The 144,179-nt window shown below is 30.6% G+C and overlaps 2 protein-coding genes across 3 annotated transcripts; both read left to right on the top strand.

Annotated features, from left to right (window-relative positions):
• Positions 1–545: 545 nt before the first annotated feature.
• LOC129976567 (uncharacterized) lies at positions 546–36,283 on the top strand. The gene is made up of 10 exons (XM_056090198.1): positions 546–697; positions 11,302–11,430; positions 15,052–15,174; positions 17,159–18,296; positions 22,540–22,805; positions 24,433–24,608; positions 25,378–25,567; positions 28,212–28,383; positions 33,460–33,611; positions 36,020–36,283. The coding sequence occupies exons 1-10, from the start codon at positions 634–636 to the stop codon at positions 36,085–36,087; spliced, it is 2,478 nt and encodes an 825-aa protein (XP_055946173.1). The 5' UTR covers positions 546–633; the 3' UTR covers positions 36,088–36,283.
• Positions 36,284–53,338: 17,055 nt separating this feature from the next.
• Positions 53,339–75,062, top strand: LOC129976295 (methyltransferase-like protein 25B). 2 transcript variants are annotated; one of them, XM_056089788.1, is made up of 11 exons: positions 53,339–53,795; positions 54,787–54,852; positions 58,101–58,334; positions 60,176–60,278; positions 60,961–61,092; positions 61,901–62,032; positions 64,568–64,762; positions 67,713–67,811; positions 69,263–69,345; positions 70,333–70,484; positions 75,017–75,062. In XM_056089788.1, exons 1-11 carry the CDS (start codon positions 53,634–53,636, stop codon positions 75,045–75,047), a joined length of 1,389 nt encoding a protein of 462 aa, XP_055945763.1. In that variant the 5' UTR covers positions 53,339–53,633; the 3' UTR covers positions 75,048–75,062. The 2 variants fall into 2 exon arrangements, with proteins under 2 accessions (XP_055945763.1, XP_055945762.1); XM_056089787.1 differs by lacking the exon at positions 75,017–75,062 and adding an exon at positions 74,477–74,890 and having other exon boundaries at positions 53,340–53,795.
• Positions 75,063–144,179: the final 69,117 nt, after the last annotated feature.

Raw genomic sequence — 144,179 nt, forward strand, 5'->3', positions numbered from 1 at the left:
CAGAAAGTACAGACCGACAGACGGTCAACCCTTATTTGAATCTGGTTCAAAATATGATAGATATCAACGTTATAGGTTTTAAATCTGTGTACCGAATTTTATCCATCGAGCTATCTCTTCGTTTTGTAGTTATCGTGTTAACATGTATTCGAGCAGCCAGACGGACTTCCTTTGAATGAATTTTGCACGAAATTTGATAGAAGTAAATAAATTTGGTGTTAACACCGTATACCACATTTCATCCATCTAGCTCAAAGAGTGTTCGAGTTATTGTCATAGACGCACAGATATTTTCCGAAAATGAATTTTTTTTTTCAAGCTTAGAGGGATCCTCAAACGTGTAGATTCGTCAAAATCTCGAATTCGAATACAATACTTTCTCTGTACTTCATAAACAAAAAAGTAAAAAGATGAGATAACTTTTTTTTTTTTGCCTTGTTTTCGAAAAGTTTTCCAATAAGCGATAAGACATCTAGAGACTTTAAGAAAAAAAAATGAACTCTGCTAATCAGTAGCAATTAATCTGCGCAGAGAACCGACGCGGTAAGGAAAGAAACGTGAACGCTTAAGGAAAGAAACGTGAACACATTTCATTTCACAAACGTTAACACAGTTCGGAGTGGTCAGTGAAAGATGCCCTCGATAGTGCTGAGGGGTGCGTTCTTTCTCTTTCTGCTCACCATCGCAACCGCAGAGGGTAAGTGTCAAGCTCATACTTTTAAATCCACACAATGTCAAGGGCAACAGTATCTGTAAAATATGTCATTTAAGGTATACGGCTTAGTTTGGAGACCAATTTTTTTACAAAATTATATATAAGAAAAATATTATCCTACCAGATAGTTGAAATGGCGTCAAAAGGTCTTGATTAGAAAAATATATACATATATTACCAATAGATTTTGCAAAGACTTGATTAGTAATGAAATTTCAGCAAAAGTTTCGATGTTAAGAAAAACAGCATAAGTAAATAAAGGAAATATTTCATTTCTATTTTACTCATATTAGTATGTGATAGACCACAAAATAAAAATTATTTTAATAAATAAATATTTAGCTTTTCATTTTTTATAAATATTTTTTAATTTTTTAATAAATATTTTTAAATATTTTAGTAGATAATTGGAAGCTCGTTTAAGATTTTTTTCTGTCAAAATTTATATGTATTTTGAACAGAAAGTGTCTGTAAAACATGACTAAATGGTTATTATAACTGCAAAATATTATACTCTCAACGGTTTTTGATACATGCATATCAAATTTAATGAAATTTTATTGATTTGCTTTTGAAATCTCACATTTTTCCATGAAATAATCTTAGCAAAGTATTTATTTTTCAGAAAATGTATAATTTATTTAAAATATGTTCTTGTACATCAGTTTATCTAGAAGCAATGCCAAATTTTTTCATTGTCTGAATTAAGCAAATGGAGGTTGACTAGGTAGAGAGTTGATATAAATATTCTGGATATTATTTTAGAAGTGTTTTACGGTAAAAAAGAAAGCAAATCATTCATTTCCGGTTGAAAATCTAACTATTGTTTATTATTGAAACTGCTGTGCTATAATTCTATCTTATATAGATTAAAAAAATAATTTTACAGTCTACAAAGTTTAGGTTACAAACACACACACACACACACACACACACACACACACACACACACACACACACACACACACACACACACACACACACACACACACACACACACACACACACACACACACACACACACACACACACACACACACACACACACATATATAAATAATGGAAATTTTTTAGGTAAATTCATCTTTATGACCTACTTACCTTTAAGATAATAATGAAGTTTCTTATCTGTTTAATGCAAATATATTTTTTCTCTTAAACTGGCAGTTGTAACAGCCGTTTATGTTTTTGCTTTATCTATAGAGATGAAACTTTAAAAAATTGTATTTATGAAAAAAATATTATATGCAGAATGAAAATTCGAAAAATTATGAATTTAATTTTTTACTCCCTCAATTATGAAATACACAAATTTAGTTTTATTAACGCCCCGTTTTAAAGCCACACTAGATGTATTTTGGGACAGACCTCGTAACTTTGAATCGCTTTTAGATGACAAGGACGATACCTGAGCTGGCAACCCCCTCTCCAAACTCCCACATCACACCACACTAGCGGGTACGAAATACACAAAGAAAAAGGTATAGTAAACATCGAATAACTGACCTTGATATTTTAATTAATTTCCACTATTTAAACCTTCCTGAGTGTGCAAGTACTCGGATTCTTTGCTTGCGAATAAAACTTGTACATTATAGATGTTAAATCTGTGCACCGATTTTATACATCAAGCTTTCTTCATTTTGTAGATGTCGAGTTAACTTATATGTGAACGGGGCAGATAGACTTCCCCTGAAGAGATTTTTCTCAAAATTTGATAGAAATCTGCAAATTCGGTGTAAAGACTACGCACCAAATTTCATCCATCCAGCTCAAAGCGTTTCTTAATTATTTTCGTCACAGACAGATAGACATTTTTGAAAAGTGTGGTTTTCGAACACAGAGAGGTTCAAAACGTGGCGATTCGTCAAAATCTCGAATTCGAATTGTTTGGCAATGAGAATACTTTCGCTGTATTTCATATACGAGAAAATAAGAATCAAATCAATCTCACGGATCATAAAACAAACATTTTTAAAAAAACATTTATTTTAATGTTATATTTAAAATAGTAATGGAAACTAAAACAACTGGCACTCCAATCCTTATTCCGTGAATTTTTATTTCATGTGAAGATTTATGGGGTATAAGTAAATTATCAATGACTGCCTGGCTCAATCCTCCTTTTGAAACAAAATTAAAAAAAAAAAAACATTACATTACATAACTGTAATTCTCTATGGGGAAATGACGACAGAATCTCCCATACCTAACCACTTTACTGATTTGTCGAATTTTTATTTTATTTGAAAGCCCGTAATATTCAGATACATTATCGGTGGTTGTTTGCCTTCCATTTTCTAATTACAACGCGACATTAAATCGTGACATAGTTCTTAACAGCTGGGCCGCTTTCGCCAATTTAATTCGCTGTTTAATTTCACTTTTATTTAGCTTGCATCTTCTTCTTTCAAGCATAATTTAAAATAGTTTTTTAATTCGATACAATTTATCAAAGCTTGCTATTACTAAATTAATGTTTTTAATACCAATGATGAACAATGGGTCACCGTAGACTGTTAGTGACTATTGACATTACGTTTAATGGCATAGATCGACATAAAATAATTAGAAACCAACAGTATAGGATAATACATTCGAGTTGTCTGTTTATATGAACACATAACAATATGATCACTCATAAATGGAAAAATCTTTCCTAAATAAAAGTTGATATATATTCTTAAGAGAAAACTGAAGATCTTTACCAAATTACTGATTGAATCGGTCGGGAACTTAATTTAGTTTTATTAACGTCTCGTTTTAAAGCGACTCTAGGGTTATTTTTGGACGTACTTCTTAATTTTGAACCGCTGTCAGATGACGAGGATGACACCTGAACTGGCATCCCCTCTACAAACTTCCGCACCAGCGGGAGGACGTTTGGCCTCGACGAATTTAATGCACCAGATCCGCTTACACGACTGTTTCTCGGTGGAATCGGGTCTCAAACCTGAAGCCCTCCGGCTCCGCAACCGAGACCTAACCACTAGGCCAACTCGGTCCGACGCTGCGCAAAACATTGCATATTCTCTGAGTAATTCAAAAACTCGAGGGGAGAACACTTCCACTGTATTGGAGCAAGATTAAGCTAAGCAAAACTTTATTACCTAATATCAAGGAATAAGACTTTAACAACGAAATGTTTACTTAAAAAAATCCAACTATTCAGATACAACCCCCTTCCCGCCATTCATTTAACATATATCATATCGAGACAATTTGAAGTAGGATTTCTTTAAATATATCTGAAGACAAATATTGAGGCATCTATCTATCGATCGCATTAAGCATTTGAAAGATCAAGCACTCGTATTCTTTGTAAAATCAACGATTGCCATTCCAGTATTAACACTTCAGAACATGCACTCAGCTTTTGGAATATCAAAATGAAGGTGGTGTTATTTCGAAACCAATCTTTTGACAATTATTATTATTATTATTTACTCTTAGAACCAAAAAAAAAAGGCATTTTAAAACAATCTATTGCTATAACTTCCTTTTAAACAAGAAAAAAAAAGTGAATACAGAAGTATTTAAATTTACATAAGTAATTATTAATACGACTTATCCCCGACACACCCTGCGGTAGTTCATTTCACATATAACAGTCCTCCCGCTAGTAAGGTGTGCAGGTTTAGAAAGGGGGATGCCAGCTCAGGTGACGTCGTCGACATCTGAACGCGGCTCAAATTTACAAGTTCCGTTCGAAAAATAGCCCTAGTGTTGCTTTAAAACGGGACGTTAATATAAATAAATGAAACTAAACTTCACGTATAATAAGCTGAAGACTCCTGTTGAGAATGCTTTGGATGTTAGCGAAACTGATTACCTCTTGGATCTCGTACGTGAGACAAGGATAGTTGCGATGAGCAGTTTTAACGGAAGCAAACTAACATCATTCTGTTTTGCTTTCATTCTGTATAGAATTCAAATTATTTCTCTCTTCGCAGTTTAGTAGGAATTTAAACCTTTTACAATTGGTCCAATTGTTTCAAATTATGTTTAAATATTTTTTTCGTACATACAAATTGTGTTTTTGCTGTCATTTTAGATACAAACGCAATTTTTGTAAAGAATAAAGAACATCTCAGCTTTTCCATTCACTTTCCTGCATTCATTTCCTTTATACACATTTATATTTTAAAAAATTCAATGAAATAATTATATTTTTCTCCAGAAAGTAATTGAAATAACTGAATAATTTATATTTTTTGGTCATAGCCACATCATAAATGAATTTGTAAACTAGCAAACCTATGAATCTCAACAATCCAATTAAAATTAAATTCTCCTTTCTTTTCCTGTATTTGCTCTTTCCTACATCAAAATTGCATTGAGGTGAAAGTAATGACTACAAGTTTGGAGAAATTTCGAGGTTATTTATTGAAAGAGAAATGATGGGTTAAAAAAGTTGCGTGTGAGGGTTCGAGGTTTAATCTATACTAATAATATGTGTGTGTGCGTGTGTTGACGCTCTACAGACTAAGTCGTCTGAACTACAGCCAAACCAAATTTAATATATATGTACCAAATTTGGTACATATATACCTCGGAGAATGGAAATGTGAACCTAGGAGCGATTTTTTTGAAATTTTAATTAATTAAAAAATTCAACGAAGATTTGAAGTTTTTTTAGCTATAACTTCCGATATTATTGTCGCAAAATAATAAATTTTAAAATGTTTCAAAATTTAAAGAAACTGTTTTTTTTTAATGATACCAATCAATAGTCACGGGGATTTTTGATGAATTTTGGCAATTTTTTCAAAAATATCATTTTGAGTAATAATAAAATGAGCTGCATTTACTTTAATTCTTAATTTATTTCTTAACTAATTAATGGAACTGCAAATTATTATTGAAAATTCCCGGATGAGAGCAAACAATCTCCATTTAATCAGAGCATAGAATAAAAGAAATCACGATGTTAGAAACAAACATTAAACAAAGTTTAATCAATCATAAACATCGCCAGATTGCCATGACTTCCCAGTGGAAACTGATATTCATATGCTTCAAAACTATTCTCTTTCAAAAATAGTGTTTACATTATTTTAAAATTTAAAAAAAAATGTAATAATAATAATTTTATCTCCTTACATTTTTTTAAATTTTAAATATTTTATTCATTTACTTTAGCTTCCTAATATCTCTTGATGAAATTCAAACTATTCCAGTAAAATACTCAATTAAGTGCCAATATTATAATTAATATTTTTTAAAAAATGCCTTCTTTCGACATTATTCCTGAAGTAGGATTTCCACTTCTGCTTTTATTTCGTAGTTTATACATTTTTAAGCTGGTGTCCTGGCATAGGGGTAGCACGTCTTCCTCGTGATATGGGCGTCCTGGGTTCAAATCCCGGTTCGGGCATGGTTGTTCTTCATCTGTTCTTTCTGTGAGATGTGTGAATGTGCCCCCATGTAAAAAGGGTTTTTGCAAGCGAATGTGATGTGTGAGTAGCTAAGACGTACTCTTGTGCCTTGTTAGCGCTACTAAAACAAGAGACGCTCCCTTGGCTTAAAATCGCTTGTCCATGGTAAGTGCCATTATAAACAACAACAATACACTTTCAATTCACACCTCAATAATTTGTGGTTAACTCATTCAATTAAATTCATCATATCAAATAACATGGTGAATTTTAAAAAAAAAATACATATATTCCGTATTAATCCATGTTTTAATACCTAAAATTTCAATAATCTGGCCGAGCAAGAGGGTCACCAAAGGCGGCTAGTTTTCATTATATCAACAATGAGTACGCTTCACAGATTTCTTGGAAAAGAAATAAAGCAAAAAAATTGAGTTAAAGGGAAACTGAAAAGAGTTCCCAATCGAAGTTCCCAGAAATCGATTTTCTTCGGATGTCATTAAAGGGAGAAAAAAGCGGATGTTCGTTTCAGCGCCGAAGGTCGAAGATCGTAATCTCTCGTTTCATTGATAATCATTGAAAAATCGGGATGTAAACAGGGCCTACTTTGTGCAAATTTTGTTTTCTTTTTCTACAGATAAGATGAAGAGCACTCGAGGAAGAACCCATTAAGTGAAAGTGATAATAAAAAACTGCTGTGTGTGCAAGAAAAGACTCACATATCGCTACTCTGTTTAAATATTTGAAAATTTATTTTGCTAGATAGTATGGTATCTTAACAAATTTTGGGTAAGCTTCTCCGACAAAGCAATGATCAGGCTCTGGAGTGTTTCTCAAAATTTCTATAAAATTATAATTTTCTTTTTAATGGTGGTAGAAGTGCCTTCTAGTATACTTATTTTTATGGGTTCATTTTTAATATTGCAGATTATGGAGATCTCTCTATCATATGACTCCAAAATTACTTAACCATTTCAAGATTTCATCAAGGAAAAAGAATTAAAACATGCAATTACGGAACAAGAAGTAGATTTTTTTTTTTTTAGGTTATAGGCATAAACTCTTTATATGCTAACAAGTATAACACCAGGTTTACAAACTTAAATAAATACTCAATCGGAAGTAGAAAAGACGTTTCAAATGGAAAAATAGGCACAAATGCAAATAAAAAAAAGAAAGAAAGAAGAATATACACAAATGGAAAGGGAGAAAAAATGGTTCACATTCAAACAGAACACCTTCAGTCATTTAGATTATACAATGGGAAAGGTTGGGGAACTTGATCAAGATAAGATATTCACTGTACAAAAAAATAAAGCATACAATTATATATGTAAAACGTATGTAAGAAAACATGCAGAAATACAGTTTAAATAATACTGGAGAAAATAATATTAATATATGTACAAAATGATGCAAAGGATGATTGCTTCAGAACAAAGGCAGAGAAAAGAGAAAGTCATGGTATATTGTTGTTTAGTGGACAATTCATAAATGCGCGTCTTTTGGAAGTGAATTAAATACATTCAAATAGCAAGTTCGTGGTAAAAAAAATAGATATTGAGCGCTGTTTTTTTTTAAATTTTCGTTTGCAACAAAGAATTTTTATATAGATATCTTTAGTTATGTAAAACACATGCGAAGGTGGCCGATTCTTTGTCATGTTCTATGCATCCATTGTGGATATTCGACAAAACCGTTGCCCAGGGGAAAAAAAAAAGAGCTTGTTTGGATGTTGTATTAGAACTAAAAAATTGTGACATGCTTATTATATTTATCATATAAATTATTTCGGAGAAAAGGCAATTATTTTACAGAAGGTTTTAATGAAAACAAGAGTCGCAAAACACGAATAAAGTACTGAATCTAGACGCAACGCAAAACCTTTATTTTGAAAAGAAATTCTTTGGGGGGGGATTTATTCAAATGCATACAAAAGAAATACTGGTACAATGTTTGGAATTTTATTGTTCATGCAATAAAATTTCATTTTACATTTCGGGTTTAGTACTTCAAGTACTGCTTAACAATGGAAATTATTTAGGAATTTCAGATTTAAGTGTAGGATAGGATAAGTTTTTAAACAGAAAAAGACATGGAAAAACATAGAAAAAGAAGAAAATTTCACATGGAAGAAAATGAAACTCTAAGCTAAATAAGTTATTGCCCAAAGTAAAACGCATTAAATTTTTAGACATTATATAAAAATATTCCTCTCGGCAACTTGGAAGGCAAAAGTAGATTCCTTTTCGTCTAAGTTATTATTTTCCAATTCCTTTCAATCCTTACACAAAAACCAAGGGGAACGGCCTTCCCGAAACCTTTTCGCATACCTTCCTATTAACTCCCCCCCCCCCCACACATAAAATTGCATTGTATTGGAACGCCATTGCAGAATAGTTACAAAATACAAATCCTCGGCATGGATTTAGCATTTTTACTGAATCTATTTTGAGAGTATATGTTTTGGACGCATTTTTTTCAGACCGATACGCATTAAAATTTTACATGGAACTACAATGGTAATTAAAAGACAGCATAACAACAAATTTCATTGATTTAAGTTTTTTTTTGTCTTGAATCGAAATTTTAATTAAGCATATATCGTTTTTCATTACACCAATACTAGCCAAATGAATCAAAACTTTAAAGCAAAAATCTATTTTTGCTAAATTTTTCATTTGTTCCTCCATGCAAATATTGAAAAATTGAAATTCGAAACTCCCAGAACTGCATAGCCCACCTATAGTGTGAAATGTGATGTTTTTGTAGCTTTGGCCATGCTGTAAGGTAATTGGGAATTTTATAGTGATGGCCATGTAGTTGTAGTCAACGTAATTTGGGCACCAGCTTGAAATGTCTTTTTTCCTTTGATGTATTGTAAATCAGTTCTTTCCAACGGTGTGGAAAGTACAAAATTTCTGAAACTATACCATTTCTGTTGATTATTCAGATGGAGTGATGTGCCGCCTGAAGAATCTTTGTTACTGTCAGGCATCGAATACTACGAAATGGTTCCTTTTTCTTTGAAATCAAATCATAATCGCAGAAGCTCAAATCTGAATATAGAAATTCTGCGAGAGAGTCAGCAGAGTTTGTACAGTTCCAAGCATTTACGATCAAACAAATTGTACGCAATTGCATCGAAAGACTAAAAATATTTTTAGCTAATACAAATGTTACATTGCTTGTATGCTTGGTCTTATTAAAGCTCCGTCTGCCGTATATGTTTCTTGAAATCAGTTATAGTTGGCTACAAAGCAAATTATTTATAAAAAAATCTAAAGTTGTATTTTTGATATTACAGACGGATTTTGTAAATCTTAGCTTGAAAGGAGCGAAATTTGGTCTTGGATTTTTTCCTCCAAATTTCTGCGATTCAATGAGGACAATTGAAATGACACAATTTTAAAATCAGTCGTATGTACACCATGTTTATTAATCTGAATTTATCACTTGGTCTTTCAGACCCCAAAGGAAGTAATGTCTTTAGGACAAGCTTTTTAACTAAAGAGTATTTTGACAGAATTCATAAAACAATGATTTTGGAACAAGTTTCCTTGATGTTGGCCAAACTTTCATTATAGAATGCATAGTCATTTAGAACGTATGTGTTAAAGCAATATTTTTTTTAAAAATTTCAATTCATGAAATGAAATAGTAATATAAGCTGTTTATTGTTGTTATACTTTTCAATAAGCTATTATGGCTTTTTTTATATCTCTTTTGAAGTAAATGGACTTTGGCATAAGATCAGCGATATTGTCATTTTCATTTCAATACAGCTTCATCGCAAGAAATGGTGCAAGTTATTGCTTAGTTTAGAGAATATAAATTTATAACGCAAGTAAAGCGTAAACTCGAACTATGTATCCCCGCAATCCCCTTTCAAGATCGACGATTTATAATTGGCATAAAAGATCCAGGACTATGCATTGATTCTCCTACCTTTTCCTAGAACGAAGTAGAAATCTTTTACCAATACGTTATGTAGCAGGCAAAGGAAGAGATGCCCATTGAATATGCTTTCCTTATAAACAAAAGAATTCATACATGCTTTATTGACATAAACGAACTTAAAATGTACATATTTATTGTTTTATTTCAACGTTTTCTAAGAATTCTAAAGATAAAAATTCATTTCCCTAATATATGATATACAGAGCATGAAATACAATAAATCAGCTAACAGATTTTCATCTTTTATCTGAAACTTCCACCGTGAAAACAAGCATAAAATCAAAAAAGCATTTGACTTTAGAAATCATACAACATGGAAGCTTCTACAATATTAATTTGTGAAATAATAATTAGTTAATAGCACAAGACAGATCAATGTCGCCCCACAGATCAAGGAAATCCATCCAGGGATCTTTAAAGCAGTCGAATAATTCGATTTTATGAGATTGAAAAAGGATATAGAAAGTTGAAAGCTTCAATAATAATTTTGGTGAAAATCTATCAAATCTGTGGATTCGATTGCCTAGTATTTGAAATATAACAGTAATGAAGTTGAATTATTATTTAAATTTACAGGTTAGTTAATAGCCTTCGAAAACTAGCTGGTTGATCAAAAATATTGCTTACATAATATTTTCAGAAACTATAGCGGAATAATGTCAAAAGTCTTCTTAATTTTTAATTAATCAAAATTTTAAAAGGGTGCACATTCCACCTTTCAAATATTTTGAGCTAATTCGGTTCGTTTTAAATCAAACGGTCTGCTTTGTAAAGCACCACACAGACACACGGTCTCCGGTTTATTATTAGTAGAAATGTAAATGATAAATGGAATCTTTCATCTGTAGTTTTCAACCACGTGAGAGTACCAAGCAATTTAATATTTGCTAAAACAGCGAAATGGCTTAAAATTAAAAAAAAAAAAAATGAAAACGATTGTTGAAAGTTATGCAAAAAATATTTTTAAAATTATCAATATTCAGGGAAAATTTAAACGATAACTAAATGGATAACATTCAAGATAGATTGTTTTCGTATTTTAAAATCCCATTAAAATCGGACAAATAAGAAGTGTAAACATCACAGTTGGTAGCTCTAGATCAAACGGTATGGGCCGCCTGCAGAAGGCAATAAATACACGCACGCATTTTCTGTTGTTGGTAAAATGAATGGCATTAAGTCAAAATTGTTTAACGCTGCTAATATCAGGGTTTATCTCAAATGATTGCATGATTACTGATTTTTCAGGTACATGCAAGGGTGATTCTCTTCCTTGTGACGATGGTCAGTGCGTCCGTAAGGAAGACTGGTGTGACGGCAAAGAAGCTTGCGAAGATGGGAGTGATGAAGCTTACTGCGAAGAAAGAGCTTGGTGGGGTAAGTGGTCTGTCATAACAGCTTGTAATATCTTGATCCAGAACGATCAAATAAGAGAGTAGCGGAACAGAGCAATTCTTTTATTTACATCCTTGTATATGAACACAAAGACAACATGTTCTCATCTAGGTTAATATGATTCACAAAATTCGCACAACAGTTGAAAGTTTAATCATGTAATAGTTCCTCGATCAAATCGGAGAATAAATCACCAAAAAAAGCTAACAGGCTATTAGCTCAAAACGGCTATTCCAGGGGCCGATTCCAGAAACCCACCCATCTTTATCGGGTGCATCTGAAAACAGAAACCCGAATCAAACGGAGCTTCTCACAAAATCAGGAACATCTTCTTCGGACACCGATGTCTCTCCGAATTCTCTTTCGACGCCCCTCACTGCTCTCCTCTTTCAACAAATCAAAACATACATTTTATTTCAGTCAGATCACCCCCTCTGATTTTCTCATTGGTGAACTTGAGTTTTCTATCACCCAATAGCTGCTCAGCAATCTTCCTCAATGGTCTCCAGTCGATCGTGGGAATGTCTATTAAAGAATCATCTTCCCGAACACATGTTAATTATAATCCATTCACAGATAACACCGGCTGAAGTCCAACTATGTTCGACACTTAAGGACAATTGTTGCTGGTGATTGATATTTTTTTGAAGATTTGAGGAGTCTCTTCATAAGGGAAAAAAGTTTAACGTCTGGATGTTTTGATATTCTTTTCACTTGTAGACATAATGGATCTATTTAAAACGAAGAGATACACATATGTAGTCCTTTATCTGGATACAACAATTCCCCAGATACAATGACTCTATTAGTGAAAAGGATTCGCGTCAGGCGGTCCGTAGGCACTTAACTATTTGTGGGAAAACGGTTGACGTTACATCTGGCCGGAATGCCAATTACCATGTGAGGTAGACGGGGAAACATTACACGGTTATGTTTGCTAAAAATACGACCATAATACTTCACAAGATTTCGCTTGTGATTATCAAAAAATATCTGATAGTTGAAGGGAAATGCTTCAAAAGTTCCTATTATTTCTATTTTCAATTATACTGTACATTTGAATACAATTCTATTGAAATGATGGAAGTAAATGGAAATTATTTTATATTTAATTTATTATATAATTTAAGCAATGTTATAATATTATTTATAATTAACCACTTTAGTCTCCTGTTAATCGGTGAACCAGAAGAATGCTTACCAAATATTTTGGCGGATAAATTTGTTAGAGTTTAACTGAAATATTGTAATGTTGTAAAAATTGTCATGTATTCCGTGATCAATAATTTAATAGTAAATGGTTTTGATAAAAGTATTTCACTCATAGCATAATCTCTCATGAACTTCAGCTTTATATCATGATTATTCCTAATTAAGTTCAACAGATGAGGTCTGTTGGTAAAACTTAATCAAATTTTTGGGAACGTAGAAAAGAAAGTAAATATTATGCTTTAAACCTGGTATTTGGTAAATTTAGTAGTACAGATTGAACCTTACTCTTAAAAAGAACTCGAGTCTCGCTAATTTAATAAAAATTAATAATAAGCTGGAAAGAACTGGCTGGTCTTAAAATCAATCAACTAAGAACTGCGTGATATCAGACGAGTCTATTTTGACATGTTAGACGGAAAGGAGAAAAACTTGAATAAATGTTTGCCAGATCTAGCGGCGTTTCATTCCTTCATGATATCAAATTCGCCTTGAAAACTCTATAAAGAAATACAGAAAAAATACGCTTAGTTCAAAATAGTCGTATTTATCGCAAACTTATTATTCCTTCATAACTGGTCCTCTACATTACGAATGTGTGTGTTTAAATATAAAGTAGCTATTGCAAGATATGAATTTTTTCTTTGTTATTATTATTATTTCATAATTTCAATACCTTTATAAAATAAATATATATTTTAAATATTAAAAAAATATTTAACTGAGAAGTGATTCCTTATTTACCTTCTTTATCACCTACTCCGTTTCTGCTCCCTCTCCCTACCTTGTCTTTCACTCGAATAACAGTGACCACTGTTAGTAATTGTAGCTTTTATTATAATTTGATGCGAAAATTGTTTTGGTCGTTTATTTTGGAGTTGAATTAGTAAAGAAAGGCTTCTCATTCGGACTACTTAAATATTTTTCGAGACACAGAAATAACTGTAATGAGCAAAAATATATTTTTGTGCTTTATTTGTCTTAAAAAACAATATAAGTAATTTTTAAAAAGCATATTTTAAAGTAAAAAAATGGCATAAAAATGGTATGCAAGTCCAACCACCAATCTTTAAAAAGCAGAATTAAAACAAGGGTATTTTTTTATTGTAAAATCTAATCAGTATCCGGTATATAAACTCAAGAAAAACGTTTCATGCAGTGCATGATTTCTTCTTCATTTGTTTCTTCACTTTTGATACAAACTGCGTAGTCTTATTTTATTTTCCTTTTTAAAAAATACTTTATTATTTAATGTCTTATTATTAACTTATTTTAGTGATAACATCTGATTTTTATAGCTGATCTCAAGATAATAGTCTTATTTGTTTAAAGAATCCAATGCATGTATGGTCGATTCATATCAACTCTTGGACAAAAATAATACACACACACACCAAAAAAAATCATTTAAAATATTTTAAAGCTAATTTAATAAAACTCTCTATAGTTTAGCCAAACAAGGTTATGCTCTGATGATATTCATGAAAAAATGTAACAGTCATTGAACACTCTCAAGGTTTACTACTGCTTTAACAGGGAAGAACATTCTCAAGGAACTTTTGTGGGAAGCAGACCAGCTTGCAATTTATCAAACAGAGACTTTCGCAAATTTGAAACTATACATCATTCTGTTTTAAGAATTTTCTCAGAGGTATTTCGAACCTCGCAGGTGAATAATCTTTATGTTCTCTATCACCAGTTACCACTAAGTTTACGATGTCAAAATTTACCTGCCCAGTACTATCTTCGAGCACTGTCTGTTCTGAAGCATCTTTTGTTTTCTGTGACATTTCCGGTTAGTCTTGACCATTTCACATTCTTCCATTCTCTGAGAAACTACTTTATTATAATTCTGAACTCCATGATAAAGTGATTCAGACCACTGATCTCTTTTCCTTTCCTTCCTGGGATATACTTAATTTCTCATTTTTAAATTCCTTCTCTGGTTTGGAGAAGCAAAACGCTGCTCCAATTGTCCGCCAGAAATTGTTTAGTTCTCATTGCTATAAGTATCCAGATTACTTAAAAATTTTTACAGATGGTTCGTAGAGGGTCATATTGGTTACGGTATTGTTTTTGACGCCGATACACTCAGTCACCGTCTAGATACTTCTCTTTCTGTTTTATCTGCTGAATTAGTCTTTCTTTTTCTCTTCAGAAAATCTTACGCTCTTCTGAACGTAAATTTTGTATTTATACTGACAATATGAGTTTTTCAGTATGAAATATTTTCTATTTTCATAATCATATTCATCCAGTTTTATTGTATTTTCTCTCTCTCTGCCTCTCTACAAGGAAGAACATATTTAGTTTTAAAGAAAAAATTTTGAAACCATTTTTAACAAAAAATTTAATAAATATTCACAATCAAATTCACTCAATCTATTTTTTCAGGCAAAAGTCCAAACAAGTGCGATAAGAAGATTCATTTCAGATGTGATGATGGACTTTGCTGGCCTTTAGCCGCTCATTGTAATGGAAACGCTGACTGCAAAGATGCTTCAGATGAAAAAAATTGTAAGTTTTTTTTGTCCAACGTTTTTCTTTGAAAATATCCTCAGGAATATAAATGCAGCAAATCTCAAATTTTTCTCAAATCTTAACTTTTGGCGAGAAATATAACATGGATTGAGACAGCAGCTATAGATAAACTGAAGTATGAATGCTTAATTGTTCACAGAAGAATAACAAAATATTATTAACGGCTGAAAATTATTAAAAATTAATCAGACTAGATCACTTTTTTTTTTTTTTTTTTTTTTGCGGAAAACGATTTTAGAATAATATTTACAATATGAATACTTACAGAACAGCTTATTAGAACCTTGAATTCTAAAATATATATTTTGAAAAACTAGGCCTAAAATGTTCTTTATTATTGTTAAAATGAATTTATTTTCCTTTTGCTTAAAGATACTGTAACAAAAATATAACATCCCTCAGTTTCAATATTTTATTATCAAAGTTACAATCCTTGCAAGTATAAAATTAATCATTTAAAAACAGGGAGATTATAATTTAAGTGATCCAGACTTAAGTAAACACCATTTTGTTTGACATATTTTGTTGAAACATTTTATATTCATTATTTGGATGATGAAAAAAAGAAATCTGCAATAAAATTGCATAATTGTTTGTACTAGGTGAAAAGGTGGCGTATAAAGAATAAAAAAATTGACAAGAATAGGATAAAATAGAAAAAGAAATTTCAATAATTTAAAAGTGCATGCGCATAAAAAGTGTTTATTACGTAATAAACCAAAAATATAAATGTCTGGAAACAGCAACTTAGCTTTAATATTGACAAACAGTGATAAATGTCATTAAATAGGTAAAAAAGATTTTTAATATTTAGACAGAAAAGAGAATTTGCTACAAAATCATCTTTAAAATTTGATTAAAAATGAGAAAATAATCTGTATTATTCCCTACTGGGGAGTGTAGAAATGTAAAAGCTTTTTAATAGCCTATTTAATCCTTATAACCTTCTAATGAACGTGTGTGCTGAATTTTATTTGAATCTTACGAAGGGTGGGGAATTATATACGAAATAAATAGATAAGCACACAGTCAAACATTCTATTTTATTCTCTATAGATAGAACATCGTCGAAATTTTCTCTTTTACTGAAGTTTAATAATTTACTTTGTTAAATGCATATTTTCTGCTAATTTCTTACTGCAAAATCGTATTTATGCATTAAAAATTGCCATTGGTTGTTCGAAAGCAGCAAATAGCTCTATTCTGAACTATTTTGAGGTTCATCAATAATGCAAGCTGGTGAAGAAAATGTCTTAGTACCGTTTTAAAATAATTTATAAAACTTATCTCTCTCTCAATAATTTGTAATCAGTAATTAAAACAAAAGAGTCAATAAGAAAAAGAAACGAATTTAGCTTTAATTCTTTATAGTGGAACTGGGAAATCTGTTGACATCCCTCCCCATCTGCTATACATGTGCGACAACATGTATATTAAAGAAAAGAGATTGGTTTCATCCTTCATAATGTTTATGCATAAAATAATGCGTTTCAAAGAAACTGCAAAAATGCAAAATTTGAAGAATAGTTTTAAGTTATTACCATCGAATATGGATTTTTAAGCAAGAGTCGGTTTCCGTTAAGAAATTTGCTTACATAAAAATGAATAAACGCATATTTCAGTATACACATTTTAAGTAAATAACATGAAAATTGAACGTAAATAACATGAAAATTTATTAAAAAGTTATAAAAAATTTTTGATCATTAGCATGGTTGTTTGTAAGGATGCTTATTGGCATTTAATTACTATTAATGCTTATTCAGAATGTATTCACTTTTATATAATTGTACACCAAAGACGTTCAACTAGTCAATCTGTGTAAAAAAGAAGCATTCATTTCCAAATTTTATATGGAGGAACTAAAATTTCAATACAAGTTCTAGTGTATTGTGTAAGAAAATGACTATAAAACTGTACGGAAAGCGTCAATTTTTCTTTTTTTTTTTTTCCCCTATAGGTGATTCAAAAGCAAAAGTGCCAGATGAGTCAGATAAAAAAATAGAAGACTCAGACGAAATAGAAGAAAATTCGGAAGAAAAAAAGGATAAAAGTGAAGAAGAAAAATCGAAAGATATTTCCGGAGAAGAAAAAAAGGATAAAAGTGAAGAAGAAAAATCGGAAGATATTTCTGAAGAAGAAAAAGAGGAATCAAAAGAAAGCTCCGAAGAAATTGGAAGTGATAAAGTCACCAGAACTACCGAAAATCCTTCCACAACACCAACGCCAGGCGGTTATAATGATTATGAAGAATATGAGGATGTTACAACAGAAGCTGCTCTTCAAAAAACTACAATTGCAGATGTTCCACCACCACGACCATTTTACGAAATACCTTCGATAGAAGAATTGCCATTAGAAGTAAGCCCTGAGGTTCCTTTTTGGTCCCCAACAACTGAAATGGATTTCTACGCAAAAAAAATGGGACAAAACGAAGTGAAGCAGCAATACACTACACGAATAAACGCATTTTCTACTAGCACGTTTCGACCACCACCAGCGAGAACTATAGCCCAATACCCAACTAGGCCATATAGAAACCAACATCCATCAAACAGAAAACCCGCAGTACCTTACACAGGCCCAACAAAAGCATACACTCCACGCCCTTACCGATACATCGGTAAACAAAACTCAGGTCAGGCACCTCCACTTTACAGAGGGCGATACCCAGTCTCTCATTCGTCCAACAATCATCGTCTTCCCCACCATTCACCTGACTATAACTACATTTCATCCCAACTTGGAACCAACTATCATCAACAGTATCCAAATTTTAATAATAACAATGGCAGATCGGATTGGCGAAATGGAGTCACTCGCCCTCAGAGGGTGTACGGAAGGCAGCTGAGAGCTCCGGCTCAATTTTATTTCAAGAAAAATTATAATGAGATCTATGGAAGAGCAAATTATGAATCTGTAAGAAGAGGGGCAGAATGGATTCGCAGCATTCAGAATGCCACCGGCGGTTGGGGCAAAGAGACTCCGAGAGCCCTCGTCGCACTGTCGCTTGTCAATAACAGTTTCTTAGCTGGAAGCCACGAAAAGGATTTGATGCAAAAGTACTTTCAAGTTTATTTGGGAGTGAATTTGTTAAGGTAAATCCTCGATGTGCTCTTTTTCTATTTTCTCATACACGAAGTATACAAAAAGATAAAATTGCAAAACATAACCAATTCCGCTTCGAACTCCTTTAATTCAATAAACAAATAAATGAAATAACTAAGAAACACAGTTTTAAGAATCAGATGTGTCTGTCTCTGAACGAGATAGCTAAAAAAATAAACGAGTTTGATCGAAAAAATTTGATATATTCCTTAATGTGAAATGAGTGGATTTTTATCAAGTTGTCACCGAGATTAAAAATATTGTAATTTGCTTATAACTTTAAATATTCAAAGAAAGGCATTAAATAGATAATTCTTTTATATGCAAAAAAAAAAAAAAAATTATAGAAAACGATGAAATTTTTGTCGTAAGCAATATGATGAGAAAAAGTGAAACGTCTCACTTCAAAGCAAAATATTATTTAAAATACAATTATAACGGAGAGTTTTATAAAAACATGATTAGATTAAATAGTTTTATACATGTTATATAAAAATAAATTTACTATCAAAGTTTTTCCAAGATGGCTTTCGAGTGAAATACAAAAACGCAGCAAAGAAACAATTTCTTCTTGCACATTATGCAACATAGTTGGTATTGAGGATTTATATGGCATAATAATAAAATGTATCAAATGTGTTCGAAATTCTCTCTCTCATAATATTTTAAGTAATCCCTAATTGTATAATCTAACGGAACTAAATCGGGAGATTGTGTAGATCACTCATAAGGAGAATAGTATTAAAAAGATGTTATTTTCGAATACATTGGCCAGGAAATAATTGGGGAAAGATTAGTCTACTGGAGCATTATCATGCTGAAATCATATTCTGAAATAAAGGCAACAGCGAAAGATACTTTTCCAAATGATCAGATAATCATTTAAACAAAATTTTTTATCAAAACTCACTGTACAATAGAAGAAAATTCGAACATCAGGTAATTATTTAATCATATGTTACGAGGATTTTCTCTTCCGCACCAAAAATAATAATTTCTTAGAATTTCAACACATGAAGATTTCTTCAATAAAAAATTAAAAAAAATCGCTTTTATATTTGTCTGTTTACATCTGTAATATTCTTACACCTAATTCACAGTATTTTGAAATGAATATACTTAATTTTAATCAGTTAAATATAATTTTGGTGCGCTGTATACATCATTGATGCAATAGCCTTTTCTTCAAATTCCAGATTTTGCCGTTAATTATTTTATTTTTACTTCATTTTAAGTATATGGAATACTAAAACATAAAAGTTTTTAATTGCTTAAATTATTTCTAAAAATAGATAAAATGATATTCAATAAATTTGTAATAGGATAAAACACTCTTATTTTCTTGTGATGTAACAGTGTGGCCATCCCATTAAATGCATCCCAATAAATTTACTTAGCATTTATTTTATTTTAGTTCATAAAAAGTCATTGATATGTGCTAAGAAATGTCAAGAAATTGTTTTAGTTTGCCTGTCATAAAATGGTTAATATATTTACCAACTAAGATCATTTTACTCTTAATACTAATGGAATGGTCTGAATTACTGTATGAACTAATAGTAAAATGCTGATGTTTTCTAATTTCACAAAATCAGTTTATCATAATAAAATCCTTAAAAAATTCTTGGGGATACCTCTCTAATTATAGCGCACAAAGTGTTTAATAAAATGATAAGGCATATTAAATAATTTCTAAGTAAATAATTAAATATTGTCTTTTCTAAGCAGTAACTACTTTATCATGTCAGGTTATAGAAATAAATTTAAACCTAATAAAATCGGCATAGTTTCAATTGGCACATCCTTCCTAAAAATAATCTTGAAACCCCAGAATTAAACTGCTCCAATTATTTGAAATAATAATATCCAATGCTTTTTTTTTTTTTTGTAGAATTGTTTTTATTTCGAGCAAGCCAGTGATTCGGCTGTTGCATTCAATCTATAGAAGATTTAAACCTCAACCCCCTTATTAACTGCTACACAAAAATATACGGATAAAAAATAATTTGTGTGTTAATTCAGTGTAATTTCAGTTCAGTTCCTTTGATCTCTATTTCATTTACTTGCAAAAGATAACCGCCAGTAAAGAGCAAAAATTAATTAAATATTGAGGCAGTCATTCTGTCCTGAAATCTAATTTTATATCTTCTGAGTGGGAAAAAAAAACCCCATTCATTTTGTTTAAAGAAAGCAAAATTTATGTTAAATTAAAATTGTCTGATCAGGAAATAAATTCAAAATTTAACTAGCTGCGATATTATAATGGTCGTTAAAACTTGTGCTTCATAAAAATTAGATCTAAAAATAAAAATTAATTTAATATACGGTCACTAAAAAGTGGACGTTGCAAATCGACTGTGGGGAATTTTACGATTTGTTTGAATATTTCGAAAACTATTCGAAACTTTCACATGAATGAAAATGTGTGAACTTTCGAAAACTATGCGCACAGTTTTTTGGATTACGACATCTTAATATATAAACTTTGCTCCCATGCAGAAATTTTGCTATGTTCGATTTTCTCACATTAATATTTAAAAATTCTTTAAAAAAATATCAAATTTGCGTTGTTTGTGCATTATTTCATGACTTTATGAAATATGATAATTTAAATTAGGTGGGTGAAAGAAAATTTTGAGAAATACGTAATAATTTCCAAGATATCACCGAACGTTGATTAGATTCATTTAACACTGGAAGCCCCATTTTTCAAAACCTATTACTCTCGAAATTATCGTCAGAATTAAATAAAAAATTACTGAGAAATTAATTTCATTACTAGAAATCGATTCCGTAAAAAAGTGATAGCCGTATCGAAAAAGTTTGGAGATAGTTTTCAACTAACGATGTTAATTAACTCGATTAATCAGTTTGACTATCTCAACAAACCTGTCCCGTCGAGTCATTTCCATTGACATCAAATTTGTGAAGATGTGACTATAAATAAAAAAAGAATACTACCTATAAAGAATATTCCTACTAATTAATATCACTCTAGCAAAAAAAAAAAAAAAAAAAAAAAGCTGTCCTTTTTTTAAAGCCAAAAAATCAAAATTAGTGTATATCAAAAATTTGAATGATCAAAGAAGAAATTCTTGATGACATTCATTGGAAACAATTTATTTGGAAAAAATTTTGGAAGACAGCTCTGATTGCTGAAAGTAGGTCAAACTTGTTCTATTTTTAAATTTCTTGTTCAAGTTCAAGTTTCTCTATAAGTTGAATGTTTTAAATAGTGTAAAAAAAAAAAAAAATACGGTTGATGCCGTTTTTTCAGTTACAAAAGTGACAGTAAGGTTGACATAAATTCTGAATTTAGTTAATTAGATAGAGTAGTAGCCATCCTGGTAAATAAGCTTGTTGTTATTATGTCCTCTCTTTAATTTTTTAGCCAAGGAGTAAGGATTAAAAGGAAGGAATATCCCGTAAAATCACTTGATGCTTGCTTTTTTGATAAATTTGTTACATAATATAAAGAGAGAATTTTTGATAATATGTTATACTATCTTCAAAGACAATTCATTCAAAGTGCAAGTTTGACTCCGTGACCTTTTTGTGAGGGAATCCACCTTTTCATTCCAAGAAATATTTGAATGCCTTGGAGTCCAAACTAATATGACTTTTAGCTTAATTTTACTCTAATTAGAATTTTCTTCGCTATTCTATAAATAATTTCTGGTGATTTGAAAGACAAACTTTTTAATGCTTAATGGGCAGAGAAATTGCCTGTTACACGTTCAGATATGAACGTTTCATGGAATTCAAGGGAGAGGGACGAAGGAACAAATGACCCTGAGAGTAAGATTTAAAGAATCACATTTTTTGTTGCAGTTTATTAGTACCATCTCAAAAGAGTTTAAGGGAGTCAGTCGGATAGTAAAGGCTTTCCAGTAGCAATAAAGGCATTGCCAAGAAAGCAGATGAAAGCGATGATTGAAACGAACAATGAAAGAGAGAAGTTTGTACTTTCATATATCTGTAAAAGACGTTTGAAAAAAGTCTCCAGAGTAACATGCATTATATTTCGTAACGAATTTACCAAATCAATCATATTTACATAAAATTAAAAAAAAATCAAGCATAGGCTGACTTGAACGTATAATAATCTCTAACCTGGCATCTATAGTACAAATGATTTATTTGTGATGCTTTTTTAATATTTGTTTGTTATTAATATTAGTTTTATAAAATGAGTCTGCAGAAAATTTAAGTGCAATTTTAAAATTGTTTTAGAGATGAGCCCGTGAGCTTGAATCGCTTAGCTATGCTGACGAATGCTTTAATAGCTACTTGTCTCGACCCGCGGGATTTTCATGGCTGGGATCTCACTGAACTCATTCGCAACTCCATGCTGAAATTGCACCGGGCTTCCAGGCCACCTGTCATCAATCCCCTTGTTTACCTGTCCCTGTGCTTGGCTGATAGAAACCTCACCAATTACGAAGTGCACCACCTTATGACCTATCTGGTGGCCACGAGAAATGATGAAACCACTCGAGGTAAGACAACATTACATATCAAGTTGTCAAACATTTACATTATTTGATATGTCAACATTTACTTATCATATTGAACAAGCGGAGCATGTTCAAGTAACAGTAGTTTTGCACAATATTTTTATAATTATGTTTATTATTGTAACTTTTCTGTCTGACACAGCGTAACTAGTCAAAAACCAGGAGATTTGAATTTTTAATTTTGGAAAAGTATGCCAGCTTCTATTGGTCACAGCGACCTTACAATATATCAATATTATTTGCGGCAAAAGTCTCACCTAAGTTCTAGGATTAGTGGTTTAGCTAACCCTCCTGAAAATTTTCGATGGAAAATGAGGCTTCGTGAGATTTTCTCTGCTAGAAAATGTTTCTGTCTACCAGTTTTGAATGATATGGGTTAGCTAGTTTGAGAAAACAGCTCGCAATTTTTCCATTGAAGTTCTTGAAGCAGACGACCGACAACCCACTCGGTCAGTGACAAGACATTTTTACAAAACTATTTAGTGTCTTACAAATACGGAGCAATATTCTGTTCTATTTCTGAGTGAAGTGTTTGATGATTTATCTGCAGTATCTAAGCTTACGTAATAAGATCTCATATAGAAAAGTTATTGAGAGAATTTCATAGTCTTCATAACGGGGATTTCACTAATGTAAAAATAAAGAGCAATTCTGAAGTTTAGGACAGGATATATGTGACAAAGTTCAGCCATTGTATTTTCTAGGACATCGGCAATTCAATTTAAATCAATATGATAACGATAATGTTTATGAATTTTTTTAGACACTTGATATCAAAGTTCTGCTAGTATCAAATGTAGAATATTGAATCGTAGCTGAAGGTGTTCATTGACATTCTTCATTTGCCCACCGACCCTTTTCAGCGCGATGCAAAGATACCTGAAGCCCGCCTGAAAATCGCATGCGTTCCTTATCAATGTATATTCACGTACTAATTGAAATTTAAGAAATACTAATTGAAATTTTACAAAAACAACAAATGAGTTTTTATGATTAACTAAAAATGTGTATGATAGCACAGAAATTTTTTTAAAGTTTGAATTAACTCCCAATCTATTTATTAATAATTCGTTAACAAGATAATGCATTTACAATTAGAATTAAATGCGTAATGACAAATAATACTTATTACAAAAAAATAAAATCTTCGTGATTTTACTTTTAGGAATATTTGAGTCTCAAGAATTTCTGATGGACAAGCACCCACCTTCATTGCTGTGATGTCCTTAGGTGATTACGTAAACATAAAACTTACCCTGGTCCTTTTTATAGACTAGTTACTTTCGCAATATAGCATTTTATAATTGGAAGTACTCTCAGTAATTCAAAACATAGTATGTTCTTTCAACCGAATATAATTCGAAAAGTCTGATTCAATACTCAGGTTTTTAAAAGTTCCGCAATAAGGAGAAAAAGTTTGTTACTAAGATGCATCCCTTAACAAATAAATGAAAATAGTCATGGTGAAATCCGTCTGATTTCAGTTAGTCAGCTTAATGAATCAAATAATGAATCCAGCATTCTCTGAAGGTACATTTTAATATTATCATCCCGATATAGCAAATTTCAGTTTTTATTTATCTTTTTACCCGCTTCTTTTTTTTTGCAGACATGATGTATCTAGCACTGCAGGCCTTCGCTTGTCATATGCAGAAGGAAAGCTATAACGTAGCTCACTATTATTCTTTACAGAAAATGGTTTGGAATGCCACCTCGAAAATTCTCCAAAGAATGAAGGAGGATGGCAGTTTTGGTAGTGTTTACAGTACTGCTATTGCTGCACAGGTAAAATCACCTCCCACACCTTACAGCTAATTCGTTTCAGTCCTTCAAAAATGTTAATTAGGAAACAGAGATTTGTCGAAATGATTTATAAAAGCATATCAAAAAGTTCTTCTTTTATATTTATAGAGCTTCAACAAAGATCTGCACAGGCTTTTGTTTGCAGTGATAGTGATACGCAAGAGAAGTTAAGTTATGTTGTTATAATAAAATCGGGAGTTATTCACATTGGGATGATCACATTTTTATTACAGTCAGAGAACACACTAATCATGTTTTCGTGGTGAGTCCACCGACGGATCAAATAACCTCTGACGTCATCTGGTGCACTACTTAATCATGACTGCGGATCTTAATCGTTGCCAGTCGTGAAGATGTTCATGATGAAGAAAAAAGTGGGAGGGGGAGGGTCTCTGATTGATAATGATTTTTTTACTGAATTTGAACAAAAGATTCACCACTGCTATACTGCCAATGTATTTTACTCATATTTCCCGTATACATCTCCATCGTCGTAGACGACTTCTTTCCACGACAAGGGCATACTGAAGCCCGTATCCTATTAAAATAAGTGCTTCAACAATGGTGTCGACTATGTTGAAAAATTGCCCAGGCATTGCATTTCATTATTCAATCAAAGTGTTTTTCTAATTCCTTAACGGAACTTAGTTCCTGGATATAAGTAGAGACAGAATTATTGCAGCCAAATCTTAATTTTTCGTCATTAAATTATAAATTACAAGACACCTGACAGAAAAACCTGTTTTTCTAGGCCTTGATGTCCGTCAACGATACAGTGCAGTGGAACCCGGAACAGACCTTTCGATTCTTGAAGAGCCAGCAGCAGAGGAATGGATCATTCGGCGACTTTCTGGCCACCTACCATGTTCTGCCGGCTCTCAGTGGAAGGAGTCTGCTGCACCTGAGGAATACAGAATGTAACCCACCGAGGGTAGACAGAGGTAAGAAAGGGACAGACATACAAAGTAGCATACAAATATTATATGACATTAATTAATATTCGCAATATTTTATAACATTGTGAAATATTGATTAATCTAATATATAAAATTCTCGTGTCACAGTTTTCGTTGCCATACTCCTCCGTAACGGCTTGACCGATTTTGATGAAATTTTTTGTGCTTATCCAGTATCTATGAGAATCGGCCAACATCTATTTTTCATCCCCCTAAATGTTAGGGGTAGTCCATTATTAATTAAAAACTAACTTTCCCGCCAAAAAAATCTTTCATTTTTCCCAACGCCAACTTTTCCGCCAAAAAAATCTTCCATTTTCTCCATCGCCAAATAAGTAAGGCATCAGTTGTTTTTTTCTCCCAACAGTAATTAGGCTAGGGTTAACATTTTTCGACGGATTATTTCAAACGATTCTGTTTATTTTCTTAATGTTTTATGCATTTAAAATTAAACATTGTTAATTAATCCATGTTTCACATTCATTCTGAAGTACTTTTGAATTAAAATAACACAGAATAAAGGAAATTAAAAATGTCTAATCTGCATAGCGTTACCCCAACTGGCGTAGAAAAATTTACGCATTTGCGTTGACGTAACTGGCGAAGAAAATCCACGCATGCGCATTGTTCTGATTGTTGGCATGACAACCAACGGACGATTTAAATTATTTTTAGGTTAGTTGCATGCTTTTGTAAGTAAAATGTATTTATGTTAGTTATATATTTTTTGTATATGCTTATAGTTTTAAGTACATCGTTTTTTAAGTAGATTTTTTTAAACCTGTTTTCGACCGATTATTTTAAACGATTCATTTTATTTTCTTAGTGTTTGATGCATTTAAAATTAAACATTGTTAATGAATCGATCTGTTCATGATGAATCTGAGAAATTTTTGTTGACAAATTCTTGAGATATTACATAAATTAAGAAAGATATTCTTTAGTGACCATAAAGTTTAAACGCGCAGTGACTCTATTATCAGTAATCATATTATTAAAAAAAATGCTTTGTTTCAGTAAAAAATATTATATTAATTGCAGATTAATCATTTACACTGTAATTTAAAGCATAATTTCTACGAGGGGTAACAGAAAATTAGAGAGATATATATCACGCAATAACTGAAGGCCTTTATAATATTATGAGTGAATTATATGACTATCAAAATTTGAAGTTTTAAAATATTTTGCTGAAGAATCTATTAAAGTTGGAATTGCGTAAAATGTTTAATGGCACGACCGAAGTTTTATCCCCTGCTTGGCGAAATTTTTAAAAATCGCAAACAACGGCCTTGCGAAATGTTCAAAAGCAAAGAAGCAGATGTTCAATTATAGTGCATAATAAAGATTGCCAGCTTTGGTGCGTTATCGCAACTTGGCGAAGAAGGGGGTTAAACTCCGGTTAAACCTATTTAATTATTAAAATTTAAACGAACATTAAGATTGGCGAACCGGCTGGTCGCCAAAGGCGGCTAGTATTATATAATATCATACAATATTGTGCAATCGTACAATAAGTGCTCCGTCAGCGTATTTTCAGACAGATTTAGAGATTATTTTTTCATGGCTCTCAGCAAAGGATGCGCCAGATTACAATGCTTTTCATCTGTTATGAGAGAGTTTTAAGTATTCCATTGTCTATAAAGAAGATAACGAATAGCTCTTTAAAATAGAGGCCAAAAACCATTAAACCATTCTTTTTTATTGTTTCCTTCTTAAGAAACAAAAAACTCTCAAAAGTCGGTATAAAAAATATTTTCCATTTCTTTAAGTGTATGTCTAGATGATTAAAAATTAGCGTGAATTATTTACTAAATAAAATCACCAGAAAAAATAATTTGCTGTGCAAAAGATCGATTATATATTTTTTTCTTTCCTTTTATTAAGTATTATTAGCTTTTGGGCGGCTCCATACAATCTAGGATTTCGATATCAGAGCTCAAGCTGAGAAAAACATCCAAACTTTCTATCTTTGCTATATTTTTTTAAATTATATTCTAAGCTGTAAGTTTTACAAAAAAATTTATCATAATTCTAAATTAATATAATTTTCTGTGGTTTGAAAATAAAGGCAGTTCTGTATTTTAAAAATGATTGAGGTACAAACTTTTTTTTAAAAAAATCCCGAATTTCTTAAAAAATTGCGATAATTGGGATTTTTTGAAGGTTTCTCTTGATTATCTTTTAAATAAGATTTTTGAAACAAATCGCAGTCGGGGGGAAAAATTTTAAAGGTTAATCGTAACAATTTTAAGTTTTTTATTATTAATGTATAATAGACTCTTTATGCAGCCAGTATTCAAGAATAACAATTGTTCAAGTTATTGGTCAGAGAAATTATTTACACGAATATAATCGTGGTACATTCTTTTTTCCCAAGTGACTTTCATTATCGTTATAATTTTAAATATATACGCTATGAAACAAAAAAAGCATATAAAAATATCCTCGCAAAATGTACTGATTAAAACAAAAATTAAAATTTAAAGCGTTATTATTAAATATATATCATAATATATGGTATTTACATTTTTTAAAATCTTTTTAATGGACCATGACAAACTTCTTAAATTCGGGAAATCATTGCATGCACTTTTCAAAAGTTGTTCATAGATCTCACTTCTTTCAGAGCTAAGCCCACAAGAAATCCTTGAGTATCCGGGACCCAAATCCTACATTCGCTACTCTCTCCACATGGGAAGCCCACTAGCTACCGGCTACACAGTACAAGTCCTAGTACCAAACGGCATCAGCTTCTTCGACGTCATGCGGGTCGCTGCGTATGAAAACAACCAATTTAAGTAAGTGACAGCAAGCGAACTCTTTGATAATTGTTATAACCAGGGGAACATGAGGAAGGATAAGCTCCAATCTATTTTATAAAATTATGAATGTAAAGCCAAACTTCGTCGTTTCCTAGTTTTTATGAAGTGTAAAAAATTCAGCTTCTTTTCTAGAATCAATGAGTTTATGTTATCGTGAAGAAAAATGTTGTACATTGAAATATTTGCTATCAAATACTACGCAAATATATTGCATCAAATAACTATATTATGTATATTTGTTATGTATAACCGTCATCGTAAGAAACACGATGATGGATCAATCACCCCCAGGCTTTGTGGCGATCATCTGGTAGCTTGGAAACAAAATGGAATATCCTAGAATCTCCAGGAGTATCGGTGACAGGACCAATAGGAAGCTAATTATGTCGATTCTTAGGGAGCTTTCTGTGCAATGTCCCGGAAGCTATAAAGACATGTAGACCGAGTTGGTGATATGAAGTCTGTCAGAGTGGAGTCAGTTGGGTCATTCCAGCGAAGCACAAGTATTGAATGGATTTCAAGAGATAAGTGAATTGGAAACTGAGGTGTACGCCGAGTCTTGATGTGAAGTCCTGAAGCAGCATCGAGTCGTGTGCTGAGTATCCAGTCGTATAGTAGCGAGTCGGCATTTGAGTACCGCTAAAGCGAGGAGATAATGGAGAATAGCAAACATTTGGAGGGATGCCAATGGTTGCACGAACTCTCATTTCCAGCTGAGTTCTGTCTGGCCACTTTGTGCGGTGTTGTGGTTTAATATCGATCAACTACTTGTGGGCTGCTGTTTATTGTAAATGCTGCTGTTTATTGCTTGTGTGCGTCTCAGCTATGTGTTGTCGTCTCTGTGTTTGCGTCTTCGTATTAATAAACATCGTTATTTGTTATTGAGGCCTGTTGATAGGGTCACCATACACCCTCTATATCCAATCCATTGAGCTTAAGTAAGATTGTGGAAAATTTTCCTTAACAATATATTATATATATTATCATCACTTTGCACGCGCAGACCATTTACATTATCGGGATAGCAAAGTGAGAGTTAACAATGTAAAAATTATTTAGAATTGGAATTTGTTTATCCAATAATAGGTAGTTATTCCGATCGTATGTTTTGCATATTTCTGAAAATTTTCAGCATTTTTCCGCATCGGAGAAGTATAGTTCTTACATCATTGTAAAGCCCAAAGTATTCTCTTCGTAATAAATGGAATTTGAAATTGAGCGGAAGTACTTTTGATCTTTAAGTTTTTATTGTTATCCTTTCTTTTTTTTTAAAATGTCAGGGATTTTATTTACTATTATAATTTTTGACCACGTAAAGGAAAAGGAAATTTTGAATCATATCTTCAAAGAAACTGCATTCCTTTGATGAATCTTCAGCTTCGAAAAAAAAATGCAAACCAAATCATCCGAAACCTAAGAGCAGTATAGAAAGGATCGGACACCTGCTGAAAAGAAAGTAGGTTACAGACAACGAAGGGCAGATCGGGCTGAAATAATATGCAGTGAAGAAATCTAGGTATTAAGATAACAGTGAAGGGCGAAATAATATACAAATTCAGACTGAAAGAAGAGAGGAAATCTTGAACATTGAATGATATGCAAAGGTGTATGAGGACATACTGTTATAATTCCAATGTTGTTTCATGAATCTAAAAGCATTCAAATATAGGAATCATGACAAATATTTATCAAATTTACGGTTCGAAAAGGTGTATTGAAGAATCGCCTGACATGTGCCGCAGTAACAGGAAAAGAGTAGTTGCATCTGCTTCTAAAATCTCATGAATTGTAAAAAATCTATTTACAGAAAAAATTAGAAAATCTGAATTCACCAAGAAGGAATTTACAGGAGATTTACATTTGTTGAGGAAAATAAATAGCAATATTTGTAAAAAAAGAAATGGAAGGCATGTAGAAAAAAATTGATTTCCGAGTATTATCGCTTTATTAATAAGTATAAAATAAAAAGGTACTTTTCGGTTTGTCGGACGCAAGCAAAATATCGTCAAATAATTTGGACTTCCACCACAAAAGCATCGCTAAAACCTGTGCCAACCTGCGAGCAAACCTAACACTACAACTTTTTCATTGGAGCAGGCCTAGATTATTTGGCGACTTTTCGCTTGTGCCGGGGTAACTAAAAACCAACCAATAAAACTAAACTTTCTGGCAATAACAATTTCTTATATTTTACCTTTTCATTTTACAGAGCTCTATCTAATTATACTGTAGAAATGCCATTTAAAAAAAAATAGCTGAGAGCAGTTTTTAAATGCAAGCAGACTAAAACACTATTAAATTTTATTTCTATACTGAGTTGCTTGCTGTATGAATTTCATATGATATTGCACCTGAAATTCATTCATACTTTTAGCAAACAGGAAACTTTCACAATGATATTGCAACGAATCTGTATTCCCAGGACGGTTACTTCCATCGTAGGAAAGACCGTTTACGATCAGCTGTATTGGGTGCTCATCAGATGCTGGATCAGTGATCCCCCGGTCTTGGTAACAAACTTGGCAAACATTTGGCGACTCGGCGACGAATTTAGGAACAAAATGGATGATACTATAATCCTCAAGAATTTTGGTGATAGAGCTAATATGAGCTGAGATGATTGTTCGAGAACGTTCTCTGCCCTACTCCGGAAGCTATAAAAAACCGGCAGTCCAAATCGGAAGTCAGCCGTCGGGAGGTTTAGAGTCGCACAGCGAGTCAACGTCAAATTAGTTGGATCAGCAGAGAGAGGTGTTCAGTGGAGCTCAAGCGATTGATGAATTGAGCTGTTTACAGAATCCTGATCCTGGAGTTAATTGTAGGAGAGCATCAAGTCATGTGTAGAGTAGCCAGTCATGTAGTAATGAGTCGGCAATTGGACACAGCTAAAGAGAGGGAGACAGTGGGAAATTGGAGGCGTTTGGAGAGACTGTAGAGAGTAGCTACGTAGATTCCCTCCTCCTGCTGAATTCTGTCTGTCCGCTTTTTGTGTTGTGGTTGTTATTAGCTATTAGATGCGGGTTGTTGTTTGTTCTAAGTGTGCTGCTGTGTGTTTCTTGTGTACGTCTCGGCTGTGTATTTGTTGACTGTGTATTCGTGTCTATGTGTTAATAGATATCGTTGTTTGCTGTTGAGGCCTGTTGATTGTTTTTCCCCATACATCCACTACAAGCGAACCCGTTGATTTTAAGGGCTTAATGGAGGATGTTCCGTAACAATATGATGCAGAAGCTGTAGAATATTGCATCCTTTTACAACGTATCTTAATTCAGAAATGGACTTTGAAGTCCTGATAGTGGTGAGAAATTACAAATATCACTGGAAAACGTCATCAAGACATTAAATAGGTTTCCAGCGATAGTTTGAAGAGACACTGAAGAATGGAATTAAAGAAGGGGGGGGGATTTTGAAATTGCTTATTGCAAATAGGTGATTCAGTATCAAATTACGAAATTCTGGGAACCTCAGAGAATGGAAGACCCAGGCTCCTCTTTCATTTTTCCATAACTTCCTAAGTCAGATAAATTTGTATTGATTTTTATTTAATCTCTACATAACAAATTTTGACACACAGAAATGATGAAATGTTAATTTGCGAAGAACGTTCAAGAGATTGGGTTTCAATATATTGCATATTTTATATATATATATATATATATATATTAAAAGCAGTTTTTATTAAAGATCATAGCAAAAAGAAAGGCGAAACTTTTTAAAAACCTGAATTTTACTTCATTATAAGATTAGACTGTTTTTTTTTTAATTATTAAGTAATGTACTTTTTAAGAATTACAAAAAAATGCACTATAAAATTTGAAAGAGATAATTAATTAGGAATCTTGTTACATCAATATTTTCAAAATTTAGACAATTCTTGATTTTAATTCGATTACACTGTATCATAAATTCAATAAGAGTCGAAATTTAATTAATCCGAAAATATTGCAAAAAATCTGGATAATGATGACAGAACTACTGAAAATTAAAACTCCTCAGTCACTCCGATGAAATAACAAATTCGGCATAAAATGTCTTGATTTCTGCCTCAAGCAATGGAGCAGTTCAATACTCATATGGAATTGATTAAACGCTGGTTCATCGGGATTACGCTTTTATAGGCCAGGATACCCTGGTTGGTAGAGCGTCGGATTCGAGTGCCTTAGGTTGCGAGTTCAAACCCCACCGGCTAAAGATTCCCAGCGTGCTTGGTGGCTGACGTGCGTTAAATCTGTCGTGGTCACAAAGTCCTCCATGTCGAGAGTAATACCAGGTGGTACTGGATCAGGGGTGATCGTTCTCTGATTCAGGTCTAAATTACGACCTGTGTTTGAGTGAATGAAATGCGTGAATGGAGTCCGCCCCGTAAAAAGGGTTGTGACGTGTGTGTAACTAAGTCGTTCTCTTGGCCCTAGATGGCGCTCCCCCTAGGCCTAAATCCGCTGTCTTTGAACAGCGGGCTTACCTATGGCAAGTGCCATAAGAAACAACGCTTTTATATCTACTTAACAGGAAATAAATTTAGGAATAACTGAATAAAAATTATCTTTGGACCATTTGGTCCCACCCACTGCGCCTTTCTTTTAAGACGTCCGTGCAGGTGCAATGATCGAGTGGAATTCCGCGATTACTATTCATCTAGAGTGAGCTACGCAGCCTAAAGTAAAAATGACAGAGCGATTTGCGTTATGCATGGTATAAATATAACACGAATCATGTTCCCTTCAAAAGGCAGTCAGCATGCTAAACTTCGAATGATTAACATTCTTCGGTCGCAAAAAATATCCCTAATTTTAAATCATTTGACTTGGTAATGATGATCTTATCAATGCATCATTGATTAAATCAGGAATTTTTCAGTGACTTTTTTTCTTTCAATTTTTGAAACCTGTATGAATTTTAATAACAAAATTATAATTGGTAAAAAATTTTTTTTAAAAATTCGCCATTTATTTTGAAATTGAAGATTATCAGTTTACAGCCGAAATCTCTTCGATGCCAGTCAGTTTTAACAATTTTCATTATTTATCTAATAGATTTTTTTTTCTCTTTCAGGTTTTCTTACGAAGAAGTCAATGGGAAGATAAATGTTTTTTCTATCTCAGATCTTCCTAATGACCCAGAAGAAGGCCTGGCATGGCGGCTGTACGTTAGAGCTCCTTCGGATACCGGAAACATACCAAACATTCAACAACTTTATACAGGAGGTAAGAGTAAAATACAACTAGCGACAGTCGTAAGCAATTTACAAAAAAATATCTGAAAATCGTAAACCGTTGGTTTGATTTGCTTTCGTCATTTCATTTTGGGGCGATTTAAAGACTTTTTTAACAAGAGTTTCATTATCTTGAACCATCATAAGATGGCTAAGACACCTCGGATAGCATTTTCTTAGATTTCATGTATAAAGGGCACCCGGCCAGCTTATATGGTCTGCTGTATGTCATATTCAGCGTCACGTTTTTTAACTTCCAACTCCATGTTTCTTGTCCGTTTCACAATTGCTTACTTTGAATTTTAACCGCACATTTTTCATAATAATTCCACAATTTCTTTTTTGTTGCTATAAAACGAGATCATCTCTCTTGTTGGAACATTTTAAGAGTTGCTATTTTTAAAATTCCATTCCCTCTATCCCCTTGAACCTCGACTTAAATATAATAGTTTTAAACTGGTATGTACATTTAGTTTAAACTTTATTTTGAAATGATACGATCACCACGGAGTTGATTCCGTAACAATCAATAGAAATTTATATACATTCTGCATATATGCATTAGGTGCTTGCATGTATTTTCAGCGACATATGTTGGTAATCATAATTTTTACTGTATATTTATTAATAATTTATTATCGGTATAAATGACAGTGGTTTGGGGTTTTAACAAATTACTATTAATTTATTGCTATTATTTTGAAAGTTTTCCATTTAAATATTATTATGTGTATAAAGACCCCTTCACTGAACGCTTCAAATTGCATTTTCGACATTCATTGATTTTTTTTGTTTGTTTGATTTGAAGGAATCTGCTGCCGTAGCCCATCAGACACTTTTAGAAAAAGATCAGGTGACGTCCTCGTCATCTGGTTTTCAAAATTACGAAGTCCATCCCAAAATAGCCTAAGTGTTGCTTTAAAACGGGATGTTAATATAAAAACTAAATTTTTTCTAGATACTGCATTTCACGCTTGATTTTATAAACCTCATGGTATTCAGAATCAAACAATTACTCAGTTTTTGTCGTTTAATAATAATAAAGTTCAGGTATCGAATGAATAAATATTTCAGATTTTTTTAAAACTCTAATCTCTTAAGAAGAAGAAAAAATTACTTCTACTGAATATGTTTGAGCGACGATTATGTTTTCTCCCACGTACCGCTTGCAATAAAAATTGATATGTATGAGCAAGAAAAAAATACTAAAGTTTGCTTGGACCATTTCGAATTGGACAAGGTATTTAATATACACACTACATAAAATTATTTTATTTTGATCATCATATTTCACTTTTTATCGATGGTTAGCAGGGCATCTTATCTTATCCATTGCCCTATAGTATAAGGGATGTCATTATTAAAATGGGCACGTAAAATTTGCTACATTGATTCTATGTTTTCTGAGTTTATCACAATTTTTAATGAAAAATAATAAAGAATTGTGAAGAAGTAAAAATGCTATGGAACTTGTAACCACGCAAAAAATGATTTTGTAATGTTACGCTTAAATGTTACATGCAAATGTGACTAATCTGGTGAATGTGCGTAATTACCGGTGGTTATACACAATCACTTCTGAGTGAATATGATAAATGTTGAATATTTAACAAATTTACAGGTAAGTTTAAAATTTTAACAAATCCCCTACTCAAAATGGGGAATGTAATAAATTCAGATTATTTTGTGGAGTAACCGGGTCTTCATTCCCTCCCCCCAAAAAATCCAAATAACACTAAATTTAATTATTAGTGTTAATTTGATATTATTATTAATAATAGTTATTATTAAATTATTATTAATTCGTACTTTATATTAATTAATTTTAATTCTTCATTATTAAATTATTATTAATAATAATAATTATTATTATTAATTTGCTCGGTAATTATTCGATTATATTAATTTCGAGTTGGGGATTTTTTAAACAAACCAGTAAATGTGAAAAAATATTTATCGCATTCATCATTTATTGGTGATTATGTAAAATTACCGGCACTTTTACATAATCAATTTATTATATTTGCCGTAACATACAACTAAGATGTTCTTATAGAGCCAATGCATGAATATTCTTCTATTTTAGTCTTGTAATATGCCGTTAAAATCAATCACACTTACAATTAGAAATGGTGAAAGGTTGATCTTGCAAAATCATATTCTGAAATTCACTGATTTGCAAAATTGCGAAATGTTATTCAGAAAGCAAGTCATTTTTTAAATTTACTCTTTGTTCTTTAATTATTTTATTAATTAGGTATATATTCGTTGGATCAATGGAGCTCAAATAACTACGATCCTATTTTGTACGATTCAAATGATACGTGAAATTACTTTAATCCAGAGAGTTAAAATTTATTGCACAGTTTAATTAACAAGTTTATTTCTTTTTACTTGCAGATATAAGAGAATTCCACCCAACGCCTGATCAGCACGTTATATTTTGGTATCATCCACTTGGCTTTTGAGGTGATTTTTCTGATGATAACCGACATCGGATAACAGCGCCCAAAATATTGGGGGTTTGAGTTGCACTGAAATTTGGCCTTCGCTGTCCAAAGGCTGACTTCCGAAATTTGTATATCTATTTTGAACTACGTCACTACTAATGAAGATAATCTTGTAAAATTACCACAGAATAAAGTGAATGAGTTGTTGTGTTCAGTCATGTAATTTATTCGATCCCTTTCGAAATTTGCGCAACAGAAACCTAACAGTTGCACGACTGAGCGATTCATTAGCCATCTCACTGGCCAATTATCTCCCTTTAATCTACCGGCAAGCGAGAAAGATTCAAAATTATATTGGAATGAATATGCTGCTTGTTTGCCACTTCAGCCTACATTAATACTGCTTGATTAAATAAAAAAAAAAAGTGGACAGTGGACAACTTTGAAATAAGCAAAAATGGATGAAACCAAGAAATTATCATTCTTTTATTCCATCACCAAAACATTTATTTATATTGAATTAAAATAAAATTATAAAATGTATTGTCCAATAGAAGGAAAATTTGAAAGACTCAGAGGAATTAAATATATATTTCATTACTTTTTTAAAAAAATTAGTGTCCAATTAGATTTAAATATCTTGAAATATTCAGGGTGTCTTAATTTTTGAAGAAATTGAAATGGATTAAAATTAAACTGGGGGGCGTTTTAAGTTTCGAGTTATTTTCGATAGTCAAAAATAAATTTTATTTCAGAAAAACATAAAATTTTTACGAAAATTCAGTTTATGGGCATAAAAATATTTTTAAAAATAAACTAGAAATGACTTTTAATGTTAATAACAAAATCATACCTAATTTGGTTCCAAAATACCAGGATAATAAGCAAAAAAATACAAAATTAAAAAATTAAATCACCTGGATTATTTTGAAATTTTTAAATCTCATATATTTTTAATTTTTTAAAGTTATTATATTTTGTTATATTATGTTTAAAGTTATTATATTTTGTTTTAAAGAGTTTTTCAAGGATATTTGACGCATATGTATAAAAATTTCATAGAGCCCATTGTCTCCTTAAATCTAATCTCATACTGAATTATTATATCCTTCCGCCCTCTTTTATTATAGCTTTTGTTCCAGAGGCAAAATAGAATCCCCTCCCCCGACAAAAAAGACGAGCAACATTTAAAAAATTTAGCTTCAAAATAACTCACACCAATCAATTTCTTATTTAAATTGTCGAAAATAGGGAACATTTCCCTAACGAAGTATTTCTGCACTGTTCCTGAGCACATATCCTGTGCTCTTGTTTGAAAAAAAATAGATTCTACGCAAGAAAAAAATCAGGAAACAGTTTTCTTGACTAGTCATCCATTCATTCACTTCGAGCCACTCCTTATTTTTTATACAGTTTTCAATAAGCTATTTCATTTCGCGGTTACGAATATTTCTTAAAGACAATGAAAATTATTTTCTTCATAAACTACTAATTTCAAAAGAAACTTGCTGGCTTTCGCATGATCCTTCAAATAAATTTACTCTGCTTTTCCTCGCGAGCTACTAATGGTCCACACTCCACCAGAACATCTACTTTTCTTGACTGCCAAGCAAACAAGAAATCTTTTCTGCATAACTTTCAAGACAACGAGAATGGGGTTAGAAATGGGAACTAATCCCGACATAAATCTATACTTATAATAAAGCTCAATGTGTGTGTGTGTTGGCGCTCTACAGGCCAGGTCATTTGACATACAGCTATCAAATTTGGTACATGTATACCTTAGAGGTCGGGAATGTGCACCTGGGGTCCCTTTTTTGAAATTTTAATTAGAATTTTAATTATTAATTAAAAACTAACTTTCCCGCCAAAAAAATCTTCCATTTTCCCCACCGCCAACTTTTCCGCCAAAATAATCTTCCATTTTCCCCACCTCCAAATGAGTAAGGCTTTTTCTCCCAACAGTAATGAGGCTAGGGTTAATATTTTTCGGCGGATTATTTCAAACGATTCTGTTTATTTTCTTAATGTTTGATGCATTTAAAATTAAACATTGTTAATTAATCCATGTTTCAGATTCATTCTGAAGTACTTTTGAATTAAAATAACACAGAATAAAGGAAATTAAAAATGTATAATCTGGATAGCGTTACCCCAACTGGCGTAGAAAAATTCACGCATGCGCATTGTTCTGATTGTTGTCATGACAACCACTATCAACGTATGATTTAAATTATTTTTAGGTTAGTTGCATGCTTTTGTAAGTAAATTGTATTTATGTTAGTTATATATTTTTTGTATATGCTTATAGTTTTAAGTACACCGTTTTTTAAGTAGATTTTTTTAACCTGTTTTCAATGATCTAAATTATTTTTAGGTTAGTTGCATGCTTTTGTAATTAAATTGTATTTATGTTAGTTATATATTTCTTTGTATATGCTTATAGTTTTAAGTCCATCGTTTTTTAAGTACTTTTTTTAAACCTGTTTTAGACCGATTATTTTAAATGATTCATTTTATTTTCTTAGTGTTTGATGCATTTAAAATTAAACATTGTTAATGAATCGATCTGTTCATGATGAATCTGAGAAATTTTGTTGACAAATTCTTGAGATATTACATAAATTAAGAAAGATATTCTTTAGTGCCCATAAAGTTTAAACGCTCAGTGACTCTGTTATCAGTAATCATATTATTAAAAAAAATGCTTTGTTTCAGTAAAAAATATTATTATATTAATTGCAGATTAATCATTTACACTTTAACTTAAAGCATAAATTCTACGAGGGGTAACAGAAAATTAGAGAGATACATATCACGTTATGACTGAAGGCCTTTATAATATTATGAATGAATTATATGACTATCAAAATTTGAAGTTTTAAAATATTTTCCTGAAGAATCTATTAAAGTTGAAATTGCATAAAATATTTAATTATTAAAATTTTAACGAACATTACGATTGGCGAACCGGCTGGTCGCCAAAGGCGGCTAGTTAAAAATAAATAAGATTTAATAAGTAATGAATTAAATAAGATTTGTGTTAAGTGATTAATAATTAAATAATGATAAATAATTTTTGTAACAATCAACTATTTATATGCTGTCTAGGTGATAAGAATTTTATAACAGAACGGCGAGCATTAAGGCAAAATAACGAATCAATAGCGTGATATTAAATGAAATGTCCCACACTGATATTGGAAAGAAATTTTCACATATCATTATAACAAAATGAGCTTAGGATTATAGCAAAATAAATAATTGAAAAAAGTAAAAATAATTTTTTTTGTTGTTGTTGTTAAACTGGACCATTAAAAGATATTTTACACTAATTGAAATAAATTCATACTAGTTATTTAATTAGACGTTATATGAAAAGAAACGAAGACGTTTAAATAAAACAAATAAAATGTTAAAATTTTTGAATATCAATTTTGGATTGTTCACCAAAGTATAATAATTCAATTATAGTTAAAAATTTGTTTATTTGTTAAAGAATATTTTTAGAAGAATATTTTTTCAATAAATTTCGATATGTAAATAGTGTTTGCTAGCGTTTCTATTTTTCATCTAATCAAGCTAAAACTATTTTCAGTTCTTTAACTAAAAAAGAATATAGTGAACAACATCAAAAGCACATGTATACATTGCACATGTTGCAGACTCATGGAAATCTCTAACTTTCCAATATGACATTCCGCCTCTGAGAATTGAATGCATTGCAGTATAATCTAGAAAACAGGTAGTTGTGTATTACTAACCATATGTCATTTAACGAATAATAAATAGTTAAGAAAGAACTGATTACTAAGCGATCTTTGCCAAAATCTTTTTTTTTTCTTTTTGACGATTAAAAAAAAATCAACATTCATTACTGAACAAGATTTTTGTGAGGTGAGGAACACTTGTATTATATATATAGTTGTAGCAGTTACATTACTCTATCTTCTATTTCGGATAATAGATGGCGATGCCTGATTAAGTACGCATTCCATAATGCATTGCGATTGTAAATAATAAGATGAGATGCTGTTCTGTAAGTGATGGGCGAGCGTTAATGTCTTGTCTTTCGTGTTTTGTGTGAAATGTGATCATTAAAGAAATGTTCCCGAAAACATGCGTCCTGTTGCTTCCACTGCACGGATCATAATGCTCTTCATTCCGCCACATATTTTAATAACTGTGTTGCTTTTGTCTGTTAAGTGAAAGTTATACTATTGCTGACAATGACTGAATATCTTATAAAATGTATTAGATAAAATACAACGGAATACACAATACAATCATAAGAATTCAAAACATATTGTTACAGTTACAGGGAAGACAAGCTGGCGTCTCATAATATGATTTGCTTCTAAGACTGCTCTTGCTTATAGCATGACAATTACTATTGCAGTAAGCTTGAAACTGTTCCAGATGAGAAATTATATTTGTTAAAAATAAATAAATAAAACTGTCGTCCATTTCAATAATCGATAACTATAATGAATGGTTAGTTTTCATCATAAACTAATATGAAATTATTTCGATGCTGTTTTTATTTGCCAAGACGTGGAACCAAATCGAATGTGGAATTAAAAAAAAAAGAATGGAATCCATTGTAAGATTTTTAAAAAAATGCTGTGATATTGTGTTGTTTGAATTTTATGTTAACTCAAGCTGTAAGTATTATAAATAAAAAACATTTTTTTGCATGGAGGAGGATGCTTGGAGGAGAGGGGTATTGTGTGTGTGTGGGGGGGGGGGAGGGTGATCAAAAATTAGAAGACAAAGTATGGGTTACAAGAGGGGAGAAAGATATAAAACTTGTGCTTTAGAATCGGAAAATGTATGAAGAATTGATTACAAAGTTACATCTTTAGAAACCTTAAGCAAGCTAATTAAAAGTGTATAAAAGCTATTAATATGACTCTTAAAAAGAGTGGTTCGCAGGAATTGTACTTGACATAGAAATGAGACAAGAGAGAGAGATACATCCTATTGTTATGACATAAAAATTTTTAAAAATATATATTTTTAAATTCTTTAATAACCTATAGTATCTTAATGCTAAAACAATAAAAAGTTAGGGAAACGAATACTCTTTTTGAACAAATTATGCCAACCACTCGTTAAATATAAAATTTCAGCAGTTTTTAAAGAGAAATTAAACAACTATTGAAACAAATTATTTAAATTTTCTAGTAAATATTAAAAAAACAAAAGCAAATAAAGAATTATTTTTTATTCCATTACAAAAAATTTTTATTTGTTTGAAATTTTTTTCTATTTCTCTAATAACAGAACGTTTCATTCTTGTTAACGACAAAAAAAGAAATACTATAAAAAGGTAAAACAATAAAACTTATTTTCATTAGAATCAGGGCTCCTAAATATTTATTTTATGATTCAATTTTAAGGTAATACGAAAGAAAAAAATGAAACAATTTATTTCATAGATAAAAATGATTTCATAGATAATTTCATATTGATTTGTAAATCTAATTTCGTGGATTCCACTTCTGAAAATTGTCGGGGTGATGGCCAAGCAATAACAAGTTCGAGTTGGTTATATTTGAGAATTTAATGAGTGGTAATGCAGTTACGTTAATGATGATGCTTAAATTATGATGAATAAACTGAAGATGACAAATTTACAGGATGAGACTACAATAATCAGGTTCAGAGCTAACACAAAAGTTCGTCTTTTGAACAACACGTTGTAATAATTCGTCTTCGTCGCCCCGTCTCGGCGTCAACTGAAAGAAACTCTCGTTCCCTCTTCTAGAGTACTGTAGATTAAAAGAGTAAAATTCTCCATTTTGATAAATTAAAATATGATAAATTCAAATTTAACAACAAAAACTACTTTTTAATTAGCATGATAAATTTGAAATGGTTCAAATCAACATTATTACTTTCTGATATATAGGAAGTAAGAAAAAAGTATTACAATTGTCAAAAAATTCTAACTCCAATATATCCGAATTATTATGAATATCCCCATTTTAGAATTCCTCGGGTTCAAAAACACATTGTTTATATTATGTCTGTTTGTCTTTTCGTCTTAAAGATAACTCAAAAACGCTTTGAGCTAAACTGATGGAATTTGGTACGCGTCTTAACACCAAATTTGTAGATTCCACTCAAAGTGTGAGAAAAATCAGTTCAGATGAAGTCTACCTGTCCGATTGTTCGAATATGAATTAACAGGAAAAGTGCAAAACAACGAGTTATTGCATAAAATACATAGATTTAATAACTAAATTGTAAATTTCTATCAAATTTGGAACCAAATTCATCAAGGGTTTGACTGTCCGTCGCTTTATAGTTTAAGAAGCAACTAAACGCAAAAACGCAGTGATTTAAATATATCAAATTTGGTATAAGATTTTGTGGTTACAATTGCAATTCTGTCTCAAATTTTGGTTTCAATTGATTGGAAACAATGTGATAAAAATACAAACTCCAAAATCGAGTGATTTATTCGCTAAAAAATCTCCAACAATCACGCGATAGATTCAGTAAAAATGCTAGATTCGCGCCAAATATTTCGTAACTATTGTTCGCCCACGCCATACATGGGATTCGTGGAATTTTTCTAGCTCTAAAAGGTGAGGGAAATGACATCTTTTTTAGAGAGTATGCGAAATCGTTTTGAGAAGACCACTCCGACAGATTTACGCATGGAAACAAATAAGAAAAGATTAACATTTTCTATCAGTAAATGAACAATCTTCAAGCAGACAATGTTGATTACTTGAAGAAGTATTGCCCTTAAATAAAAGTGTTTTGCACTTTAATATCTTTGAAATGCTACTTTCTATTATCTAATTAGATATTGATGAAAATGATGTAGGTTTTTATTATTTCCATTGATCTTCTATTATATCCATGATATAATTCTAACTAGAATAAAAAAGATTTTTATATATACTAAATTGGGGAATTTAAAGAAAAATGCCTCCTAAAATTATTCTTTTCTAAATTTGAGATCCAGATTGTGAAGCATCATTTTCTTAAACATTATCAGTATTTCTTAAAAACTTATCCGATTTTTTTTTTCATTTTTGTAAGAAAAACCATCTTTATTTTCTAGAAGAATGCTTAATGTATGGAGGGACTAATTGTCTCTCACTAATGAACAAACTTCTCAAGTGTTTCTTAATTGATCTCCAGAATGAAAGCGCCTGTCATACAAATTGATGTGGAAAAGGCGTATATATACCGACAGCTCCCAACAGAAATTGAATAAATTGGATGCTATAAAAATAAAAAAGATGCAATTCAGAGCAATATTCAATTGGATCAACATTAATCCTGAATATATAACCTCAAAGCAGAAGTGGATAGTAATAGCGAACACTTTCATTGGTTCAGAAAATGTACTTGTAAATGCATTCATCACTTCCACAGGAAGACTCGCTTCCAACAATGGCTCCTTACAATCGCTTTCAGATGATGCAAAACTAGATATATATAAATAGAGAAATTCATATTTATGTAGAGCACTCCCTCAATATTCCTTTGGATGGCGCAAGTTTTCCATTAGATTTCGTTCTGCAACTCTCCTCTATTAACACAGAAAAATTGTCAAACCTCCTGAGTACATCTACTATTACTGAGTAATATTTGAATCATGGTATCTGACATTGCAGGATTTTTATTTATCAGAAAATTCTATTTTGTTTAAAAACAAACTAAAATTTTAATTTTATTGATCTAAATCATTTAACTTGTCTTTTAGAAATACTTTTGCCGTTTTAAACAACAAAATTGGTTATTATTAACAAGAATTAATATTTTAAACCAAGTGACATTATTTTTAAAAAGTCGCCAAGTTCGCCAGTTTAAAGATTTTCCACTGTTATGGTAACCTTTCTGTTCTTCAAAATGACGTCAGTGGTCTCTGATTGGTTAATAAAGTGAAAATGACAACAGAATGCGGCAATTTAAAAAAAAGTGTGGAAAGTTAACAATTTAATTGCCTGCAAATACAAAACTTGTTGCAGCGTTTCTTAGTTATGAAGTTAAATTTTTTTTCATCTGTTGCAATGCGTTTAAAATAAAATCCATATATTGGTACACTTTTCTCAGGGCATTTAAGTGGTGGGGTTTATTTTAAAATGCAATTTTTTTAAAAAAAGTGTGAAATTCAATGAACGCTGAATAAATAAAAAATGGAATAAATATAAATTTCATTTTCAGACTTTGCGCAGAATAAGTAAACTTTGATATTTGTTAGAAAACTAACTTATTGAATTTAAAACAATATCAAGTTAATTATACAGAATCATCTCGCTTACTTTAAAAAAAAATAAAATAATTACTTCTTAATTATTAAGAAAGAATATTTAGTAAAAATATTTGATCATTTCTTAATAGGAAATGCCAACACGAGATTACGTAGTGTTATTGTTCTAGAACGATCAAATAAGAGAGTAACGTAACAAAACAATTCTTTTATTTACATCCTTATATATGTACAAAAAACTTGTTCTCATATAGTTTAATATTATTTACAAATATCACACAACAGTTGAAAGTTTAATCATGAAATAGTTCCTCGATCAAATCGGAGAATAAGTCACAAAAAAAAATAACAGGCTGTTAGCTCAAAACGGCTATTCCAGCGCCACAAATCCACCGACACCGAACTATATCAGGTGAAACCTAACATAGAAATCCGAATCACACGGAGCTTCTCAAAAAATCTGGAACAACTTCTCCGGACACCGACGTCTCTTGAATTTCAATTCGAAGCCTCTCGCTGCTCTCTTCTCTTTGAAAAAAAATACCACATTTTATTTCCATTGATATCCACCTCAGGGTTTCCCATTGGTGAACTTTTCCTGCTCACCAAGGGAAAATAATGGAATGGAATAATCCTGCTCACCAATTCAACAATAGCTGTTCAGCAATGCTTCCTCAATGGTCTCAACTAGATCGAGAGAGTGTCTGATAAGAATCCATCTTTGTGGTCGATCCCTCTGGAACACATGTTAATTATAATACATTCACAGCAAACATCGGCTGAAGTGCACCTGGGTTTGACACTTAATGACAACGGTTGCTGTTAATTGATCGTTTCTTGATGACTTGTGAAGTATCTTCATAAGAGAAAAAAGTTTAGTATCTTGATGTTTTGACGTTCTTTTCCCTTGAAGACGTGATGGATCTATTTGAAACGACGGGACCCCAGCTCTGTTCCCATACCTGGATAGCAACAAATGACCAGACACAATGACTTTCGTAGTGAAAAGGATCCACATCTGGCTGTCCAATTCACTTAACTATGTGTGGGGAAACGAGTGACGTTACATCTGGTTGGAATGCCAATTACCATGTGAGGAAAAGAGGGGAAACATTGCAATAGCGATTAAATCCAGAATTTAATTAGAAAAATCTGATGACGTAAATCGCCTCTTAATAAATGTTAAGAAAGTTTTTTAAAAGATTGTGAAAGTTTTAGAAAATATTGCATTGTAATTAAATTGTTACCATTAAAAAGATCGTTTCGAATTTAAAAATGATGCAAAAATTATCCTCTCACAATAATTTAAGAATTATCTCGGGATAATCCGGCATCACGTAATTAATTAAGTAAAATTTAAAAAATTCCTTCTGATGTACACATTTTTCTACTATACATTTCACTGCTAATTATCTTTGCTAATTATGTTTGTCAAGTTCGAAATCAGGCATAATATGAACAATAAATTTTGATATATATTTTTAGATATTTTTTATATATTACTAAACTTGTTGCATAATTTGGTACGTTCATAACATTTTATGTAGTTAACATAGGTTCGGTTGTGAAATTCTATAAATCCGGCAATTTTTTCCTTTAATATCTCCCGAATCACTGAGGGTCTACTATAAATTTTTGAATGAATGATATTTTAAGATTGCTTAAACTGATAGTCTTATAATTTTGAAAATTTATTATGCTTTTTATTTCCAAGTCAATGATCAAGATTAATTTATAAGAATACAAATTATTATATATTTTCTGTAGGGCTGCAGAGCTGCTTAATGCTCGAAAATCAGTGTTGGGATAAGATGTTTGCAGTCTGAAACTTATCCCACTGAAGATTCAGCGTGTATATGGGCCTGGCGTACAATATAACTGATATCATGCGTCAAATGTATTTACATTATTATGCCAGGGAATTCTGGAAGGAGAAGAGACAGTTCTGATGTCTTCCTCGTCATCTGAAAACAGGGTAGGATTATCAAATAGGCAAAGCAGACAAGCAGTCTAGGGCCCAGGAAATTTCAATATATATTCTTTTGTGATTTTTCTGAATATATTAATTTTTTGCTTTCATTTAACTTCCTCCACTCGAATTGATTCAAATTCAAGTCAAGTGCCAATTGAAGTCTAAAATATTACTCTACTTAATTACTTTTTATAAATTATATATTATTGTTTAAAATCTTTTAACAAGTATGTTAAGACAAAATGTCCAACCACAAAAATACAAAGCACAATACGTGCTTTGTATTTTTTTTAAAGTCCGTTTCCTTAATTAAATGCCGTTTAAATTGTGCTCAAAAGTTTCTTATTTACTTTTTTATATTTATATTTCACTTAAAACATTATATTTTGCATAAATAATAATTTTCAATAAAAACTTTGGATGTATGGAAGTTAGAAATTGGAAAGGGGACTTAAATTGCTTATGAATTCTCAGAAAGCTTAAATCGGTCCCATCTTGACATTGCTCAAAATTAGAAACTCCATCTTAAGAAATCCTTCTTTATAGCTTCATGAGAAGACATCAATTTACATAAATTTTTATTCATCTCCATGATTGCTATAAGCTAGGAAAATGTCGCACTTTAAATTAGTTTCAAATAAGAAAATAGAACAAAAAATAGTTTTTAACTGCGATTTAAATTAAATTTTTCGACATTTAAAGTCAGCAAATAAATGAACTTTATTTTCTTAAAACATAATAATATTTTTCTTAACATAATGTCTTCACGAAAATCCTTTATTTCGCACTTTATATTACTACTTTTAAATTCGAATATGTGTGTAAAACAAATTAAATTTTTTATGTCCAATGAAATCAAGAAAAAATTCATAAATATGAGTTACAGGACTTTCAAGTAATGTTTAATGAAGCGTTCCTAATGAGAAATTATTAAAATTGGTTTCAGTACATGAAAAAATTTAGAGAATATATGGTACACTTAAAATGGAACAACAAAACGTTCAAAATTGTAATTAAAATTTTGAAATATAGATATTACTGAATATACATTGAATTATTCTGTTATACGAATAAAGAAAAACCAATGCGTTTGAAGACGGAAAAAAAGAAACTGAATGAAAGGTTATGGAATATCTAACGTATTGGTCAAAATTCCATTTAAAAAAATCTGGATTCAAAGCAATTCTACTCTAATATGTTTAAAATTACAATTATTTTTTAAATAATTATGCAAGTTTTTCTTATAAGGAACATCTCCTATTTTCGTTAGTTGTTTATCGAAAAACTTCCTATTTTCTAAAAGTATAAACCATTTTGCGTCTCTGGAAAGGTCTGGACCCTTGATTATAGCAAAAAGCAGAAACCAGGTGCGGGAGTCATGTTGCGAAGAGGTTATAAATTACTGTAGGCTATTAGGTTTCACAATAGTGAGGAATCGTTCTCAAAAGTCAAGATCCTCTCAAGGGGAAGAGACATTGGAAAAGCCTTGAAAAATGATAAGAAGACTTCAAAACTCTAGAAAGTCCCAGCTGCGGTCTAATTCTTAGAACGAGAGCTTAAAGAAAATAATCTCAAATTATGAAACAGGATTAAATCCGGGTAAAGGCCAAGCAAGATCTTGATGGCGTTTAATTCATAAACCTGTTGTGTTGTTAGTTAACAACTATAAAATAAAATATTAAAAATATAAGTCAATTTTTAACATTGAATTAGAGATGTAATTGTAATTTTCCATACTTTCAGTAACGATATAACCAGTAAATATTATGTAGTATTTTTCGTTTAAAATAATTCAAATTCCAGTGTAAATATTCGGATATCTATGTGTGAGCTATATATATAAAACATTCATTTAATCATTTGGATTCTGAGCAAAATTTTAAAAAAAATAAATAAATGACTTTAGAGAAAGCCTGACGGCCGTATTCACCAACCGTTGTTAAACATCGGCTGATGATTAAACGCTGATCAGCAGTCAAATCGGTATTCACCACACCAAATCGGTTGACGATTTCCCCCTGTTTTGCCCCATTTTTTGATTCACGGACTTCCGATAATCAAATTTGATCAACGGTTTTCCGCATGCGCAGTTCTCAAGAAGGACAACTGTTACATTAGTTTTCAAACAAACATGGAGGATTTAGATACATTGGAACTATTGCAGTTGATATCAGATAGGAGGTGAATAATTTACACTGACAGAGTTTCTGATTTGGATTTGTTAGATGAATGTGATTTTGTTTCCAATGCATTTTATCTTTGAGAAGGAGAAATTAAGCACCAATATTTTACGAAACAGTGCTGTAACTACTGAAGAGAAATTGTGTATTGCCTTACGTTTTTTTGCTTCAGGAAGTCATCAACAAATAATTGGTGATTTCAATCAAACTATCCAGTCATCATGTTGCCGGGCTATAAATGAAGTATCTAGATGTATAGCTGAAATGAGGCCAAGATTCATTTACCTACCAAATAATGAATCTGAGCGACTTGAGGTATGTTTACATTTATCCCTTTTACATCGTTCATATGGGAATCCCTTTTTATTGTTATTATATCCGAGTTGATTTTTGATTATTATTTTCTGGAATTAAAATTAGAATCTGTCATTTGTATAATTCCGTGAACATTCAAATTTTTGAAGCAAAGGAATTATAATTAAAAGAATTTTCTAAACTTATTAATACCTTTTAGAAAACTCATCAAGTTTAGTACGATTATACTGTTTTTTGTCAATACTGTTTTACAGTTTTTTGTTCCTTAAAATACTTCCATTAAAAACATTTTATTGCATATTTTCTATCTGGTTAATCTAATGACTTGCTAATAAAATAAGTTATTTCATATCTATACATATTCATATCATTTGTGTAGTCTTATAGTTTTTTTAATTATGTTATTATGGCGATATAAGTTATTAAAAATTGATAATGTATGTATGTAATATTTTTTCAAATCATTTTTAATTAACTTTCAATATTACTTTTATAACTAGAATTCATCTGTAACAGTTTTTGCATTTGTTATGCTATAAGAAAATTTTCCCATTCTTTACATAGACAGTGTGCATGTTAATCAATTTTATCCTTGCTCCTTTTATTTTTCAATTTTGTAAATCTGTCAAAATATAATAAAGAATTCAAGTATTAAAGATTATTTGCAATATAAACTTAACATTTTAATTATGCTTTATTCCATATTGAAAAATCTTATTCTTCTACCCCTACCATTATACCACTGTATATCAAAGATTACGGCAGATTTTTGTATGAATAAAGCAAGAAGGGTTTTTGAGAAACAACCACCTAAATAATAAATATGTTTTCGTTGAACAAATAATATTTTAAGATTAGGAAAAAAAATATTCTTTCTGTAGAATATTTTCCAAAGTTATCTGAAATCACTTACAAATATTTTAGAATGCACATTTCTAGTGATTGAGAATAGAATATCTTATGTCTTTTTTTTATATATATATATATAAAAGTTTTAAAAAGTACTGCATAAATGAATTCTAAATTTAGTTACAAAAAATGGAATTTTTGACTTATATCAAATATTATAATATTTAAAATATTTAATATTATAATCAAATAAATTATAATATTTGTGTTTATACTATCAATTTTTAAGTATGTCATGTAAGTATTATTGTTAAATTAGCAATTTTTTTCATTAGTTATTTATAATATAATTAATTCTTATTTCACATTTCTCAGATTAAAGACTTGCAAAGATATGGAAGAAATAAGGAACAGCCTTTTCCTCCTGAAAAAAAAAAAAAAAAAGAAAGAAAGAAAAGCAACAAACAAAAAAATCTTTTTCATCTGTCTGGTGATGATTATACAGGATTGCTTTTTGTATTTTTGAAACTTCCCTGTATGACTCATTTCCATGATTGTACACTGTTTTCACATGGGTATATAAGTTTTTTTTTTTTTAGTAAATTGATTTTTTATGTTATTATTTATTTTATAGAAAAAGAATTATTGCAGTTTTTATTATGATTAATAATTAGAAATTTAAAGAAATTACTTTTGTTACTTATAAATTGTGTGATATAATAATGTGCTTTGTTACTCAATATAGCTAATCTCTTTTACAATATCAGTTTACTTCAGCTTTAATCTTCAACAATGTGTATAAAATTAACATTTTTTAAAGAAATCAAATTTTGACCTTTGTTATCTGCTGAAAATGATTACCAATTTTTATTAATGTTTTCCTTCTCATTACATAACAAATTTTAACATTATTTCTAATGTATTCTCTACCTGATTATTTTTTGAATTTATCTGTATAGAAATGACTAAATAATTCCTTATTCCCATCTTTGAAAATCAAATGTATTTTTAATTTGATGTTGTTCTTTTTATGATTTATAGAAAATGACATGCATGTATGACTCATATCAGTGTAGTTATTTTTTAGTGGTTTTATGTGCTCATTATCTTATTACAATATGTATATGTATTAGAGAAATAAAAAGACACATATAGAAGAATTTTGTATTAAGAATCAGCATTAATGTTGCACCTCTATTGACACTTTCTTGTAATTCTTGTAGAAGAATTTTGAATTAATAATCAGCATGAATGTTATATTTTAAAGTACCTTTAATGGAACTTTGTTTTAATGCTTGTAGAAGCTGTAACTTCTCTGTCAGAATTTTCTTTTGTAATTCATATATGTTACTTTTCGAGTCAAATTTGAATAAAATAGATTTTTGTATACAGAAGTCCTTTTTTAATTTTGCATATTTTAAGACATTCTGAGAAGTGTGTGAAAAACAAAGAAAATAGATTAATTGGGATTTGAAAATTTTGGAATTTGAAAAACAAGTATAGATAATAACTTATCCGAGTTAATTCAAATTTCTACAAATTATGATGCAAATATAAAATTTTAAAAAAGAGGTTTTTATTTTAAAAATTCAACTTAATTTAACTGACAGTTTAATGTAACCTATTAGAATAATATTTAAGATGATTTCAAGAAAAAAAATTTTGTGAAAAATTCTTTTACTTTTTTGAAACATTTCAATTTGGATCATCTTTCATCAAATTTAAATATAGAAAGAGATTCCTTGTTTAAATACACAAGATCCTGAGTTGAAAAATTTGACAATTAAACAAAGGAAATTATGCTGACTTAACAGTATTTAGTTAGATGTTGTGCTCATAGGTTTATGATTTCAGGAAGTAATGATTGTCATGAAGATATGAATAATTAAAAACATCGTTGGAAATTAATATAATAAAGTGACAGATATTATTCAAGTATGAGTAGAAACTAAATGTTAAAATATCAAAAAATTAATAACTTTTTTGGTACAAAATCCTGGGAATAAAAAAATAAAAAAAAAAGGCAAAAACTTGTTGAAACAAATGGAATTTCACATTTACTTGAAAGAATTAAAATATCATTACTAGTTTCTGACAAGCTAATCAAGTTAAACTGTGTTGCTTTTTGATTAAGTTTGAATCATCAAGCAGAAAGTGTTAAAAAATGTATTGTTAATTGTAGATGTTTTGCCACTCAATTTATTTGAACAAAAGTGAATGCTTATGATGTGCAAATTAATCATTTATTTCATTCAGGGATATCAATTCTAAAATAAGTATGGTTTTCATCAATATTTACATTATTTTTATACTGATTTGTAATGTCAAGTACATGTTGTCAAGCTAACAATTAGCCCATTCAAATTTAAAGAGTTGCTAAATTCATTGTTTACAAAAAGTTTTAGATATGAGGTATAAATGAGCTTCTTCACTTCCACAATAACTATATACTATTCAAATTTATTGCATGAATATTTATTTTGGTGAAATAGCTGTTGGTCTTCAATATTCATATACAATTTTCACTGACTTTTGTTTATAATTTGAATCTTCTGATTTGCAGCATATATTCTGAATGTATATATTCTTCTTATATGTATATATTCTGACATTTATAACTATAAATTTATATCTTTTTAACAAAATATATGTAAAAATTTAATATTCTGATAGTTAATAAAAGAAAATTTTTCCATATTTGCTTTTCGATAGAAATAAAAGCATACCACAGAATAAGTATTTTTTACTTTTATTCAGTTTTGAGGGAAAAAAATTATCTCAAAAACTACTGAATATGTAGACAGCTAATACATATTTAAATATTGACACCAAAAACAATCTTAGTATTTTTTTAAAATATAATATATTGTGGAAGTTTAAAACCTATTTGTTTAAAAATAAATGCTGAAAGTCTAATAACAATCTTAAAGAGAAGTTTGTAATATATGCTATAAACTTCATGCAAACAATTATATGGGATTGCCAGAGATATCATTGCAATTTAAATAACCTTTGGAAATTGAAATATTTTGTGTAAATGAAAATTATTTACTAATATGAAAGTCATAATACTTGTAAGCAAGATTTTATACACTACATTTCCTCCTTTTTTATTATATTAAAAATACAGGATACTACAATTTTTGTTAAATTCATTGTTTAGAAGAAACTTCAATGAACTCCTCACTTGCGAAATCAGTTTGCAGCAGTTTGTTATTTCTATTGTTTATGTATATTCTCTATAATTATATAAAAAATGTTTAAATATTTCCATAAGTAAATGAACTAATTTAAGGTTAATATGCATTTTTTTCAAAAATTTAATTGAGATAGACCTTTTGTAAAAGTTTAATTCATTGGAAAACTATTCAAAGCACAGCTAATATGCATATTCTCAATTCAAAAGAGAGCAAATGCTCAAATTTTTTATTACATAATAATAGAGTGGAAATTTAAAATATACTTGGTTAATAATGTATAGTCAGAGAAACAATCCTACGAAAAGCTATAATATCATGTAAGCAAATCGGTGAGATTGTCACTAGGCAATATCACCTTCGTTTTCTCGTTTGATCCTTGTACACATCTGGGAAAGAAACAAAATAACAACAAAAACACGAAACAGCGCCACCCATCAGCTGATAATCATGTGATATATATAGACCAATGAAGATCCATTTCCGGTTGAAAAAGGCAGAAAAAGCTGCTTGTCGTAACCTTGATGCTTAGTCGTGAAATTACCGTTCGTGAATACCAATGATCATTGGTTGATGATTAATCGTTGATCATGGGTTGAACGATCCGATGTTTAGCAACCGGTTTGGTGAATACGGCCGTGAGTCTTCGACTCCCACTTCGACTTCCGCATCTCTCTTCCTACAGTAACCTGTTTCTTTAGCAACCACTGTAAATATAAACATTTGTCTGGAAGTGTTCACCTGGTGGACCCACAGTACACGTGCCTCGTTCATCAGTATTAGGACTACTAGGAAAATAATTCAAGTTAAAATTAATGGATGGATTAGAAAAAACTTCAGCTTTTCAATTAGATGATGCTGCGGCTGTAGAATATTTAAAAGCCGTAACACAAGTTTTAGCTAAATATGCGTGGATATATAATGTCCGTAATACCGATATCTTTCAACATAACGTTTTAGAAAACATACCTTTAAGTGTTAGTAGTGTTATTCATATCCTAGGCATTAACGCGGAAAATGTATTATTTTCAAATCCAGATTTTTCTCTGCCATTCATCTTTTATTGTTATTACTACCTTCTACTGTATCTCTTTAAAATATCGAAATGGTTTACATCATAATAATCCCTAACTTTTTGTAGGTTTAGTTAATTAATTGATTGATTATTTCCTTGAAGGTAAGCAATAAAAGAAGGATCAGACTTGTTAATTTTGAAGTTAAACTAAAGACTAATTTCGTTATGTACATTAAAAAGTCCTCCGAGTACAGATTATTTCATTTATAAGAGGAAAGGGAATTAGATTGAGTATAATGCATTTAAAATCATGTATAAATTAATTTGTTTAGTACTTTTAATTAAACTAATTGACTTCTTTAGTTTTTTTTTTTTTTTTGACTGAAGTAATGTATACCCTAATAACATTGCTAGTATGTTAGAATTATTAGGAAAGTTTGATTCTTGTGAGAAAACTCAAGGATATAATTAAGTTGAAAATTTATTAGTTCAACATTTCGAGTTGATTTTTAGGAGTAGATCAAAAACCGTTAATCTCATTAAATCCCACAAAAAAATAAAAACATTAAACTTCCGACTTTCTTATTTAATATACGAGTAAGCTATGTAAAATAAGAAAAGTTTTAGTAAAGTATAGGTAAATGTGCTCAAAAGACTTATTTTTCTTTTCTTCATTTTATAAATAATTATTCCTTGAACAAATAATTTTTGTAGTTCACCAAGCTGTGACTCAAAATACTACTCAGTTACAATAATTTCTTTATCTCATAATTTCAGCTGGGTTTTGTATGATTGAATAATTTCAACTAATAGCTTGAGTTTTTGAAAATAAGAGATTGATAATTGTAGATTTGAAAATTTTGTTCCAAAATGAAAGTTGCCAAGTGTATAATATTTTTGTATGTGCCTGTTTATATGTATAATAAGTAAAAGTATTGATATTTTTTTTTCAGTGGTGTGAAGTTTTAAATGATCTTTCATGTGAAAATTTTTGTCAATTACCATTTAATCTTACAAAGGTAAGATTTAAAGACGTAATTTTTTTAGCATTTTTTTTTCTTCTATTTTATTAATCACTATCATTATTTCATACATGCATATTAAAAAGTTCTCTAGCTTATTTCTGTTGATGAAAAATCTCTAGCTTATTTCTGTTGATGAAAAATCCATTTATTTAAGTGTTAATCATATCAACATATCTCATATTATCAATTATGAAAATTATGAAGTATGGTCAAATTATATGTCGTATTTTTAAGTTTTCATCATCCACAGAAAAAATTATGAAAAGAAGTAGCAATAAATTGTAATTGCTTGCATTAAAATTAAATGTTTAAATTATTATAAGAAATTTTTCATTGAGTATTTAATTATTTGATATATTACTACCGTAAATACTGCATCCATTCTTTTTTATTCCGATAAGAAGGATGAATTATATATTGATATCTTGGTTTTTCTTTTTGAATGTAATAATAAAAAAATGATCAAGAATTGCTTCAAAATTTTTGGTTGGTGATGTGAAATACTTAAAAATGAAGTATATTTTACTGAGATTATGATTTTTCTTGTTATTATTTCTTGTATTAAAAATTAATGGATATTTTTGTATTAAAAATAAAGATTTTATTTATTCATTTATTAGTCACCTGTTTCATTTTAATATTGGAGCCCTTCAAATCTGCTGATTTTATAGTTAATGTGAAATTCATGAGCAATGATTATTCATTCACTCAGTATAGTGTTATGAAGAATTAATTTCTTTGTGTACGATAGATCTAGTTGATTTGGCTGAATATTCCGCTCAAAAATCACATAACTTCTAAAATTAACTCTCTGTTTTTGATCTGAGATAGGGGAGACTGATTCACTTTAAACAAAGGAGTAAAATTAAAAACACTATGTGATATTTATTTCATTGAATGTAATTCATTCTTGCATCATTTGCATTATAATATTTCCTTTGTTAGGATCCTGAATTTGCCCAGTTTAATACTAAATTTTATACTGTTTTCATTTTGCTTAATTTTTTTTCTTTGTTTTCATGTTATTGTCCCTTATAAATGCTATAAATATCATCAATTTCTTTTCTTTACTATTACAATTTCTTTACTTTAAAATTTCTTTTGCTAACTTAATTAACTTGCAAACATACTAAGTAGTTCACTATCATTATATGATCAGCCCTGTATTGTCATTCATTGAAACTTCACAGCGCTAATCCTAAAACTTTTTGATATGCCTATATATTGTTAGCACTTCATCCACAAAAGGAAAAAAAAAGAAAAATGATGATAATTTCTTAAATATTTCTGAAATATAAAATATTTTTTTGATAACCTGGAAATAATAAATTTATTACATGGAATTCAGTTTTATAATTAGTTAGTTATAGTTGTTTATTATAGCTATTCATATATATATATAAAATTTAATATATGTTTTCTGTTTTAGTAATCTTAAAATATAATATAAATCACAGAATTCAATGTTAAATTATTATACTATTTATTCTGTTTGAATCTTCAGAAAATGAAAATAAGTTTTAGCATTTAAAGAGGAAACAGTTGAAACATCTCAATTATTGAATGGGAAACACTTAGAAAACATATTGAAGATTTGTATGATATTATATAACTCTTATTCTTCATTTTGAGTCATCTTTCCACGAATCATTATCTAAAATGTTGTCACATAGAGAGAGAGAAATTCAAAATAAAAACTTCTTCAATTATTTATCTCCTTGTGATTTCTTCTATGTCATCAATTCAGATGAAAGTGCACAATGCTGTTCTATACCCGTATTCATTTGAATTTCATCATAACATATTATATTCTTTGTACTTATTTTATAAAATCATCTTTTGTGTAAATATGATATTCATATTTTTCAGTTCAAAAAGCAGTTTATTTTAATTGAAACAATTTTATTTTTTGGAGTAAAAAAAGATATGAACATTAGTTTTATTTTCCTGAAAAAGTATTGAGTTTATGACATTTTTTACTTACTCTGTGAAAAATCACAATGTTCCAAAAAGTACTTATTTTGCTGTAGTATAAAGTGACTAAAATTATACCATGTAATGAACTTTGTTTCATTTGTAATAATGCTTCATATAATATTTCATTTAAATTTCAAAAAATATTTTAAAATTTACTTTATCAAAATTTTTTTCATTTTTTTTTTTCTTTCTTCCTTTCTTTTTTTTTTTCCCCTGGAAAGATAAAATAATTTCTATAAATTTCATAACTGAAATAGCTCATTTGGAATGTTATGGTTTAATTTGAGCATTTTTGATTCAGGTTCCTTGATAATTCAAATTCTGCTCTGTGTGTTTAAAATTGTAATGTAATCTATAATTTTAATTTATTTTGATCATTTAGAAGTAAAAGCTAATAGGTGTCTGAATTTTTAAATAATGTAGTTCTTATTGTAGTCCAGTTAGTTTTGAAATTTTTTTATTAATTAAATATGTCTATCTTATGTTCTCAGTGATAAAGCTCTTCATCCACTTAATGACTTTATTACTATACATTATATTTAATAAATAATAATAATAATTTTTACTTTTGAAAATTTTGAACATATTAGATATGAATTACATGATTCATATCTAAATTTGATGAAATTATTTTGAAATGTTACTATACAGTTTGCAGCGGCCAAACAGGCGATAAATGACTATTTGTTTCGCCAACTGGCGATAAGCATCAATCATACCTACGGAGATGAACTTTGCTCTCCAACGAATACGAGTGACTCACTTCCTGCCTTCGCCAGCTGGCTTAGAACTTCTGCCTCGTGCTGGTAGATGGAATTACGGCCAATGTATCATGATATATATTTGTTAATTTAATTTCTAATTAAAATTTATTTTTGTTATTTAAATGGCTGGCAGTTTACATTAATTAAAAATGTTTAATACTTTAATTTAAAGTAAATTTGGCAATGCGTGTTAAACCACGCACCAAAAGTTGTATATTAATCTTATAATGTGTGCTATTTCTTTACTAAAATTTTTCTCTAAATACTTACTATGGATTTATTAAATATTAAGCAATTGATATTTGTCTCCAATTTTAGTGTAAGCCATCATTTTTCTCAACTAATTTACAGACCTATTTTTATAAATTATATTTTTGGATAAATTGATTTTTTGTCCAGTTAATTTTGAATTAGCTAAATTCCATTGTATCACACATTTGTAATCAACTCAATCATTTGATAACAACTGATGTCCTAATGTTTAAAATTTTCTTTTCCTAGGATAACTGGCCTTTATCATTATCATCATTTGTTAGTGAATGCCATCAACTTGGAAATTTCCGATTTCCACCAAGTACACTTCAAGATAAGCAGAAAACTGTTGAAAAGTCAAATTATGTGCATGAAAAAGTGGCTTCTAAAAAGCAGTTTGAAATTGAAGTCATGGCTAATCTGATTGACAGAGTTTGTCAGGATTTAGAGTGCCATGTGATATTAGATATTGGTTCTGGTTTGGTAAGTATTGCCTTTTCTCTTTGTTCTAAGTAAATATTAGTTTTAGTTATGCAATTTTCTTAAAATTAGGGAATGTTAGTAACGGAGATGTCAATGCGGAATTCAGCATTTTCTGAAAGAAATTTTATCAATCTAGAGATTGGTTGATTGTCTTTTATGTAGGAATTCTGCAATATTTTTAATATCTCAATCAGTTTTTGTATAAATGCATACATTTTAATGTTCTATTAATTTTACTTATTTCACTTCTCAATGTTAATGTTTGCTGCAGTTCATTATTTTATAAAGTTCAACTTTTTTTTTTCCAAGCCTGTGTTATGTCTATATTAATATTTATGCAAAATGTATCAAGCATATTTAAGACAAAATTTCCATTTACTGTGTTCATAACTCATGATTCACTATGTATGCAGTGAAAGTTCTTTACTTTGTTAGACATTCATGAATATTGCTCAGTAAATTTTATAAAGTTTGCAATTCTATGCCACCATCTTTCTATGTAAATTTCTTGGTCTGTTTTTCATCCCAATCTTCAGTCTACTGCTTCCTTATATTCTTTTTCCATCCCCAGTACACATTTTATTTTTTTATCTGTGTCAATAAAGAAAACAGTAAGAATAAAATAGCGTACATTTATTCAACCCATATTTGGTTTTCACTAATCATTAAAAAATTTTCTATCTCTCAACCCTAAATTTTGTATTTAAATTTAAGCTATCAAAAGTGCCCTTGTTTTGATATTGCTGGTTAATTGAGAACAGTATTGCTGTATAATTATATTTGCAGTTTGATAATTTTCCATTAAGTTGGATGAAGATTGCTGGTTAACTATACAGTTATTGCCAAGCTGTATGTAACCTTTAAACTTAATAAAAGTAGGTTCTTATCAATGGCATACTTTGGCTTCAATATTTGAGGGTTTAGAATTTGAGACCCAATTCTAACAAAGGTATTGTTTGTGTTCTAGATTTACCTTTCTAAATCCATCAGAATCAAATATTCCACAATTGGTTTGGTGTTGTTTGGTGAAAAAGATGTGATTCAGATTTCATTCTTATCTGATTACTTGAAAAAATTATGAGATTTATTTCAAAATTGTCCCCCTGTAGCTTCTGAACAAGATATTAATTTGGCTAAGCAAAAGATTATGCATTATAGATAGCAATTTCAGTCACATATGGATTTAAAAAATTATAGTAGAATTGAGAATTAAGTGCCCTTTGAAAATTTGTAGTCTGATTCACTTTTATCTTCTTTTGTGTGTAGTGTATCGTGGGAAAATATTATAGCTCTTTAATTCTTAACAACTGTAAATGTAAAGAGATTTTTAAAGCTTTATTAATGCTTGTTTTATTTATTTAAAAATCATTGAGCATTTTGTTTGCTAAATATTTATATGAGTTGTGTAACAATTTGGTGCATTTCCTTTAACTCAACAGCAATTGCTGCAGAGCAGAAATTTGGATATAAAATATGGCTTTTTTTATTTGCGACAATCTCTAGATTTGCACAAATATGATGATTTTATATCATTGGCTGGATAAAAAAAAAATGCAGAATTTTCAACATAAGCTTAAAATGCATTTGGCATGCCTTTTGACTGCTATCTTGCTAATGCAAAACTACTCACCTGTTTCTCTATTTAATTGTTTCTTTCTGCTAATTTAACTTTTCAAAGCTTTTAACCTTTTCCCCTTTTTCTATTTTTTTATTTGCAAGAAAATAGCTTCATGAAAGAAATAATTTGATTTTAAGAAATTATGTTTATTTTTATGTTAATTATGTTTTTGTTGTTGTTATTGATTTCTAGCATCTGTAGGTATCTTGTTATTTCACTATAGGGTTATCTTGATCAAATTCTTCATCATAATTTCAATCTCAAGTGCATTGGTCTTGATTCATCTGTAAAATATACTTTGGCTGCTAGAGATCGTTTAAAGAAAGGTAACTCTTTATTTAAAAAAATTTATAAGGATTAATTTAGTAGACCTTATTAAATATCTAAAAGATTCTTATTTTCTGAAATTATTATTATTATCTTTCATTCAGGTGCAGGATTTCATATGATTTAATAGCTCAAGCAATATAGTTAACAATGCAATCCTTGTTTATTATTTGTTTTTAACATTTGTATTCTAAAGGTAAATATTTGAAAAGAAAATAGATATCATTTTTAAAATTTCATCTGTTTTATTTTAAAGCTTAATATAATAATTATTAAGTGTCAAAATAAATGCTAACTCAGTCAAATATTTTATATTAACTTTTATATATTCTCATCAGTCATATCAATTTGTTTGCTTAAATTATCTTCAAGCACCAGAATTGTTCTGAAGTAGAGAACTGATAACTATTCATGTATTTTTCTATTTAAAAAATGTTTGAATTAAAATATTTTTTGCTTGCAAATATTTGATTTTATTACAAAATTATTAGCAGATTTTAAAAATGACTGTGTTGAATTTAATCAGAATAATTGGCAACTTAAAGTCTTACTTTGAGCTTAAAATTATTATTTTAAGAAGTATTATCTTTTTGTTAAATGTATCTGTATCCTGGCATAATTAATATAAATAGTAATATAAGAAAAATGTTTTCATTCTAATACTTAGCCTGCACTTTTCAGATTCCTGCAAAAATTCAATGCAACATAGAACACTAGAAGTAAAATATTCAGAAAAATGTGTTGAAGATATAAAATCCATATTAAATGAAAAAGAGAATTGGAAATGCAGTTGCTTTGCCCAGGAAGCAAATGGTAAATATGTATAATATTCATTAAAGTTGTATTGTATTCCTTAATCTCAGTTTGTGTGATGGCGTTTTTGCGAGTTATTTAAATAAAAATTAAAAGTCATAAATAGTTTCTATGATGCAGATATTCAAACAACTGATTTGTTTTTCTAAATTTTGAGATTGAAAATTTTGAAGATTAATGAAGCTTTAACTGAAGGTTTCATGGCATTCAGTTAAAATAGATATTTTTTTAAGTATAAATTAAATACTCTTTCAATGTTTAGAAGAAATTATTTTGTTCCAGAATGGCCATTGCTACTGAATGAGAATACAATAATATTTTGTATATTTTTCTTTATTTGCCTTCAAGTTATAGTCTACAGTTTTACCAACCATATTATTCTTTTCTTTTCTTTTTTTTCTTGATTCGTTTATAACATATTTATTCTTTAAGATAAAATTTGACTATATAACCCTGTTAAATATATTTTTACTTTCTTGCATATGTTTAAACTGCAGTGACATCAAAATCTCTTATGCTATGTAGTAGCTGCAGTCTTTTTTATAAGTATCTGTTATAATTACCTCAAATTTTTCTTGCAGATATTGAAGCTATAAGAAAAGACTTATAAAATTTCTATAAAATAAATTGTTGTTCTTTTTTCTTTTCTTTCTGAAAATAGAAAAAGTTTTTATTATGAGCAATGCAATTTATATCAACTAACAGTTAATTATAAAATATTAATTGGCATTGCATCTAAAAAAATACTAAAATGTTTCTTTTTGTCCTCTGTTTTAAATTATTATTTTAGTAAATACTTTTCTTGTAGGTCCTGTGGTGATGGTGGGCCTCCATAGTTGTGGAAATCTAGCACAAGATATGATGAAGTTGTTTTGTCAGATGGATGAACTTGCTGCTCTAGTCTGTGTTGGATGTTGTTACAACAAAATAAATCTCAAAGGTAAATTTTTCTAATTGTTAGACAGTATTAATATTGCATTATGTACGTTTGATGATTAGTATAAATATATGACATAAAATAATTTTATTCATTTAGAGTATAAATTTTTTAATATTTATGAACTGCCATTCTATTAATTATACTTATTGCTATCATTTTTTTAAAGTATGATACCCCCATCCCTTCCCCATTTTTACTTACCTTTGTAAGATCTTGCTTGGAATTCTTTGTTGTTGTGTAAAATGTAAATATTTTTCCATAAACACTTGTTTTTTATAAAATTTGGTTTTATTAAAAAGATGTAAAAATTTTATTGAATGAAAATTATTATCATAACCATAATTTGCTCATTTTTATTTGATTGATTTTTTTTTCTTTTATTGAATTCAAAAAAATAAGCTGCTGCCATATGGTAAATTCAGAATCATATGTAAGTTATAAAGTTTTTACAAAAATAATTGCAATTCCTTTGCAAGAATATAGTGTAGCTATATTTTTTAATAATTTTTATGCCTTGCAATTCTGATTTGTGTCTTGATTCTTATCTGATTCTTTAAACCTAGTTTAGATACAAATTGTACATACTTAAATTTAAAGTTTCTGTTTATGATATTGATGGGTTTTGACTGTTTTCTTTTCTTTCTTTCTTTTCTGACTGTGCTCTGCATCAGAAAATTCATTGGTGAATACTTGAATAGAGATCTATTCTGTAGTTGGGTGGTTACTGGAGGTTTATCTAGTTTTCCACCAAGGGGCACGCAACTCAATTTCCTGTTAAAGTTTTCCAGAAAGACAACTTACTTCTATTAATTTAGGATTCATGTCTAATTTCTATTTCGAATAATAGTTAGGGCTGTAAGTTGGGTGCCAACAGAAATTTTCACAATTTCCATTTGTTATGAGTCACAAATTTAATTAATGTGAGATCACTTGAGATTAGTCAGGCTGAAACTGCAGTGAAAAAGAATCCTATACTGCTAATCAGTTGTAACAAATTCCTCAAAATATTCTTCAAATACCTCAGGAAGAAATGGTAGGGAAACAGAATCAATCATGATCCAGACATTTTTCTTCCTTCGTGCTTGTTCATCGGTTATGTTCTTTCCATTCAGCATACTGATCTGCTTATATTCCAATATATAAGAACATTTATTTCTATAATGGATTTATTTATTATATTGAAAACTTCACCTACTATTGAATCATTTTTCTGTTTGATTTCATTTTATGAATTATGTTTAAATTTATCTATCGTTTAATAGTCATGAAATGAATTATTATTTGGAAAAACTAGAGAGAAAAAAATTCTATGTAGAGAGGACTTAAATATGATTCCTTTATTTGAAATAATAGTAATCAAAATATTGTTTGTATCTAAATCCTTTTCAATTAAATTATTTTTTAATGAAAGCTATCTTGAATATTAATGATAACTATTAAAATTTAAGGTTTTTTTTATTGGATATTATTTATTAGTAATAAACTAATGTAAATAAATTACAACTCTGGATTTTAATCAATTAAAATATAACCTTCAATTTTTCAATATTTTATTATTTTAAGTTGATATGAAATCAACTTATAATAATTGAAAAAGACAATCCTTATAATTATATTGTCCATCTCATGATTCAATGTATACACAGAATATTGTATAAATATGAATTGGTATGAATATTATTTTGTCATAATAATCTATGTCAGTTAATAAAATATTCATGTAATATTTTATTTTTATGATGTTACTAATTATCAATTTATTTTGTCTAATAAAATAAAAAATTTGAGATTGGTCAGCTTAGTTTGAAATATTCAGTTTGAACTTTATCTTGATAAGTTTTTTTTTTTTCATCTTTGTAATTAGATAATTATTGAATAAACATTTACTATAAAATAATAGACAGAAACAGTATTAGAGAGATAAAAATAATTTTACTCCCTTTTATTTAACTTGACCTGTTTAATCTTCCTAAACAATTTTTCTTACATTTCCTAATGTGCTAGAATTTTGTGCAATTTTGTTTTTTGTCTCCTGAATGACAATACACTATTTTATATTTTTGGAATCTAATTATTTGTTGATTGAATAATTTTCATTCAATCATTTCCTTAAAATGGTAGTAGATATAAGACAAAATTTCACAATTCCTTTATATTGCTAAAAATACGTTATTAATAAAATAAAATTCCCCCTTTTAATTCTGTAAAAAAATTATTATTGATATTAAATTTCTAATCTGATTATAAATTTGCAACAGATTCATTAATTTGTGTAGTAAAATTTTAATTAGGCTATAAACAATATGAAAAACTTATGTTGTTTATTGGATTTAATTAAAAACTTATGGGCAAAACATTTTTCTCTTTATTTAGACATGAAGCATTTTCTGTTTATCATATTATTTCAAGAATTACTAGATTATTTTCTTTTAAACTATGAAAATTTTCTTTGGCCTTCCTTTATTTTGTACTGTTTAAAAATATAAATATGCAGATCTTCAGTAATTATAATATAGTTCTCTTATCTCTTTCTAGATTTTCCAATGAGTAGAACTGCACAAAGTGCTCTGGAAGAAACTTGTATGAAACACCCAGAATGGAGGCCATGCACATCTGGTCTTAGGCTTGCAGCTCATGGCACAAGGTCGCACTCCATCAATATGTTAATGAATCCACATACATTAAAATGTTTGTTTTACAGAGGTTTGATAGAATATTATATTAAAAAAGGTAGAATATGTATTTCTTATTCTGTCAGCAATTCTGGGATTTCTGTTTAACAGTTTAAATCAGTGATAAGTTAGCAATAGATAGAAAGCTTATTGCAGATTTAAATCGACCCAAAAAGAGCTGATAAAAAATCATGCAATTTGGATCATGAATGAAAACTTCAGAAAATTCAGAATGTGACAAGAGTTTTAGTTAAAAAAGGCCCTGAGGGGTAAAAGCAAGTTATGTTTAAAGAAAATAAAAGTAAGATAGAGTGTAGATTTAAAAAAAAAAAAAAAACTGCCATGAAAAGAATTTTGAAAATAAATCTAACTAATTCAGCAATTTTATTTTACTCGATGAATTTGAATTTAGAAAAGGCCTATATATATATATATATATATGCCTATTGATTCTTGGTCCAAAAAAGTAAGGGATTAAACTTGTTGAGTTAGTTTTATTTAAGAATTTAACTATTATCCAATTAGTAAGTATCACATTCAGAAAAGTAAATTCGGAGGTTAAGCAACATATATGATAATCTATATTAGATTTTGCATCATTAAAAAAGGTATTATTCATCTTTTTATGTGTATAAATATTGTAGAGAATTCCCCTCAACATTAAAATGACTTTCCTTTAATATGGAGAAATAAATAAAATTTAGAGTAGTGATATTTGACATTTAGTTGTATTCAAATACATTTAAGTTTTTTTAGCTCATAAGAATCATAATGAGAATTATTTATCTGGGAATAATGATGTGTTGCATACCATTTCCTATTCTATCAAATTCTGTGTAACTGTCTGTAGACTTTTTAATATAAAAATAATTAAAATTTTGTTCTAGAAAAATAATTAGATGCATAATTATTTTCTGAATACAAGGGATCATTTTTTTTTATTATAGGAAATAAAAAGATATAATTGTATATATATATATTGACTGGCTAATTTAGAGCTTCTTATAACTCTATTGGTAATTCTTTTTAAACTATTAAAAGCAAGAATGGTGCTTGAAAGGAGACATTTGAACATTAATTTATTACAAACTAGCTGTGCCCTGCCATGCATTGATGTGGTTGAGCTGTATAAAATATAAATGAAAGAAAAGAGAAAGTTTTATTTCAACTTTGATTAATTTTACAGAGACAGGGTTGTCACGCCACCGGGAGAACAGAGAAAATCGGAAAAACACAGGGATTTAAAAATCGTCTTAAAAAACAGGGAAAATGCTGGGAAATTTTAGTTTCTTAGTTATTTTCTACCATCCAAATAAAGCCTATCTCTAAAGATTGCAAAAATAAAAGATCGTAATCACAGATTCCAAAAACGAATTAATACCATTTGCAATTGTGTAATGCAGAAACTCGCCTCTTTTCTCTCTCCTCTTTTTTTCTGCATTTATCGTCATTCAGTTTCGATTCGCGAGTCAGTTCTTTTTGAATGGGATTGCCGAATTGCAGTTAATTAGCATGTGCGAGACTTCTGCAATTGCGCGAAAGAATGGAATACATTTCTCTGGGGTATTCGACGAAAATCATTTTTAGTGGTATTGCCATTTATGTTTCTCCCATGACTCTGTAGGAGGAATGGAGATCCTGCAATCAGTGTGATTGCAAAGAATGCGCGAATTTCATTTATGACGTGTTGTGCATGTCATTAATGCATGCATCCCAGTGTCGATGGTTTTCCATGAAATTCAGAACTGGACATGCACTGCGAAAACTGGCATTGTAGCGCCGTTGACAATTCTCAGTTACTGGAAAGGTCTTGGTCAGGACACATCTGTTAATAACATGTGAAGAAAGAAGCATCCGTCTTCATTGAGATGCCCGGCGTACAATCTGCCTATCTTAGTTTCTAGGAATATTTTAGATTATCCACGAGCTCGCTTTCCTCGTTTGCGTCGTAGTAAAAGCGAATATGGAATTACCCACCGATTAGCTAAGATTTCGCATTTCTATGGTTACTAATTTATGGTCATCCTCTACTGATCCTCTGTGTAAAGAATGTCCATGGTTTCCTGTAACTGTGTTAGATACAATTGCTCGAGAGTTGTTTAGAGTACTTCTCATCTATACATGTATCTTTTTTTTTTTTTTTTTTTTTTTTTTTTATCCCCGTCTCATCTTTATGAAAATTCATGTCAACGTCGTCATTGGGTATTTCAGCGCATACTATATCGTCGATTTCATTTTGAAGTGATTTTGTTTTAGAGTCAGATTTTTATATGTGCGCGTAATAATCCTTTCATTTGCTATTCTGCTGAATGCACGAATGAACATTTTGATAGAATACACTGCTCAATTCCAATGATATGTCACACGAAATAATTAAATCAAAATGAATATAAATCCAAATTTGTGAAAATTCAATTTGGCAAAGCAATCGGAAACATTGAAATGGAATCGTAAAATAATTAGTGTTGCTTTTATCTCCAACAGATAGTGCTCTTTAAAACACCACCATCTTTTGGACTTCATTATCAAAAATAATGTATATATATATATATATATATATATATACATTTACCTGTTACTGTTGTTACATTTATGTTATAAATATATAACAACCTGTGGAAGAGTGAGATGCGCGGGGGTAGAACCTGGGACCTTGTGGTTCGCAGTCCAGTAACACGACCACGATACAAAAGCAATTGCTCGGGTAGCGTAGCTGTTAACTGGCTTATAAGCTATTCACTACAAACCCAACTGTTTTCGAATTCAACATTGTGTCAAAATTTTAAGGCAATCGGCGTTGAACTATTGGTTGATTGGTTGGTGTTTTCTGGCGCAATAGCCATTTTTGGATATGCTGTGCCAGATTCCCTATTTTGAACAAATAATTTTTTAAAATTTAAGTACAGTTTATAACTAAGCATTAATTTTTTTTTGTTATTTTTCTACTATGTTATTTGTTCCAATCTAATTTAAATACAGTTTCATGGAATGATTTTATTATATTATAGAAAATATCACTTGGCAGCAGCCGAAGAGACATATCAGGTCTTCAGATCTCCTTAATTTTGAAATATATTGCAAGAATATGCTGAGTAATCATCCTTTGGGTTAGTATTAATTGGAATATCTTTGTTGTAACTGCAGTTAATAAGTATTGGTAAAATAATTTGAAAAAAATTATTATAAATTTCATTTTAATATCGTTTTTTTTCTCTTGTGTACATCTTAATGTTTTGAAAGCAATTTTATAATCATACATTATATGCAAAAATTATCATAAACATTTCATGATTTTATTAAAAATTCAAGGAATAGAGAAATCTGTGAAACTTATTACAAGATAAGGAATTAAAAATTGCTTTTTTTTTCATTTAGTATATCTGTATAATGGCACCATTAATAACAATGATATCTGATAATTCTTTCTATGTTCTTAATAGTATAGTCATAAAAAATAAAAGAAATAAAATCTTAAGCAATCCTTTGCTTTGAGTTATTAATTACCTGTTATCTGCCTTTGGCAAAGAGCTGTTCACTCATAATATTATTAGCATTCATACAATAAGTGTAGTAATCAATTATGATTGTATATATCTTATCACACCAAATAAAGTAACTATTTTAAATTATACTTGCAAAAAATATATAACATTCTGACTGGTGAATTAATTTCGAAGTCGATTTCATTGTTGAAGTTGGAGGCTGTGTCAAAATTTTATTCTAGCATCACTCAAGAATGGGGGATGGAGCAGCAGCTATTGATGATGTATGAAGAGGAAATAAATATTGGAATAAGAATTAGTGAAATGAGACTAGTGGTTAGGGACTGGATCAATATTTTATTTTATTTTATTTACTTATTTATTTTTGGTTTCCTTTGTTCTATTAAATTTATAGATATTTTTTTTGTTTGACATCTTTAATATAATCGCACAAAACATTCACAATGCAAAATACATGATATGCTATATTATTTTATTGTATATTCATCTGCCCTTTTGTATTTAAAAAAAAATGCAATCTTAATCTTCCCTATGGTTATGTGGTCAATAAATGTTGCTCAGTTCATTTGATCTCATTGTTTAGGTTGGACTTAACAACCTGTTACATCAATTCATAATGAATCATTTCTTTAGGAATAATCATTTTTGTAGTAGTAATAGTGTTTTGTAGTATAGTTCTTTCAACTGTAGGTTCATATGAAGGCCATGTGTAAGTTAATCATAAATTTTAATAATGACTGAGTGTAGGAACAAAATCTGATTAACATTTTATCAATTGTATTTTTTAAATAGTAAATTATTTAAATTACTATTTAAAAATGCTATTAAATAGTAAGATTAATTTATATTATTACTATTGAATAGTAATTAATATTATTTTTAAAATATTAAAATATATAAATAAAAAATAATTAATATAAATAAATAATATAAATGAAAAATATTAAAATTTCTATTAAATAGTAATTTTAATTTAACACATATTTTGCAAACATCCTAAATTCTTGTATTAATATTTTTCATCTTTATATTATTTATTTATTTATTCTTTGCAGGTAATGATGAAACAACATTTAAAAATTTAAAGATTTTATTTGATGAAAAAGTTCATCTTTTTCCTAGAGTGAGAATATTGTTGGTAAGAATTCATTTCTGTTTATTTCTCTATATTATTCTATTATTTTAAAAAATGCAGATTTTTCTCAATTCCTCTGTTAATTTATATTATTTTCATTGCACAATAAATCTGTATTCCCAAATTTTAAAAAGTTTAATCAATGAACTCTTTAATATTGGTTGATTTTTTTAGTCACAGTTTAGGTTGCAGTGCTTGCAAATAAGTCCGGATACTTTTGATATGGATTTAAATATTTACTCATATGAATAGTATTCTTCATGATATAATTCACTGAAATCATTTTATAGCAGTAACAATGGAATAAATGTGATATGTTTATGTAAACAATGGAATAAACGGGATAAATTTTCTTACGATTCTAGAGTTAATGGTATTTCAATGCTCGAGGAATTCATCAAGTAGCGTCAATTGGACGGCGTTCTTTATAAGAGCCTCTTCTCTCTCCTGCGCTCCATGTCTATAATGCATGAATAATTTGTTCAATTTTTACGACTTTTTATGCTGTATTTCGTTGCAATCCATTTTTAATGCAAATATTAATTAGCAATTTTGAAATTATGCATCCAATAGCCAGACCCACAACTCCCCTCTATCAAGAACATTTCCAGCCAATCCGCCTAGTTTGTATTATTGTTGGTGATTGCAATTTTAAGCACTTATTGTAAACATTGCTATAAAGAAGCAATGTGTGATGATTTTGTAAATAACACTAGTACTTTTTCCATCTCATTTCTTCACTTCTGACTATATATTCTATATAAAATCTGTATGCCCCATGACCGTAGAATCACCTATATAAACTAGGTATCTATCTAGCTTAGCTTGGATCTCTGCATTTCCTCAAAAAAGTTATTAAAATAATTTCTTATTATAGATATATTCTTAATATGATGAAATTTGCAAACTTTCAGTCTTTATTTTCTTCTCAAGCTATTTTACTTTCAAAAATGTCTCAATGACAGTTTTTTATTTATTTTTATTTTTTAGGTTTTACAGTTGTTGTTGCAGCCTTTATGGGAAGGTTTTATTATTGTTGATAGAATCTTATATTTTAGAGAAAAATCTATGCGTGCTAATGTTTTAGCATTATGGGATGATGCTAAATCATCTCGGAATTTAGCTCTTTGTGTATATAAAAGGTGACAATAAATTATTTTATTTTATTATTTTTCTTTGTATTTTTTTCTGATTTTAAAAAAAGTGGCAGTGATATATATATATATATATATATATATATATATATATATATATATATATATATATATATATATATATATATATATATATATATATATATATATATATATATATATATATATAATATGTGTGTGTGTGTGTGTGTGTGTGTGTGTGATGATATTTTAATTCTAATTTCAATTTAATTAATTTCCAAGATTTTATCTTAATTTAGCCCATAGTAACTTCATTCTAAAATATTGTTACAAACTTGTAATTTGCTTCCCATCACGGCTAGTATCACCGTAAGAAAGACCCTTTGTAAGATCTGTCCTGTGCATCAATGACCTGTGAGCTTGGCGACCATTTGGCGACTTGGCGACTAAATGGATACTACTGGAAAGTTCGAGAACTTTCACGATCCATCCACTAAGACCCGAGATACAGCCAGGTACGCCCAGATTGGTCTGAAGACTCTAGCCCCGCCTCCCGGAACTATAAAAGACGGGCACTCAGAAGCTACGAAGAAGAAGTCGTGTGTATCGGAAGAAGTTGTGTGGATCGTCAGAAGTAGTGTGTGTGTGTGAGAGGAGTCGGAGTCGCCGACACGTAGAGATTTTGGAGAATTAGGCAGCAAGGAAGCTGCTGAACTAATGACTAGTGATTAATTGTGCTACGATTAGTTGACGGTATTTGTAATAGAAGAAAAATTTTGTAACATTTGGTGTCAGAAGTGGGGTTAGTTGGACTTTCCTGTGTATGCCTTGAACCAGAAAAATGGATGAAAAATTCGCAGTTACTTGCCAAGATGGCAAAGATAAAGAAAGGACAAGATGAATTGAAAGCCGGATATGAGAAAATGAAGAATGAATTCAAGATAGAAATTTTAGAAGATAAAAGTAACAAAACCGAAGACGTCCATGATATCACAGAAGAAATTGAAGGAAACAACGAGAGCCAAGTGGAAGAAAAGACTGAAGATCGAATGGAGACCGGTGTCACCGAAATGGAGCTTAGCCATCCGGAGGATGAACCGAAGTTCAATGAGGAGATGCACGAACATGGAGACTGTCAAAAACCTGCAGAGCTGAAACAGGCTTCTCCGAACGAGTCCCCTGAAGTGGAATTGAAGGTGCAAACACTTGGGGATGGAGAAGATGAACTCTGTTTGGACGGGTCTGTTAGTGGCCACCCGTGCTCAATGCCTATGAATGCAGGTGTTAGAGAGACCCTGTTTGGACTGGATTCATCCCGAAGGTTGATGGGACAACCTCTTAGCAAGCCTCTTAGTGTCTCCTTGCATAATGACACGGATGAAGACTACGTGGCTCGAATCGCTGATGCCTGCAGTCTTGGCCCCAATTTCCTTCAAGAATTCGGCTTTGCTGTGGATTTGCAAAGGGGTGTGATGCAAATAGAAGCCGAAGAATCGCCTGTGTATCTGGTCAAGCTACGTCGTCGCAAAAGGACCCTTCCCGCAAAGACAGAAGTGCTCTTCAGAAGTTCCTGTGTGGAGGACGGCGGACAATTCTCGAGTGTTGAGAATGGACCGGGAAAGGGTGGACGTATTCCCGTGAGAGCTCTGCCGACAAAGTTGAATCCCTGGCTTTCAAGTGGACTCCAGTGGGCACTGTTGGACCTTCCTGATAGTCGATTGGCTCGATGGAGGAAGTTCAAAATGACCAACCGACCATCCTGGCAAGAATTCGTTCCGGAGAAATCCGTTGCAATACGATGTTTGGCTCCATGGGACATCTTGCATTTTAAGGAGCGGGATCAAGTCTGGGTGTACAATCCGAAACGACGAAGAGGTCCGTGTCAAAAGCATTAAGAAGGTTCGGATGGATCGTTAGTCGCCGCCAAATTAGCGAATGATGTCATCTTCGAAAGTGTGGAAGTCGCCAAATGAATCAACATCATCACATCGCTCGAAAGCCTACGCCAGCTGCTGGATTGAAGTGAGACTGCCGGGACGTCAGTCTTTGAAGAGGGGAGCAATGTTACAAACTTGTAATTTGCTTCCCATCACGGCTAGTATCACCGTAAGAAAGACCCTTTGTAAGATCTGTCCTGTGCATCAATGACCTGTGAGCTTGGCGACCATTTGGCGACTTGGTGAAGAATTTGGCGAGTTTGGCGACTACATGGATACTACTGGAAAGTTCGAGAACTTTCACGATCCATCCACTAAGACCCGAGATACAGCCAGGTACGCCCTGATTGGTCTGAAGACTCTAGCCCCGCCTCCCGGAACTATAAAAGACGGGCACTCAGAAGCTACGAAGAAGAAGTCGTGTGTATCGGAAGAAGTTGTGTGGATCGTCAGAAGTAGTGTGTGTGTGTGAGAGGAGTCGGAGTCGCCGACACGTAGAGATTTTGGAGGATTAGGCAGCAAGGAAGCTGCTGAACTAATGACTAGTGATTAATTGTGCTGCGATTAGTTGACGGTATTTGTAATAGAAGAAAAATTTTGTAACAATATCTTCTTATTTCGTGATTCAATTCCACTTTCTCTACGTAATTAATTCAAGAGAAGCTATGTAAAATTGCTGAATCGACTAAACGCCAACACTTTCACACGCTCAGCGGGAAGGGATAAAAAATGTCCAGTAAGCACATTCTTTTTGAAAAATCCCTGCGTTTCCCTTACTTGTGATTGACATGCGTCAGAAATCCCTATCAGAATCTTATTAATATATTAGCACTATGAAGAAATATTTTTCCTATCAATTTCTCTGATTATATAAGACCAGGGATAAAATGTTCAAGAGCTTTTTCCTCATTCCTTTTCTGTGTCGTTCTGTGTGCTCATCGCTTGCACATATGCCTGCTTCTTCAAAATGAAATAAAACGACGTCACGAAATCAAAAGTATCTTCACTGTCTTCAAACTGCATTCTGCTTCACATAAAATAATGCTTACATATATATTTAAAAAACCTGGTTTGCAGCAATATTTTATTGCATTCATGCAGCGGACATTAATATAAATTAATTAATAGCAAGTTATAATTTCTAATTGAAATGTGACAAATTGCCTTAAAGAATCTGTATCGAATGATTTTTTTTCCTTTTAATCTTTTCCTAATGAGACATTGTGCTAGGCACTTTTCTTTTTCTCCCTCTGTATAGATAGGTAGAATTGCCATACTAATTCCTCATTTTATTCGTTTCCCATTCCCATGGAACTAATTTAGTTAAAACTTATTCATTATGCATATAATTTTATTTTCCCTATTGTATTACCCCATGAAAAAGGAAAAGCAATTTCTTGTTGTCGAAAATATTCATTTAAAAAAGTATATTAAGATTTTCATAATTCTCAACCATTGAGAAATAATGCGATTCATTTGCAACAGAGTGTGAAATATTGTTCATTGCGAACTGAATGAATCTTGCATTTCTGCTGTCAACATTTCTTTTTCTAAACTAATGCTAAGCTTATATTGATGGATATGGTATTATCTTATATCTTTAAAATAATAAGAAACTGAACCAGCTGCAACTACTTGACCCGTTTTAAATACTTTGATTTCATACGAAAGTTCATGGCTTTTAGATTTGCCATCAATGGTTGCATGCTTTTGTGCACACACCATTTTCGAGATAAATAAAATTTAAAAAATGCTGCTTTTCTGCACATATTCTATGGGGAAAACATGCTAAAATGTTTCTAGTCACAGCCCTTGTACCGATTTCGAAATTTTTTGTTTAATGTGAATGCTTGTGACCACTTGATACACTATCACCGATCGCCTGTCCCTTTCCTCTCCATTTTAAGAGATATTGCAAAATAACACTGATCCATCAGCCTCAACAACCGAGACCGATTCTGCCAAATGTAGTTGTTAATTTCATAATTTGATCCATTTGAAGTAATCATTATTGTGCAGTTATTAGTATACCTTATACCTTCATCAAAGTTGATTGACATGACACAATTTATCTTACTGCAGGCATATCTTGCTTAACAAGCAGCTCCCGTAACGAGGAAACATCATGATGTTACATGCAGGATTAGTACCAAAGAATTTTGCTTGCATGTCTGTGTTGAGCACTTGTTTGAAGAAAATCTCAATTTTCGCATGGAAGAAGTATTGACCGCAAAGCGTGGTCGAGCGTGACTCCGAGGAGTTTTAGCAACGGTCTATGAAATCTTCATCGACGAAAGATCAGGGTACTGGAGGTGGATCGCTACGACGTTGATGAGCTAGTGAAAGAACATATCCAGAATTTCAGAAAAAAAATACGAAATTGCATTCTGTACCAACAAAGAATTTTGGACGAGATCGGATCGGGAGAGAGGAGAATAATAACCTCAGTGGAGTAACAATTTTCTGGGGAATAAGGGAGATATGGGAAATTCTTGCATCATATGTTGAGAAACGTCACCCTAATCGGGCATTGTATCATTTTTGCCAAATTTTGAAACGCAATGAAAGAGTTAGTTTCGTTTGGTTTAGTGATATTAACGTCCTGTTTTAAAACAACACTAGGGCTATTTCTGGACTGACCTCGTCATTTTGAACCGCGGTCAGATGGTGAAGATGACACCTGAATGGACACTCCCCTCTCCAAACTTCCACACATAGCAGTGGGAGGACGTGCGCAATGAAAGAGAAAAATGCGTTTGGGCCATTTTCTTGTAAATAATGCTTACATTTTAAATAATAAATTCCTTAATTATAAATTTGTTATTTATTTTTTTATGGAACGTGTTGTTTTATTTTCTTTAGATTCTTATGGAGAGAAAAAAAAAAAAGGCTCCTTTTAATAGCAAGATTCTGGAATGAATGACGCTTGTGAAACGAATTTTCACTGTAGTCCTCTCGCTGATTTTCGATGAAATACATGTTTATCAAAACGAAAGAAATGTTTAAAGTCATCCTTAACTAGTAATATTATAGCAATTTGATTATTTACCTGTATTTTCAAAATAGTGACAATAATTGACAATCCAGTTATTGAGGAGTATTGCCTAAATTTTATTTTGCGATATGCCTCCCCAGAATAGCAACAGGCTATCCCGGATGTTATATTTAGTAGTTATTTTTTTTAGTTATATTAACGTCCCTTTTGAAAGCAACGCTAAGATTATTTCTTGGTGGACATCGTCATTTTGAACCGCGGTTAGATGACGAGGACGATACCAGAGCCAGTGTATCAATCTTATGTAATGAAATCTTGTTTATAAAGCGATATTACTATATACACGTATTATAAAATAACAGTGGGAGTGGTCTCCCCAAAACTTGTCAGCATATTGGCATGAATGTCGTGTGATCCATGGCGAGTTTTTATTGCCGATTCATTCCTGGTAGATCGAATTTGTGTTTGAGACGCGTTTTTCCCAACACATTGAAACCAAAATTTGACACAGAATTTCATTAGTAGTCACTTAAAAAATTTGATATATTTAATCATTGGAATATCGCGTTTACATGTTTCTGAAAATACAGTCCGACAGACGGTCAAGTCCTTGTTAGATTTGGCTCAGAATTTGATACATGTCTACTCTATAGATACGAAATCCGTGTTCATCTAGCTCCCTTCGTTTTGTAGCTATCATATTAATATTTGAACAAATACTCTTTTTTTTTAGCAAATTTTACTCTAAATTTGGTGTAAAAACCGCATTACACATTTCACCCATCCAGCTCAAAGTGTTTTTGAGTTATCTTTGTCACAGGTAGTTTGACAGACATCATGTCAAAAATATGTTCTTCGAATTCAGAGAGAGATCTAAAAAGTAGAAATTCAATAAAATCCCGAGTTTGAATTTTTTTGTTCGAAAATATTTTCTCTAGGCTTTATATACGAAAAAGTTAAAATATAACTTTTTTTTTTTTTGCATAAGCGTCATTACTTGATTTTTGTATCTTTTGAATCATAATATTTTGAAAATGAGATTAATGATGTTTGCACTGATAAAAAAAAATCCACAGAAGATGAAAGTTTTTATTTGACGTTTTTATCATTTGAATCGGTTTCAAGATCTCGTTATCGTCCTTTCACATTTCGATTCAGCCATGAACAGACATTGCAAAACAGTTTGCTGCGTACTATTTACTGATGTTAGACGGTCATGGAAGTCCACCGATAACAAATTCCAGCGCATGTCGACTTCAAAAAATAAAAAATCGCCCTCACATTCTTCTCAAACATCCCATTATCACTCCTTGAATAGAATTTGTAACAATTGTCAACAAAGTACTTACGTACATATAAAGTCATTTTTAATAAAGTTTATTATTAAGGTTATGTCTTATAGTTCGTGGCCATTCTCTCTTTTCCTCGAACTTTTGCATTTCTTTAATCTAAAAAATGAGTACTGCATGCAATCGACAAAAAAAAAAAAAAAAAAAAAAAAAAAAACGACCTTGAGATTTTAATGAAATTCCGAGAATTAATTACCTTCGGGTCTAAAAACTACATTTTTTAAAAAAAAAAGTTAAGTTTGGCTGAATAACAATAATTTAGAAATGTAAGAAAATGAAAAAAGAAATTTGATAGTTGGTCTTTACACCAAAACTGGAGATATCTACAATTCTGGACGAAGTTTGTTGTTGACGGGAAGTCTGTGCGCATATGAGGACAATGCATTAAAAATGAAACGATTCGGCAGATGATATCTAGAAAATGTTTTTACTACCAAATACGCAGATTCTTGTGAAATTTCGGAACTACCTTTTTAAAGGTTGACAATTTATTCTTTCCATATTTTTGAATATTTGATTTGATTTTTTTTTTCATTTATGCTTTTTATTCCGATCAGTATCCCGATTCCCAAATATCATTTCGGATTTAAGATAGGTGACTACATTAAAAAGTCGATTTTCTTGCGAAAATATGCATTTTATTTCATATAATATTCTTAATGTTACAACAGTTTTCTTTATAAAAACTGTCTGAATTTTGTTTCCAATTCCATATTTTTGGAAAATTACACTAACATTACATTAATTTAAGCACTTTCGTGGCCGAACAGAGAAGATACTTTGAAATTTTAAAACTTTCGATTTATTCCATACCGGGAGGCATAATTTATGTACAAGCAAGAAGCGAAGATGAAACGCCAATCTACAGCGCGACACAAGAGCGAAAAAGCTAAAATATTTTTCCCAGTAATTTTATACTATGAGATTCTGATAGGGATTTCTTTACACGTGTCGATTGAGGAAAGAGAACTGTAGGTATCTTTTAAAAGAATTTGTCTAGTTTGACAGATTTTTATCCCTTCACTCGGAGCGTGTGAAAGTGACGATTTCAGCAGTTTCACAAAGCTCGTGTAGCATTAATTAAATTTTTAAAAAATGGAATTGGATCAGGAAATAAGAGAACATTTTAGAATGAAATTAATATGGGTTAAACTAAGACAAAAAAAATTAAGAAAATAATTAGGATTTAATTTAGAGGTAGAAATATCATTACATCCCCCCCCCCCACACAGCAAGACGTGGACGTGTGTCGGGGAAGTCAAATTAGCTGTAATGAGAAGACTAGCCACAAATTAGGGTTGCCGAAAAGGAAACGCTTGTGCCCAATGATAGGCATTTGGAATACCTTTTTGAGGACAAATTCTACAAGGAGGAGTTGTTGAAAATGCAAGTTATGATCTTGGTTACATCCATCATCGAAAAACGTGTGGAGAGCATGGCCATGAGGGTTAAGGCTGGAATTGCCTCGATCTGGTGGTTCTACCATCCATTGAATATAAATAAGTTGTGTTTATCTTTTTCATCACAGGTGTCCAATTATTTATTGGTAGATAGTGTATATATTCAAATTAGATATAATAATTTCTCAAAACGTTCTTCGGTTCCTGAACTAAAGAGTCTAGAATCTATTCAATTAGAATCATCCTGTAATTGTTTCAATGCTTCACAGTACGAAAAAAATCATGTTGTTATATGTCGAACCGCAATATTTAAAGAATTAGTTCGAAGCATGGCTTATTTTGTAATTCAAGAACTAAGTAATATATTTCTTAAGCTATCTGCAAAATGTTTAGTAAATTATTTCATAAACCTACGAATTAAAAGATTTTTAGTTTATACTTCTTTTTAGCCATTAAAAAAACGTTTTTTCTAGTTTTTCAAAAAAATTTTGTCATTTAATTGGCATATTTTGGTTCCTTAGAGGTTTTTTCAATCCTTTTTAAGCAAAAATTCAAAAATATAACTATTTTAAGGGTTTTTCAAAAAATTCAACCTCAACGTAGTATATACCTTTATTTTAGAATACCAGATTCATTTGAATTGTATTTGGGACACTAAAATGCACACGACGGATTGTTTCACGAAACCAAACAACTCATCGGCCGGTTTCGTGCTGCATGCTGCCGTTCCCTCCTCCGCCTGCATTTCTGCACGCGCCTGCAACGTGATGCCAGTAGACGAGCCGACTCCGTCTGAAATACCTGCAGTGCAAACATGGTCTTAAAATAGGTTGCTCAAACAGACGGACAGCATGTTCTTTACAGTCAAGGTAAATGCTGAAATAATTTATAGCACTTTCTTTTGGGGCTTTTTTACTTTCACCTTTCGTATATGAAGTATAGCGAGATTGTAATCGTCAAAAAAATTCGAACTTGAGATTTTGACGAATCTCCACGTTTTAGACGTTGTTTCGTCCAAATTATTATAAAACAGTTATTAACATTTGTTAAAATGGCTGTTCCGTTAAAATAAACCACAACCACCCAAAACTCGACATCCAAATTCTTTAGTTTATTCACATTGTTGCCATTCACATAAAAACATAAATTTTTTTCGTTACAAAAATCGTTTCAATACAAAGTTGAGTTGTTTCATTTAATATTATAAACTTCTTAGAATTTTGAAATTATTTTAGTTTAAATATATATTTTTTAATTACGTCTCGTGGTAATGATATGAATATTCGTTAAAATCGCGACAGGCCTCTCTGATTTCGAAAAGCACATTTTTGACAAAATGTCTAAAAATTGATGTGAACAAAACGGATGAAATTTGAATGTAGTTCTTGACACCCAATTTGTAGATTTTCTATTGAATTCTGAACAAAATCTGTTCACAAAATGTCTATCTGTCTGGCTGTTCGAATATAAGTTAACATGATAACTACAAAACGAAGAGGGTTAAGATTCGTTACACAGATTTAACATCTACACCGTAGACACTTATCAAATTTTGAGCCAAATCTAGCTAGAGGTTCAATGTCTATCGCCCTGTACTTTCAGAAGCATGTAAAGGTGATGACTCAAAACACGCAATGACACAAAAATATCAAATTTGAGTTTGTGATTGTAGCTCTGCGTCAAATTCTGGTTTCAATCGGTTGGAGGGGGGGGGGGAACCTGTCTAAATCACACTTTTATACAAATTCACTTTTATTAGAGATTGTGGAAGAAAGTTTTGAGAAGACCACTCACAATGTTTTTAATTTTGTTGCAGAATTTTGAAATTCAATAAATTAGGATTATTATTGTTGAAATTGAATAATTTGTAAGACACTAATATCTAATTTTAGTTTTAAAAATGAGTCCAAGTAATTAGTTAAACTTATGGAAATACTCCTTCGAATTATTTACTGGTGTTGACATAACTCTCATTTGTATGTCTTTTATATAGTTCTATTATCAATCGTTATTTTCAATTTGTAATTAACAAATTTGATGCTATCAGGGACTATTCGTCAGTTCAGAAATGAATAGCGATGAAGAAAGATGCATCTAAAAAATATGCTATATATATATATATATATATATATATATATATATATATATATATATATATATATATATATATATATATATATATATATATATATAATAAATAAGTACTAAAGTAACTCTACTTGTACGCTGACCAGAGCATTTAATTGTAAACCTCGGAATAATATTTAAGAAATTTACTGGTATATCATTTTTAGTTTCTCGCTTCCAAAAGGGCAATACTGTAACCGAAAAAAAAAAAAATCTTTATATTTTTACGAATTTTCTCGTTTTAAATTTTACTGAGTCTGATAAATGCCTTTTCGGAATGAATTATGTCTGTCTGTGAAACGATAACTTATTAATACTTGTGCTAGTTGCATGAAATTATAATGACGATGTTTGAAGCACTGAAAATAAAAATAAATAAATAAATAAATAATCTGACCATTCTTGACGTTGCCCAAAGTCTAACATTTTATGCGGGATTAAGGAATTATTCACCTAAAAGGTTATGCAAGAAAATTTTAGTGGGATAACACTTTTATTAAATAGTACGCGAGAAAGTTGAGTCCGCGATGGCTGGTGGTAAGGTCTCGGCCTCGTGATCAGAGTTTGGTTTGGTTATATTAACGTCCCGTTTGAAGCAATACTAGGGCTATTTTGGGACGGACCTCGTCATTTTGAACCACGGTCAGATGACGAGGACGACACCTGAGCTGGCACCCCCCTCTCCACACCACACCTCGTGATCAGAGAGTGTCAGGTTCAAGACCCGATTACACTGAATAACCGCCATGTTAAGCAGGTTTGATGCACATTTAATTCGTCAGAACTAAATGTCCTCCTACTAGCGGCGTTCCTATGACCTGCCTGCCTGCAGACAGGGCACACTCCCCCTCCCCTTGACCCTCTTTTACGGTTTTCCTGGGTTCTTTGATGCCTGTCCAGTTTACCGCAAGAGAGGGTCAAGCGGTGGAAAGTGTGCCCTGTCTGAAGATTCATGGGTCGTTGGAACACGGCTTCTGGGTAGTACAGAAGTTTGAAGAGAAGAGATGCCAGCTCGGTTGTTGTCCAAGTCATCTGAGTGAAATTCAAAATGACGAAGTTCAACCCAAAATAGCCCTAGTGTTACTTTAAAATGGAACGTTAATCTAACTAAACTTAAGATTAAGAAATGTTCTGAAAATTGTCACTATCTGCTTTTTTTAAAAAAAATGACTTCAGATTTTTTTTTTTTTTTTGCATGCCATTAATGATCGGATTTTTTGAATAGCAAGAAGGATCGCTGTAAGTGCTGATTAGATTGACATGAACAGAACTTACTGTTTTAAAGTTACCGAAGATGCAGTTCCAGACAGCGATAATATTCAAGCTTATACAAGTTCTTTGAATATTTTCAAACTGGTGGAGTGTTTCTTTCCTCCCTTTTGATATTCATTTCGACAGCTTCTCTTGTGCAACTGAGAAGATAAGAGGTTCTTTCTGATGAAAACACGAGGCGCATTATGAAGCGCATTTTATTCTTATCGTTCACTGTAATCGCACTCACCTCATCTCGTTTCTAAATTTAGCTTCGCTATACTGAGGTATCTGATTTCTGGGATTTATCAAGGGAAATGCTATAAAGTTTCGTTTCTATTTTTCTTATATAGTTGAGCATAAAAGGGGAAATGTCAACAACAGCTGTTTAGAAACTATCTTTTTTACTTTATCTTGTACAAAGAGAGAATGTATTATATTCATCAAAACTAATCCGGAAATTTTCACAAATCATGGAATAAATAAAAAATAAAAAAATAAAATAAAAAATTAAATAAATTTAAAAAAAAAAAAAAAACATCCCTGAGTTTGAAATTGTGTTTGTTCGTATATATGGGAACTCGATTATTAAAAACGCAAAAACAGCTAAGTGGATGAAATTTGATGTCTGTTCCTTTTTTCCAAAATAAAAATATGAATCCAAATTTGGACCAAATACATTAACAGGAAGATTTATTTTTACCAAAATACAGTTCCTTAGTTGCATAACTAAGCAGATAGCGATGCCTTATAGTAAGGTTTCGGAATCGGTGGGTTTCAGGTTCGAGACCCTATTCCACCGAAGAGCTTCCGTGTAAGCGGGTCATGTTTGCGTTAAATCCTTCGGGGCAAAACGTCCTTCCGCTGGTGTAGTGCTGAAGTTTAGAGAAGGGTTACCAGCTCAAGTATTGTCCTCGTCATCTGACCGCGGTTCAGAATGACGAGGTCCATTCCAAAATATCCCTAGTGTTGCTTTAAAACGGGATGTTTATATAACTAAACTAAGCTTAGCTGTATAACTAAACTAAAATAGGGCTGGATTAAGCCCTCTAAGAGTCGGATGAAAGGTCTTGCGCACCCCTCCCTATTTCCAACTTCCTACGTCATATATATATATATATATTATTGGACTTTCTTTTTTGCGTGAGCAGTTTTATGTTACAAATTCTGATTTAAACTGACGAAACATTTAATCACAGGGCTCTTTTTAAGAAACTCGACTTGCCATATCTGGACATGAAAATTTCAAATATATTTATTTGAAAACACGTCATCAAGATTATAATTAAAGTGAATTCATAAAAAATTTTTTTATGAAAATCAAAATAAAAGCAACTTAATGATCAAATGGGCATCATCCTGCTCTTTATGCGAGGTATACAAAGAAAAAGTATTGCAGTCTTCAGAAAATTCAATTTTGAGCTTTTAAGAAATGTCCACGTTTTAGAACTCCCCAACACTCCCCTCTCCCTCCCTAAAAAATATTGTTGATCTGTTTGTCTATCTGATACAAAAACGCAACAAGCAGAAAAGATAGGTTTCATTTGTGATCATAACTCTAAAATTATTAATATTTATCGAATTCTGGACTAATTCCGTCCATATAAGTACGCTATCAAATAGTTGTGCGAATAAGTTTTAAGTATTGTGTAAATCTGGTTTTAAAAGCACAATGCTAAGAATATTAGTAGATTCTGCGCATGTGCGCGAACTTGACTCTTAAAATTCCGATAAAATGTAGAAATATTTTAAATTTATAATATTGTTTTGAAATATATGATTTGGAATGATTCATAGTAACTCTATGAATAATGGAGAAATAAAGATAAAATTTATTTAAAAAAAAGAAAAATTATAAATTATTTGTCGATCTCGAAATTAGAACAGAAGACAGCAAACTACAATGACACACCCTGCCGATCTAGCCACCAAGACTCGTACCTCGAGCACTTCTGTATGGTCAAAGACTCTTATTACGACTCGGCAATAAGTTTTAAGTATTGGGTAAATCTGGTTTTAAAAGCACAATGCTAAGAATATTAATAGACTCTGCGCAAGTGCGCGAACTTGACTCTTAAAATTCCGATAAAATATAGAAATATTTTAAATTTATAATATTGTTTTGAAATATATGATTTGGAATGATTCATAGTAACTCTATGAATAATGGAGAAATAAAGATAAAATTTATTTAAAAAAAAGAAAATATATAAATTATTTGTCGATCTCGAGATTCGAACAGAAGACAGCAAAATACAATGACACACCCTGCCGATCTAGCCACCAAGACTCGTACCTCGAGAGCTTCTGAATGGTCAAAGACTCTTATTACGACTCGGCAATAAGATTTAAGTATTGTGTAAATCTCGTTTTAAAAGCACAATGCTAAGTATATTAATAGATTCTGCGCATGTGCTTGAACTTGACTCTTAAAATTCCGATAAAATATAGAAATATTTTAAATTTATAATATTGTTTTGAAATATATGATTTGGAATGATTCATAGTAACTCTATGAATAATGGAGAAATAAAGATAAAATTTATTTAAAAAAAGAAAAATTATAAATTATTTGTCGATCTCGAGATTAGAACAGAAGACAGCAAACTACAATGACACACCCTGCTGATCTAGCCACCAAGACTCGTACCTCGAGCGCTTCTGTATGGTCAAAGACTCTTATTACGACTCGGCAATAAGTTTTAAGTATTGGGTAAATCTGGTTTTAAAAGCACAATGCTAAGAATATTAATAGATTCTGCGCAAGTGCGCGAACTTGACTCTTAAAATTCCGATAAAATATAGAAATATTTTAAATTTATAATATTGTTTTGAAATATATGATTTGGAATGATTCATAGTAACTCTATGAATAATGGAGAAATAAAGATAAAATTTATTTAAAAAAAAGAAAAATTATAAATTATTTGTCGATCTCGAAATTAGAACAGAAGACAGCAAACTACAATGACACACCCTGCCGATCTAGCCACCAAGACTCGTACCTCGAGCACTTCTGTATGGTCAAAGACTCTTATTACGACTCGGCAATAAGTTTTAAGTATTGGGTAAATCTGGTTTTAAAAGCACAATGCTAAGAATATTAATAGATTCTGCGCAAGTGCGCGAACTTGACTCTTAAAATTCCGATAAAATATAGAAATATTTTAAATTTATAATATTGTTTTGAAATATATGATTTGGAATGATTCATAGTAACTCTATGAATAATGGAGAAATAAAGATAAAATTTATTTAAAAAAAAGAAAAATTATAAATTATTTGTCGATCTCGAGATTCGAACAGAAGACAGCAAAATACAATGACACACCCTGCCGATCTAGCCACCAAGACTCGTACCTTGAGAGCTTCTGAATGGTCAAAGACTCTTATTACGACTCGGCAATAAGTTTTAAGTATTGTGTAAATCTGGTTTTAAAAGCACAATGCTAAGAATATTAGTAGATTCTGCGCATGTGCGCGAACTTGACTCTTAAAATTCCGATAAAATATAGAAATATTTTAAATTTATAATATTGTTTTGAAATATATGATTTGGAATGATTCATAGTAACGCTATGAATAATGGAGAAATAAAGATAAAATTTATTTAAAAAAAAGAAAATATATAAATTTTTTGTCGATCTCGAGATTCGAACAGAAGACCAGCAAAATACAATGACACACCCTGACGATCTAGCCACCAAGACTCGTACCTCGAAAGCTTCTGAAGGGTCAAAGATTCTCATTAAGACTCGGCAATAAGATTTAAGTATTGTGTAAATCTTGTTTTAAAAGCACAATGCTAAGTATATTAATAGATTCTGCGCATGTGCTTGAACTTGACTCTTAAAATTCCGATAAAATATAGAAATATTTTAAATTTATAATATTGTTTTGAAATATATGATTTGGAATGATTCATAGTAACTCTATGAATAATGGAGAAATAAAGATAAAATTTATTTTAAAAAAAGAAAATATATAAATTATTTGTCGATCTCGAGATTCGAACAGAATACCAGCAAAATACAATGACACGCCCTGCCGATCTAGCCACCAAGACTCGTACCTCGAGAGCTTCTGAAGGGTCAAAGATTCTCATTACGACTCGGCAATAAGTTTTAAGTATTGTGTAAATCTCGTTTGAAAAGCACAATGCTAAGAATATTAGTAGATTCTGCGCATGTGCGCGAAGTTGACTCTTAAAATTCCGATAAAATATAGAAATATTTTAAATTTATAATATTGTTTTGAAATATATGATTTGGAATGATTCATAGTAACTCTATGAATAATGGAGAAATAAAGATAAAATTTATTTAAAAAAAAGAAAATATATAAATTATTTGTCGATCTCGAGATTCGAACAGAAGACCAGCAAAATACAATGACACACCCTGCCGATCTAGCCACCAAGACTCGCACCTCGAGAGCTTCTGAATGGTCAAAGACTCTTATTACGACTCGGCAATAAGTTTTAAGTATTGTGTAAATCTGGTTTTAAAAGCACAATGCTAAGAATATTAATAGATTCTGCGCATGTGCGCGAACTTGATTCTTAAAATTCCGATAAAATATAGAAATATTTTAAATTTATGATATTGTTTTGAAATATATGATTTGGAATGATTCATAGTAACTCTATGGATAATGGAGAAATAAAGATAAAATTTATTTTAAAAAAAGAAAATATATAAATTATTTTTCGATCTCGAGATTCGAACAGAAGACCAGCAAAATACAATGACACACCCTGCCGATCTAGCCACAAAGAGTCGTACCTCGAGAGCTTCTGAATGGTCAAAGACTCTTATTACGACTCGGCAATAAGTTTTAAGCATTGTGTAAATCTGGTTTTAAAAGCACAATGCTAAGAATATTAGTAGATTCTGCGCATGTGCGCGAACTTGACTCTTAAAATTCCGATAAAATATAGAAATATTTTAAATTTATAATATTGTTTTGAAATATATGATTTGGAATGATTCATAGTAACTCTATGAATAATGGAGAAATAAAGATAAAATTTATTTTAAAAAAAGAAAATATATAAATTGTTTGTCGATCTCGAGATTCGAACAGAATACCAGCAAAATACAATGACACGCCCTGCCGATCTAGCCACCAAGACTCGTACCTCGAGAGCTTCTGAAGGGTCAAAGATTCTCATTACGACTCGGCAATAAGTTTTAAGTATTGTGTAAATCTCGTTTGAAAAGCACAATGCTAAGAATATTAGTAGATTCTGCGCACGTGCGCGAACTTGACTCTTAAAATTCCGATAAAATATAGAAATATTTTAAATTTATAATAATGTTTTGAAATATATGATTTGGAATGATTCATAGTAACTCTATGAATAATGGAGAAATAAAGATAAAATTTATTTGAAAAAAAGAAAAATTATAAAATCTTTGTCGATCTCGAGATTCGAACAGAAGACAGCAAAATACAATGACACACCCTGCCGATCTAGCCACCAAGACTCGTACCTCGAGAGCTTCTGAATGGTCAAAGACTCTTATTACGACTCGGCAATAAGATTTAAGTATTGTGTAAATCTCGTTTTAAAAGCACAATGCTAAGTATATTAATAGATTCTGCGCATGTGCGCGAACTTGACTCTTAAAATTCCGATAAAATATAGAAAGATTTTAAATTTATAATATTGTTTTGAAATATATGATTTGGAATGATTCATAGTAACTCTATGAATAATGGAGAAATAAAGATAAAATTTATTTAAAAAAAAGAAAAATTATAAATTATTTGTCGATCTCGAGATTCGAACAGAAGACAGCAAAATACAATGACACACCCTGCCGATCTAGCCACCAAGACTCGTACCTCGAGAGCTTCTGAATGGTCAAAGACTCTTATTACGACTCGGCAATAAGTTTTAAGTATTGTGTAAATCTGGTTTTAAAAGCACAATGCTAAGAATATTAGTAGATTCTGCGCATGTGCGCGAACTTGACTCTTAAAATTCCGATAAAATATAGAAATATTTTAAATTTATAATATTGTTTTGAAATATATGATTTGGAATGATTCATAGTAACGCTATGAATAATGGAGAAATAAAGATAAAATTTATTTAAAAAAAAGAAAATATATAAATTTTTTGTCGATCTCGAGATTCGAACAGAAGACCAGCAAAATACAATGACACACCCTGACGATCTAGCCACCAAGACTCGTACCTCGAAAGCTTCTGAAGGGTCAAAGATTCTCATTAAGACTCGGCAATAAGATTTAAGTATTGTGTAAATCTTGTTTTAAAAGCACAATGCTAAGTATATTAATAGATTCTGCGCATGTGCTTGAACTTGACTCTTAAAATTCCGATAAAATATAGAAATATTTTAAATTTATAATATTGTTTTGAAATATATGATTTGGAATGATTCATAGTAACTCTATGAATAATGGAGAAATAAAGATAAAATTTATTAAAAAAAAGAAAAATTATAAATTATTTGTCGATCTCGAGATTAGAACAGAAGACAGCAAACTACAATGACACACCCTGCTGATCTAGCCACCAAGACTCGTACCTCGAGCGCTTCTGTATGGTCAAAGACTCTTATTACGACTCGGCAATAAGTTTTAAGTATTGGGTAAATCTGGTTTTAAAAGCACAATGCTAAGAATATTAATAGATTCTGCGCAAGTGCGCGAACTTGACTCTTAAAATTCCGATAAAATATAGAAATATTTTAAATTTATAATATTGTTTTGAAATATATGATTTGGAATGATTCATAGTAACTCTATGAATAATGGAGAAATAAAGATAAAATTTATTTTAAAAAAAGAAAATATATAAATTATTTGTCGATCTTGAGATTCGAACAGAATACCAGCAAAATACAATGACACGCCCTGCCGATCTAGCCACCAAGACTCGTACCTCGAGAGCTTCTGAAGGGTCAAAGACTCTTATTACGACTCGGCAATAAGTTTTAAGTATTGGGTAAATCTGGTTTTAAAAGCACAATGCTAAGAATATTAATAGATTCTGCGCAAGTGCGCGAACTTGACTCTTAAAATTCCAATAAAATATAGAAATATTTTAAATTTATAATATTGTTTTGAAATATATGATTTGGAATGATTCATAGTAACTCTATGAATAATGGAGAAATAAAGATAAAATTTATTTTAAAAAAAGAAAATATATAAATTATTTGTCGATCTCGAGATTCGAACAGAATACCAGCAAAATACAATGACACGCCCTGCCGATCTAGCCACCAAGACTCGTACCTCGAGAGCTTCTGAAGGGTCAAAGATTCTCATTACGACTCGGCAATAAGTTTTAAGTATTGTGTAAATCTCGTTTGAAAAGCACAATGCTAAGAATATTAGTAGATTCTGCGCATGTGCGCGAAGTTGACTCTTAAAATTCCGATAAAATATAGAAATATTTTAAATTTATAATATTGTTTTGAAATATATGATTTGGAATGATTCATAGTAACTCTATGAATAATGGAGAAATAAAGATAAAATTTATTTAAAAAAAAGAAAATATATAAATTATTTGTCGATCTCGAGATTCGAACAGAAGACCAGCAAAATACAATGACACACCCTGCCGATCTAGCCACCAAGACTCGCACCTCGAGAGCTTCTGAATGGTCAAAGACTCTTATTACGACTCGGCAATAAGTTTTAAGTATTGTGTAAATCTGGTTTTAAAAGCACAATGATAAGAATATTAATAGATTCTGCGCATGTGCGCGAACTTGATTCTTAAAATTCCGATAAAATATAGAAATATTTTAAATTTATGATATTGTTTTGAAATATATGATTTGGAATGATTCATAGTAACTCTATGGATAATGGAGAAATAAAGATAAAATTTATTTTAAAAAAAGAAAATATATAAATTATTTTTCGATCTCGAGATTCGAACAGAAGACCAGCAAAATACAATGACACACCCTGCCGATCTAGCCACAAAGAGTCGTACCTCGAGAGCTTCTGAATGGTCAAAGACTCTTATTACGACTCGGCAATAAGTTTTAAGCATTGTGTAAATCTGGTTTTAAAAGCACAATGCTAAGAATATTAGTAGATTCTGCGCATGTGCGCGAACTTGACTCTTAAAATTCCGATAAAATATAGAAATATTTTAAATTTATAATATTGTTTTGAAATATATGATTTGGAATGATTCATAGTAACGCTATGAATAATGGAGAAATAAAGATAAAATTTATTTAAAAAAAAGAAAATATATAAATTATTTGTCGATCTCGAGATTCGAACAGAAGACCAGCAAAATACAATGACACACCCTGACGATCTAGCCACCAAGACTCGTACCTCGAAAGCTTCTGAAGGGTCAAAGATTCTCATTAAGACTCGGCAATAAGATTTAAGTATTGTGTAAATCTTGTTTTAAAAGCACAATGCTAAGTATATTAATAGATTCTGCGCATGTGCTTGAACTTGACTCTTAAAATTCCGATAAAATATAGAAATATTTTAAATTTATAATATTGTTTTGAAATATATGATTTGGAATGATTCATAGTAACTCTATGAATAATGGAGAAATAAAGATAAAATTTATTTTAAAAAAAGAAAATATATAAATTATTTGTCGATCTCGAGATTCGAACAGAATACCAGCAAAATACAATGACACGCCCTGCCGATCTAGCCACCAAGACTCGTACCTCGAGAGCTTCTGAAGGGTCAAAGATTCTCATTACGACTCGGCAATAAGTTTTAAGTATTGTGTAAATCTCGTTTGAAAAGCACAATGCTAAGAATATTAGTAGATTCTGCGCATGTGCGCGAAGTTGACTCTTAAAATTCCGATAAAATATAGAAATATTTTAAATTTATAATATTGTTTTGAAATATATGATTTGGAATGATTCATAGTAACTCTATGAATAATGGAGAAATAAAGATAAAATTTATTTAAAAAAAAGAAAATATATAAATTATTTGTCGATCTCGAGATTCGAACAGAAGACCAGCAAAATACAATGACACACCCTGCCGATCTAGCCACCAAGACTCGCACCTCGAGAGCTTCTGAATGGTCAAAGACTCTTATTACGACTCGGCAATAAGTTTTAAGTATTGTGTAAATCTGGTTTTAAAAGCACAATGCTAAGAATATTAATAGATTCTGCGCATGTGCGCGAACTTGATTCTTAAAATTCCGATAAAATATAGAAATATTTTAAATTTATGATATTGTTTTGAAATATATGATTTGGAATGATTCATAGTAACTCTATGGATAATGGAGAAATAAAGATAAAATTTATTTTAAAAAAAGAAAATATATAAATTATTTTTCGATCTCGAGATTCGAACAGAAGACCAGCAAAATACAATGACACACCCTGCCGATCTAGCCACAAAGAGTCGTACCTCGAGAGCTTCTGAATGGTCAAAGACTCTTATTACGACTCGGCAATAAGTTTTAAGCATTGTGTAAATCTGGTTTTAAAAGCACAATGCTAAGAATATTAGTAGATTCTGCGCATGTGCGCGAACTTGACTCTTAAAATTCCGATAAAATATAGAAATATTTTAAATTTATAATATTGTTTTGAAATATATGATTTGGAATGATTCATAGTAACTCTATGAATAATGGAGAAATAAAGATAAAATTTATTTTAAAAAAAGAAAATATATAAATTGTTTGTCGATCTCGAGATTCGAACAGAATACCAGCAAAATACAATGACACGCCCTGCCGATCTAGCCACCAAGACTCGTACCTCGAGAGCTTCTGAAGGGTCAAAGATTCTCATTACGACTCGGCAATAAGTTTTAAGTATTGTGTAAATCTCGTTTGAAAAGCACAATGCTAAGAATATTAGTAGATTCTGCGCACGTGCGCGAACTTGACTCTTAAAATTCCGATAAAATATAGAAATATTTTAAATTTATAATATTGTTTTGAAATATATGATTTGGAATGATTCATAGTAACTCTATGAATAATGGAGAAATAAAGATAAAATTTATTTGAAAAAAAGAAAAATTATAAAATCTTTGTCGATCTCGAGATTCGAACAGAAGACAGCAAAATACAATGACACACCCTGCCGATCTAGCCACCAAGACTCGTACCTCGAGAGCTTCTGAATGGTCAAAGACTCTTATTACGACTCGGCAATAAGATTTAAGTATTGTGTAAATCTCGTTTTAAAAGCACAATGCTAAGTATATTAATAGATTCTGCGCATGTGCGCGAACTTGACTCTTAAAATTCCGATAAAATATAGAAAGATTTTAAATTTATAATATTGTTTTGAAATATATGATTTGGAATGATTCATAGTAACTCTATGAATAATGGAGAAATAAAGATAAAATTTATTTAAAAAAAAGAAAAATTATAAATTATTTGTCGATCTCGAGATTCGAACAGAAGACAGCAAAATACAATGACACACCCTGCCGATCTAGCCACCAAGACTCGTACCTCGAGAGCTTCTGAATGGTCAAAGACTCTTATTACGACTCGGCAATAAGTTTTAAGTATTGTGTAAATCTGGTTTTAAAAGCACAATGCTAAGAATATTAGTAGATTCTGCGCATGTGCGCGAACTTGACTCTTAAAATTCCGATAAAATATAGAAATATTTTAAATTTATAATATTGTTTTGAAATATATGATTTGGAATGATTCATAGTAACGCTATGAATAATGGAGAAATAAAGATAAAATTTATTTAAAAAAAAGAAAATATATAAATTTTTTGTCGATCTCGAGATTCGAACAGAAGACCAGCAAAATACAATGACACACCCTGACGATCTAGCCACCAAGACTCGTACCTCGAAAGCTTCTGAAGGGTCAAAGATTCTCATTAAGACTCGGCAATAAGATTTAAGTATTGTGTAAATCTTGTTTTAAAAGCACAATGCTAAGTATATTAATAGATTCTGCGCATGTGCTTGAACTTGACTCTTAAAATTCCGATAAAATATAGAAATATTTTAAATTTATAATATTGTTTTGAAATATATGATTTGGAATGATTCATAGTAACTCTATGAATAATGGAGAAATAAAGATAAAATTTATTAAAAAAAAGAAAAATTATAAATTATTTGTCGATCTCGAGATTAGAACAGAAGACAGCAAACTACAATGACACACCCTGCTGATCTAGCCACCAAGACTCGTACCTCGAGCGCTTCTGTATGGTCAAAGACTCTTATTACGACTCGGCAATAAGTTTTAAGTATTGGGTAAATCTGGTTTTAAAAGCACAATGCTAAGAATATTAATAGATTCTGCGCAAGTGCGCGAACTTGACTCTTAAAATTCCGATAAAATATAGAAATATTTTAAATTTATAATATTGTTTTGAAATATATGATTTGGAATGATTCATAGTAACTCTATGAATAATGGAGAAATAAAGATAAAATTTATTTTAAAAAAAGAAAATATATAAATTATTTGTCGATCTTGAGATTCGAACAGAATACCAGCAAAATACAATGACACGCCCTGCCGATCTAGCCACCAAGACTCGTACCTCGAGAGCTTCTGAAGGGTCAAAGACTCTTATTACGACTCGGCAATAAGTTTTAAGTATTGGGTAAATCTGGTTTTAAAAGCACAATGCTAAGAATATTAATAGATTCTGCGCAAGTGCGCGAACTTGACTCTTAAAATTCCAATAAAATATAGAAATATTTTAAATTTATAATATTGTTTTGAAATATATGATTTGGAATGATTCATAGTAACTCTATGAATAATGGAGAAATAAAGATAAAATTTATTTTAAAAAAAGAAAATATATAAATTATTTGTCGATCTCGAGATTCGAACAGAATACCAGCAAAATACAATGACACGCCCTGCCGATCTAGCCACCAAGACTCGTACCTCGAGAGCTTCTGAAGGGTCAAAGATTCTCATTACGACTCGGCAATAAGTTTTAAGTATTGTGTAAATCTCGTTTGAAAAGCACAATGCTAAGAATATTAGTAGATTCTGCGCATGTGCGCGAAGTTGACTCTTAAAATTCCGATAAAATATAGAAATATTTTAAATTTATAATATTGTTTTGAAATATATGATTTGGAATGATTCATAGTAACTCTATGAATAATGGAGAAATAAAGATAAAATTTATTTAAAAAAAAGAAAATATATAAATTATTTGTCGATCTCGAGATTCGAACAGAAGACCAGCAAAATACAATGACACACCCTGCCGATCTAGCCACCAAGACTCGCACCTCGAGAGCTTCTGAATGGTCAAAGACTCTTATTACGACTCGGCAATAAGTTTTAAGTATTGTGTAAATCTGGTTTTAAAAGCACAATGATAAGAATATTAATAGATTCTGCGCATGTGCGCGAACTTGATTCTTAAAATTCCGATAAAATATAGAAATATTTTAAATTTATGATATTGTTTTGAAATATATGATTTGGAATGATTCATAGTAACTCTATGGATAATGGAGAAATAAAGATAAAATTTATTTTAAAAAAAGAAAATATATAAATTATTTTTCGATCTCGAGATTCGAACAGAAGACCAGCAAAATACAATGACACACCCTGCCGATCTAGCCACAAAGAGTCGTACCTCGAGAGCTTCTGAATGGTCAAAGACTCTTATTACGACTCGGCAATAAGTTTTAAGCATTGTGTAAATCTGGTTTTAAAAGCACAATGCTAAGAATATTAGTAGATTCTGCGCATGTGCGCGAACTTGACTCTTAAAATTCCGATAAAATATAGAAATATTTTAAATTTATAATATTGTTTTGAAATATATGATTTGGAATGATTCATAGTAACGCTATGAATAATGGAGAAATAAAGATAAAATTTATTTAAAAAAAAGAAAATATATAAATTATTTGTCGATCTCGAGATTCGAACAGAAGACCAGCAAAATACAATGACACACCCTGACGATCTAGCCACCAAGACTCGTACCTCGAAAGCTTCTGAAGGGTCAAAGATTCTCATTACGACTCGGCAATAAGATTTAAGTATTGTGTAAATCTGGTTTTAAAAGCACAATGCTAAGAATATTAGTAGATTCTGCGCATGTGCGCGAACTTGACTCTTAAAATTCCGATAAAATATAGAAATATTTTAAATTTATAATATTGTTTTGAAATATATGATTTGGAATGATTCATAGTAACGCTATGAATAATGGAGAAATAAAGATAAAATTTATTTAAAAAAAAGAAAATATATAAATTATTTGTCGATCTCGAGATTCGAACAGAAGACCAGCAAAATACAATGACACACCCTGCCGATCTAGCCACCAAGACTCGCACCTCGAGAGCTTCTGAATGGTCAAAGACTCTTATTACGACTCGGCAATAAGTTTTAAGTATTGTGTAAATCTGGTTTTAAAAGCACAATGATAAGAATATTAATAGATTCTGCGCATGTGCGCGAACTTGATTCTTAAAATTCCGATAAAATATAGAAATATTTTAAATTTATGATATTGTTTTGAAATATATGATTTGGAATGATTCATAGTAACTCTATGGATAATGGAGAAATAAAGATAAAATTTATTTTAAAAAAAGAAAATATATAAATTATTTTTCGATCTCGAGATTCGAACAGAAGACCAGCAAAATACAATGACACACCCTGCCGATCTAGCCACAAAGAGTCGTACCTCGAGAGCTTCTGAATGGTCAAAGACTCTTATTACGACTCGGCAATAAGTTTTAAGCATTGTGTAAATCTGGTTTTAAAAGCACAATGCTAAGAATATTAGTAGATTCTGCGCATGTGCGCGAACTTGACTCTTAAAATTCCGATAAAATATAGAAATATTTTAAATTTATAATATTGTTTTGAAATATATGATTTGGAATGATTCATAGTAACGCTATGAATAATGGAGAAATAAAGATAAAATTTATTTAAAAAAAAGAAAATATATAAATTATTTGTCGATCTCGAGATTCGAACAGAAGACCAGCAAAATACAATGACACACCCTGACGATCTAGCCACCAAGACTCGTACCTCGAAAGCTTCTGAAGGGTCAAAGATTCTCATTACGACTCGGCAATAAGATTTAAGTATTGTGTAAATCTGGTTTTAAAAGCACAATGCTAAGAATATTAGTAGATTCTGCGCATGTGCGCGAACTTGACTCTTAAAATTCCGATAAAATATAGAAATATTTTAAATTTATAATATTGTTTTGAAATATATGATTTGGAATGATTCATAGTAACGCTATGAATAATGGAGAAATAAAGATAAAATTTATTTAAAAAAAAGAAAATATATAAATTATTTGTCGATCTCGAGATTCGAACAGAAGACCAGCAAAATACAATGACACACCCTGACGATCTAGCCACCAAGACTCGTACCTCGAAAGCTTCTGAAGGGTCAAAGATTCTCATTACGACTCGGCAATAAGATTTAAGTATTGTGTAAATCTGGTTTTAAAAGCACAATGCTAAGAATATTAATAGATTCTGCGCATGTGCTTGAACTTGACTCTTAAAATTCCGATAAAATATAGAAAGATTTTAAATTTACAATATTGTTTTGAAATATATGATTTGGAATGATTCATAGTAACTCTATGGATAATGGAGAAATAAAGATAAAATTTATTTTAAAAAAAGAAAATATATAAATTATTTTTCGATCTCGAGATTCGAACAGAAGACCAGCAAAATACAATGACACACCCTGCCGATCTAGCCACAAAGAGTCGTACCTCGAGAGCTTCTGAATGGTCAAAGACTCTTATTACGACTCGGCAATAAGTTTTAAGCATTGTGTAAATCTGGTTTTAAAAGCACAATGCTAAGAATATTAGTAGATTCTGCGCATGTGCGCGAACTTGACTCTTAAAATTCCGATAAAATATAGAAATATTTTAAATTTATAATATTGTTTTGAAATATATGATTTGGAATGATTCATAGTAACTCTATGAATAATGGAGAAATAAAGATAAAATTTATTTTAAAAAAAGAAAATATATAAATTGTTTGTCGATCTCGAGATTCGAACAGAATACCAGCAAAATACAATGACACGCCCTGCCGATCTAGCCACCAAGACTCGTACCTCGAGAGCTTCTGAAGGGTCAAAGATTCTCATTACGACTCGGCAATAAGTTTTAAGTATTGTGTAAATCTCGTTTGAAAAGCACAATGCTAAGAATATTAGTAGATTCTGCGCACGTGCGCGAACTTGACTCTTAAAATTCCGATAAAATATAGAAATATTTTAAATTTATAATATTGTTTTGAAATATATGATTTGGAGTGATTCATAGTAACTCTATGAATAATGGAGAAATAAAGATAAAATTTATTTGAAAAAAAGAAAAATTATAAAATCTTTGTCGATCTCGAGATTCGAACAGAAGACCAGCAAAATACAATGACACACCCTGCCGATCTAGCCACCAAGACTCGCACCTCGAGAGCTTCTGAATGGTCAAAGACTCTTATTACGACTCGGCAATAAGTTTTAAGTATTGTGTAAATCTGGTTTTAAAAGCACAATGATAAGAATATTAATAGATTCTGCGCATGTGCGCGAACTTGATTCTTAAAATTCCGATAAAATATAGAAATATTTTAAATTTATGATATTGTTTTGAAATATATGATTTGGAATGATTCATAGTAACTCTATGGATAATGGAGAAATAAAGATAAAATTTATTTTAAAAAAAGAAAATATATAAATTATTTTTCGATCTCGAGATTCGAACAGAAGACCAGCAAAATACAATGACACACCCTGCCGATCTAGCCACAAAGAGTCGTACCTCGAGAGCTTCTGAATGGTCAAAGACTCTTATTACGACTCGGCAATAAGTTTTAAGCATTGTGTAAATCTGGTTTTAAAAGCACAATGCTAAGAATATTAGTAGATTCTGCGCATGTGCGCGAACTTGACTCTTAAAATTCCGATAAAATATAGAAATATTTTAAATTTATAATATTGTTTTGAAATATATGATTTGGAATGATTCATAGTAACTCTATGAATAATGGAGAAATAAAGATAAAATTTATTTTAAAAAAAGAAAATATATAAATTGTTTGTCGATCTCGAGATTCGAACAGAATACCAGCAAAATACAATGACACGCCCTGCCGATCTAGCCACCAAGACTCGTACCTCGAGAGCTTCTGAAGGGTCAAAGATTCTCATTACGACTCGGCAATAAGTTTTAAGTATTGTGTAAATCTCGTTTGAAAAGCACAATGCTAAGAATATTAGTAGATTCTGCGCACGTGCGCGAACTTGACTCTTAAAATTCCGATAAAATATAGAAATATTTTAAATTTATAATATTGTTTTGAAATATATGATTTGGAATGATTCATAGTAACTCTATGAATAATGGAGAAATAAAGATAAAATTTATTTGAAAAAAAGAAAAATTATAAAATCTTTGTCGATCTCGAGATTCGAACAGAAGACAGCAAAATACAATGACACACCCTGCCGATCTAGCCACCAAGACTCGTACCTCGAGAGCTTCTGAATGGTCAAAGACTCTTATTACGACTCGGCAATAAGATTTAAGTATTGTGTAAATCTCGTTTTAAAAGCACAATGCTAAGTATATTAATAGATTCTGCGCATGTGCGCGAACTTGACTCTTAAAATTCCGATAAAATATAGAAAGATTTTAAATTTATAATATTGTTTTGAAATATATGATTTGGAATGATTCATAGTAACTCTATGAATAATGGAGAAATAAAGATAAAATTTATTTAAAAAAAAGAAAAATTATAAATTATTTGTCGATCTCGAGATTCGAACAGAAGACAGCAAAATACAATGACACACCCTGCCGATCTAGCCACCAAGACTCGTACCTCGAGAGCTTCTGAATGGTCAAAGACTCTTATTACGACTCGGCAATAAGTTTTAAGTATTGTGTAAATCTGGTTTTAAAAGCACAATGCTAAGAATATTAGTAGATTCTGCGCATGTGCGCGAACTTGACTCTTAAAATTCCGATAAAATATAGAAATATTTTAAATTTATAATATTGTTTTGAAATATATGATTTGGAATGATTCATAGTAACGCTATGAATAATGGAGAAATAAAGATAAAATTTATTTAAAAAAAGAAAAATTATAAATTATTTGTCGATCTCGAGATTAGAACAGAATACAGCAAACTACAATGACACACCCTGCTGATCTAGCCACCAAGACTCGTACCTCGAGCGCTTCTGTATGGTCAAAGACTCTTATTACGACTCGGCAATAAGTTTTAAGTATTGGGTAAATCTGGTTTTAAAAGCACAATGCTAAGAATATTAATAGATTCTGCGCAAGTGCGCGAACTTGACTCTTAAAATTCCGATAAAATATAGAAATATTTTAAATTTATAATATGGTTTTGAAATATATGATTTGGAATGATTCATAGTAACTCTATGAATAATGGAGAAATAAAGATAAAATTTATTTTAAAAAAAGAAAATATATAAATTATTTGTCGATCTCGAGATTCGAACAGAATACCAGCAAAATACAATGACACGCCCTGCCGATCTAGCCACCAAGACTCGTACCTCGAGAGTTTCTGAAGGGTCAAAGACTCTTATTACGACTCGGCAATAAGTTTTAAGTATTGGGTAAATCTGGTTTTAAAAGCACAATGCTAAGAATATTAATAGATTCTGCGCAAGTGCGCGAACTTGACTCTTAAAATTCCAATAAAATATAGAAATATTTTAAATTTATAATATTGTTTTGAAATATATGATTTGGAATGATTCATAGTAACTCTATGAATAATGGAGAAATAAAGATAAAATTTATTTTAAAAAAAGAAAATATATAAATTATTTGTCGATCTCGAGATTCGAACAGAATACCAGCAAAATACAATGACACGCCCTGCCGATCTAGCCACCAAGACTCGTACCTCGAGAGCTTCTGAAGGGTCAAAGATTCTCATTACGACTCGGCAATAAGTTTTAAGTATTGTGTAAATCTCGTTTGAAAAGCACAATGCTAAGAATATTAGTAGATTCTGCGCATGTGCGCGAAGTTGACTCTTAAAATTCCGATAAAATATAGAAATATTTTAAATTTATAATATTGTTTTGAAATATATGATTTGGAATGATTCATAGTAACTCTATGAATAATGGAGAAATAAAGATAAAATTTATTTAAAAAAAAGAAAATATATAAATTATTTGTCGATCTCGAGATTCGAACAGAAGACCAGCAAAATACAATGACACACCCTGCCGATCTAGCCACCAAGACTCGCACCTCGAGAGCTTCTGAATGGTCAAAGACTCTTATTACGACTCGGCAATAAGTTTTAAGTATTGTGTAAATCTGGTTTTAAAAGCACAATGCTAAGAATATTAATAGATTCTGCGCATGTGCGCGAACTTGATTCTTAAAATTCCGATAAAATATAGAAATATTTTAAATTTATGATATTGTTTTGAAATATATGATTTGGAATGATTCATAGTAACTCTATGGATAATGGAGAAATAAAGATAAAATTTATTTTAAAAAAAGAAAATATATAAATTATTTTTCGATCTCGAGATTCGAACAGAAGACCAGCAAAATACAATGACACACCCTGCCGATCTAGCCACAAAGAGTCGTACCTCGAGAGCTTCTGAATGGTCAAAGACTCTTATTACGACTCGGCAATAAGTTTTAAGCATTGTGTAAATCTGGTTTTAAAAGCACAATGCTAAGAATATTAGTAGATTCTGCGCATATGCGCGAACTTGACTCTTAAAATTCCGATAAAATATAGAAATATTTTAAATTTATAATATTGTTTTGAAATATATGATTTGGAATGATTCATAGTAACTCTCTGAATAATGGAGAAATAAAGATAAAATTTATTTTAAAAAAAGAAAATATATAAATTGTTTGTCGATCTCGAGATTCGAACAGAATACCAGCAAAATACAATGACACGCCCTGCCGATCTAGCCACCAAGACTCGTACCTCGAGAGCTTCTGAAGGGTCAAAGATTCTCATTACGACTCGGCAATAAGTTTTAAGTATTGTGTAAATCTCGTTTGAAAAGCACAATGCTAAGAATATTAGTAGATTCTGCGCACGTGCGCGAACTTGACTCTTAAAATTCCGATAAAATATAGAAATATTTTAAATTTATAATATTGTTTTGAAATATATGATTTGGAATGATTCATAGTAACTCTATGAATAATGGAGAAATAAAGATAAAATTTATTTGAAAAAAAGAAAAATTATAAAATCTTTGTCGATCTCGAGATTCGAACAGAAGACAGCAAAATACAATGACACACCCTGCCGATCTAGCCACCAAGACTCGTATCTCGAGAGCTTCTGAATGGTCAAAGACTCTTATTACGACTTGGCAATAAGTTTTAAGTATTGTGTAAATCTGGTTTTAAAAGCACAATGCTAAGAATATTAGTAGATTCTGCGCATGTGCGCGAACTTGACTCTTAAAATTCCGATAAAATATAGAAATATTTTAAATTTATAATATTGTTTTGAAATATATGATTTGGAATGATTCATAGTAACGCTATGAATAATGGAGAAATAAAGATAAAATTTATTTAAAAAAAAGAAAATATATAAATTATTTGTCGATCTCGAGATTCGAACAGAAGACCAGCAAAATACAATGACACACCCTGACGATCTAGCCACCAAGACTCGTACCTCGAAAGCTTCTGAAGGTCAAAGATTCTCATTACGACTCGGCAATAAGATTTAAGTATTGTGTAAATCTGGTTTTAAAAGCACAATGCTAAGAATATTAGTAGATTCTGCGCATGTGCGCGAACTTGACTCTTAAAATTCCGATAAAATATAGAAAAATTTTAAATTTATAATATTGTTTTGAAATATATGATTTGGAATGATTCATAGTAACGCTATGAATAATGGAGAAATAAAGATAAAATTTATTTAAAAAAAAGAAAATATATAAATTATTTGTCGATCTCGAGATTCGAACAGAAGACCAGCAAAATACAATGACACACCCTGACGATCTAGCCACCAAGACTCGTACCTCGAAAGCTTCTGAAGGGTCAAAGATTCTCATTACGACTCGGCAATAAGATTTAAGTATTGTGTAAATCTGGTTTTAAAAGCACAATGCTAAGAATATTAATAGATTCTGCGCATGTGCTTGAACTTGACTCTTAAAATTCCGATAAAATATAGAAAGATTTTAAATTTACAATATTGTTTTGAAATATATGATTTGGAATGATTCATAGTAACTCTATGGATAATGGAGAAATAAAGATAAAATTTATTTTAAAAAAAGAAAATATATAAATTATTTTTCGATCTCGAGATTCGAACAGAAGACCAGCAAAATACAATGACACACCCTGCCGATCTAGCCACAAAGAGTCGTACCTCGAGAGCTTCTGAATGGTCAAAGACTCTTATTACGACTCGGCAATAAGTTTTAAGCATTGTGTAAATCTGGTTTTAAAAGCACAATGCTAAGAATATTAGTAGATTCTGCGCATGTGCGCGAACTTGACTCTTAAAATTCCGATAAAATATAGAAATATTTTAAATTTATAATATTGTTTTGAAATATATGATTTGGAATGATTCATAGTAACTCTATGAATAATGGAGAAATAAAGATAAAATTTATTTTAAAAAAAGAAAATATATAAATTGTTTGTCGATCTCGAGATTCGAACAGAATACCAGCAAAATACAATGACACGCCCTGCCGATCTAGCCACCAAGACTCGTACCTCGAGAGCTTCTGAAGGGTCAAAGATTCTCATTACGACTCGGCAATAAGTTTTAAGTATTGTGTAAATCTCGTTTGAAAAGCACAATGCTAAGAATATTAGTAGATTCTGCGCACGTGCGCGAACTTGACTCTTAAAATTCCGATAAAATATAGAAATATTTTAAATTTATAATATTGTTTTGAAATATATGATTTGGAGTGATTCATAGTAACTCTATGAATAATGGAGAAATAAAGATAAAATTTATTTGAAAAAAAGAAAAATTATAAAATCTTTGTCGATCTCGAGATTCGAACAGAAGACAGCAAAATACAATGACACACCCTGCCGATCTAGCCACCAAGACTCGTATCTCGAGAGCTTCTGAATGGTCAAAGACTCTTATTACGACTCGGAAATAAGATTTATGTATTGTGTAAATCTGGTTTTAAAAGCACAATGCTAAGTATATTAATAGATTCTGCGCATGTGCGCGAACTTGACTCTTAAAATTCCGATAAAATATAGAAATATTTTAAATTTATAATATTGTTTTGAAATATATGATTTGGAATGATTCATAGTAACTCTATGAATAATGGAGAAATAAAGATAAAATTTATTTAAAAAAAAGAAAAATTATAAATTATTTGTCGATCTCGAGATTCGAACAGAAGACAGCAAAATACAATGACACACCCTGCCAATCTAGCCACCAAGACTCGTACCTCGAGAGCTTCTGAATGGTCAAAGACTCTTATTACGACTTGGCAATAAGTTTTAAGTATTGTGTAAATCTGGTTTTAAAAGCACAATGCTAAGAATATTAGTAGATTCTGCGCATGTGCGCGAACTTGACTCTTAAAATTCCGATAAAATATAGAAATATTTTAAATTTATAATATTGTTTTGAAATATATGATTTGGAATGATTCATAGTAACGCTATGAATAATGGAGAAATAAAGATAAAATTTATTTAAAAAAAAGAAAATATATAAATTATTTGTCGATCTCGAGATTCGAACAGAAGACCAGCAAAATACAATGACACACCCTGACGATCTAGCCACCAAGACTCGTACCTCGAAAGCTTCTGAAGGGTCAAAGATTCTCATTACGACTCGGCAATAAGATTTAAGTATTGTGTAAATCTGGTTTTAAAAGCACAATGCTAAGAATATTAGTAGATTCTGCGCATGTGCGCGAACTTGACTCTTAAAATTCCGATAAAATATAGAAATATTTTAAATTTATAATATTGTTTTGAAATATATGATTTGGAATGATTCATAGTAACGCTATGAATAATGGAGAAATAAAGATAAAATTTATTTAAAAAAAAGAAAATATATAAATTATTTGTCGATCTCGAGATTCGAACAGAAGACCAGCAAAATACAATGACACACCCTGACGATCTAGCCACCAAGACTCGTACCTCGAGAGCTTCTGAATGGTCAAAGACTCTTATTACGACTCGGCAATAAGTTTTAATTATTGTGAAAATTTGGTTTTAAAAGCACAATGCTAAGAATATTAGTAGATTCTGCGCATGTGCGCGAACTTGACTCTTAAAATTCCGATAAAATATAGAAATATTTAAAATTTATAATATTGTTTTGAAATATATGATTTGGAATGATTCATAGTAACTCTATGGATAATGGAGAAATAAAGATAAAATTTATTTTAAAAAAAGAAAATATATAAATTATTTGTCGATCTCGAGATTCGAACAGAATACCAGCAAAATACAATGACACGCCCTGCCGATCTAGCCACCAAGACTCGTACCTCGAGAGCTTCTGAAGGGTCAAAGATTCTCATTACGACTCGGCAATAAGTTTTAAGTATTGTGTAAATCTGGTTTTAAAAGCACAATGCTAAGAATATTAATAGATTCTGCGCCTGTGCGTGAACTTCACTCTTAAAATTCCGATAAAATATAGAAATATTTTAAATTTATAATATTGTTTTGAAATATATGATTTGGAATGATTCATAGTAACTCTTTGAATATTGGAGAAATAAAGATAAAATTTATTTTAAAAAAATAAAAATTATAAATTATTTGTCGATCTCGAGATTCGAACAGAAGACCAGCAAAATACAATGACACACCCTGCCGATCTAGCCACCAAGACTCGTACCTCGAGAGCTTCTGAATGGTCAACGACTCTTATTACGACTCGGCAATAAGTTTTAAGTATTGTGTAAATCTGGTTTTAAAAGCACAATGCTAAGAATCTTAATTGATTCTGCGCATGTGCGCGAACTTCACTCTTAAAATTCCGATAAAATATAGAAATATTTTAAATTTATAATATTGTTTTGAAATATATGATTTGGAATGATTCATAGTAACTCTATGAATAATGGAAAAATAAAGATAAAAATTATTTAAAAAAAAGAAAAATTATAAATTATTTGTCGATCTCGAGATTCGAACAGAAGACTAGCAAAATACAATGACACACCCTGCCGATCTAGCCACCAAGACTCGTACCTCGAGAGCTTCTGAAGGGTCAAAGATTCTCATTACGACTCGGCAATAAGTTTTAAGTATTGTGTAAATCTGGTTTTAAAAGCACAATGCTAAGAATATTAATAGATTCTGCGCATGTGCGGGAACTTGACTCTTAAAATTCCGATAAAATATAGAAATATTTTAAATTTATAATATTGTTTTGAAATATATGATTTGGAATGATTCATAGTAACTCTATAATTAATGGAAAAATAAAGATAAAATTTATTTTAAAAAAAGAAAAATTATAAATTATTTGTCGATCTCGAGATTCGAACAGAAGACAGCAAAATACAATGACACACCCTGCCGATCTAGCCACCAAGACTCGTACCTCGAGAGCTTCTGAATGGTCAAAGACTCTTATTACGACTCGGCAATAAGATTTAAGTATTGTGTAAATCTCGTTTTAAAAGCACAATGCTAAGTATATTAATAGATTCTGCGCATGTGCTTGAACTTGACTCTTAAAATTCCGATAAAATATAGAAATATTTTAAATTTATAATATTGTTTTGAAATATATGATTTGGAATGATTCATAGTAACTCTATGAATAATGGAGAAATAAAGATAAAATTTATTTAAAAAAAGAAAAATTATAAATTATTTGTCGATCTCGAGATTAGAACAGAAGACAGCAAACTACAATGACACACCCTGCTGATCTAGCCACCAAGACTCGTACCTCGAGCGCTTCTGTATGGTCAAAGACTCTTATTACGACTCGGCAATAAGTTTTAAGTATTGGGTAAATCTGGTTTTAAAAGCACAATGCTAAGAATATTAATAGATTCTGCGCAAGTGCGCGAACTTGACTCTTAAAATTCCGATAAAATATAGAAATATTTTAAATTTATAATATTGTTTTGAAATATATGATTTGGAATGATTCATAGTAACTCTATGAATAATGGAGAAATAAAGATAAAATTTATTTAAAAAAAAGAAAAATTATAAATTATTTGTCGATCTCGAAATTAGAACAGAAGACAGCAAACTACAATGACACACCCTGCCGATCTAGCCACCAAGACTCGTACCTCGAGCACTTCTGTATGGTCAAAGACTCTTATTACGACTCGGCAATAAGTTTTAAGTATTGGGTAAATCTGGTTTTAAAAGCACAATGCTAAGAATATTAATAGATTCTGCGCAAGTGCGCGAACTTGACTCTTAAAATTCCGATAAAATATAGAAATATTTTAAATTTATAATATTGTTTTGAAATATATGATTTGGAATGATTCATAGTAACTCTATGAATAATGGAGAAATAAAGATAAAATTTATTTAAAAAAAAGAAAAATTATAAATTATTTGTCGATCTCGAGATTCGAACAGAAGACAGCAAAATACAATGACACACCCTGCCGATCTAGCCACCAAGACTCGTACCTTGAGAGCTTCTGAATGGTCAAAGACTCTTATTACGACTCGGCAATAAGTTTTAAGTATTGTGTAAATCTGGTTTTAAAAGCACAATGCTAAGAATATTAGTAGATTCTGCGCATGTGCGCGAACTTGACTCTTAAAATTCCGATAAAATATAGAAATATTTTAAATTTATAATATTGTTTTGAAATATATGATTTGGAATGATTCATAGTAACGCTATGAATAATGGAGAAATAAAGATAAAATTTATTTAAAAAAAAGAAAATATATAAATTTTTTGTCGATCTCGAGATTCGAACAGAAGACCAGCAAAATACAATGACACACCCTGACGATCTAGCCACCAAGACTCGTACCTCGAAAGCTTCTGAAGGGTCAAAGATTCTCATTAAGACTCGGCAATAAGATTTAAGTATTGTGTAAATCTTGTTTTAAAAGCACAATGCTAAGTATATTAATAGATTCTGCGCATGTGCTTGAACTTGACTCTTAAAATTCCGATAAAATATAGAAATATTTTAAATTTATAATATTGTTTTGAAATATATGATTTGGAATGATTCATAGTAACTCTATGAATAATGGAGAAATAAAGATAAAATTTATTTTAAAAAAAGAAAATATATAAATTATTTGTCGATCTCGAGATTCGAACAGAATACCAGCAAAATACAATGACACGCCCTGCCGATCTAGCCACCAAGACTCGTACCTCGAGAGCTTCTGAAGGGTCAAAGATTCTCATTACGACTCGGCAATAAGTTTTAAGTATTGTGTAAATCTCGTTTGAAAAGCACAATGCTAAGAATATTAGTAGATTCTGCGCATGTGCGCGAAGTTGACTCTTAAAATTCCGATAAAATATAGAAATATTTTAAATTTATAATATTGTTTTGAAATATATGATTTGGAATGATTCATAGTAACTCTATGAATAATGGAGAAATAAAGATAAAATTTATTTAAAAAAAAGAAAATATATAAATTATTTGTCGATCTCGAGATTCGAACAGAAGACCAGCAAAATACAATGACACACCCTGCCGATCTAGCCACCAAGACTCGCACCTCGAGAGCTTCTGAATGGTCAAAGACTCTTATTACGACTCGGCAATAAGTTTTAAGTATTGTGTAAATCTTGTTTTAAAAGCACAATGCTAAGAATATTAATAGATTCTGCGCATGTGCGCGAACTTGATTCTTAAAATTCCGATAAAATATAGAAATATTTTAAATTTATGATATTGTTTTGAAATATATGATTTGGAATGATTCATAGTAACTCTATGGATAATGGAGAAATAAAGATAAAATTTATTTTAAAAAAAGAAAATATATAAATTATTTTTCGATCTCGAGATTCGAACAGAAGACCAGCAAAATACAATGACACACCCTGCCGATCTAGCCACAAAGAGTCGTACCTCGAGAGCTTCTGAATGGTCAAAGACTCTTATTACGACTCGGCAATAAGTTTTAAGCATTGTGTAAATCTGGTTTTAAAAGCACAATGCTAAGAATATTAGTAGATTCTGCGCATGTGCGCGAACTTGACTCTTAAAATTCCGATAAAATATAGAAATATTTTAAATTTATAATATTGTTTTGAAATATATGATTTGGAATGATTCATAGTAACTCTATGAATAATGGAGAAATAAAGATAAAATTTATTTTAAAAAAAGAAAATATATAAATTGTTTGTCGATCTCGAGATTCGAACAGAATACCAGCAAAATACAATGACACGCCCTGCCGATCTAGCCACCAAGACTCGTACCTCGAGAGCTTCTGAAGGGTCAAAGATTCTCATTACGACTCGGCAATAAGTTTTAAGTATTGTGTAAATCTCGTTTGAAAAGCACAATGCTAAGAATATTAGTAGATTCTGCGCACGTGCGCGAACTTGACTCTTAAAATTCCGATAAAATATAGAAATATTTTAAATTTATAATATTATTTTGAAATATATGATTTGGAATGATTCATAGTAACTCTATGAATAATGGAGAAATAAAGATAAAATTTATTTGAAAAAAAGAAAAATTATAAAATCTTTGTCGATCTCGAGATTCGAACAGAAGACAGCAAAATACAATGACACACCCTGCCGATCTAGCCACCAAGACTCGTACCTCGAGAGCTTCTGAATGGTCAAAGACTCTTATTACGACTCGGCAATAAGATTTAAGTATTGTGTAAATCTCGTTTTAAAAGCACAATGCTAAGTATATTAATAGATTCTGCGCATGTGCGCGAACTTGACTCTTAAAATTCCGATAAAATATAGAAAGATTTTAAATTTATAATATTGTTTTGAAATATATGATTTGGAATGATTCATAGTAACTCTATGAATAATGGAGAAATAAAGATAAAATTTATTTAAAAAAAAGAAAAATTATAAATTATTTGTCGATCTCGAGATTCGAACAGAAGACAGCAAAATACAATGACACACCCTGCCGATCTAGCCACCAAGACTCGTACCTCGAGAGCTTCTGAATGGTCAAAGACTCTTATTACGACTCGGCAATAAGTTTTAAGTATTGTGTAAATCTGGTTTTAAAAGCACAATGCTAAGAATATTAGTAGATTCTGCGCATGTGCGCGAACTTGACTCTTAAAATTCCGATAAAATATAGAAATATTTTAAATTTATAATATTGTTTTGAAATATATGATTTGGAATGATTCATAGTAACGCTATGAATAATGGAGAAATAAAGATAAAATTTATTTAAAAAAAAGAAAATATATAAATTTTTTGTCGATCTCGAGATTCGAACAGAAGACCAGCAAAATACAATGACACACCCTGACGATCTAGCCACCAAGACTCGTACCTCGAAAGCTTCTGAAGGGTCAAAGATTCTCATTAAGACTCGGCAATAAGATTTAAGTATTGTGTAAATCTTGTTTTAAAAGCACAATGCTAAGTATATTAATAGATTCTGTGCATGTGCTTGAACTTGACTCTTAAAATTCCGATAAAATATAGAAATATTTTAAATTTATAATATTGTTTTGAAATATATGATTTGGAATGATTCATAGTAACTCTATGAATAATGGAGAAATAAAGATAAAATTTATTAAAAAAAAGAAAAATTATAAATTATTTGTCGATCTCGAGATTAGAACAGAAGACAGCAAACTACAATGACACACCCTGCTGATCTAGCCACCAAGACTCGTACCTCGAGCGCTTCTGTATGGTCAAAGACTCTTATTACGACTCGGCAATAAGTTTTAAGTATTGGGTAAATCTGGTTTTAAAAGCACAATGCTAAGAATATTAATAGATTCTGCGCAAGTGCGCGAACTTGACTCTTAAAATTCCGATAAAATATAGAAATATTTTAAATTTATAATATTGTTTTGAAATATATGATTTGGAATGATTCATAGTAACTCTATGAATAATGGAGAAATAAAGATAAAATTTATTTTAAAAAAAGAAAATATATAAATTATTTGTCGATCTTGAGATTCGAACAGAATACCAGCAAAATACAATGACACGCCCTGCCGATCTAGCCACCAAGACTCGTACCTCGAGAGCTTCTGAAGGGTCAAAGACTCTTATTACGACTCGGCAATAAGTTTTAAGTATTGGGTAAATCTGGTTTTAAAAGCACAATGCTAAGAATATTAATAGATTCTGCGCAAGTGCGCGAACTTGACTCTTAAAATTCCAATAAAATATAGAAATATTTTAAATTTATAATATTGTTTTGAAATATATGATTTGGAATGATTCATAGTAACTCTATGAATAATGGAGAAATAAAGATAAAATTTATTTTAAAAAAAGAAAATATATAAATTATTTGTCGATCTCGAGATTCGAACAGAATACCAGCAAAATACAATGACACGCCCTGCCGATCTAGCCACCAAGACTCGTACCTCGAGAGCTTCTGAAGGGTCAAAGATTCTCATTACGACTCGGCAATAAGTTTTAAGTATTGTGTAAATCTCGTTTGAAAAGCACAATGCTAAGAATATTAGTAGATTCTGCGCATGTGCGCGAAGTTGACTCTTAAAATTCCGATAAAATATAGAAATATTTTAAATTTATAATATTGTTTTGAAATATATGATTTGGAATGATTCATAGTAACTCTATGAATAATGGAGAAATAAAGATAAAATTTATTTAAAAAAAAGAAAATATATAAATTATTTGTCGATCTCGAGATTCGAACAGAAGACCAGCAAAATACAATGACACACCCTGCCGATCTAGCCACCAAGACTCGCACCTCGAGAGCTTCTGAATGGTCAAAGACTCTTATTACGACTCGGCAATAAGTTTTAAGTATTGTGTAAATCTGGTTTTAAAAGCACAATGATAAGAATATTAATAGATTCTGCGCATGTGCGCGAACTTGATTCTTAAAATTCCGATAAAATATAGAAATATTTTAAATTTATGATATTGTTTTGAAATATATGATTTGGAATGATTCATAGTAACTCTATGGATAATGGAGAAATAAAGATAAAATTTATTTTAAAAAAAGAAAATATATAAATTATTTTTCGATCTCGAGATTCGAACAGAAGACCAGCAAAATACAATGACACACCCTGCCGATCTAGCCACAAAGAGTCGTACCTCGAGAGCTTCTGAATGGTCAAAGACTCTTATTACGACTCGGCAATAAGTTTTAAGCATTGTGTAAATCTGGTTTTAAAAGCACAATGCTAAGAATATTAGTAGATTCTGCGCATGTGCGCGAACTTGACTCTTAAAATTCCGATAAAATATAGAAATATTTTAAATTTATAATATTGTTTTGAAATATATGATTTGGAATGATTCATAGTAACGCTATGAATAATGGAGAAATAAAGATAAAATTTATTTAAAAAAAAGAAAATATATAAATTATTTGTCGATCTCGAGATTCGAACAGAAGACCAGCAAAATACAATGACACACCCTGACGATCTAGCCACCAAGACTCGTACCTCGAAAGCTTCTGAAGGGTCAAAGATTCTCATTACGACTCGGCAATAAGATTTAAGTATTGTGTAAATCTGGTTTTAAAAGCACAATGCTAAGAATATTAGTAGATTCTGCGCATGTGCGCGAACTTGACTCTTAAAATTCCGATAAAATATAGAAATATTTTAAATTTATAATATTGTTTTGAAATATATGATTTGGAATGATTCATAGTAACGCTATGAATAATGGAGAAATAAAGATAAAATTTATTTAAAAAAAAGAAAATATATAAATTATTTGTCGATCTCGAGATTCGAACAGAAGACCAGCAAAATACAATGACACACCCTGACGATCTAGCCACCAAGACTCGTACCTCGAAAGCTTCTGAAGGGTCAAAGATTCTCATTACGACTCGGCAATAAGATTTAAGTATTGTGTAAATCTGGTTTTAAAAGCACAATGCTAAGAATATTAATAGATTCTGCGCATGTGCTTGAACTTGACTCTTAAAATTCCGATAAAATATAGAAAGATTTTAAATTTACAATATTGTTTTGAAATATATGATTTGGAATGATTCATAGTAACTCTATGGATAATGGAGAAATAAAGATAAAATTTATTTTAAAAAAAGAAAATATATAAATTATTTTTCGATCTCGAGATTCGAACAGAAGACCAGCAAAATACAATGACACACCCTGCCGATCTAGACACAAAGAGTCGTACCTCGAGAGCTTCTGAATGGTCAAAGACTCTTATTACGACTCGGCAATAAGTTTTAAGCATTGTGTAAATCTGGTTTTAAAAGCACAATGCTAAGAATATTAGTAGATTCTGCGCATGTGCGCGAACTTGACTCTTAAAATTCCGATAAAATATAGAAATATTTTAAATTTATAATATTGTTTTGAAATATATGATTTGGAATGATTCATAGTAACTCTATGAATAATGGAGAAATAAAGATAAAATTTATTTTAAAAAAAGAAAATATATAAATTGTTTGTCGATCTCGAGATTCGAACAGAATACCAGCAAAATACAATGACACGCCCTGCCGATCTAGCCACCAAGACTCGTACCTCGAGAGCTTCTGAAGGGTCAAAGATTCTCATTACGACTCGGCAATAAGTTTTAAGTATTGTGTAAATCTCGTTTGAAAAGCACAATGCTAAGAATATTAGTAGATTCTGCGCACGTGCGCGAACTTGACTCTTAAAATTCCGATAAAATATAGAAATATTTTAAATTTATAATATTGTTTTGAAATATATGATTTGGAGTGATTCATAGTAACTCTATGAATAATGGAGAAATAAAGATAAAATTTATTTGAAAAAAAGAAAAATTATAAAATCTTTGTCGATCTCGAGATTCGAACAGAAGACCAGCAAAATACAATGACACACCCTGCCGATCTAGCCACCAAGACTCGCACCTCGAGAGCTTCTGAATGGTCAAAGACTCTTATTACGACTCGGCAATAAGTTTTAAGTATTGTGTAAATCTGGTTTTAAAAGCACAATGATAAGAATATTAATAGATTCTGCGCATGTGCGCGAACTTGATTCTTAAAATTCCGATAAAATATAGAAATATTTTAAATTTATGATATTGTTTTGAAATATATGATTTGGAATGATTCATAGTAACTCTATGGATAATGGAGAAATAAAGATAAAATTTATTTTAAAAAAAGAAAATATATAAATTATTTTTCGATCTCGAGATTCGAACAGAAGACCAGCAAAATACAATGACACACCCTGCCGATCTAGCCACAAAGAGTCGTACCTCGAGAGCTTCTGAATGGTCAAAGACTCTTATTACGACTCGGCAATAAGTTTTAAGCATTGTGTAAATCTGGTTTTAAAAGCACAATGCTAAGAATATTAGTAGATTCTGCGCATGTGCGCGAACTTGACTCTTAAAATTCCGATAAAATATAGAAATATTTTAAATTTATAATATTGTTTTGAAATATATGATTTGGAATGATTCATAGTAACTCTATGAATAATGGAGAAATAAAGATAAAATTTATTTTAAAAAAAGAAAATATATAAATTGTTTGTCGATCTCGAGATTCGAACAGAATACCAGCAAAATACAATGACACGCCCTGCCGATCTAGCCACCAAGACTCGTACCTCGAGAGCTTCTGAAGGGTCAAAGATTCTCATTACGACTCGGCAATAAGTTTTAAGTATTGTGTAAATCTCGTTTGAAAAGCACAATGCTAAGAATATTAGTAGATTCTGCGCACGTGCGCGAACTTGACTCTTAAAATTCCGATAAAATATAGAAATATTTTAAATTTATAATATTGTTTTGAAATATATGATTTGGAATGATTCATAGTAACTCTATGAATAATGGAGAAATAAAGATAAAATTTATTTGAAAAAAAGAAAAATTATAAAATCTTTGTCGATCTCGAGATTCGAACAGAAGACAGCAAAATACAATGACACACCCTGCCGATCTAGCCACCAAGACTCGTACCTCGAGAGCTTCTGAATGGTCAAAGACTCTTATTACGACTCGGCAATAAGATTTAAGTATTGTGTAAATCTCGTTTTAAAAGCACAATGCTAAGTATATTAATAGATTCTGCGCATGTGCGCGAACTTGACTCTTAAAATTCCGATAAAATATAGAAAGATTTTAAATTTATAATATTGTTTTGAAATATATGATTTGGAATGATTCATAGTAACTCTATGAATAATGGAGAAATAAAGATAAAATTTATTTAAAAAAAAGAAAAATTATAAATTATTTGTCGATCTCGAGATTCGAACAGAAGACAGCAAAATACAATGACACACCCTGCCGATCTAGCCACCAAGACTCGTACCTCGAGAGCTTCTGAATGGTCAAAGACTCTTATTACGACTCGGCAATAAGTTTTAAGTATTGTGTAAATCTGGTTTTAAAAGCACAATGCTAAGAATATTAGTAGATTCTGCGCATGTGCGCGAACTTGACTCTTAAAATTCCGATAAAATATAGAAATATTTTAAATTTATAATATTGTTTTGAAATATATGATTTGGAATGATTCATAGTAACGCTATGAATAATGGAGAAATAAAGATAAAATTTATTTAAAAAAAGAAAAATTATAAATTATTTGTCGATCTCGAGATTAGAACAGAATACAGCAAACTACAATGACACACCCTGCTGATCTAGCCACCAAGACTCGTACCTCGAGCGCTTCTGTATGGTCAAAGACTCTTATTACGACTCGGCAATAAGTTTTAAGTATTGGGTAAATCTGGTTTTAAAAGCACAATGCTAAGAATATTAATAGATTCTGCGCAAGTGCGCGAACTTGACTCTTAAAATTCCGATAAAATATAGAAATATTTTAAATTTATAATATGGTTTTGAAATATATGATTTGGAATGATTCATAGTAACTCTATGAATAATGGAGAAATAAAGATAAAATTTATTTTAAAAAAAGAAAATATATAAATTATTTGTCGATCTCGAGATTCGAACAGAATACCAGCAAAATACAATGACACGCCCTGCCGATCTAGCCACCAAGACTCGTACCTCGAGAGCTTCTGAAGGGTCAAAGACTCTTATTACGACTCGGCAATAAGTTTTAAGTATTGGGTAAATCTGGTTTTAAAAGCACAATGCTAAGAATATTAATAGATTCTGCGCAAGTGCGCGAACTTGACTCTTAAAATTCCAATAAAATATAGAAATATTTTAAATTTATAATATTGTTTTGAAATATATGATTTGGAATGATTCATAGTAACTCTATGAATAATGGAGAAATAAAGATAAAATTTATTTTAAAAAAAGAAAATATATAAATTATTTGTCGATCTCGAGATTCGAACAGAATACCAGCAAAATACAATGACACGCCCTGCCGATCTAGCCACCAAGACTCGTACCTCGAGAGCTTCTGAAGGGTCAAAGATTCTCATTACGACTCGGCAATAAGTTTTAAGTATTGTGTAAATCTCGTTTGAAAAGCACAATGCTAAGAATATTAGTAGATTCTGCGCATGTGCGCGAAGTTGACTCTTAAAATTCCGATAAAATATAGAAATATTTTAAATTTATAATATTGTTTTGAAATATATGATTTGGAATGATTCATAGTAACTCTATGAATAATGGAGAAATAAAGATAAAATTTATTTAAAAAAAAGAAAATATATAAATTATTTGTCGATCTCGAGATTCGAACAGAAGACCAGCAAAATACAATGACACACCCTGCCGATCTAGCCACCAAGACTCGCACCTCGAGAGCTTCTGAATGGTCAAAGACTCTTATTACGACTCGGCAATAAGTTTTAAGTATTGTGTAAATCTGGTTTTAAAAGCACAATGCTAAGAATATTAATAGATTCTGCGCATGTGCGCGAACTTGATTCTTAAAATTCCGATAAAATATAGAAATATTTTAAATTTATGATATTGTTTTGAAATATATGATTTGGAATGATTCATAGTAACTCTATGGATAATGGAGAAATAAAGATAAAATTTATTTTAAAAAAAGAAAATATATAAATTATTTTTCGATCTCGAGATTCGAACAGAAGACCAGCAAAATACAATGACACACCCTGCCGATCTAGCCACAAAGAGTCGTACCTCGAGAGCTTCTGAATGGTCAAAGACTCTTATTACGACTCGGCAATAAGTTTTAAGCATTGTGTAAATCTGGTTTTAAAAGCACAATGCTAAGAATATTAGTAGATTCTGCGCATATGCGCGAACTTGACTCTTAAAATTCCGATAAAATATAGAAATATTTTAAATTTATAATATTGTTTTGAAATATATGATTTGGAATGATTCATAGTAACTCTCTGAATAATGGAGAAATAAAGATAAAATTTATTTTAAAAAAAGAAAATATATAAATTGTTTGTCGATCTCGAGATTCGAACAGAATACCAGCAAAATACAATGACACGCCCTGCCGATCTAGCCACCAAGACTCGTACCTCGAGAGCTTCTGAAGGGTCAAAGATTCTCATTACGACTCGGCAATAAGTTTTAAGTATTGTGTAAATCTCGTTTGAAAAGCACAATGCTAAGAATATTAGTAGATTCTGCGCACGTGCGCGAACTTGACTCTTAAAATTCCGATAAAATATAGAAATATTTTAAATTTATAATATTGTTTTGAAATATATGATTTGGAATGATTCATAGTAACTCTATGAATAATGGAGAAATAAAGATAAAATTTATTTGAAAAAAAGAAAAATTATAAAATCTTTGTCGATCTCGAGATTCGAACAGAAGACAGCAAAATACAATGACACACCCTGCCGATCTAGCCACCAAGACTCGTATCTCGAGAGCTTCTGAATGGTCAAAGACTCTTATTACGACTTGGCAATAAGTTTTAAGTATTGTGTAAATCTGGTTTTAAAAGCACAATGCTAAGAATATTAGTAGATTCTGCGCATGTGCGCGAACTTGACTCTTAAAATTCCGATAAAATATAGAAATATTTTAAATTTATAATATTGTTTTGAAATATATGATTTGGAATGATTCATAGTAACGCTATGAATAATGGAGAAATAAAGATAAAATTTATTTAAAAAAAAGAAAATATATAAATTATTTGTCGATCTCGAGATTCGAACAGAAGACCAGCAAAATACAATGACACACCCTGACGATCTAGCCACCAAGACTCGTACCTCGAAAGCTTTTGAAGGTCAAAGATTCTCATTACGACTCGGCAATAAGATTTAAGTATTGTGTAAATCTGGTTTTAAAAGCACAATGCTAAGAATATTAGTAGATTCTGCGCATGTGCGCGAACTTGACTCTTAAAATTCCGATAAAATATAGAAATATTTTAAATTTATAATATTGTTTTGAAATATATGATTTGGAATGATTCATAGTAACGCTATGAATAATGGAGAAATAAAGATAAAATTTATTTTAAAAAAAGAAAATATATAAATTATTTTTCGATCTCGAGATTCGAACAGAAGACCAGCAAAATACAATGACACACCCTGCCGATCTAGCCACAAAGAGTCGTACCTCGAGAGCTTCTGAATGGTCAAAGACTCTTATTACGACTCGGCAATAAGTTTTAAGCATTGTGTAAATCTGGTTTTAAAAGCACAATGCTAAGAATATTAGTAGATTCTGCGCATGTGCGCGAACTTGACTCTTAAAATTCCGATAAAATATAGAAATATTTTAAATTTATAATATTGTTTTGAAATATATGATTTGGAATGATTCATAGTAACTCTATGAATAATGGAGAAATAAAGATAAAATTTATTTTAAAAAAAGAAAATATATAAATTGTTTGTCGATCTCGAGATTCGAACAGAATACCAGCAAAATACAATGACACGCCCTGCCGATCTAGCCACCAAGACTCGTACCTCGAGAGCTTCTGAAGGGTCAAAGATTCTCATTACGACTCGGCAATAAGTTTTAAGTATTGTGTAAATCTCGTTTGAAAAGCACAATGCTAAGAATATTAGTAGATTCTGCGCACGTGCGCGAACTTGACTCTTAAAATTCCGATAAAATATAGAAATATTTTAAATTTATAATATTGTTTTCAAATATATGATTTGGAGTGATTCATAGTAACTCTATGAATAATGGAGAAATAAAGATAAAATTTATTTGAAAAAAAGAAAAATTATAAAATCTTTGTCGATCTCGAGATTCGAACAGAAGACAGCAAAATACAATGACACACCCTGCCGATCTAGCCACCAAGACTCGTATCTCGAGAGCTTCTGAATGGTCAAAGACTCTTATTACGACTCGGAAATAAGATTTATGTATTGTGTAAATCTGGTTTTAAAAGCACAATGCTAAGTATATTAATAGATTCTGCGCATGTGCGCGAACTTGACTCTTAAAAATTCCGATAAAATATAGAAATATTTTAAATTTATAATATTGTTTTGAAATATATGATTTGGAATGATTCATAGTAACTCTATGAATAATGGAGAAATAAAGATAAAATTTATTTAAAAAAAAGAAAAATTATAAATTATTTGTCGATCTCGAGATTCGAACAGAAGACAGCAAAATACAATGACACACCCTGCCAATCTAGCCACCAAGACTCGTACCTCGAGAGCTTCTGAATGGTCAAAGACTCTTATTACGACTTGGCAATAAGTTTTAAGTATTGTGTAAATCTGGTTTTAAAAGCACAATGCTAAGAATATTAGTAGATTCTGCGCATGAGCGCGAACTTGACTCTTAAAATTCCGATAAAATATAGAAATATTTTAAATTTATAATATTGTTTTGAAATATATGATTTGGAATGATTCATAGTAACGCTATGAATAATGGAGAAATAAAGATAAAATTTATTTAAAAAAAAGAAAATATATAAATTATTTGTCGATCTCGAGATTCGAACAGAAGACCAGCAAAATACAATGACACACCCTGACGATCTAGCCACCAAGACTCGTACCTCGAAAGCTTCTGAAGGGTCAAAGATTCTCATTACGACTCGGCAATAAGATTTAAGTATTGTGTAAATCTGGTTTTAAAAGCACAATGCTAAGAATATTAGTAGATTCTGCGCATGTGCGCGAACTTGACTCTTAAAATTCCGATAAAATATAGAAATATTTTAAATTTATAATATTGTTTTGAAATATATGATTTGGAATGATTCATAGTAACGCTATGAATAATGGAGAAATAAAGATAAAATTTATTTAAAAAAAAGAAAATATATAAATTATTTGTCGATCTCGAGATTCGAACAGAAGACCAGCAAAATATAATGACACACCCTGACGATCTAGCCACCAAGACTCGTACCTCGAGAGCTTCTGAATGGTCAAAGACTCTTATTACGACTCGGCAATAAGTTTTAATTATTGTGAAAATCTGGTTTTAAAAGCACAATGCTAAGAATATTAGTAGATTCTGCGCATGTGCGCGAACTTGACTCTTAAAATTCCGATAAAATATAGAAATATTTAAAATTTATAATATTGTTTTGAAATATATGATTTGGAATGATTCATAGTAACTCTATGGATAATGGAGAAATAAAGATAAAATTTATTTTAAAAAAAGAAAATATATAAATTATTTGTCGATCTCGAGATTCGAACAGAATACCAGCAAAATACAATGACACGCCCTGCCGATCTAGCCACCAAGACTCGTACCTCGAGAGCTTCTGAAGGGTCAAAGATTCTCATTACGACTCGGCAATAAGTTTTAAGTATTGTGTAAATCTGGTTTTAAAAGCACAATGCTAAGAATATTAATAGATTCTGCGCCTGTGCGTGAACTTCACTCTTAAAATTCCGATAAAATATAGAAATATTTTAAATTTATAATATTGTTTTGAAATATATGATTTGGAATGATTCATAGTAACTCTTTGAATATTGGAGAAATAAAGATAAAATTTATTTTAAAAAAATAAAAATTATAAATTATTTGTCGATCTCGAGATTCGAACAGAAGACCAGCAAAATACAATGACACACCCTGCCGATCTAGCCACCAAGACTCGTACCTCGAGAGCTTCTGAATGGTCAACGACTCTTATTACGACTCGGCAATAAGTTTTAAGTATTGTGTAAATCTGGTTTTAAAAGCACAATGCTAAGAATCTTAATTGATTCTGCGCATGTGCGCGAACTTCACTCTTAAAATTCCGATAAAATATAGAAATATTTTAAATTTATAATATTGTTTTGAAATATATGATTTGGAATGATTCATAGTAACTCTATGAATAATGGAAAAATAAAGATAAAAATTATTTAAAAAAAAGAAAAATTATAAATTATTTGTCGATCTCGAGATTCGAACAGAAGACTAGCAAAATACAATGACACACCCTGCCGATCTAGCCACCAAGACTCGTACCTCGAGAGCTTCTGAAGGGTCAAAGATTCTCATTACGACTCGGCAATAAGTTTTAAGTATTGTGTAAATCTGGTTTTAAAAGCACAATGCTAAGAATATTAATAGATTCTGCGCATGTGCGGGAACTTGACTCTTAAAATTCCGATAAAATATAGAAATATTTTAAATTTATAATATTGTTTTGAAATATATGATTTGGAATGATTCATAGTAACTCTATAATTAATGGAAAAATAAAGATAAAATTTATTTTAAAAAAAGAAAAATTATAAATTATTTGTCGATCTCGAGATTCGAACAGAAGACCAGGAAAATACAATGACACACACTGCCGATCTAGCCAGCAAGACTCGTACCTCGCGCGCTTCTGAAGGGTCAAAGATTCTCATTACGACTCGGCAAAAAGTTTTAAGTATTGTGTAAATCTGGTTTTAAAAGCACAATGCTAAGAATATTAATAGATTTTGCGCATGTGCGGGAACTTGACTCTTAAAATTCCGATAAAATATAGAAATATTTTAAATTTATAATATTGTTTAGAAATATATGATTTGGAATGATTCATAGTAACTCTTTGAATAATGGAGAAATAAAGATAAAAATTATTTAAAAAAAAGAAAAATTATAAATTATTTGTCGATCTCGAGATTCGAACAGAAGACCAGCAAAATACAATGACACACCCTGCCGATCTAACCACCAAGACTCGTACCTCGAGAGCTTCTGAAGGGTCAAAGATTCTCATTACGACTCGGCAATAAGTTTTAAGTATTGTGTAAATCTGGTTTTAAAAGCACAATGCTAAGAATATTAATAGATTCTGCGCCTGTGCGTGAACTTCACTCTTATAATTCCGATAAAATATAGAAATATTTTAAATTTATAATATTGATTTGAAATATATGATTTGGAATGATTCATAGTAACTCTTTGAATAATGGAGAAATAAAGATAAAATTTATTTAAAAAAAATAAAAATTATAAATTATTTGTCGATCTCGAGATTCGAACAGAAGACCAGCGAAATACAATGACACACCCTGCCGATCTAGCCACCAAGACGCGTACCTCGAGAGCTTCTGACGGGTCAAAGATTCTCATTAGGACTCGGCAATAAGATTTAAGTATTGTGTAAATCTGGTTTTAAAAGCACAATGCTAAGAATATTAATAGATTCTGCGCATTCGCGGGAACTTGACTCTTAAAATTCCGATAAAATATAGAAATATTTTAAATTTATAATATTGTTTAGAAATATATGATTTGGAATGATTCATAGTAACTCTTTGAATAATGGAGAAATAAAGATAAAATTTATTAAAAAAAAAGAAAAATTATAAATTATTTGTCGATCTCGAGATTCGAACAGAAGACCAGCAAAATACAATGACACACACTGCCGATCTAGCCACCAAGACTCGTACCTCGCGAGCTTCTGAAGGGTCAAAGATTCTCATTACGACTCGGCAAAAAGTTTTAAGTATTGTGTAAATCTGGTTTTAAAAGCACAATGCTAAGAATATTAATAGATTTTGCGCATGTGCGGGAACTTGACTCTTAAAATTCCGATAAAATATAGAAATATTTTAAATTTATAATATTGTTTTGAAATATATGATTTGGAATGATTCATAGTAACTCTTTGAATATTGGAGAAATAAAGATAAAATTTATTTTAAAAAAATAAAAATTATAAATTATTTGTCGATCTCGAGATTCGAACAGAAGACCAGCAAAATACAATGACACACCCTGCCGATCTAGCCACCAAGACTCGTACCTCGAGAGCTTCTGAATGGTCAACGACTCTTATTACGACTCGGCAATAAGTTTTAAGTATTGTGTAAATCTGGTTTTAAAAGCACAATGCTAAGAATCTTAATTGATTCTGCGCATGTGCGCGAACTTCACTCTTAAAATTCCGATAAAATATAGAAATATTTTAAATTTATAATATTGTTTTGAAATATATGATTTGGAATGATTCATAGTAACTCTATGAATAATGGAAAAATAAAGATAAAAATTATTTAAAAAAAAGAAAAATTATAAATTATTTGTCGATCTCGAGATTCGAACAGAAGACTAGCAAAATACAATGACACACCCTGCCGATCTAGCCACCAAGACTCGTACCTCGAGAGCTTCTGAAGGGTCAAAGATTCTCATTACGACTCGGCAATAAGTTTTAAGTATTGTGTAAATCTGGTTTTAAAAGCACAATGCTAAGAATATTAATAGATTCTGCGCATGTGCGGGAACTTGACTCTTAAAATTCCGATAAAATATAGAAATATTTTAAATTTATAATATTGTTTTGAAATATATGATTTGGAATGATTCATAGTAACTCTATAATTAATGGAAAAATAAAGATAAAATTTATTTTAAAAAAAGAAAAATTATAAATTATTTGTCGATCTCGAGATTCGAACAGAAGACTAGCAAAATACAATGACACACCCTGCCGATCTAGCCACCAACACTCGTACCTCGAGAGCTTCTGAAGGGTCAAAGATTCTCATTACGACTCGGCAATAAGTTTTAAGTATTGTGTAAATCTGGTTTTAAAAGCACAATGCTGAGAATATTAATAGATTCTGCGCATGTGCGGGAACTTGACTCTTAAAATTCCTATAAAATATAGAAATATTTTAAATTTATAATATTGTTTTGAAATATATGATTTGGAATGATTCATAGTAACTCTTTGAATAATGGAGAAATAAAGATACAATTTATTTAAAAAAAAGAAAAATTATAAATTATTTGTCGATCTCGAGATTCGAACAGAAGACCAGCAAAATACAATGACACACCCTGCCGATCTAGATACCAAGACGCGTACCTCGAGAGCTTCTGAAGGGTCAAAGATTCTTATTACGACTCGGCAATAAGTTTTAAGTATTGTGTAAATCTGGTTTTAAAAGCACAATGCTAAGAATATTAATAGATTATGCGCATGTGCGGGAACTTGACTCTTAAAATTCCGATAAAATATAGAAATATTTTAAATTTATAATATTGTTTAGAAATATATGATTTGGAATGATTCATAGTAACTCTTTGAATAATGGAGAAATAAAGATAAAATTTATTTAAAAAAAAAGAAAAATTATAAATTATTTGTCGATCTCGAGATTCGAACAGAAGACCAGGAAAATACAATGACACACACTGCCGATCTAGCCAGCAAGACTCGTACCTCGCGCGCTTCTGAAGGGTCAAAGATTCTCATTACGACTCGGCAAAAAGTTTTAAGTATTGTGTAAATCTGGTTTTAAAAGCACAATGCTAAGAATATTAATAGATTTTGCGCATGTGCGGGAACTTGACTCTTAAAATTCCGATAAAATATAGAAATATTTTAAATTTATAATATTGTTTAGAAATATATGATTTGGAATGATTCATAGTAACTCTTTGAATAATGGAGAAATAAAGATAAAAATTATTTAAAAAAAAGAAAAATTATAAATTATTTGTCGATCTCGAGATTCGAACAGAAGACCAGCAAAATACAATGACACACCCTGCCGATCTAACCACCAAGACTCGTACCTCGAGAGCTTCTGAAGGGTCAAAGATTCTCATTACGACTCGGCAATAAGTTTTAAGTATTGTGTAAATCTGGTTTTAAAAGCACAATGCTAAGAATATTAATAGATTCTGCGCCTGTGCGTGAACTTCACTCTTATAATTCCGATAAAATATAGAAATATTTTAAATTTATAATATTGATTTGAAATATATGATTTGGAATGATTCATAGTAACTCTTTGAATAATGGAGAAATAAAGATAAAATTTATTTAAAAAAAATAAAAATTATAAATTATTTGTCGATCTCGAGATTCGAACAGAAGACCAGCGAAATACAATGACACACCCTGCCGATCTAGCCACCAAGACGCGTACCTCGAGAGCTTCTGACGGGTCAAAGATTCTCATTAGGACTCGGCAATAAGATTTAAGTATTGTGTAAATCTGGTTTTAAAAGCACAATGCTAAGAATATTAATAGATTCTGCGCATTCGCGGGAACTTGACTCTTAAAATTCCGATAAAATATAGAAATATTTTAAATTTATAATATTGTTTAGAAATATATGATTTGGAATGATTCATAGTAACTCTTTGAATAATGGAGAAATAAAGATAAAATTTATTAAAAAAAAAAGAAAAATTATAAATTATTTGTCGATCTCGAGATTCGAACAGAAGACCAGCAAAATACAATGACACACACTGCCGATCTAGCCACCAAGACTCGTACCTCGCGAGCTTCTGAAGGGTCAAAGATTCTCATTACGACTCGGCAAAAAGTTTTAAGTATTGTGTAAATCTGGTTTTAAAAGCACAATGCTAAGAATATTAATAGATTTTGCGCATGTGCGGGAACTTGACTCTTAAAATTCCGATAAAATATAGAAATATTTTAAATTTATAATATTGTTTTGAAATATATGATTTGGAATGATTCATAGAAACTCTATGAATAATGGAGAAATAAAGATAAAAATTATTTAAAAAGAAGAAAAATTATAAATTATTTGTCGATCTCGAGTTTCGAACAGAAGACCAGAAAATACAATTACACACCCGGCCGATCTAGCCACCTAGACTCGTACCTCGAGAGCTTCTGAATGGTCAACGACTCTTATTACGACTCGGCAATAAGTTTTAAGTATTGTGTAAATCTGGTTTTAAAAGCACAATGCTTAGAATATTAATAGATTCTGAGCATGTGCGGGAACATGACTCTTAAAATTCCGATAAAATATAGAAATATTGTAAATTTATAATATTGTTTTGAAATATATGATTTGGAATGATTCATAGTAACTGTTTGAATAATGGAGAAATAAAGATAAAATTTATTTAAAAAAAAGAAAAATTATAAATTATTTGTCGATCTCGAGATTCGAACAGAAGACCAGCAAAATACAATGACACACCCTGCCGATCTAACCACCAAGACTCGTACCTCGAGAGCTTCTGAAGGGTCAAAGATTCTCATTACGACTCGGCAATAAGTTTTAAGTATTGTGTAAATCTGGTTTTAAAAGCACAATGCTAAGAATATTAATAGATTCTGCGCCTGTGCGTGAACTTCACTCTTAAAATTCCGATAAAATATAGAAATATTTTAAATTTATAATATTGTTTTGAAATATATGATTTGGAATGATTCATAGTAACTCTTTGAATATTGGAGAAATAAAGATAAAATTTATTTTAAAAAAATAAAAATTATAAATTATTTGTCGATCTCGAGATTCGAACAGAAGACTAGCAAAATACAATGACACACCCTGCCGATCTAGCCACCAAGACTCGTACCTCGAGAGCTTCTGAAGGGTCAAAGATTCTCATTACGACTCGGCAATAAGTTTTAAGTATTGTGTAAATCTGGTTTTAAAAGCACAATGCTAAGAATATTAATAGATTCTGCGCATGTGCGGGAACTTGACTCTTAAAATTCCGATAAAATATAGAAATATTTTAAATTTATAATATTGTTTTGAAATATATGATTTGGAATGATTCATAGTAACTCTTTGAATAATGGAGAAATAAAGATAAAATTTATTTAAAAAAAAGAAAAATTATAAATTATTTGTCGATCTCGAGATTCGAACAGAAGACCAGCAAAATACAATGACACACCCTGCCGATCTAGCCACCAAGACTCGTACCTCGAGAGCTTCTGAAGGGTCAAAGATTCTCATTACGACTCGGCAATAAGTTTTAAGTATTGTGTAAATCTGGTTTTAAAAGCACAATGCTAAGAATATTAATAGATTCTGCGCCTGTGCGTGAACTTCACTCTTAAAATTCCGATAAATATAGAAATATTTTAAATTTATAATATTGTTTTGAAATATATGATTTGGAATGATTCATAGTAACTCTTTGAATAATGGAGAAATAAAGATAAAATTTATTTAAAAAAAATAAAAATTATAAATTATTTGTCGATCTCGAGATTCGAACAGAAGACCAGCGAAATACAATGACACACCCTGCCGATCTAGCCACCAAGACTTGTACATCGAGAGCTTCTGAAGGGTCAAAGATTCTCATTACGACTCGGCAATAAGTTTTAAGTATTGTGTAAATCTGGTTTTAAAAGCACAATGCTAAGAATATTAATTGATTCCGCGCATGTGCGCGAAATTGACTCTTAAAATTCGGATAAAATATAGAAATATTTTAAATTTATAATATTGTTTAGAAATATATGATTTGGAATGATTCATAGTAACTCTTTGAATAATGGAGAAATAAAGATAAAATTTATTTAAAAAAAAAGAAAAATTATAAATTATTTGTCGATCTCGAGATTCGAACAGAAGACCAGGAAAATACAATGACACACACTGCCGATCTAGCCAGCAAGACTCGTACCTCGCGCGCTTCTGAAGGGTCAAAGATTCTCATTACGACTCGGCAAAAAGTTTTAAGTATTGTGTAAATCTGGTTTTAAAAGCACAATGCTAAGAATATTAATAGATTTTGCGCATGTGCGGGAACTTGACTCTTAAAATTCCGATAAAATATAGAAATATTTTAAATTTATAATATTGTTTTGAAATATATGATTTGGAATGATTCATAGAAACTCTATGAATAATGGAGAAATAAAGATAAAAATTATTTAAAAAGAAGAAAAATTATAAATTATTTGTCGATCTCGAGTTTCGAACAGAAGACCAGAAAATACAATTACACACCCTGCCGATCTAGCCACCTAGACTCGTACCTCGAGAGCTTCTGAATGGTCAACGACTCTTATTACGACTCGGCAATAAGTTTTAAGTATTGTGTAAATCTGGTTTTAAAAGCACAATGCTTAGAATATTAATAGATTCTGAGCATGTGCGGGAACATGACTCTTAAAATTCCGATAAAATATAGAAATATTTTAAATTTATAATATTGTTTTGAAATATATGATTTGGAATGATTCATAGAAACTCTATGAATAATGGAGAAATAAAGATAAAAATTATTTAAAAAGAAGAAAAATTATAAATTATTTGTCGATCTCGAGTTTCGAACAGAAGACCAGAAAATACAATTACACACCCTGCCGATCTAGCCACCTAGACTCGTACCTCGAGAGCTTCTGAATGGTCAACGACTCTTATTACGACTCGGCAATAAGTTTTAAGTATTGTGTAAATCTGGTTTTAAAAGCACAATGCTTAGAATATTAATAGATTCTGAGCATGTGCGGGAACATGACTCTTAAAATTCCGATAAAATATAGAAATATTGTAAATTTATAATATTGTTTTGAAATATATGATTTGGAATGATTCATAGTAACTCTTTGAATAATGGAGAAATAAAGATAAAATTTATTTAAAAAAAAGAAAAATTATAAATTATTTGTCGATCTCGAGATTCGAACAGAAGACCAGCAAAATACAATGACACACCCTGCCGATCTAACCACCAAGACTCGTACCTCGAGAGCTTCTGAAGGGTCAAAGATTCTCATTACGACTCGGCAATAAGTTTTAAGTATTGTGTAAATCTGGTTTTAAAAGCACAATGCTAAGAATATTAATAGATTCTGCGCCTGTGCGTGAACTTCACTCTTAAAATTCCGATAAAATATAGAAATATTTTAAATTTATAATATTGTTTTGAAATATATGATTTGGAATGATTCATAGTAACTCTTTGAATAATGGAGAAATAAAGATAAAATTTATTTAAAAAAAATAAAAATTATAAATTATTTGTCGATCTCGAGATTCGAACAGAAGACCAGCGAAATACAATGACACACCCTGCCGATCTAGCCACCAAGACGCGTACCTCGAGAGCTTCTGACGGGTCAAAGATTCTCATTAGGACTCGGCAATAAGATTTAAGTATTGTGTAAATCTGGTTTTAAAAGCACAATGCTAAGAATATTAATAGATTCTGCGCATTCGCGGGAACTTGACTCTTAAAATTCCGATAAAATATAGAAATATTTTAAATTTATAATATTGTTTAGAAATATATGATTTGGAATGATTCATAGTAACTCTTTGAATAATGGAGAAATAAAGATAAAATTTATTAAAAAAAAAAGAAAAATTATAAATTATTTGTCGATCTCGAGATTCGAACAGAAGACCAGCAAAATACAATGACACACACTGCCGATCTAGCCACCAAGACTCGTACCTCGCGAGCTTCTGAAGGGTCAAAGATTCTCATTACGACTCGGCAAAAAGTTTTAAGTATTGTGTAAATCTGGTTTTAAAAGCACAATGCTAAGAATATTAATAGATTTTGCGCATGTGCGGGAACTTGACTCTTAAAATTCCGATAAAATATAGAAATATTTTAAATTTATAATATTGTTTTGAAATATATGATTTGGAATGATTCATAGAAACTCTATGAATAATGGAGAAATAAAGATAAAAATTATTTAAAAAGAAGAAAAATTATAAATTATTTGTCGATCTCGAGTTTCGAACAGAAGACCAGAAAATACAATTACACACCCTGCCGATCTAGCCACCTAGACTCGTACCTCGAGAGCTTCTGAATGGTCAACGACTCTTATTACGACTCGGCAATAAGTTTTAAGTATTGTGTAAATCTGGTTTTAAAAGCACAATGCTTAGAATATTAATAGATTCTGAGCATGTGCGGGAACATGACTCTTAAAATTCCGATAAAATATAGAAATATTGTAAATTTATAATATTGTTTTGAAATATATGATTTGGAATGATTCATAGTAACTCTTTGAATAATGGAGAAATAAAGATAAAATTTATTTAAAAAAAAGAAAAATTATAAATTATTTGTCGATCTCGAGATTCGAACAGAAGACCAGCAAAATACAATGACACACCCTGCCGATCTAACCACCAAGACTCGTACCTCGAGAGCTTCTGAAGGGTCAAAGATTCTCATTACGACTCGGCAATAAGTTTTAAGTATTGTGTAAATCTGGTTTTAAAAGCACAATGCTAAGAATATTAATAGATTCTGCGCCTGTGCGTGAACTTCACTCTTAAAATTCCGATAAAATATAGAAATATTTTAAATTTATAATATTGTTTTGAAATATATGATTTGGAATGATTCATAGTAACTCTTTGAATATTGGAGAAATAAAGATAAAATTTATTTTAAAAAAATAAAAATTATAAATTATTTGTCGATCTCGAGATTCGAACAGAAGACCAGCAAAATACAATGACACACCCTGCCGATCTAGCCACCAAGACTCGTACCTCGAGAGCTTCTGAATGGTCAACGACTCTTATTACGACTCGGCAATAAGTTTTAAGTATTGTGTAAATCTGGTTTTAAAAGCACAATGCTAAGAATATTAATTGATTCTGCGCATGTGCGCGAACTTCACTCTTAAAATTCCGATAAAATATAGAAATATTTTAAATTTATAATATTGTTTTGAAATATATGATTTGGAATGATTCATAGTAACTCTATGAATAATGGAAAAATAAAGATAAAAATTATTTAAAAAAAAGAAAAATTATAAATTATTTGTCGATCTCGAGATTCGAACAGAAGACTAGCAAAATACAATGACACACCCTGCCGATCTAGCCACCAAGACTCGTACCTCGAGAGCTTCTGAAGGGTCAAAGATTCTCATTACGACTCGGCAATAAGTTTTAAGTATTGTGTAAATCTGGTTTTAAAAGCACAATGCTAAGAATATTAATAGATTCTGCGCATGTGCGGGAACTTGACTCTTAAAATTCCGATAAAATATAGAAATATTTTAAATTTATAATATTGTTTTGAAATATATGATTTGGAATGATTCATAGAAACTCTATGAATAATGGAGAAATAAAGATAAAAATTATTTAAAAAGAAGAAAAATTATAAATTATTTGTCGATCTCGAGTTTCGAACAGAAGACCAGAAAATACAATTACACACCCTGCCGATCTAGCCACCTAGACTCGTACCTCGAGAGCTTCTGAATGGTCAACGACTCTTATTACGACTCGGCAATAAGTTTTAAGTATTGTGTAAATCTGGTTTTAAAAGCACAATGCTTAGAATATTAATAGATTCTGAGCATGTGCGGGAACATGACTCTTAAAATTCCGATAAAATATAGAAATATTGTAAATTTATAATATTGTTTTGAAATATATGATTTGGAATGATTCATAGTAACTCTTTGAATAATGGAGAAATAAAGATAAAATTTATTTAAAAAAAAGAAAAATTATAAATTATTTGTCGATCTCGAGATTCGAACAGAAGACCAGCAAAATACAATGACACACCCTGCCGATCTAACCACCAAGACTCGTACCTCGAGAGCTTCTGAAGGGTCAAAGATTCTCATTACGACTCGGCAATAAGTTTTAAGTATTGTGTAAATCTGGTTTTAAAAGCACAATGCTAAGAATATTAATAGATTCTGCGCCTGTGCGTGAACTTCTCTCTTAAAATTCCGATAAAATATAGAAATATTTTAAATTTATAATATTGTTTTGAAATATATGATTTGGAATGATTCATAGTAACTCTTTGAATATTGGAGAAATAAAGATAAAATTTATTTTAAAAAAATAAAAATTATAAATTATTTGTCGATCTCGAGATTCGAACAGAAGACCAGCAAAATACAATGACACACCCTGCCGATCTAGCCACCAAGACTCGTACCTCGAGAGCTTCTGAATGGTCAACGACTCTTATTACGACTCGGCAATAAGTTTTAAGTATTGTGTAAATCTGGTTTTAAAAGCACAATGCTAAGAATATTAATTGATTCTGCGCATGTGCGCGAACTTCACTCTTAAAATTCCGATAAAATATAGAAATATTTTAAATTTATAATATTGTTTTGAAATATATGATTTGGAATCATTCATAGTAACTCTATGAATAATGGAAAAATAAAGATAAAAATTATTTAAAAAAAAGAAAAATTATAAATTATTTGTCGATCTCGAGATTCGAACAGAAGACTAGCAAAATACAATGACACACCCTGCCGATCTAGCCACCAAGACTCGTACCTCGAGAGCTTCTGAAGGGTCAAAGATTCTCATTACGACTCGGCAATAAGTTTTAAGTATTGTGTAAATCTGGTTTTAAAAGCACAATGCTAAGAATATTAATAGATTCTGCGCATGTGCGGGAACTTGACTCTTAAAATTCCGATAAAATATAGAAATATTTTAAATTTATAATATTGTTTTGAAATATATGATTTGGAATGATTCATAGTAACTCTTTGAATAATGGAGAAATAAAGATAAAATTTATTTAAAAAAAAGAAAAATTATAAATTATTTGTCGATCTCGAGATTCGAACAGAAGACCAGCAAAATACAATGACACACCCTGCCGATCTAGCCACCAAGACTCGTACCTCGAGAGCTTCTGAAGGGTCAAAGATTCTCATTACGACTCGGCAATAAGTTTTAAGTATTGTGTAAATCTGGTTTTAAAAGCACAATGCTAAGAATATAATAGATTCTGCGCCTGTGCGTGAACTTCACTCTTAAAATTCCGATAAAATATAGAAATATTTTAAATTTATAATATTGTTTTGAAATATATGATTTGGAATGATTCATAGTAACTCTTTGAATAATGGAGAAATAAAGATAAAATTTATTTAAAAAAAATAAAAATTATAAATTATTTGTCGATCTCGAGATTCGAACAGAAGACCAGCGAAATACAATGACACACCCTGCCGATCTAGCCACCAAGACTTGTACATCGAGAGCTTCTGAAGGGTCAAAGATTCTCATTACGACTCGGCAATAAGTTTTAAGTATTGTGTAAATCTGGTTTTAAAAGCACAATGCTAAGAATATTAATTGATTCCGCGCATGTGCGCGAACTTGACTCTTAAAATTCGGATAAAATATAGAAATATTTTAAATTTATAATATTGTTTTGAAATATATGATTTGGAATGATTCATAGTAACTCTATGAATAATGGAGAAATAAAGATAAAATTTATTAAAAAAAAAGAAAAATTATAAATTATTTGTCGATCTCGAGATTCGAACAGAAGACCAGCAAAATGCAATGACACACCCTGCCAATCTAGCCACCAAGACTCGTACCTCGAGAGCTTCTGAATGGTCAACGACTCTTATTACGACTCGGCAATAAGTTTTAAGTATTGTGTAAATCTGGTTTTAAAAGCACAATGCTAAGAATATTAATTGATTCTGCGCATGTGCGCGAACTTCACTCTTAAAATTCCGATAAAATATAGAAATATTTTAAATTTATAATATTGTTTTGAAATATATGATTTGGAATGATTCATAGTAACTCTATGAATAATGGAAAAATAAAGATAAAAATTATTTAAAAAAAAGAAAAATTATAAATTATTTGTCGATCTCGAGATTCGAACAGAAAACCAGCAAAATACAATGACACACCCTGCCGATCTAGCCACCAAGACTCGTACCTCGAGAGCTTCTGAAGGGTCAAAGATTCTCATTACGACTCGGCAATAAGTTTTAAGTATTGTGTAAATCTGGTTTTAAAAGCACAATGCTAAGAATATTAATAGATTCTGCGCATGTGCGGGAACTTGACTCTTAAAATTCCGATAAAATATAGAAATATTTTAAATTTATAATATTGTTTTGAAATATATGATTTGGAATGATTCATAGTAACTCTTTGAATAATGGAGAAATAAAGATAAAATTTATTTAAAAAAAATAAAAATTATAAATTATTTGTCGATCTCGAGATTCGAACAGAAGACCAGCGAAATACAATGACACACCCTGCCGATCTAGCCACCAAGACGCGTACCTCGAGAGCTTCTGTATGGTCAAAGACTCTTATTACGACTCGGCAATAAGTTTTAAGTATTGGGTAAATCTGGTTTTAAAAGCACAATGCTAAGAATATTAATAGATTCTGCGCATTCGCGGGAACTTGACTCTTAAAATTCCGATAAAATATAGAAATATTTTAAATTTATAATATTGTTTAGAAATATATGATTTGGAATGATTCATAGTAACTCTTTGAATAATGGAGAAATAAAGATAAAATTTATTTAAAAAAAAATAAAAATTATAAATTATTTGTCGATCTCGAGATTCGAACAGAAGACCAGCGAAATACAATGACACACCCTGCCGATCTAGCCACCAAGACGCGTACCTCGAGAGCTTCTGTATGGTCAAAGACTCTTATTACGACTCGGCAAAAAGTTTTAAGTATTGTGTAAATCTGGTTTTAAAAGCACAATGCTAAGAATATTAATAGATTTTGCGCATGTGCGGGAACTTGACTCTTAAAATTCCGATAAAATATAGAAATATTTTAAATTTATAATATTGTTTAGAAATATATGATTTGGAATGATTCATAGTAACTCTTTGAATAATGGAGAAATAAAGATAAAATTTATTTAAAAAAAATAAAAATTATAAATTATTTGTCGATCTCGAGATTCGAACAGAAGACCAGCGAAATACAATGACACACCCTGCCGATCTAGCCACCAAGACGCGTACCTCGAGAGCTTCTGTATGGTCAAAGACTCTTATTACGACTCGGCAAAAAGTTTTAAGTATTGTGTAAATCTGGTTTTAAAAGCACAATGCTAAGAATATTAATAGATTCTGCGCCTGTGCTGGAACTTCACTCTTAAAATTCCGATAAAATATATAAATATTTTAAATTTATAATATTGTTTTGAAATATATGATTTGGGATGATTCATAGAAACTCTATGAATAATGGAGAAATAAAGATAAAAATTATTTAAAAAAAGAAAAATTATAAATTATTTGTCGATCTCGAGATTCGAACAGAAGACCAGCAAAATACAATTACACACCCTGCCGATCTAGTCACCAAGACTCGTACCTCGAGAGCTTCTGAAGTGTCAAAGATTCTCATTTCGACTCGGCAATAAGTTTTAAGTATTGTGTAAATCTGGTTTTAAAAGCACAATGCTAAGAATATTAATTGATTCTGCGCATGTGCGCGAACTTGACTCTTTAAATTCCGATAAAATATAGAAATATTTAAAATTTATAATATTGTTTTGAAATATATGATTTGGATTGATTCATAGTAACTCTATGAATAATGGAGAAATAAAGATAAAAATTATTTAAAAAAAAGAAAAATTATAAATTATTTGTCGAACTCGAGATTCGAACAGAAGACCAGCAAAATACAATGACACACCCTGCCGATCTAACCACCAAGACTCGGACATCGAGAGCTTCTGAAGGGTCAAAGATTCTCATTACGACTCGGCAATAAGTTTTAAGTATTGTGTAAATCTGGTTTTAAAAGCACAATGCTAAGAATATTAATTGATTCCGCGCATGTGCGCGAACTTGACTCTTTAAATTCGGATAAAATATAGAAATATTTTAAATTTATAATATTGTTTTGGAATATATGATTTGGAATGATTCATAGTAACTCTATGAATAATGGAGAAATAAAGATAAAATTTATTAAAAAAAAAGAAAAATTATAAATTATTTGTCGATCTCGAGATTCGAACAGAAGACAGCAAAATACAATGACACACCCTGCCCATATAGCCACCAATACTCGTACCTCGAGAGCTTCTGAATGGTCAACGACTCTTATTACGACTCGGCAATAAGTTTTAAGTATTGTGTAAATCTGGTTTTAAAAGCAGAATGCTAAGAATATTAATTGATTCTGCGCATGTGCACGAACTTGACTCTTAAAATTCAGATAAAATATAGAAATATTTTAAATTTATAATATTGTTTTGAAATATATGATTTGGAATGATTCATAGTAACTCTATGAATAATGGAAAAATAAAGATAAAATTTGTTTTAAAAAAAAGAAAAATTATAAATTATTTGTCGATCTCGAGATTCGAACAGAAGACCAGCAAAATACAATGACACACCCTGCCGATCTAGCCACCAAGACTCGTACCTCGAGAGCTTCTGAAGGGTCAAAGATTCTCATTACGACTCGGCAATAAGTTTTAAGTATTGTGTAAATCTGGTTTTAAAAGCACAATGCTAAGAATATTAATAGATTCTGCGCATGTGCGGGAACTTGACTCTTAAAATTCCGATAAAATATAGAAATATTTTAAATTTATAATATTGTTTTGAAATATATGATTTGGAATGATTCATAGTAACTCTTTGAATAATGGAGAAATAAAGATAAAATTTATTTAAAAAAAAGAAAAATTATAAATTATTTGTCGATCTCGATATTCGAACAGAAGACAGCAAAATACAATGACACACCCTGCCCATATAGCCACCAATACTCGTACCTCGAGAGCTTCTGAATGGTCAACGACTCTTATTACGACTCGGCAATAAGTTTTAATTATTGTGTAAATCTGGTTTTAAAAGCACAATGCTAAGAATATTAATAGATTCTGCGCCTGTGCGGGAACTTCACTCTTAAAATTCCGATAAAATATAGAAATATTTAAAATTTATAATATTGTTTTGAAATATATGATTTGGGATGATTCATAGAAACTCTATGAATAATGGAGAAATAAAGATAAAAATTATTTAAAAAAAGAAAAATTATAAATTATTTGTCGATCTCGAGATTCGAACAGAAGACCAGCAAAATACAATTACACACCCTGCCGATCTAGTCACCAAGACTCGTACCTCGAGAGCTTCTGAAGTGTCAAAGATTCTCATTACGACTTGGCAATACGTTTTAAGTATTGTGTAAATCTGGTTTTAAAAGCACAATGCTAAGAATATTAATTGATTCTGCGCATGTGCGCGAACTTGACTCTTTAAATTCCGATAAAATATAGAAATATTTAAAATTTATAATATTGTTTTGAAATATATGATTTGGATTGATTCATTGTAACTCTATGAATAATGGAGAAATAAAGATAAAAATTATTTAAAAAAAAGAAAAATTATAAATTATTTGTCGATCTCGAGATTCGAACAGAAGACCAGCAAAATACAATGACACACCCTGCCGATTTAACCACCAAGACTCGTACATCGAGAGGTTCTGAAGGGTCAAAGATTCTCATTACGACTCGGCAATAAGTTTTAAGTATTGTGTAAATCTGGTTTTAAAAGCACAATGCTAAGAATATTAATTGATTCCGCGCATGTGCGCGAACTTGACTCTTAAAATTCGGATAAAATATAGAAATATTTTAAATTTATAATATTGTTTTGAAATATATGATTTGGAATGATTCATAGTAACTCTATGAATAATGGAGAAATAAAGATAAAATTTATTAAAAAAAAAGAAAAATTATAAATTATTTGTCGATCTCGAGATTCGAACAGAAGACAGCAAAATACAATGACACACCCTGCCCATATAGCCACCAATACTCGTACCTCGAGAGCTTCTGAATGGTCAACGACTCTTATTACGACTCGGCAATAAGTTTTAAGTATTGTGTAAATCTGGTTTTAAAAGCAGAATGCTAAGAATATTAATTGATTCTGCGCATGTGCACGAACTTGACTCTTAAAATTCAGATAAAATATAGAAATATTTTAAATTTATAATATTGTTTTGAAATATATGATTTGGAATGATTCATAGTAACTCTATGAATAATGGAAAAATAAAGATAAAATTTGTTTTAAAAAAAAGAAAAATTATAAATTATTTGTCGATCTCGAGATTCGAACAGAAGACCAGCAAAATACAATGACACACCCTGCCGATCTAGCCACCAAGACTCGTACCTCGAGAGCTTCTGAAGGGTCAAAGATTCTCATTACGACTCGGCAATAAGTTTTAAGTATTGTGTAAATCTGGTTTTAAAAGCACAATGCTAAGAATATTAATAGATTCTGCGCATGTGCGGGAACTTGACTCTTAAAATTCCGATAAAATATAGAAATATTTTAAATTTATAATATTGTTTAGAAATATATGATTTGGAATGATTCATAGTAACTCTTTGAATAATGGAGAAATAAAGATAAAATTTATTTAAAAAAAATAAAAATTATAAATTATTTGTCGATCTCGAGATTCGAACAGAAGACCAGCGAAATACAATGACACACCCTGCCGATCTAGCCACCAAGACGCGTACCTCGAGAGCTTCTGTATGGTCAAAGACTCTTATTACGACTCGGCAAAAAGTTTTAAGTATTGTGTAAATCTGGTTTTAAAAGCACAATGCTAAGAATATTAATAGATTCTGCGCCTGTGCTGGAACTTCACTCTTAAAATTCCGATAAAATATATAAATATTTTAAATTTATAATATTGTTTTGAAATATATGATTTGGGATGATTCATAGAAACTCTATGAATAATGGAGAAATAAAGATAAAAATTATTTAAAAAAAGAAAAATTATAAATTATTTGTCGATCTCGAGATTCGAACAGAAGACCAGCAAAATACAATTACACACCCTGCCGATCTAGTCACCAAGACTCGTACCTCGAGAGCTTCTGAAGTGTCAAAGATTCTCATTTCGACTCGGCAATAAGTTTTAAGTATTGTGTAAATCTGGTTTTAAAAGCACAATGCTAAGAATATTAATTGATTCTGCGCATGTGCGCGAACTTGACTCTTTAAATTCCGATAAAATATAGAAATATTTAAAATTTATAATATTGTTTTGAAATATATGATTTGGATTGATTCATAGTAACTCTATGAATAATGGAGAAATAAAGATAAAAATTATTTAAAAAAAAGAAAAATTATAAATTATTTGTCGAACTCGAGATTCGAACAGAAGACCAGCAAAATACAATGACACACCCTGCCGATCTAACCACCAAGACTCGTACATCGAGAGCTTCTGAAGGGTCAAAGATTCTCATTACGACTCGGCAATAAGTTTTAAGTATTGTGTAAATCTGGTTTTAAAAGCACAATGCTAAGAATATTAATTGATTCCGCGCATGTGCGCGAACTTGACTCTTAAAATTCGGATAAAATATAGAAATATTTTAAATTTATAATATTGTTTTGGAATATATGATTTGGAATGATTCATAGTAACTCTATGAATAATGGAGAAATAAAGATAAAATTTATTAAAAAAAAAGAAAAATTATAAATTATTTGTCGATCTCGAGATTCGAACAGAAGACAGCAAAATACAATGACACACCCTGCCCATATAGCCACCAATACTCGTACCTCGAGAGCTTCTGAATGGTCAACGACTCTTATTACGACTCGGCAATAAGTTTTAAGTATTGTGTAAATCTGGTTTTAAAAGCAGAATGCTAAGAATATTAATTGATTCTGCGCATGTGCACGAACTTGACTCTTAAAATTCAGATAAAATATAGAAATATTTTAAATTTATAATATTGTTTTGAAATATATGATTTGGAATGATTCATAGTAACTCTATGAATAATGGAAAAATAAAGATAAAATTTGTTTTAAAAAAAAGAAAAATTATAAATTATTTGTCGATCTCGAGATTCGAACAGAAGACCAGCAAAATACAATGACACACCCTGCCGATCTAGCCACCAAGACTCGTACCTCGAGAGCTTCTGAAGGGTCAAAGATTCTCATTACGACTCGGCAATAAGTTTTAAGTATTGTGTAAATCTGGTTTTAAAAGCACAATGCTAAGAATATTAATAGATTCTGCGCATGTGCGGGAACTTGACTCTTAAAATTCCGATAAAATATAGAAATATTTTAAATTTATAATATTGTTTTGAAATATATGATTTGGAATGATTCATAGTAACTCTTTGAATAATGGAGAAATAAAGATAAAATTTATTTAAAAAAAAGAAAAATTATAAATTATTTGTCGATCTCGAGATTCGAACAGAAGACAGCAAAATACAATGACACACCCTGCCCATATAGCCACCAATACTCGTACCTCGAGAGCTTCTGAATGGTCAACGACTCTTATTACGACTCGGCAATAAGTTTTAATTATTGTGTAAATCTGGTTTTAAAAGCACAATGCTAAGAATATTAATAGATTCTGCGCCTGTGCGGGAACTTCACTCTTAAAATTCCGATAAAATATAGAAATATTTAAAATTTATAATATTGTTTTGAAATATATGATTTGGGATGATTCATAGAAACTCTATGAATAATGGAGAAATAAAGATAAAAATTATTTAAAAAAAGAAAAATTATAAATTATTTGTCGATCTCGAGATTCGAACAGAAGACCAGCAAAATACAATTACACACCCTGCCGATCTAGTCACCAAGACTCGTACCTCGAGAGCTTCTGAAGTGTCAAAGATTCTCATTACGACTTGGCAATACGTTTTAAGTATTGTGTAAATCTGGTTTTAAAAGCACAATGCTAAGAATATTAATTGATTCTGCGCATGTGCGCGAACTTGACTCTTTAAATTCCGATAAAATATAGAAATATTTAAAATTTATAATATTGTTTTGAAATATATGATTTGGATTGATTCATTGTAACTCTATGAATAATGGAGAAATAAAGATAAAAATTATTTAAAAAAAAGAAAAATTATAAATTATTTGTCGATCTCGAGATTCGAACAGAAGACCAGCAAAATACAATGACACACCCTGCCGATTTAACCACCAAGACTCGTACATCGAGAGGTTCTGAAGGGTCAAAGATTCTCATTACGACTCGGCAATAAGTTTTAAGTATTGTGTAAATCTGGTTTTAAAAGCACAATGCTAAGAATATTAATTGATTCCGCGCATGTGCGCGAACTTGACTCTTAAAATTCGGATAAAATATAGAAATATTTTAAATTTATAATATTGTTTTGAAATATATGATTTGGAATGATTCATAGTAACTCTATGAATAATGGAGAAATAAAGATAAAATTTATTAAAAAAAAAGAAAAATTATAAATTATTTGTCGATCTCGAGATTCGAACAGAAGACAGCAAAATACAATGACACACCCTGCCCATATAGCCACCAATACTCGTACCTCGAGAGCTTCTGAATGGTCAACGACTCTTATTACGACTCGGCAATAAGTTTTAAGTATTGTGTAAATCTGGTTTTAAAAGCAGAATGCTAAGAATATTAATTGATTCTGCGCATGTGCACGAACTTGACTCTTAAAATTCAGATAAAATATAGAAATATTTTAAATTTATAATATTGTTTTGAAATATATGATTTGGAATGATTCATAGTAACTCTATGAATAATGGAAAAATAAAGATAAAATTTGTTTTAAAAAAAAGAAAAATTATAAATTATTTGTCGATCTCGAGATTCGAACAGAAGACCAGCAAAATACAATGACACACCCTGCCGATCTAGCCACCAAGACTCGTACCTCGAGAGCTTCTGAAGGGTCAAAGATTCTCATTACGACTCGGCAATAAGTTTTAAGTATTGTGTAAATCTGGTTTTAAAAGCACAATGCTAAGAATATTAATAGATTCTGCGCATGTGCGGGAACTTGACTCTTAAAATTCCGATAAAATATAGAAATATTTTAAATTTATAATATTGTTTTGAAATATATGATTTGGAATGATTCATAGTAACTCTTTGAATAATGGAGAAATAAAGATAAAATTTAATTAAAAAAAAGAAAAATTATAAATTATTTGTCGATCTCGAGATTCGAACAGAAGACAGCAAAATACAATGACACACCCTGCCCATATAGCCACCAATACTCGTACCTCGAGAGCTTCTGAATGGTCAACGACTCTTATTACGACTCGGCAATAAGTTTTAATTATTGTGTAAATCTGGTTTTAAAAGCACAATGCTAAGAATATTAATTGATTCTGCGCATGTGCGCGAACTTGACTCTTAAAATTCCGATAAAATATAGAAATATTTTAAATTTATAATATTGTTTTGAAATATATGATTTGGAATGATTCATAGTAACTCTATGAATAATGGAGAAATAAAGATAAAAATTATTTAAAAAAAAAGAAAAATTATAAATTATTTGTCGATCTCGAGATTCGAACAGAAGACCAGCAAAATACAATGACACACCCTGCCGATCTAACCACCAAGACTCGTACCTCGAGAGCTTCTGAAGGGTCAAAGATTCTCATTACGACTCGACAATAAGTTTTAAGTATTGTGTAAATCTGGTTTTAAAAGCACAATGCTAAGAATATTAATAGATTCTGCGCCTGTGCGGGAGCTTCACTCTTAAAATTCCGATAAAATATAGAAATATTTTAAATTTATAATATTGTTTTGAAATATATGATTTGGGATGATTCATAGAAACTCTATGAATAATGGAGAAATAAAGATAGAAATTATTTAAAAAAAGAAAAATTATAAATTATTTGTCGATCTCGAGATTCGAACAGAAGACCAGCAAAATACAATTACACACCCTGCCGATCTAGTCACCAAGACTCGTACCTCGAGAGCTTCTGAAGTGTCAAAGATTCTCATTACGACTCGGCAATACGTTTTAAGTATTGTGTAAATCTGGTTTTAAAAGCACAATGCTAAGAATATTAATTGATTCTGCGCATGTGCGCGAACTTGACTCTTAAAATTCCGATAAAATATAGAAATATTTTAAATTTATAATATTGTTTTGAAATATATGATTTGGAATGATTCATAGTAACTCTATGAATAATGGAAAAATAAAGATAAAATTTGTTTTAAAAAAAGAAAAATTATAAATTATTTGTCGATCTCGAGATTCGAACAGAAGACCAGCAAAATACAATGACACACCCTGCCGATCTAGCCACCAAGACTCGTACCTCGAGAGCTTCTGAAGGGTCAAAGATTCTCATTACGACTCGGCAATAAGTTTTAAGTATTGTGTAAATCTGTCGAGAGCTTCTGAAGGGTCAAAGATTCTTTTACGACTCGGCAATAAGTTTTAAGTATTGTGTAAATCTGGTTTTAAAAGCACAATGCTAAGAATATTAATAGATTAAGCGCATGTGCGGGAACTTGACTCTTAAAATTCCGATAAAATATAGAAATATTTTAAATTTATAATATTGTTTTGAAATATATGATTTGGAATGATTCATAGTAACTCTATGAATAATGGAGAAATAAAGATAAAATTTATTTAAAAAAAAGAAAAATTATAAAATCTTTGTCGATCTCGAGATTCGAACAGAAGACCAGCAAAATACAATGACACACCCTGCCGATCTAGCCACCAAGACTCGTACCTCGAGAGCTTCTGAAGGGTCAAAGATTCTCATTACGACTCGGCAATAAGTTTTAAGTATTGAGTAAATCTGGTTTTAAAAGCACAATGCTATGAATATTAGTAGATTATGCGCATGTGCGGGAACTTGACTCTTAAAATTCCGATAAAATATAGAAATATTTTAAATTTATAATATTGTTTTGAAATATATGATTTGGAATGATTCATAGTAACTCTATGAATAATGGAGAAATAAAGATAAAATTTATTTAAAAAAAAGAAAAATTATAAAATCTTTGTCGATCTCGAGATTCGAACAGAAGACCAGCAAAATACAATGACACACCCTGCCGATCTAACCACCAAGATGCGTACCTCCAGAGCTTCTGAAGGGTGAAAGATTCTCATTACGACTCGGCAATAAGTTATAAGTATTGTGTAAATCTGGTTTTAAAAGCACAATGATAAGAATATTAGTAGATTCTGCGCATGTGCGGGAACTTGACTCTTAAAATTCCGATAAAATATAGAAATATTTTAAATTTATAATATTGTTTTGAAATATATGATTTGGAATGATTCATAGTAACTCTATGAATAATGGAAAAATAAAGATAAAATTTGTTTTAAAAAAAAGAAAAATTATAAATTATTTGTCGATCTCGAGATTCGAACAGAGGACCAGCAAAACACAATGACACACCCTGCCGATCTAGCCACCAAGACTCGTACCTCGAGAGCTTCTGAAGGGTCAAAGATTCTCATTACGACTCGGCAATAAGTTTTAAGTATTGTGTAAATCTGGTTTTAAAAGCACAATGCTAAGAATATTAATAGATTCTGCGCATGTGCGGGAACTTGACTCTTAAAATTCCGATAAAATATAGAAATATTTTAAATTTATAATATTGTTTTGAAATATATGATTTGGAATGATTCATAGTCACTCTTTGAATAATGGAGAAATAAAGATAAAATTTATTTAAAAAAAAGAAAAATTATAAATTATTTGTCGATCTCGAGATTCGAACAGAAGACAGCAAAATACAATGACACACCCTGCCCACATAGCCACCAAGACTCGTACCTGGAGAGCTTCAGAATGGTCAACGACTCTTATTACGACTCGGCAATAAGTTTTAAGTATTGTGTAAATCTGGTTTTAAAAGCACAATGCTAAGAATATTAATAGATTTTGCGCATGTGCGGGAACTTGACTCTTAAAATTCCGATAAAATATAGAAATATTTTAAATTTATAATATTGTTTTGAAATATATGATTTGGAATGATTCATAGTAACTCTATGAATAATGGAGAAATAAAGATAAAAATTATTTAAAAAAAAGAAAAATTATAAATTATTTGTCGATCTCGAGATTCGAACAGAAGACCAGCAAAATACAATGACACACCCTGCCGATCTAGCCACCAAGACTCGTACCTCGAGAGCTTCTGAAGGGTCAAAGATTCTCATTACGACTCGACAATAAGTTTTAAGTATTGTGTAAATCTGGTTTTAAAAGCACAATGCTAAGAATATTAATAGATTCTGCGCCTGTGCGGGAGCTTCACTCTTAAAATTCCGATAAAATATAGAAATATTTTAAATTTATAATATTGTTTTGAAATATATGATTTGGGATGATTCATAGAAACTCTATGAATAATGGAGAAATAAAGATAGAAATTATTTAAAAAAAGAAAAATTATAAATTATTTGTCGATCTCGAGATTCGAACAGAAGACCAGCAAAATACAATTACACACCCTGCCGATCTAGTCACCAAGACTCGTACCTCGAGAGCTTCTGAAGTGTCAAAGATTCTCATTACGACTCGGCAATACGTTTTAAGTATTGTGTAAATCTGGTTTTAAAAGCACAATGCTAAGAATATTAATAGATTCTGCGCCTGTGCGGGAGCTTCACTCTTAAAATTCCGATAAAATATAGAAATATTTTAAATTTATAATATTG

This window comes from Argiope bruennichi, chromosome 7 (genome assembly GCF_947563725.1).
Source record: "Argiope bruennichi chromosome 7, qqArgBrue1.1, whole genome shotgun sequence".
NCBI lineage: Eukaryota > Metazoa > Arthropoda > Arachnida > Araneae > Araneidae > Argiope > Argiope bruennichi.

Coding starts and splice junctions, on each gene's coding strand:
- LOC129976567 (XM_056090198.1), top strand. CDS start 634: ATGCCCTCGATAGTGCTGAGGGGTGCGTTCTTTCTCTTTCTGCTCACC. Junction 698..11,301: donor CACCATCGCAACCGCAGAGG/GTAAGTGTCAAG, acceptor CTGATTTTTCAG/GTACATGCAAGGGTGATTCT. Junction 11,431..15,051: donor CGAAGAAAGAGCTTGGTGGG/GTAAGTGGTCTG, acceptor CTATTTTTTCAG/GCAAAAGTCCAAACAAGTGC.
- LOC129976295 (XM_056089788.1), top strand. CDS start 53,634: ATGGATGGATTAGAAAAAACTTCAGCTTTTCAATTAGATGATGCTGCG. Junction 61,093..61,900: donor CTTTGCCCAGGAAGCAAATG/GTAAATATGTAT, acceptor CTTTTCTTGTAG/GTCCTGTGGTGATGGTGGGC. Junction 69,346..70,332: donor CTAGAGTGAGAATATTGTTG/GTAAGAATTCAT, acceptor TTTATTTTTTAG/GTTTTACAGTTGTTGTTGCA.